Source organism: Anastrepha obliqua, chromosome 3, assembly GCF_027943255.1.
Source record: "Anastrepha obliqua isolate idAnaObli1 chromosome 3, idAnaObli1_1.0, whole genome shotgun sequence".
NCBI classification, from domain to species: domain Eukaryota; kingdom Metazoa; phylum Arthropoda; class Insecta; order Diptera; family Tephritidae; genus Anastrepha; species Anastrepha obliqua.
This window is the reverse complement of record NC_072894.1, coordinates 136,049,337-136,193,515: the sequence shown is the minus strand read 5'-3', so window position 1 is coordinate 136,193,515 and position 144,179 is coordinate 136,049,337.

Genomic DNA, 144,179 nt, shown 5'->3' with positions numbered 1-144,179 from the left:
TGTCCGCGAGGTACCCATGCCGTGAGACTCGGAATTACTTCGAGTCCTTTTTGCGTCAGCTGTATGGAGGATGAGGTGGAATCATCTCAGCACCTGCTCCTAAGCTGCCCAGCCTTCGCAGGACTAAGATTCAAATACCTTGGTTCTCACTTCTTTTCTTCGCCTGCTGATATAGCAGGCGTTGATAACAAAAATCTGATGAACTACATCAGCAGCATAATGAGGTTAACACAACCGCGGACTAGTCACCGTTCGTAGTCCACAAGCACTCACCACTCCCCATCCCTTCCCTTCCTCCCCCCCTCCTTGTCCTTCAATGGTATCACAAAGGACGAACCAAACTATTTCGTCCAAGTGGGCCCTATTGGGCAACCATTACAACCTAACCTAACCTAACCTAAACCTAGGTTATATTCCAAATAGCTGGAAACTTGGTAGAGTCGTCTTCATATCAAAGGCTGGTAGAAAACGACATGAATCAGCGAAGAACTTTAGACGAATCAGTCTTTCGCCCTTTATTTTACAAACTTTTGAACGGCTTTTAGACATACATATTAGAAGCTCGCTGGAGAGCTCTAGTATATTAACTACACAACATTCGAACTACAGAGGGGTCCCAAGTAAACAAACAGTATACCATGGCAACTTTCGTAGCCATAGAAGGCGTACTTAATAACGTTAGCACTGATGATATGCAAAGGGCATTTATACATAAACTTAGAGGTTGAAAATTTAATCAGCAATTGGATCATCCCTATGCTAGAAACCAGGATCATCAAAGCTACCATGGGTAATATCAACATAACTTAGAGGGTCCATAGAGGTACTCCACAGGGGGGAGTATTATCTCTACTTCTTTGGTTACGTGTGATTAACAAAATCTTAATAAAACTTAATAGAGGTGGGATCGTTGTGCTAATGGCGTCAGGATTGTGTCCTAATACAATCAGTGGGCGTTAGGCAAGTTTAACACTTGGGACACAGGCTGTAGCCTAAGTTTAAACCCGCGTAAAACAAAACGTATGCTTTTTACAACCAGATATAAGGTCCCAATCTTTACTCTACCATATATTAACGGACACACTCTCTCACTTTCACCCAGTGCAAAATACCTAAGGGTGATTCTGGACTCCAAACTTAGCTGGAAATTAAACTTCGAAGAAAGGGTAAGGAAATTAGAAATTGCTTTATATGCCTGCAATCTTTTGCTTGGAAGAAGATGGGGTCTTCAACCTAAGCATACATTATGGTTGTATTAGGCGGTTATACTACCAATTTTATCGTATGGTTTTGTAGTCTGATGGAAAGCTCTAGGGATAGATTATAACACCAAATTACTCAGTAAAATACAAAGATCAGCCTGCACAATAACGGTCGGTACAATCAGATCATGGCCTATGGAGGCTCCCAACACACTGACACAAGTTATTCCAATACTACTATACTAAACACAGTTATTAACTCTCCAGTAATCACAAAAATCCGCAACGTAATCACACATAAAAAAGTTTCAGTCAGTTATGTATGTGGGCTCCGAGTCACTGCGGCATCAAATGTAACGAGTAGCTGGATACTAGAGCTAAGGACGCAAACAATAGCCAATTATACATATTCGGATACTCCCTTCCAGAAAATATAAAAAGTTACAAAAAGTTCGCTGAACAAATGGAACCAGTACCAACTTCACTACAAAGCCTTCAATCTTTCGAGGTCCAAAAACCAAGCCCGTCATACTTATCATGCCGGAATATTAATTCTGCCGTTCATCTGCGAATCGACTATGCAGTTTCAAAGCACTCGTATTTACTTCAGCGAGCTCACCGCATCACACTTCATGGATACATGCTCAGGACTCCAAACTAATAGATCGCCGGTGTTTAACAATAGCAAACCAGCTGAGCTTCTGAAGCAGACAACAGACTGTAGTATTAGTGGCATCAGTCAATTTTATCTTGCTGCAAATTAAGAATTTAGCTTTACAGGCTTTTACATTATTTGGTATACATAGGAGTGATTACACCATACTTTCGATTGTACTATCTGCATCTTTTCCCATATATCTACTCTTGAAACTAGGCTCTAGTACACTTAGTATATAAGTAATATAATGATTTCCTTTTTTCTGCTTTCTCTGCATTGTTAACCAATTAAATCAGTAGCCGTAGGCCTTAGCAACCAGTGCTTGTTCTTTTTTTCCTCCCTTTTAAGTGGAATAATTGTTTTCAATTATTACTCTATTCAATAAATAAATAAAAAGGAATCCCTAAAACCCCTAAAAATACTCAACGATTTTTAAAAATCAAAATCACATGTTAACTAGTAATGGAACTCCTAAAAACATGCTATAAATTTTGCAAATCAAAAACGAAATTAATATTCGCAAATAAATTTTCAGCTCAGCTATGCCACGAAAAATATTAGATTTCTTTCAAACTAGAAAAATTGCACATTTTTTATAACAACAATGCAAAACCGAATCTCTAATGCGGAAATGCAATATCTGACAGTTTCTAACCCACATTCTATTTGCTTGAACTGCTGGCATATTTTATTCTTATTTTTATTCGACTTTGCATAAATGTTGCATACTTTCAGGCATGCATTTTCATTTCATGCATAAAACCAGAAAAGAAATTGCGCTTGAACAAACTTTGAAATAACTACAATAACTAAAATTGCATAATCACTGGTGAGGCAAACAATAAAGATTCGAATTGGAAAAGAAGATGTAGAAGTAGAAGCAGCACAGGAAATGGCAGCAATACAACAGCAGCAAAGAGAGAGGCGGGGCATATGTATGCATAGAAGCAGCAACGGTGTGGCAGAAGAAGTGGTGCAGCAGCAGGAAGGAAACGGAGAAGTGCGGCTAGTTTCGTGAAAACTTTATGCAAATATAATCTACCATTTTGAACTTCCGCTGCCTAGCATGCATGTGTGCGTGCATATGTATGAGTGTTTGTGCAAAAACTATTATAGATATGAAAATTTACTTTCATTTATTTATTTGCTTCAATTTTTTTATTCAATTTTTTCTTTTTTTTTTTTGTTGGTTGCACCCACACTTCCATGCAATTGTCATCTTTTTGCAGTTGACTTTTACCGCCAGACGGGCGTAGCCGAGGAGAAAGCAAGATATGACCAGCATATCCGGTCGGCTAAGTGCGGTGGTGAAAGCGCTGGATAAACTAGTAAGAACTAGAAATGGCATAACAGTAGAGCCACTGCTTAAATCCCAATCAAAAATCTTAGAATCACACTTAAAACCAAAAGTCACTTTTCGTTGGTGAAAAAGAGATTCTCTGACTTCCTGACACACAAAAACATACACGCACATGTTTGTGCATAAAAATATACGAATGTTTGCATGCCAGCTTTATCAGCATTGCATACATTTGTGAATGGAGCGACCACTTTAGTTTTCCTGTCACATAGTCGCATGCGCTTTTACCCCAACCACTACCCAAAAACTTGACTTCCTCTTCAATACCACAAAACGTTGCCTGTGCGCACATGCACACTTTTCAAGCACATTTAATATTAGCCATTTTAAAAATTTCCGTTATGATTTCCGAGTGCACATTCTATTTAGAAAGTTTTACTTCTCGAACATCACCCGCCAACCAATACTTATACTTCCTTCTCGTTGCAGTCGACACACACACACATACACTTGAATCGAGTTCTCTCCAGAGTGAGTTTGGCTACTGACTGCCTGATAAATTTCACTTTGTATGCAAAAGTTTCAAGTTTTTCAAACCAACACGCCTCTTACGAAGTCTACTCAACTGAGTTTTCAGAAAAGAAAAAAAAAGAACAGAGGAAAAAATACTCTGCAGCACGCAAACTATGTAGCTGGCTGTTTGCATAAAAAAATTGCATTTAAATAGAAATTTGAATACGCGTCATGCGACCAACATATCCACCAACAACACAAAAGTCCAAATGTCAAAAACCAGCAGCCAGCAACAGCAAAGAAAGGCCGACTTCCAAATATGCCGTCAGTAATGTATGTGTGTGTGTGTCATGTGGCAGCGCAATGCTCATGTGCATGTGTATATGTGGGTGCGTGCATGCGCCATAAAAGTGGCATCTTTCACAATTCATATCCATAACCGTATCCATTCAAGATCAAGATAAGCGTTTGCTTCACTTTTTTCCTGTATTGCATAGCAAAGCTCGTCTTCTCTGCTGTCTCTAAAAGTTTGCACACTAGCCAACCAACTACCATGCTATGCTCCACTTCTTGCAAACGGCTACCTACACCAGCGCACTGCACACTCGTACATCTATGCATGCCAGCAATGGCAGAACGCTTTGAAGGACTCGCCAAATTCAAACTGGAATTCAAATTTAATCCTTTTTGGAATTAACTCAGGCGCGCAGCGTGATAAAACGTTTGACAGTTTTCTTGAGTTTTTAAGTGAGTTTTTCGAATAAGTTTATGTGGGTTATAACGGTAGCACATTTACTAGCAGATGAGACGTTGGTTTTACTGCAATTTTCAGGAAAATATGCTTGATTTTTAAAGTTTATAGCATAAACTTTGACTTCATTTAAGGAAAGGTGAAGTATGACGTTGTGTCCTCATCATGTTGGTCTCCTTGCCGCGGGGATGAGGCTTAAGTGCTGGTTTAGCCCCCATATCATGAGGGTTAACCCACCACGAACTAAGAGGGAAGCTCCACATGGGTATTGGCTGGCCAACCATCCGGAAAACGGCGGAGGACAGTCAATCACCATGCGGAGAGTACCGCACCGACGATCTCCCCACTGCTATCCCTAACCTGGTATCCTATCATCTCCTCTCCTGTACCCCCCTAATCCAGGGTGTTACGCGTCACCGTGCCCAATGGATGGTTTGCAGCCAGGGGTATCCGGCTGTATTTTAACGGTGCCCTTCTGAAACTGGGTCACCTCAGGAGGTAGAATGACCTTGCCATGGTAGGGGGGACTGCCATGGTCGACTTTTCCCCTCTCCCCCCTAAAAAATCCTAGTCTGCCACGCTCGCCACGTCGAGCAGTGCGGACGATTATGAAATAAAATGAATTCTAAAAAAAGCCTAGCCTCGGACAACCAAGGCACCCACAAATTAAGACCAAATCCCTCAGGAAGGTCAGGTCTTTCAATAAGGAAGACCACTAATGTAAGCGGAGTGAAGCCTGTGGCCAAGCCAGGGCCTAACTCCCGCTCCGTCCCTTCAGGGACTGCCCCTACGGCAGCGAAACCTTTCACTGGCAACAATCCCAACCCTTTCCTAAGACAAGTTGAGGATGACACTCCATCAACGTCTGGTGCCAGCAATAGACCCCCCCTCGCAACAAAATCGTTGGGAAGCAAGAGCTGCCCTGTCAAAAGACAAGCAGACCTTGCTGTCCCTATCACTCCAGGTGACACGGGAACTCCGAAAGGAGAAACACCCCCATCAACGTCAGCAACATCGGACCACATGGCTAAGCCAATGGCTTCCGATGTCTGCCCTTCTGGCACTATCACTGCCCCGGGTAGTACCCACCCCCAGAAGCAAATAAGGGCGTCAGAAAGGTACTATCGTACCAGGCGATCGGCCTTCAGAATCCTGGAGAGACTGAAGGACACTAGAGAAGAGGATCTAACGGAGGAACAGTCAGACTCCAAGGCGTGGGCTGAAGCCTTCATTACCGAACACCGGGAGAAGGCCAAAATGGACTCCGCACAAGGCAAGCGGAAGAGATCGAGTGAAGGGACATCGGCTGAAGCCAAACGAACCAAGGTGTCCGCCACTCAAATGACCAAAGTCACACCGAAGAGGTCTTTCGCGGAAGTAGCGAAAGGAAGCCATGTACGGGCAGTGATTGATCGCAGTTCCCATGATGGTGCGATCTCTCAAGCAAACTGGGACTTAATCAATAGGAGCCTCTGGAAGGTGTATAGGGACATCCTGAAAGAAAATCCAGGACCTCCACCCAGCTGCTCGGATGCGGGATGGTTTCAATCCCGCGTCAAATTAATAAGGTGCGCTGAACAACGTTCCGTGGACCTATACACCCTAGCGATTAATCGCATAGGGGAACCTTGGCCGGAGGCCCGCCTTGATGTGGTCCGCCGAGAAGACATTCCCAACCGGCCAAGATCTAGAGCCTGGATACCAGACTTCCATTCTGATCCAGAGGAAGTCCTGGATCTAATAAAGCTAGGCAACCCCGAACTACCTACCAGCGACTGGAAGGTAGCAAAGATTGGCGAAGTGGACGGCAAGAGGAGACTGGCCGTGATAATCCTCAATGAGGAATCTTTGGACCCACTTGCCTCCCACAGTCCTCCGTCTCGCAGAAAGAGAAGAAGACATCGTGCTCATCCAAGAACCATGGGTCGTAAAAGATCGGGTTTGCGGTTTGAGCAGCAGAGAGTATAAATTGGTATATGTCACTGACAAAGGTAAACCCAGGTCGTGCATACTAGCAAAGAAATGTATTAATATATAATTACTAATACAATTAAGCGATGCGGATAACGTAATCACGGCAGTGGAGTCCTGCGGAAGGACGATATGGCTTGCCTCATCTTATATGGCACACGACGCGGAGCAACCACCTCCATCACAACTCATAAGAGACGCAGTTCATGAAGCATCGAGATGTGGCACTCCATTCATACTGGGAGCAGATGCTAATGCACATCATCATGTCTGGGGCAGTTCAGACACAAGCGCACGTGGTGAGTACATCTTTGAATTCATTATGTGTAACAATCTTTATATTAGTAACATAGGGGATACCCCTACTTTTGTAACAACTACGAGAAGTGAAGTTCTAGACATCACGTGTGTCAATGAACGAGGGTCCCAAATTTTAAAGGATTGGAGAGTGTCTACAGACAACTCCTTCTCAGATCATAGGTACTTAACGTACACCATTTCATTGCCAACTAAGCAGTTCAAGCCGGTTATAAGCCGCAGACGCACAAACTGGGGGATGTTTGAATCCACGTTATCCAGCAATCTCCCAGCAGCGACATACACAATTAACTCCGAGCCACAGCTCGACTCAGTGGTTGATGGGCTGACTTCAGCATTTCAGCAAGCTGCGAAAGTAGCATGTCCTCAGAGAACAAGAAGAGGAAAACCGAAACCTCCATGGTGGGCCACTGATATAGCAAACCTCAGAAGAGAATGCAGAACTATGTATAACGAAGCGAGGAGAACCAACTCGTGGGACAGATACAAAGAATGCCAGCGTAGATTTAAGTATGCCATAAGGGCAGCAAAAACGGCGTCTTGGAGAGACTTCTGTCAAAAGATAGAAAGCGTTTCGGAGACCAGTAGACTCCGGAAAGTAGAATCAACAAGTCCCAGTAACCCTAGCTACCTCAGAATGGCAACTGGACAACCAGCAGTGAAGAAACACTAGAATTACTAATGCAGACCCACTTTCCAGGTTGTCTCTGCAACGAAGACAGTAGAACCCACCCTATAGTTCACTACGAGAACCCCCCAACAGATTTCATAACAGAGGACAACATAAAACTTGCCATTGGCAGCTTCAAACCTTACAAATCACCGGGACCTGATGGAATCATTCCCGCTGACTTGCAACACACAAAAGATATGATTGCACCTACACTCGCCTTAATTTTTGAGGCAGCGATACGTCTTAACTATATCCCCAAGAAATGGGCAGAAGTAAAAGTGGTATTCATTCCCAAAGGAGAGAAAACCACACATACAAAACCGAAGGACTTCAGGCCAATCAGCCTATCATCCTTTTTGTTAAAATCTTTAGAGCGATTGCTAGATGTGCATATCAAAGGAAGGATTAGCTACAAACTATCACCTTCCCAGCATGCATACAGCAAGGGCAAATCAGTGGAAACAGCGCTTCATGAGCTAGTTTACACAGTCGAGAAATCACTTCACTACAAAGAATTTTCCCTCGCTGCCATTTCTAGACACTAAACTGTCTGACGAGCACATAGAAAATGACATAGGGATACCCTTACAAACATGTAAGCTACACATCCTTGAAGAAATTGTAAAGAAAGCAAACGAAAGATGGCGAAATGAAGCAATCTGCAAAATCGCCCGTCAACTTTGGCCAACTCTAAATGCTACACGCACAGAATCTCTGCTAAGCCAAAACAAACACAGTCTTAGCACATTGATCTCAGTCATAACGGGGCACTGCCTAATAGGCAGACACGCCCAAAGGATGGGTGTGCAAACACATGACTTCTGTAGAAGTTGTCAAGATGAGGACGAGGAAGAGACAATCCCGCACCTACTATGCCACTGCCCTGCTCTATCCAGGCGGAGGTTTACTATTCTGGGTAGACAATTTTTTAATGAGTTAGAAGACCTCAGTACTATAGAAATCAGAGATATTCTAAAATTTTTGAAAAACACACACTGGTTTTAGGAGAGATAGGGACAAGCTCCCCACGCGGCATCACAATGGGTTATGAGTCTGAGTGTGTCCCACAGGACAACCGCTTCAACCTAACCTAACCTATGACGTTGTGTATGTCAAAAGACGAGGTTTGACTCAAAAATTACAACATTGTTTTCTTATTTAATAAAACCTCCAGACTGAAGGTTTAGCCTCAGCATACTACTAGGCCCTGAACCCTTTCTAGACGTCAATTCTGCATCGATTCAACTATGGCTTGACAAGTTCATAAGGTTTGCGTTGGTCTGAGTTGGGCTCCTGCAGAGTAGCCAGAGGTTTTATGAAAAAACCAAGCAGGAAATTAGCAACCTTTCACTTAAAACTTAGAACTAAGGAGCTGAGAGTACTGGTGGGTGTAATTGCAGAGCACAACGCCTGTGGTCAGTAGTTATTGCCGACCCAATATGCCTGTCCTGTCGTGAGATTGAGGACTTAGCAGAGCATTTTCTCTGTTAAGATTTTTCTAGAATCAGTCTTAAGCTGTTGGGGTGCGTTGTTCTGAGTACGGATAAAGTTCATACTCTTCTCCTTCTGGATCTCTTAAGAAACATCAATGAAACCTAAAAGCAGAAGAGTGACCTCAAACGAGTTTTTCCGTTCTACCATCCACACTGTATCTATACTGCTTCTCTATTTTTTCTACTGTAATTTATCCGGGTGTAGTGCAATGGTCTTCCTGACTGCGTGCTTGGACTTGTCTAATCTAATCGAATCCTCCTCATTGTAAGTACCAGTAAAAAATATTTAAAAGTAAAATCTCAAGCCTTTTTATTGCGCTTGACCACTATAGTTCAGGGAATTATTGACAACTTTTGAAAATTTATTTGTTGAATTTCAGTAATTTTTTTTTTTTGTCTTTTGCTAATGTAATTCATTCCGCTACAAAAACCATACAAATTGAATTTTTAAACATTGGGCAAATTTCAAATATTTTTCAATATAATTTCAAACTTTTTTTTTTAATTTTTAGAAATATTTAAGGTATACGGGATTATAACCCATTAAATTCTAATATACTGAAGAAAAGATTAAAATGGCTAAGAAAAGATTAAAATGGCTAAGAATCGCGAAATTTGCTGTCGGTGATGTGTCGAGCATCAGAGATAAATTGAATTAAATAGAGAAAATGCACAAGACCGCTTGCCAAAAAAAAAAAAATTGTCAAAAATCAACGCGACTTTGAACCCCTTCAAATTTACATTTTATTATATTAAAACTGAATGAGTTACAATCCTGAAAACTCGAGATTTTTCTAGAAGTTCTGAATAAAAATTGTTTGAGGTGATGGAGCTTTCTAATAAATCCGGGAGATTAAATGAATTTATAAAAAATTCTACCTGATGAAAAAATGGAAAGGTACATCTTTGCATGCCTTCTTTGAGAACATCTAGCAGACAATCTAAGAGAATCAGCTGAAAAAGGGCTGTTCCGACTAAGTAGACTAAGATGCAATTAAAATATTTTCCTCGTATCATTAACGAAACTATCCTCCAAGTGAAACAATGCAATTCAAAATGGAAGACCAATAAAAACTAATCTGGGAGCTGAATTTCTCAAATTCAGGCCAAGAGGTCATCACCGTTCCATTGCTTTGATTTACAGCATGGAAGGTGAAGCCAACACTTTCATTGCTCAAGAATTACTCTGAATTCTGAGTGGGTGACTGAGAACAGAAGGGTTAAAACGCTTTCAAAGTGAACTAAAAATTATAATATGATTTCTTGTATTCTTTCACAGTTGCTTAGACATATCGATGTTTCTGTAAAGTTTCTAATTCTCAATTAATTACACTGTGGTACAAAAAAAAAAGTTGCAAAAAAACTTTGGATCGGACATGGTGAGGGTTGTAGCTTATGAAAAACTGAAAATAATGGTATAGTTGAAATTTCCAATACACCCCCAAAATCTCATTTTATGGCCATAAAACCGTTTTTCAGTAGGTTGATATGAGCAATCACTCCTAACTTCGCCAATTTCCATCCGATTTCGAATTTGCTTTTTTAGTTCGAAAGAACAAAAACAAGCCTTTTTGACAGTGTGTTAACATTTTTTCTGAAATGACAACTGACGAGACTGTAGACGGAAGTATTTGGAATTTTTTTATTTTTTCTCTATTTTTTCGACTTTGACATAATTTTTACGATATTATCCGATATTGAGGATTTTTTTTAGTACACTACTGTTATAGTAAATTTAATTTTGCGTCAAATGAGCTATATTTGACTGTAATTGAATTAAAATTAATAGAGTTGTGCGAGTTTTAAGATTTTTTGTTTTTTTTTTTTACTAATTTGGAATGTTGGTATAGCTTACGCTAAATGGGAATAAGGACGTGTTTTGATGCGTTATTATAGATACGTAATATTTATTGGAGTATATATGAATACATAAGAGTACACTGTACTGCATACAACAGAACTGGTTAGAACTTACGAAAATATCTGACATATTATAGCACATTTTTTTCAATAGAAGTATGGAAAAGCTCCCAAGTGTGCCAAAGTTCACACTGTACATTGATTAACAAAAGAAGTTTGTTATTATAATTTAACCTTATTAAAACGTCAAAGTTTTATTGTTTGTTTCATTGAAATTCAAAAGATATAAATCAAAACGTTGCCAGAAAAGTCAAATTTCTCAATATTCTCCGATGATATGGCATCATCAGCCTTATCATAAACCAGATGATTGTTATTTTTGTAAAACGGACGTAAACGGTCATCATTATAAAACTCGAAAGCACATAAAGTATGCTGATGTTGCAACTGTTAAGAACCCCGTAGTCTTGGACGATATGATTGACTCAACTGCAGGTCATGAACTGAAGGAAGTTCAACTCATTGCTGATGATGATCAAACTGATAACAATAAACCTGATGATGAAGAGTACTTTCCGTCTGGTTCTAAGTTTTCAGAACGAGACATTGTATCAAATTCAGATTTTCAGGATCTTTCTCCTGATTTACATACTTCTATCGGGAAGGCAATCTGAAACGCTCGCTTCTCGATTTAAACAATGGAATTTAGTTGATGACGACTTCAGATGAATGATGATGATCGAATTTCTTACAGAGAAGTATTCAAAACTGATGAAGAAATGACAAATGTACCGTACCATACTAAACTCCAAAGGGCCGTTTCCAATGCATTTTTAAGTTTGGAACCAGTGCCGTTGTGTACTGCACCGTACCATACCGTACAGTGCTGCACTGCGCAATACTCCAATAAATATTATGCGTTTATAATGACACTTGTTATTATTTTCATGCTTCGAAACGCATACCAAATCTCGTAGTAAAAAAAGAAAAAATCTTAAAACCCACACAACTCTATTAATTTTAATTCAATTACAGTCAAATATAGCTCATTTGACGCAAAATTAAATTTACTATAACAGTAGTGTACTAAAAAAAATCCTCAATATCGGATAATATCGTAAAAATTATGTCAAAGTCGAAAAAATAGAGAAAAAATAAAAAAATTCCAAATACTTCCGTCTACAGTCTCGTCAGTTGTCATTTCAGAAAAAATGTTAACACACTGTCAAAAAGGCTTGTTTTTGTTCTTTCGAACTAAAAAAGCAAATTCGAAATCGGATGGAAATTGGCGAAGTTAGGAGTGATTGTTCATATCAACCTACTGAAAAACGGTTTTATGGCCATAAAATGAGATTTTGGGGGTGTATTGGAAATTTCAACTATACCATTATTTTCAGTTTTTCATAAGCTACAACCCTCACCATATCCGATCCAAAGTTTTTTTGCAACTTTTTTTTTTGTACCACAGTGTTATTTTTGTTTCCTAAGCTTCCTAGCTTAAGTCGATTCCATTAGTTTAATTTATTTTATTTTTTCCCCACCACCACAAAAATGTTAACTTATGATTTGTCATGTAGAATGTTAATCTGGTGCAGACAAATTTATTGTAAATTCAGTGCATTAAATATTCTCTAAATAAATTTTACAAATGTATGCACATAAATAACCAACGACAATCGCTTCTGCATCAGTGTCGCTCAAACCGATTAGAGACAAATAATGGCGACACAATCAAAAATCAAAATGCAACCACAGCAACGTTGCACAAACCAAATATGCCACACAAATGCCATAGCGCACACGCACACACATAAACCTGCACTAACAACAATGTAGATATACATATATTTATGCTCATGCATTCATATGTCCACAATATCTATGGTCAGCTTCAATGTGGAATACGAAATCGCCTAAACAAAATCTGATAATCACCAAAACGCTTGCAACAAATGCAACAACAACATTTGAAAAGCGCAAATAACCACTTTTTGTGAGAGCAGCCAATGCATAATGAGCAATTTTTCAAATTTAGCACTCACCATAGGTCAGTAAAACAACAACAACAACAACAAATATCATCTGTGCTAGCCGGAAGCTGTTTATAGCAGTTAGTTTGGTGATTTTGAAGGTTGCGGTCAGTTGGAGTTCACATTGAATTTGGCGCATGTGAATAATGAGTTTATTTTAACAATACACAGCTGTGGTTAGCATGGACAAATTTCATACTTAACATAGTCGCACGCACACAAATTTAAGCATATTTACGCGCCTAAATTTATATGCGAGGATCGTTTGAAAAGTCCATGCAACGTCAGCGAGATGGCACTAGGGGCGCATATCGCGGTTATGCAGTGGTAATTAGTAGCTACAAACCAAGTTTCAACCAGATCTGTTTATTCTTTTGTGTTTGGTATTCGTTTGGAACGAGGAAGTGTGAAGAGAGTGATTTTCAAAAAGTGCCTTCCCATCAGGGCAACGCACCAACTCTCGCCTAAGCAGTTATGGGCATACAATTAATAGAAATAGGGTTCCAACTCGCTTCACATCCCTATTCTCCAGATTTGCCTCCCTCAGATCCATCAAAGAAGAAATGGCTGGTGAGGTTAAGATTTTATTGAAACGTGGAAGTGATCGCAGAAACGAATAGATATTTTTCAGAATTGTACAAATTCTATTATTCGGGACGGTTCAACAAACTAGTACAGCGTGGGACGAAGTGTGTAAGCCTAACAGAAGAATATGTCGAAAAAAAGGTTTACCCCAAAAACTAAGTAGTTTTTTTATTTTTGCACGTACTTTTGAAACGACCCTCGTATGTATGTGCCTATGGTTGTATACGCCTGATTTGTGGCTTTTGACTGAATCCAACATTTGGTAACATTTGAATTTATATGACTTTATGCTGATTTTTCGCTGATAACTGCATAGTTTGCAACAACAAAAAAATCAGCTTCCCGCTTAGCATTCGACTATGCATGAATAGTAATATAGCTTAACACCAACAACAACAATGATAATAAGAGCCATTGAAAAATGCATGCTAATACGCGTGCCTACATAATTATGTGCGTTGGCATTAAATTGCAAAATCGTGTAATAAAGCAAAACTCCATTGACCACTAAAACCACATTTCAGTCTAAAAATGTGGTTGGTTGTCGGCGGTAAACTTTGTGGATACTGCGAACTGCACATTTTTGGTAAAAGTAGTGGTGAATTCTTGCAACAAAGAATAAATAATTACAACTGTGTTTCAAAAAAGATAAGCACGTCGTTTGCATGGCACGTAATGAGCGCCTTAATGTATGCTTTACGCTAAAATTGGGAAATTTATGGTGCATAGCAGTGAGTAGCCGTAAGTAGCCTTATACAAGGTTCAAGCGCTTAAAGTATGTTCACAAAAAAATTTAAGTTCCTTTGCAGATTAAATTAGATTTTCTACGATGTTTGCACTTCGGCCTCCGCGCCTTTTGTGCTCTCTACTCTTCGCAGAACCTCATCCAGATCTAGTTCCTTTATTAAACTTACGATATAGCGGGCTTAAATTGAGCGTATGTGCCTTTCTTTTGACTGCGGTTGGCCGAGATGTCCAAACCTTCTCCGTGCATTGGAGTATCCTGGCCTTAGTCATAGAACCGGCAAGAATCAGTGGATCATAACTCGATCATGATCAGATGACTACGCCGTCTGCAGTGGCCTGTGAAAACGCCTGTGAGCATTGTGAGCGTATCCTTAGCGAGTATTATGAGTTTTTAAACCTTTTACGGCGGGCGCCGTAGCCGAATGGGTTGCTCGTGATTACCATTCGGAATTCGTTGGTTCGAATCTCGGTAGAACACCAAAATTAAGAAAAGCATTTTTCTAATAACGGTCGCCCCTCGGCAGACAATGGCAAACCTCCTCTGCCATGAAAAAGCTCCTTATAAAAAATATTTGCTAGTCGGAGTCGACTTGAAACTGTAGATCCCTCCATTTGTGGAACAACATCAAGAGGCACACGACATATAGGAGGAGGAGCTCGGCCAAATACCCGAAAATGGTGTACACGCCAATTATACATATATATACCAATAAGGATTTCGCCTGGCGTAGCCCCATAGTTTTGTGACAACAAACCTTCTATAGCCTTAGCTCTTCATCCCTAAGTTTCTCCTTGCTGGTGTGACCCAATTAGCTGGATGGGAGTGTGCGTTACTAGCAGGTTCAGTTTCTCGATACACTCTAGTACCAGTGAGGACTTAATCTCACAGCATGATAGAGCCTTGAGTGCGGCAAGACTGTCAGAATGGTAATTCGCTCATTCCGCAAATTTCTTTATAAGTTCAAATAAAGTTAAATTGCAGCAAATATTTTGAGCCAAGTATAAGATAATCATGGTGAAAAAATTCAGAAAAAGGATGATCAACATCAGACTGTGAACCGGCTCTTAGCAATTTTGAAGGGATCAGCTGATAGGCTGTCGTAACCGGGGTCATGACAGCGGTATTTTACGAAAAAACTGTGATTACATTGGTGTTAACAACTAACACCGGCTTTTTCAAGGCGAATTGAGCACTGAAGGGGCGTCTTCTCAAAACAGTTACTATATTTTTTGCGATTTTGAAAAACCTCGCGCCAAGTCCTTCACCAATACGAAACAAACGAACAAAACAAACAAACAAAACAAGAAGCAATTAAATTTTCTGATTTAAATTAAATAAAATCATGAAAACATAAATTAAATTAGTGCCTCCAAATGAATTTTTTGGCGCTTTTATACGAAAGACGCCATGACAAGAAAGTGTGCGTGTGTGCGTATTATTTCTTCCATTTGATTGTTTTCATTGCTTTCGCCTACTCTTCTTCTTCACAAAAAATTAATTCCCTTTTTTTGTTCATTTATTCATGGGCTCTGACGACACAGCGAATTCGGAAGACGGGACCTTGTATTCTATCATTCTTAGTCTTCGCTCATGTTGCTTCGTTGGCAACAACTAATTGGCGAGTATGTGAATAGGTGTGAAATAAGCGAGAATTCTACTGCCGAAACCTCACTGCGTTGCAGCCGAAGTAATTCGCTCAACGTCGCTAGCCATAGCTGAAGGCCAAACCTGGTAATCTATCGTCCTTCTATGACAGCCTACTTTAAAATTAAAGTTTTCAATAAGCGCATGTGGTGCATAACGTACGCCTAAAAGTGTGTAATATATTTGTAGTAAATATTTTGGAAATTAGGCAGGTTTAAAACTCAAATTTTGGTTAAAAGCATGAATTAAAAATGTTCAACTACTTTTTATATATTTGTATGCTTTTGTGCAGCTGTAAAAAAAGTTATTTTAATTTGTTTTGCTCTTTTTTTGTGTAAAATTATCGTATCAAAAAGCATTTTATTCGAATTAATTAAATGGATTTTGTACTTCTATTTTCTTCATGCTCAAACATAATATGCCAAAAAACAAAACAAAAAATGGAGGTTAGCTATAACAAGCAAATACAACTACCAGGATTTTGTGCATTGATAACAAGGAAGTACTAGAAATATATTGATTCAACTTCACTTACCCCTGTTAAGGCCGATTTATCATTGAGCGCAGCTGCTTGTGGCATTGTTGGTGAGTTCGCAGCCGTCGTTGTGCTCTCCGGGCTAAAGTAAGTTAAAAAGGCACAGCCTGCAAGTAAAATATTTGGAAAATGGAAAATTATTATGGTAGTGGGTGTCAATAAAATTTAGATAAATGTCATTTCTTTCTGTCCTACTTGCTGTTTTCTAACTTCGTTTTGTTCCATTTCAAATTGTAAGCCAATTATATTATATTTGTTTCAAAACCCTACCCAGAAAACCTTTCTTTTTAAAACTATATTTCTCAAGATGCGTGGGAGCCACTTCATATGCAAAGATTGTTTTTTGGATATAATTTAAGTGTAATGCAAGCACGTTAATGTCATCACACCTACCTAGGATACGTGTTTCTAAATAATTAGCATAAATAGGTAAACAGCTTGGGAACTTAAAAATTTTATTTATGAATTGTTATTGCAATTTGCTCACAAGCTGCCATACCTGCGCCGCTTTACTTTGGACAGCTCGACTGACTGATTGAAACATTTTCCATTTCACACCTCATTTTATTTCCTTCTTCAAAAAAGTTTTCCCATGTGAAGTTAAAACTTAGCATTGCGACGTTATTCCTTTTTTCTAGGTGTTACTAAAAAACCATTTGGGTATAAGAACCACCCCCAAGTAACAGTACGTGTCTATCATAATAATCGTGTACGTGTCTATCATAAAATCTCGTTGAAATTTTATCTTTCTTTTGTCGATAGTTTATCACCACGATGAAAAGCCATTATTACCGGATCAACTAGGTTAACCTGTGTTCCATTTTTCACAGTAAGCTTCTAGATTATTTATAATTTTTTGAAGTGTATTTATTTCAACTACCAAAATGACTATATCATTAGAATTAAGAAACAAGCTTATATATAGATTGACAACTCTCAAATCCCTATCCAAATATTCATGCAAGTCATTTAAATATAGCGCAAAAAGTAAAGGAGACATCAGACACCATTGGTTTACTCCAGTGAACGTCTCAAAATCATCTGAATATTCTTCACTTGTTTATACATATTATAGATCTTGTCTCCAACGAAGTTAACAAATTTGGAAGATATTCCCATACCAAACCTACTTTTTGAAGGCATCGTGTCTTCAATAAGGGTTTTTTTTTGTTTTTGTCGGGACAACTAGCAAATACAGCACTTAGACAACATTAAGTCCATTGGACTGCACTCGAGTTCCCATTTTAGTTTTCTTTAAATCTACCCGACATCTGAAGAAACCTGAGTAGGCCTTGTGGTGCCAAGAAGCCAAGGTGGTCGCTTCTTAACACATCGGTGCCATGCCCTCAAGCCTGATTCGAGCGAAGGCCGGCACGATATGTTTTAAAAATGAACTGAATCCGAACTTTACATACATTTTTTTGGTCACAGACATAAAAAGGAATTATCTTCAAGATGTCTCTAATTGTGCACCTCCTATTGATTTCTGAGCTATTGACTGCTGAAATTACCGAATTATACTCATGTCTCTTAGGTAGATATGTGGTTTTGCACAAGCAATACTAACAAATACTGCCTTCTACTAATATCCACTCATTCTCCCTTTGATACGTCACGTAGTTCTCTTCCGACGTTCCACTTACGCGAATGTTATCGACCCTTAAAACACAACCTAGCATAAATGCATTATCGGACTCAACGAAAGTGCTATTGTGTTCTTAAATCAATTAAGCGGTCATTGCCACACAAGATACATACAAATATTCTTTCATATTTATGTACCCATCAACCCAAACTAATATTACACAATTTCAACCAGTTACTCGAAAAACTTTTCGCATTAAAGCCAATCAAACTCAATTACATAGTTGCGGAATAAGACACTTTTGACAGCTACTTTGAAGTAGGAAAATTAAATTCAAACACGACACTGCTTGGCAAGCCAAACCGATACTTCTCCTACTAAAATTAATATACTTTTTTGTGCTTTTACACAAAACAACTCGAGCATTAAAGCGACGACAAGGCTGCTTAGCAGAAAATTAAATAGAAAAAGGCCCCCAACAATAGCAACAACAAAAACCTAGTGAATCAGAAAGTATGTAAACATATACATTAACGTGTTTGTTCGGCGAAAAGTGCCAAAACTGGCAAGAAAAGGCCGAAAAAGTGCCAGAACAAGCCTGACATGAGAGTGAGCAAAAAAATAATCACAAATAACTTATAAGGAATATAGAAGAATAAACATTGCATGTGGCATGTTGCATGTTGCATGTTGAATGTTGTCGGTTGTCGTTTGTCGGTTACTGCTTGCTGGCTATTGTGTGCAACTTGCCAACACATACACACATACACCATAAAGAGCAGCATAAAAATAGCGTGTGGCATGGCAGCGGCGGCGTGATGAACATTTTGTTGCCAAATGCCAGAGGCAACAAAGAGATAGTAGCATGTGTGCATGTATGTAGTCATATATGCTTATAATATAGTATGTGTGAATGTGTCGTGTGGTAAATTTAATAATTCATGTTATTACACTATGCACATTCCTGTTGCCTCGCCAGTCTCACACTCACCATCACACACTTCGTATGAGATTGATGTACAAACATAGCTTTGCTAATAGTACACCGCAGCAAATACAATTTGGGCAGTGGTGTAGAAAGCTAATAACATATTATGCACTTTGTCACTATATTCAAACTAGTCTAATAGGGACTAGTTGCATACTAAATGCATCGTAACTGTTTTTGAATTGCTCTATAATGTTTTTGGAGTGAAAAAATTTAGTGCTCACAGCCAAAAAATTAAAGCACTATATTATCCTTCTCACACATGACAACAGTAGCCTCATAAGGTCTCGATGCTCTTCGCTGCAGTAAACGCTCATTTGAATCGTAGATAGTTAAGATGGATAATATTGAGATATGAAGGAAAACTGCGACTAAGAAGATATTTGGTTTTTCGATAACACGCGCCTAATTCTTTGGTAGTCACTTTCCAAAAAGTCGTAGAATCAGCTAGACTTTGTGTACAAATTTTAATAATGATATAACCAAGCCCAAATAATCACATAAAATATATGAACACCTCTCCTCTCTCTCCAGACAATATCGGCATTTTGCTGAAGGTAGACAGACAAATTCGCTGTAAATGCGCGCGCAATAGATTGTGTTCAGAGCGGTAAGCTGTGAGCAATAGTAAAGCGATCCATTACGCCGTTAAAATGTTGCTTCCCTCTCGATGTACAGAATGCAGTTGTGTGGCCAACATCAAACCGTCTCAGCGAATTTGAAGGATTCAGCTGGTTTGCTCACGGAATAAACGTGATGACAGCGGTTTGCTCATAACAGAGGTCGACAAGAACTGAGATTTTGTTGGTCGTACATGAACGGCGTTAAACTGGAACATCGCCGCAGAGGACACCCTAAAAGATCATGGCAACATAGCCTTTTTGACAAGTTTTTAGGGGTTGACGAATAGCTAACGTGGTCCCAGGTCAATGCAAAAGCGAAGAGCCGTTCCTCGTTTCAGTCTAAGCAAAGACTGATTGGAAGTGGGTGAGAATACGAGTGAAATGAGCATATGATATTGTGCTTCAAGTCCTCTATAACGTGGCAGTCTAAGGTCACGTTTCACAGTTTACTTCATTTGGTCAAATATTTCATTCCATCCTTCTGGGCTCAGCCATTGGTTTTCAGGCACCGCAGTTCTTATCTGTCGGTGAGGTACAATGTTTTACAAAAAATATTTATAATAAAATTTGTAAGGTCAAATTTGTATGGCATTCCGAAGAATCTGACTAAAACCTGCTGAATGGCACTCGATTATTCTGTAAATACTCCATCAGCTACTGTGACCGCGGAATTAGCGCGAGATTAGCTACACTTTGGTTTTTGGTTTCTTTAGAAATGAAATCAATGAACGCCACAAATAATGTTCGATCAAAATGACGTCCCAAATCAGTAAATGACATCCCTGAATGCCTTCATTGGAGTCCAACCACTACCTGTCAAAGATGATGAGCTTCAGCTGCCTCCTGAGACCCACTTTGGATCAGTTACATTCTGGATATTGCAGCAGGTTAAACTCCTTCCCGCTATATTCAATATACAGGGTTGGCCATATTAAACTGACCCATGTGATTATTAAAAAAATATGGAAAAAGAAACATTTTTTTGTGTTTCATTGTGAAAAACATTTAATTTAGTTCAAGGAGATTCGTTTACATCACTTTTTGAATATGATATCGCGCAAGTGGTCGCCCTTAGCACGTATTTGGATATGCACAGGGTTGGCCATCTTAAACTGACCCATGTGATTATTAAAAAAATATGGAAAAAGAAACATTTTTTTGTGTTTCATTGTGAAAAACATTTAATTTAGTTCAAGGAGATTCGTTTACATCACTTTTTGAATATGATATCGCGCAAGTGGTCGCCCTTAGCTCGTATAGCGTAATGTGCCCGTTTTTCGGCGTTTTCCATAGTTTTGGCCAGCGTCTCGGCCGATATGGCGGCTATTTCCCGTCGGATATTGGCCTTAAGTGCGCCTAGTGTCTTTGGCTTGTTGACGTAAACCTTAGATTTCAAATTACAGTAAAAAGTTATAGGGTTACTCAATGGGTCAGTTTAATATGGCCAACCCTGTATGTCCGGCACTTGAAAGTACTCTGCACGATACTAGCCACCTATTCAAATGCCCTCTTAAACTTACTCATCTAACACCCCTCTCCCTCTGAAGCAACCCCTCGAAACAGCATGTTTCCTGGGCGTACGGTTAGACGCTCCAACGGCGGTTGGTGACTACACTACACTCGCAAAGCTGTATGAATTGATATAACAACAGCAACAAAAGTAAAAAAAACCTGAGCTAAAGCTACTACAGAGCTCAGCAGCTTCACACCAGCACCATTTACTGCTGGGTATTGATAACTTATATGTATGTGTTTCTGTGAACGCCCCATTCGTTGTATGCGCTGACTGCCAACAACAATTTTTGTCATTAATTTACAGCTAAACGCGAACGTTTAGTCACACATTTTCGTGGGCACGGAACTCTGTGGTGGGACCCAACAACCACAGCAGAAACAACAAAAAAACACAAAAGAGAAAATACTATAAAAATTAAAAATAAAATATTAAAATGTAAATGAAAGGGTAGGAGCAAATTTATGAAATATAAAAAAAGGAAACAAAAACAATAGCAATAACCAAGTTGCAAACAAGTCGCGTGCATTTACTCATGGCGAATGTCAAACCATAACGACAGCTGTCAAATGCACAAGCAGGCAGTTTATAAGCCAACAACCATCATTAAAATAAAAACTAAGCAAATAATCACGTGACTCTTCAGACTTCAAATGCAGTGGCAACATTTTTGAAATGCCACAAAATTATGCCAGACACATTGCAACATTACATTACTGCTGATTATAACAAAATTTCAGTTGACTTTTGCAGTCCATTGTTTTTTTTTTTTATTTTTATTGCTATAAAATAACTGCTACTGTGACTGCCGCTGGTGCTGGGGGTGGTAGTGCCCGCCTTTGTTTGGTTTATTTTAAGTTATTAAAATATATGCCATTTTGTCAATTGAAGCGCACATGAAAAATTACTTTGTGCGGTTAGATATAATTCGCGGTTTGTATTTTGTGGCAACCACAAAACAAACCAAAAAACATTACGTGGCTTTGTTTGTGTCTGTGTGGGTTTCTGACTTATTTAGGAGCTTAGCGGAGTACAAACATTTTCTGGTTGTAAGTGAATTATAACTTCATATTGAAGTAAAATTTTTTATAGACTAAAATTACAGGTATTTTTTAATTATTAAATTTTTAAATGGTCAATTTAAAGATGATTTCTCTCTGCAAAGCCATTTTAAAATGAAAATCGATACCACGTTTTTGCATGGCATTTCACTTGAGACAAGTGCAGCTCGCTTAAATATACAGTTGAATGTGCTATGGTTGGTTGATTGGTTGCTTGGTATGTTGGCTTAAGTGGTGATTCTCTAAGAATCCAATTAGCACTTCCGCACCACTTTTTGCCATATCCTGGCTACCAACAAGTTATACGGGTTATACTTTCACGACTATATCCAGTCTGTGCGATTGCGAAACCTTATAAGGTAATTTACATCCATACCAGCCAGCTCTTCGAGGTTTTCAAAAAGCGGTTTGCCAAGGGTTAACATCCTCGCCTTCCATAGGGCAGCGCATTCATCGAGGCTGTGGAAGATATTGTAGTTACCTTTTTCACTGGCTGATTATAACTACGCCAATATAAATTGTAAGGGATACACATTTTGGCTGATTGCTCAAAAATTGTTGTGTGCGTTCTATACTGGAGACTAGAACGGCTGCAAAGTAGAGCGCTCAACTATATATTTTAAGGATGAGACGAGTTGAAACCCGGCCTTAGCGGCGAATTTCGATTTTTTTGCGTAAAAATCTTCACATAAATTAAATAAATAAATAATGCCGCTTACACCTTTTTTGGGTATTTGGCCGAGATCTTCCTCCAGTTTGTGGTGTGCGTCTTGCTATTGTTTCACAAATCAAGGAACTTACAGTTTAAACAACTCCGAATTGCAAATGTTTTTTATGAGGAGCTTTTCCGTGGCATAAGTACACTTGGAGGTTTACCATTGCCTGCCGAAAGGTGACGGCTGTTAGAAAAGAAATCATTACATTACTTTCACTCAATCCAGTAGCACTGAAATTGGTAACAGCATGTCAAGTATTGACTATTTTCTATTTTTTTACATTTTCTGTCTTTTTTCAATAAAAGTATAATTTATACTACGAGGGGTGCCTTTTATATGTCGGGATTAGAGAACAAAAACAAATTTTAATCATCGAAAATCACTTTATTGTTTTTCAAAATATTCTCCATGAAGATCTATACACTTTCGCATGCGTTTGAACCAATTGTCGAAGCACTTTTGCCACTCTGAATGAGGTACCTCCAAAACAAGCATTCTGAATGCCACAACCGCTTCTTCAGGTGTCGAAAAACGTTGACCTCTCAGTTTGTTTCTTACGGGAATAAAAAGAAGTCATTCGGTGCCAAGTCAGGACTATACGGCGGATGACCCATTAAATCTATGTTTTGGGTGCTCAAAAATGCAGTTGTTTGAGCCGATGTGTGAGAGCTCGCATTATCCTGGTGAAGAGTGATCCGTCTTTGGCGATTGGTTTTCCTAATTCCTTGGAAGACAACTGGCAAACAAATGGTTGTGTACCACTCAGAATTTACTGTTCTGCGTTGTTCTAGTGGTACGGTTGCGACATGTCCAGTTTTTCCGAAAACACAGGCGACCACTTGCTTGGAAGTGCTTCGTGCGCGAACAACTTTTGTTGGATTTGGCTCATCTTGAAACATCCTTACAGTCGACTGCTGTTTACTTTCGGGCTCATACGCGTAAATCCATGATTCATCACCTGTCATGATGTCATAGACGTGTTTCGAAGCCCCGCGATCGTATTTTTTGAGCATTTCCTTCGACTAATCGACACGAGCCTTTTTTTGAGCGATTGACAAATTGTGTGGGATCCAACGCGAATAAATTTTTTTGACAGTCAAATGTTTATGACATATTGAATGTATGCTGGTCCCACTAATGCCTAAGATTGTCTCAATCTCACGATAGGTCACATGACGATCTTGCAATATCAGTTCGCGCACAGCATCAATGGTTTTCGGAACAACGACTGATTTTGGACGACCTTCACGAAATTCGTTTTGGAGTGAACTATACCATACCATCGATAAACACTAATCCATGCAATGTTGCTGAGTTAATCCACGTCGAAAGTTGTAAAAAATAATCGTACGAAAATGTTCACGATTTAATTCCATTTTTGACCGAGATGAATCTTTTAAGTTGCTGTAAACAACACAAAAGCGCTGGTATTTCAAAATGTTCTGAGTACGTAAAAGCCAAAAAATATCAAACTTTGCGATACAGCTGTCAGTTGCCAGATTGCAACACCAGGGTTGCCAAATCCCGACATATAAAAGGCACCGCTCGTACAAAAAATTGATGCAATTTAAAGTTAAAAATGATTTAAATGATATCTCGAGGAATCCCGAACCATTGACACTTTTTATACCAAAAACTTGAAAATTTACAATGTGGTCCAGAAATGTCTAAACAATTATTCAAAAAATTATTGAAATGATAACCTGAAAAAATCCCGAAACATCGGGAATGCCATTTTATACAGAAATCTGCAGAATTCTAAATGAATGGCTTATTGATCAGTAAAAAATTAATGGAGACGAAATCCCGAAAAAACCCCGAATCGTCGGGACTGTCACTGTTAAACTCGATATAGCAGGTGTTAAAACATATTGCGAGCCCCAGCGCTCTAGGGACCAGTTAAAAATTAATTGAGATGAAAAATCCCGGAAATCGCGGAAAAATCCCGATACTTCGGTATTGGCTCTTTTATACAGAAATCTGCGGAATTTAAAATGGATTAGAATGTCTTACTGACCAGTTAAAAATGAATGGAGAAGCTTTTTCGGGTTTGGTTCTTCAGATTCATCGGGACTGCCACTTTTAAACCCGAAATAGCAGATTTTAAAACGTATTCCGGACCAGAACGCTTTGGGAACCAGTTAAAAATGAATGGAGATGATATCACGAAATCGTCCCGAATCATAGGGATTGCTATTTTTGTAGAGAAATCTGCAGAATTTAAATTGGGTTAGAATCACTTAGCGACTAGTTAAATGTAAGTACAGATGATATTCCGAATCATCGCGCCTGCCATTTTTTGATCCGAAGCAACAGAATTTAAAATGTGGGCGAAAGTTCTGGAACTCAGCAAAACACAATCGACATAACTTCTTCAAAGTGCCTTAAAAAGTTCATACAACTGGTTGCAAGATAGTGCTGAACTAATTCTTGAATTCACTGTGCCGTCACCTATGGAAGACAAGTCTTTGTGAGGCTTTGTGTGGATTATTAAAAGCTTGTTGGAAATCCTAGCGCTTTCAATCCGCTTCAATGTCATAAATTGAAGTGCATATATAATACATAGGCGTACATTGGTATATATTAAAATGGCTTAAAAAAGTTTTTCTCTTGATATCACTTCCTCAATTTGTACGCAAAAAATATGAGACACATATTTTATAATTTTTTTTATTTAATATTTACCTGTGCCGCCAATAGTTTGAAAATCGCCATTGAATTCCAATGAATAACAGTTTTTAAAAATTATTACAGCTCGATGTTATTTGATCTTATCTTTTACTTCTATCATACCTTCACAAATATGACTTCAAGAAAAGAAAATTCTTCTTTTTTAGGACCATCTTAATACACTAATTAGGTGATAAACTCAAACCGAGGGGCCATAGCAAATTTAATTTTGATTTATTGTACATTTTACCTACACTGTTGATTTTGGTTAGTAGAAGGTAATACCGAATAGAATGTTCTTCTTGTACCACAAACCCCTCTTGAATAATAATTTTATATAAAAAAAATAATTTCCGATCTACATACGATCAATTTCTTTAATCTCAGAGAAACCTATTTGTCCACCTTCACTTGATTAATTCGCCTAAGTGACTCCTAAAGTTTTTATTACCAATCTCAAGTGCTTTCACTCTTCCGCCAGCAAGCACCAAATGGAGTAGCACTCAAAAATGTGAAAATTTCCTAAATATTGTATAATAATGCCATAAAAGAGTTCTGCCCCTTACTGTTTTACATGCTCGAACAAACTCTGCGCCAACCTCTTTCGTTTTAGCAGCTAATTGACGCTCGCAAGTGCTCACAACACCAGCGGCGCAATAAGATTGCAACAAAGTAACAATTTTTTACTAGCACCTAAAAAGCTGCTAAACGGCTTTGAACTGCTTTGGTTCAATTCCAAATGTGACCTCAAAAAACAAAAACAAAAGAAGAAGTCATGTCAAAAAAACATCAATGTTTCTGCCACATAAGGTGTGGAACGGCAGTAAAAATTCCATATCGCCAACCGTTGCCCTGCTGTTTAATTATACCTGTGCCTTGGTAACGATGACGTTGGCGCAACATTTTAAACAAGGTACTCTAATAGAAATGACAAGAAATTAAACAAAAAGTTAGTGACATAAGCGAAAGGGATATATAAAAGTGGAAAATTAGAAAATTCCGTGAAAAACGAGAAACAGCGCCTTCGCGCACATGTGTCAACCAAAAATATGTGAAATGTGCGCCCGCACATGGCTACAAACCTATGAGAAGCTTATTTCGTGCAGAAGGGTTGTAGAAGTGCAGCGAGTAGGCGACCAGCGAAATGCCAGCACAGCTGTTACAAAGTAATTTTTTAGCAAACATTAAAAAATAGTGAGTATTCAGCAAACTGGTATGCCAGTGATCCTTCACGCCAAATACATCCCTACATACATAAATGCATGCACATACACATGCTCACTCACCCACATGCGCACATGCGCTCGTTTTAAGTTTTTGTATGATGTGCCTTTTACTCTTAGCTATAGTAAATTGCAGCCTATTAAGTCATATGTATGTATGTGTGCGTATGTTGTGCAAAAAAAAATCAACACTTAATAGCTGCCATTGAAGTTGAATGGGTGAAATGTGCCAAGCAAAGAGTTGACAAAGTGTTGGGAGCGCTAAAAATGTGGCAAAGCGTTTGGTGGTCCATTTTTGCGACTCTTTGTTGTTGTTACACAACTAAAATTGTCGCTAAATGTTGGCATTACAAGCGTACATACAGCATGCACAGTTGGAATGATGAATGTGTGTGTGTATGAGTATAAATATAAAAGGCAACCGTGATGTCAACAAAGTCAAACAAGAATTAACAAACAAACGGAAAGAAATAAAAAATGCAAAAACAAAATAAAAAATATTAAAAAAAATCCAAAAAAATATGGCTACATGGCAACTATGTATGTGCATATGACCTGCGTATAAGCATAAAAAGTACTTTAAAAGTCATTAGCAGCTTTGGTAGTTGTCGTTTGCGTGCGAAATTACTAACACATGTGGAGCTGGCAGTTAGCTAGTTCTTGCCCTAAGACACTTTCTGGCGCGGTGCAACACTCACACATATACATGCACATTTGAAATACGAAAAGCGCTTGCACCCTTTCACTGTAGAAATAGTCATCGCTTTGGCGACATTTGGCAACCATAAAAAATGCAAAGGATTGCCTGACTCTATGGTTGGCAATGAAATTTTAAAGCATACTTCACGGCGTTTGCAAGCAACTTGGTGCCACACTGTTTATACTTGATAGCTAATGGAGCAACTGTGAATGGACTGTGCGCTTGCAGTACTATTTGGTGTTGTGCGAATTCATGCCACTGGTTGTTGCTGTAAGTGAGTGGAGTTTCGTATAACTGTTTTTTTTCATGAAAATTTTGCTCTATTATATTTTTGTGTGAACTCTAAATAGTTTTACGCCAATTCCATTTACGCATATGCTTCGCATTGCTTCCCTTATTTTATATTTTGATTTAACTTTTTTCATATTTTGCATTAATTCCACTACTCAGCAGTATTTAGCCAGCTGTGTAAAATTCGCCATTTGAACGGTTAACGGTTAGCGTTAATATGCTAGAGCTTCCCTAAAAATCACATTCACACTAATTTAGCAATTTTCAATTTGTTAAGTAGCAGCTGGTGAACAAGTTTTGGGTAATTATTCGGAATTGATAACAGTTAAAGGAGCGAAATTGTACCCATTATGAACCAATCAAATGTGACGGTTTCAGCTTTTCTTCTATAATATGAAATTTTATTTTTATTTTTTTCTTCTTTCATAAAATTTTACCCTGTCGTAAGAGCTAGCACCAGTTTGAATTATCGAACCAAATATTTTCTTTGTTGCTTGATTTTCCCGAATTGGAAAAAGCTTTACTTTCCATATGCTAAAAATTCCAGATCAGAGTTTTCAACATATAACAAAACACAAGCATAAAAGACTTGAGTCTTAGTTCAAACGAGATGTGAAGCTTTCTTACTACAACTCTCATTAGTTTGAATTTGGCGGAGCTAGTAAGCATGATGGGCCTCGCTCGATAAAACTCTGCCTACTTGTAGGTAGTCAGTCAGCCTCTTAGCTCAGTGGTGACTTACTAAATCGAGCAATAAAACATTAAAAGCAAAAATATAAAATAATAAAAGTTCTCTCGAGCGCCTACGATCTACCCGTGGCCAGAAGGATCGCGCTCGCTGAGTTGATGCAACTCCGACGTTTCTAGAAGCAAGCCACAGTTTTTCAAGGGAACTTCGCTCTTCTCACCAACAACGAGCTCTGGGCTATAATTTGCGCTTGGCTGTCGGAATAAAGGGTTACCTCCTTCACAGTAGTTACAGTTACTGTTTCTTTGATTGTAACTACTTCTGCTTGGAAAATACTACAGTGTTCCGGTGGCCTGAGCTTGAGCTTGATTAGGAGCTCCTCGCAGAATGCTCCTCTACCGAGCCATCCGTAAACATGTTTTCCCTGCCCTGTCCCTAAATGTGTCATGCTCCCCACACCCACCTTGAGGGAATATCAATGGGAAGAGTACCGCTCGAATCCAGTGAGAATGTACATTTGATCATTTTGGTAATCCTGCCCCGTGACCTATTCCACGCAGATGAAATTGTCTAGTAACCAAAGGTTTAGGCGATATTTAAGTGACACTCAATCAGTGGCAAAACAAAATTCAATCGCATTGGCTGAATATAAGCAGAAAAAAGACTGAGGTCATGCGCTGCGAGTTGCTGCCGAATGACAGTCCGATGCTCCCGAATAACAGTCCACATAAAGTACTTAAGTACTTGGGCTCCATTGTAACAAATACCGGAGAAGTCATTCAAGATATACAGCATAGGGTAAACTCAACATGGTTAAAATGAAAACACTAACCGACGTGCTATGCGACAGAAGAAAATCGCTCCATTTAAAAGGCAAAATCTATAAAACGGCTATTCGTCCCACCCTATTAGATGGAGCTGAACGCTCGGCTATAAAAAAACCCTTTGAAAGTAAACTACAAACAGCTGAAATGAAAATTCATAGGTCACAATATTAGACAAAGTGCCAAGTCGATACGTTCATGGAATACTTAGAATCGCGTCGATTGAGCAAAAAATAATCCGATATGAAAATTGAACTTCTAAACGTCGTTACGACGCTGAGAAAGCCAGGGCCATCCCAACATACATGGACGAAGCTGATCGAAGGCGACATGAAACGTGCGCATTTAAACACTGAGACGAGCCAAGACGAAAAAATTGGCGATTATGTAATAGAAGAGCTGACGCTAAGTAAAATGGGACAAAACCAAGAAGAAAAAGATGATGGAGAAGGCTGAACTTATGTCTTAATATATACACTTATTTTTTACCATGAAAATATTTCTGTAATCGATTTTCTAAACAAATGCCCATCCTCCTCGAAGTACGATATCACAAATGGAAGTGGATCAACCATACCCTGCGAAAACTCCTGAACAACAGAGTTGCAGACGCGGGAGACCAGCCAACACCTGTAGACGACAGCCGAATGCAAAAGCGCAGAAAACAGGCAATTCGTAGAGACAAATAAAATTTGTAGCTTCAAATACATCAAATAATAATAAGCTTTTTGAGGCCCTATGTTCCACCTAGGCTCCACGGGAAGTTATATATAAGTTAACACCGGCTGCGTGTTCATCCACGAAAGCTTGCAAATTCCAGAGGAAGCTAACTCTTGTTTTTCCAACTAAATTTGAAGTGATAGAAACCGCACCTGTTTTTGTGTTGCATCAACAAAAAGCGCAGCTGTCCAAACATTCTTTTCTCATAGGAGATGCTGCGCAATATTGAATTGCAACAAACAACTGCGGCAGAAGCGGAGGCGTTGGATGCAGCAATGATGACAGCGTAGCGACGACGGAAGATAGGGTAGCATTAAACTAGAATAGATGCAGTATAGAAAATTAAAAAGAATATTGTTTCGTTGATTTGGTTAGCTGATTTATTGAATTTGTTGTTAAGATCACATCTCGGCAGACTGGCAACTTGTAACATCATAACTCGGCAACTCCTTGTAATAGGAGGAATAAATTATGAAACTGTATAAAAAGTGTTTTATTTAAGTAAGTTCGGTAAACTCATATATTAAATACACAATCGATTTCCTAATATCCAAAAAAATTTCTGGCATCACCAACTAAACATATTTTTATTAAAACTTTTTTAAAAACCTTTATCTGATACGCATATTTTTGTATTCCAATTAAATGTGTCAATTTTCCAACAAAAATCAAGTGGTAATACTCGATGATTTTTTTATTTAAGATTGCTTAAGGGGTAACACCACTGTACACGCGTAAAATAAACACGACTTTTAAAGAATTTTTTTGTATAGAAGGAAAGGGGAAACAATCACTCTGATTTGGGAAGTTATTACTTATATACTAAAATACAAAACTGCAAAGTTTGATCGAAAAATTTTACAAAATGGCGGCATTGGAGACATTTTTGTAATGTGGTTTCTCTTGAAGGAGCTCCGCGGCACGCAGCACAGAGGGTGCAAATTTTAATCTGGAACAAAGAAACATTTTTTTTCTTAATCTAGATAAGAATAGCTAGAGAAACACGTAGCGGATTTAAAAAATATTTATTTTTGTGGAATTAGCAATCATTTGAAGGAAAAAACTGTATTTTGGACTAAAAAAACGGCACTTAAATAATTATAACAATCGTTTAAATTAATCTATCGAAAATCCCCTACGCTCTTCTCTTAAGAAGGTTATTATACAGACGTAGTGAAAAACCTGATTAAAAATATTTAAAATTGTTTGGGTTATGCTGCGTGCCAATTTCAGAAAACGTGTTTTGAGAAAAACGCGTTTAAAGTTTGGAAATTTGGAGAAGTCGTTAGGTAGCAGTCACTAACACTTGGTTAAAAACTTAAAATATTTATGAAATAGACTTCGGTAACGTATAAAACTTTTTTTTCTGTATTTCAAAAGGTTCAAAGAATTTTTTAAGCTTATAAAAAAAAATCAATTTTTTGAAATTTCTACAGTGGTGTTACCCCTTAAACACATTTCATTTAATACCTATACCGTGATAATCACATGATATTTGTGAAGAATTGCTATTTTTGCAAAATAAATTAAGTGGCAACGCTACCAAAAAAACCTTTTAACAGATGGTTCTGAAAAGTGTTTCTTTGAACCGATTTCTACTTTTTTGTAGACCATTGTTGTTTTAATTACTAGCAGGTGGCAACACCATGTAAGACTCATAAACTATCTACGGCCTAATAGTGAAGGTCACGCCATTTATGGAACAGCCCCAAGACGCACACCACAAATAGGGGGAGGAGCTCGGCTGAACATCTAACCGAATTGTACGCATTCACACTTTATTTATTGTGCGACCCAACGGTCCAAATTTTGTCAATATTGGGGCACTTTTTTTTGAGTGATGCTATTTCGGAGAAATTTTCTACTTTCTTGTGTTATATGTATGTATGCATATGCAGAAATTACTTCAATTGGAAACTGGCTGTGCGGCCAAATTGATTATAAGTTTTTATTTTTTTACCACAAACATCCAATTCCTGAACACTTTTTATATATCCTGAAGATTTTTCAATAAGAATTTATTTAATAGCAATTGATTCCCAATATTCGACTGCCTTCACAGTATTATTCAAATATTTAATACCGCAATACTCAAAACCACACTAATTTATATAATTGAAGTGAAGGATATTTCAAATTCACAGAAAAGAAACAAAAACACTTTTTCCATGTTCGATACACTTGTGCGCCTCACATCCCCCTATGCAGCCCGCCTCAGCCCATCATTCGAATTCATTGTCGATTTGTAAATTTGTTAAGTTCTTTTAAACGAGCCAATCGGACTTGTGCCAAATGCTGTCAAAATCAATTGTACCAAGCAATGGAATGTTGGTTGCCGGTTTGTGCTACTATTATACAGACAGGATTTTTGGCCAAATACCAAAAAAGTGGAGACCGAAGAAGTATACGAAGCATGATTGGGTGAGTGCGGGTGTGCGCAAATGTTGGGTATGAAAATAAAGTGGAAAATAATAAAAACACAGCTGCAACACAACAGCATCACAAAGGCTTAAGCGATACGGGCAAAGGAAAATGACGAGAAAAAAAACAACAAAATGAAAATTGCTTATCAAAATGTGGTTGCTACTCACATAGCTATTCACAACCGCATTTCAGTCATATGTACATACACACATGCAAACAAGTATAACTAGAAGCAAACGAAATTGAAATTGGCACTGACAAAAGTAAACTTGCCCATGCCCACTCACACTCTTCACCCCCCTCGCACATAATACCTTGCAAGCCAAAATCTCGAGCTCAGTGCAACGCTCCTGGCACACCTGCAGCCCAAAAAATTAACAAAGAAGTTGGAAATAAAAATAAAAATTTTCCACAAAAAAAAACCTAAGTTGATGTGTGTTATGTGCGCTGATATTTTTTGGTTGGAGGCGGAATAAAAAACGCCCCCGAAATAGTTTTGACTTTTGCTTGCACTTTTCATCGTTGAATGCGCTACTCTTGAGTTCGTTGGCAAAACCGTAAATGACGACCCATTAAAATTCAAACTAAACTAAACGTTTGCGGGCAGCAACACAGGCGGCAATGGTGGCAAGAGCGACGGGGGCGACTGTGAAAGAAGAACCGAAAAAAAGTTTTAGAAAGGTAATATAAAACTAAAATTGAATAGTGAAAAAGGCGTTTACGAATTTCAAAAAGTGGTTTAGAATAAAGAAGTGGTATCGCAAGTCAAAGGCACACAAGCGCACTGATGATAAATAAGCGTATAGAGAACTTACACATACACATACATTTAGGCTCAGTGGCCTTTTGAGACTACGTATGTAGTGAAAAAGCTTTTTCTGTTTTTGTGTTTTGGTAATATATAGTATATTCGGTTGTTGATGGCTTTCAAGCGCCTTGCGGAAAAATGTGCCGAAACCTGGAAACGTATGCGGTGCTGTTATCTGAGGTTGCTAAAGCTTTAGGAAAATTTGGAGCAAGCGAAATATTCGCCTGTTTACTATAAATAGCATCTCTATACTTTTTGAAAAGCTTTTTTTCACCAAAGAATTTCCATTAATAAATACCCATCTGCTCTGCCATCGCATGTGGCTAAAGAGCAAATGTTCAAGTATGCAGTATGCACTTTAAAAATCAAACCAAAAAAACATAGGAGTATTAAGCACCAATACCAATTACTTTTATGATATGCAGGCAAGCTTAAGGCCGAAAATGTCGAAGCTTCTAAGCCCATATTTTACTAAAATTTAGTTATATTTTGAAAAAATAATAATAAATAGAATATATACAGAATAAAAATAAATAAATTTCAATGGAAATGGAGTTTAAGCTTCACACCTAACCGTTCAGCACTGATCTCAACAATGATTAAGATTTTTGTATAGGAATTTAGCATCGGCCTATCTATGTTGGCTAGAGTGATCTAGATTTATATTCACTTGATGAGTACGCCCAATGAAAAAGGAAATAAATAAATCAATAAAAAACCCCACTTTTCCTTACCTATGCTACATTGCCTAGATCACACGACTGGTACTGATGAACCTCGAATTTGCACCATAGATGTTAAAGACAAAATATTATACAAAGTTCAATGTCTGGTGCATGTGCGATCTCCAGGATCAACCAAGTCCAACCTAACCTAACCCAGCCTTTACTACGAGCTACCAAGTCCAAGGTACATATTGCAGATACCGACTGATCAGGGGGTTTCAAATCAGATGCTTCTTTGATCTTTTCGCCATCTTCAAACAATTTTCCTTTACTGTGGGTTATCTAACCTGAAATGGAAGCTGCAGTTAACAATAGGTTTCGAGGTTTCTCTAGGGAACTTAGTATTCTAAAAACTCGCCAGATTTAGAAAAATGAGATACACATGGCTCATTTGCTGCTAGAATACATATACATATATATTGGCGCGTACACCCTTTCTGGGTGTTTGGCCGAGCTCCTCTTTCTATTTGTGGCTTGCGTCTTGGTGTTGTTCCACAAATGGAGGGGCCCATAATTTTAAGCAAACTCCGAGCAACACATGGCAGAAATACAATCGGCAGCTTAACATTGCCTTTCGAGGGGTGATTATTATTGTATTAGAAAAAACGTTTTCTATTCTATTTCTTTCTATTTTTAGGTTTCATTCATGGGGATTCTGCAAATTGAGCTGCTAGAATGACACAATCAATAAAAGTAATAATGTGAAGAAAAACGAACTCAAAGTATTTAATTTATTGTACTAAGATTCTCTAAGTAAAAGTAACGAATGTCGCCATGATTTTTTTAAGCAGCATAAATGGAGAGTTTTTGGTCTGCAAATGTATATGTATGCATAATAGCAGACGCAACACCAAGATTTCGCTAGAATATCCCATTTCGGCATAAATTTGAGCTAAAACCCAACCAAAAGTCCAGAACAGAGGCTGACATTGTAACTTAGCTTTCATTATAAAAGAACACAAAATATACGCTTAAACCTAGACAGAAAAGTCTGACGAACTTTCATTGCATCCATAATGTACGTTGTAATTCCTGTTATCATTTCAGTAAACTAACAGAAGCAAAAGGAAGTCTGTAGTCTGGACGCTGCAACCCAAAGCATCTTTTCTGCGAATATGTAGCTCTCGCAAGGCGAAAATGCGCAAACTAGGTGGTGTGACTGTAAATATATTAGCGATATAAACAAACAAAGCTCGAATAGGTGCTTTAATTCATTAGAGGTCTCAATTATAACCCGCAGTTAAGCACAAGAGACCATATTAGAGGTTACCGTGTGGTACGGCACAATAATAATAATATTTATATTTATAATAATAATAATAATCAAAATCCAGATTTATGGCAGATTTCAGGATTGCTTTTGGATGCAAATTTCTTGAAGTATTTGTCATTTTATATTTTCTGAATGCCGCAGCCAAATGGATCGAAACTCGCTGTGCGCACGAAACAGAAAATGATAGAAAACGTTTTCTAGCTATTGCCACTAGAGAAGAAATGGCCAACCTCCAAGTGGATTTCTGACATGAAAAGCTCCTCATAAAAAACGATCTACCACTCGGAGTCGGCATTGAACTGTAGGCTGGGCCTCTATTTGTGAAAAAAGTTAGCGCCATCTTGAGGTTATTTAAGTAAAACATTGATAGTAGAAATCTAAACTCTTAAAGTAGAAAATCAAATAATCAGCCGAAAAATGATCATTAGATACCCTGAAGCTATAATTTGACGCCGTAAGGCTATCTTATGTGGAGCATCTTTAAGGATAAATAACACGCGAACTACCTACGGTACTATTTTTTAGTAGCGAAGATGTGGCAAGAAACTGCTGCAGAAGCGCTAATTGAATTCTCTCTGAATGCCCACCACACACTCGAAAATGTACTGAGAAATTGATTAAAAAAGTACGCTACAATAAGTCTAGTCTTTGAAAGTATTTCGATGGCATTATTTGGTGTTTCATAGCTGAATTAGAACTCCATGCCAGGCATTCCAGGTGCTGCGGATTTCCACGGCGTATCCAGCTATAAGGTTCATATATATACGTATACACATATAATTGGCGCGTGCACCCTTTTTGGGTGTTTGGCCGAGCTCCTCCTCCTATTTGTGGTGTGCGTCTTGATGTTATTCCACAAATGGAGGGGCCTACAGTTTCAAGCCGACTCCGAACGGCAGATATATTTTTTTATGAGGTTCTTTTTCATGGCAGAAATACACTCGGAGGTTTGACATTGCCAATTTTGGTGTTTCACCAAGATTCGAACCAACGTTCTCTCTGTGAATTCCGAATGGTAATCACGTACCAAACCATTCGGCTACGGCAGCCGCCGTTATTTGTTACCTGAATAAGGCACTAAAAGCCGTAATGCCTAAAATGTTTGATATGTGCTCTTGATTTATTCTTTCCAATAAAAAAAGGATTTTAAAAATATTAACGCGTAGCTGAAATTGATTCAATTCGGAACGTTAGATGGTTACAAATATAATTAAAAAAAAAATTAATTTCGTCCCATCAAAATCAACCAAAAATCTAATTTCGGCTATTGAGATTTACGGGTGCTAATTGTTATTAATTTTTGTTCTTTTCTATAGGCCATATCAACCAAAAACAGCGAATGTAGCCTTTTCTCTTGCTCTCCGATTGTATTGCAAAAACTTTCCTGACTAGGCAACTGAATATCCTAAAATTCAATTTTCCTCTGAAGGAAGAGGTAACCAGTCACCTCGAACTTGTCTAGAATTGCCTGCTAAAGTATGTGAAATCAAATATGCACGAATGTGTGCAACTGAAACCCTAAAACAACATTATCAGTGTAATCATTACATGCAAAACAACTGTAATACGCCGCTAACAGCCTGCCAACGGCAGAATACCAACAATGCCAGCACGACCACTGAAGGTAAATGATACTGGCAAAGCAAAACAAAAAAAGACGAAGCGAAGCTCAGAAGCACAAAATGGATAATAGTTGAAAAATGCTATGAAAATGCTGTGGAGAAGCAGAAGTGAAGGCAAACGAAGCAATCAAAGCTTGTGAGTAGTAGCAACTGGAATAAAGTGATATAAAAATATACTGGCAGCAGGCTTTTGGCACTTGTTCGTTGAGTCATTGTTGCCACTAGAATATGTAAATGCAAACAAACAAATACTAATATATTAATATATGTATGTGCTTGCGCACAACTCTACACAGATAGGCTACCAATTGCTGGAATTACACCTTTCAACCTCATATGTTGGCCTTTACTTGAGCTGATAGTGCAAGTAGGCGTTTTGGCAAAAGCTAATGGCTGTGAAGTGGTAAGAAATGAAAGCAAAGTAGTACAAAAACAAAAACAAACAAAAAACTAGAAAATAAGCAAGAAAGCTAGGAAGAGGATGACTGAAATTTTGAAATTCAATTTTCCGCCTACACGCCCACACAGCTGCGGCTGCTGCCAAAAAGGAAACTCATTCACACATATGAATTCACAGACAGCAAAAATTGAGGAAATACCTGAGCGTTTATTTTTGTTATCTTTTCTTTTTTTTGTGCTTTTGCTCTTTTGATTTTTCAATGTGTGCGTTGGATTGCTGTTGCTTGTTATTGGCAAGCTTATGAAAAATACAATTGAAATATTTTTAGTGCCTAAATCTTTTTAGCATTTTAAAGCATATTCACAAGCGCAAGTGCAAATAGGATTTTGAAGAGTCGATTGTGGTGGATGCATCAGTGATCGAGCCTTAATAATGGGTTGGCAAAAGTAGGTCGAGTAGATTAAAGGTTGGCTACTTTCGTGAGCCGAGAAGCTTTTTTATTAAAACTTTTCACTTCACACATACACACAGTAGCGGAGCTCTACAGTAACTACTACTCAGATAACAGGTGAAGAGCTCAAAAGCTATGAGTTAGTAAAGTGCACTCAAGTAAAAGCGTCAGTAATCAAGCATAATATCCCTTAGTGAAGAATTATTTGGATAAAAAAGAAAGAAAGCTTGTTGTAAAAGATTTATATATCGCTTGAAGCATCACAAACTTGTGCCAGTTGCATACCCACCTAACTCTATAATATTATTTGAACCAAAATATTTGTTAAATATTTTGTAATATTTGTTAACATAAATAAATCAAGTGAAAGGATATCTGAGTTCTTTTCAGACATTTCTATCAGCCACGGCCTACTTTTGCGATCACCAACTCAGTGCTCATTTTTGTTTTTCAACTACATGTTCTTCTTTTTAATTGGCGCAATAACCGCTTGCGAGATTGTGGCCGAGTTTGAAAAAGGACACCAACCGTTTCTTTCCCGTGCTAACCGGCACCAGTTGGGCACACCAAGTGAATTTAAGTATCTCTCCACCGTATCTTTCCAACACAGAGGAGGCATTTCTCTTCATCTGCTACCACCAGCTGGTACCACATCGAGTACTTTCAGACCCGGAGCGTTTGTATCCATTCGGAAGACACGAACCAGCCATCGAAGCTTCTAGATCTTTACTCATTGTGCTATGTCTATGTTGTCGTAAAGCTCATACAGCTCATTGTTCCGTTGCCTGCGAATCGTTAACATACAAAGGTTCAAAAATCTTTCGCAGAATATTTCTCTCGAACACTCCAAGGGATGCCTCATCAGATGCTATCAGTGTTCAAGCTTCTGCGCCAAACGATTGGACAGACATGATGATTATAAAGTGTTAGTTTTGTTCGTCGAGTGAGGACTTTACTGCTCAGTTGCCTACTTAGTCCAAAGAAGTAGCACTTGTTGGCAAGAGAGATTCTATGTTGGATTTCCAGACTGACATTGTTATCGGTGTTAATGCTGCCCTCTAGATAACCGAAGTCTCTAACAACCTCGAAATCATAACTGTCAACAGTGGCGTGGGTGCCAGTACGCGAGTGCGCCGACTGTTTGTTTGATGACGGGAGGTACTTCGTTTTGTCCTCGTTAACCTCCAGGCCCATTCGCTTTGCTTCCTTATCTAGTTTTTCAGAACTAACAACTCGGTGTATACGCCAACAATTATACGCTCTTATAAAAAACTGTGCCTGAGCGCTTAAGTTTTGCAGTTCGCACGATCTTTTCCAGCATCAGGTTAAAGAAGTCACATGACTGCGAGTCACCCTGTCTGAAACCTCGTTTGGTATCAAACGTCTCGGAGAGGTCCTTTCCGCCCGCAGTTGTTACTATTTAGCAAGTTCAAGAAGTGTTCCCTCCATAATTTATGCACGCACTGGTTGTCAGTCACCAGTTCTGCAACATTACAAAAATATAATAGCAGGTCTTAAAATTAATTCAACGATACATATCCAAATTCGGAATTATTATTCCTCTGCTTTAAGGATATGGCATTTTTCGCTTTTTCCGTTTTCGCTTAAGCCTTTCTTGTATTTCTGCTCTACGCTTTCATGCTTCTTACTTCTTCCTTATATGTACTTATACTCGTAAATATGGGGCATGACTGTATTTATATAAGTAAAAAATGTAAAAAATTTATAAAAGTACTACTTTCTAGTTGTTTGATAGCTTGTTTTGTTAGAGCTTTTCGCCTCGTTTTCAGTTCTTTGGAGGAAATTAGAAAACGTTTAAGTAGTTTTTAATATTTTATGAGCAGCACTTAAGTGCCTTGGCGTGGTTGTCACACAAGCTCTTTTAAGGCAGGTGTATGTAAAGTGCATATATGTATATAAGTGCATATGTATTCATGTTGTATGTTCATAGCTTCATATATAAAGTACATTTCTGCACTATAGCTATTCATTTGGGTATAGTTAGTATAGGTTTCTTCTTAAATACCTTTGTCGCAGACACACTTTTAAAGATTATTTTTTGTGAAAGTGAATTGAAATTAAGCTCAGAATTCAACTTAAGCCCCAAATATAAGTTAAAAAGAGAATTGCTTACTACAAAATAACAAAATATTTTTTTTTTCTATACACTTAAGTTGGATTTGGTGCTTTAGTGTGTATACAAACTTTTAGTAAAATTTTATGGCAAATATAATATTTTTGTTTTGTACATTTTAACCCATTTTACACCTCTGTCCTTAATGCTTTTGTTGCTTTCCAGCTAAACTAACAAAATATACCTATATACATATTGGGTATTTAGAGAATTAAGATATTTCATAAAAACTTTGATCCGTCGCGTAACATAAAATTCTGACGTAAATTTGCGAAAAACAAATACACAAATATTTTTCTCTGTTCCTTTTGCTTTTCTTTGTTCTGTACCATAACGTGGCTTTCCCTGACGACTTACCAACACAATGTGCGAAATGTGGGCACTTTTTTCCCCCTAGAAACTAATTCCGACACAAACTTTCAAAATTTTGTCATAAGAATCGAAATGATTGGAGAAGATCGTAACTTATTTTGCATGATTCCTTTATTATAAGCACTACCAATGTTCATTTTATTGCAGTCAACTTGAATAAATCAACCAAGCCGATTAAAAAAAATTACTAAAGTGCAAACTTCCACCAGAAGAATTTGACTATAAATTGACTCTGTAAGCAGAGTAACTTGAATATTAACACCAGAATTTTTCTAGTAGCAATTTGAAATAGTTATAAATAGTCGCCATATCCGAATGACTACCATTCAGGTCCAAAACTTCGGGCACGAAAAAACAAGTGCTAGAAAAAGGTTTTTCTAATAGACTTGGATTTTGAGTATGGTACTTAATTCAAAAAGCAGGGTGTCCAGTTAGTTGAGAGCTCCGAAAGATCGGGTTAAAAACCCATTACCCGAAAAGGAAGTAATGGAAAAATCGATGACGGTGGTGATAGCTACCGAAAACTTAGTTCCAAAAATGTTTCGAGAGATGGATCAGATGCTAGTATAAGTGCGTTGCATTTGATGGGATAATATCGCTTTTAAAGAATAGGCTTGTATTTTAAATTTTCGGAATATTTTCCAGAAACTTTTTGATGAAGGTAGGTAGTTAGGTTGAAGTACCACTCTGACGCTCCCCAAGTAGCACTAAAGCGCCGTTTTGATACCAATCTGAGACCTCCAATAGGCAGATATCTACAGCTTGCCAGTGCTGCTGATATAATGAAGAAAAATAATGGAATTTAGGTTGGAGCACTGCCAGGGCTGTCTAAAAAAGGAACACCCAGTTAATTTAATTGACAAGCTGTCAAACCCGGATCAAACCTGTTGAGCAGTATTCTTCCCATGAAAAATTTCATTGTGAATAACACTTTCAACTTTCAAATTGATTGATCAAGATTCATTCAAGTTATGACTCCGGCTGTCTGGCAAATGATAAACAAAAAATAAGTATTTAGACATTTTTCGCACCTTAGTCCTTCGAGAATGTCATTTTTAAGTGATAAGGTGATAATTTTAGCAAAAAAAAAAACAATTTTCCAATTCTAAAAAAATAAATTCTTGAAATATGAAAATATTGGCCAGAGCAGCTTGCAAGGCTTTTATTTTTCACAAAAATTAATAACAGCATTTGCAATATGAAATATATACTCATTACATATAGACCGCCATATTCTGCTAATCAACTGCCTTATGTAACATAAATAAACAAATATTTACTTTTATCAAACTACCAAAATATTGTCTAAATTAATGAGCGCCTTCGTGTCACCCGATGGTACTTCTTGCTTGTTAATTATTTTTCCAAAAATTTTTACAAAAAAAAAGCAAAAACATCCACACGTAAACATGCCATCGCACTTGAACAAGTTTCAGCCAATGCCGCTGGGTAACGAATGTTTTACAACAAACAAAGTTTTTGTGCATTTTTGTTCCTTTTTTGTGTACATATTTCCACCTACTTTGAACTTTTATGATGAAAAACAAAAAATGCACTTAGTTGTCGCAAACTTACTTGCCACGAACACTGCACAAACATACACACACACGCACACAAAAGTATACGCCCTCATACTCACACACACTTCCACTGCAGCATTCGACAGTCATCAGTCATGCGCTTACCCAGCCCCTCTTGCACCCATTTGCTCATGCCCTTGCACTCCCTCGCTATTTCTCCCTTTGCTGTGCTCGAGTACTTAAGCCACTTTTAATTGAAACTTATAATAACTTGTCAAGGACTTTTTTGGGCAGCGAACGACTGTGAGCGACGGTAGAAGCGATAGCAATGCCGATGTCAAGTATCCACCGCCAAGTGTTGGATTGCCTCTAGGCTAGAGGCAGTAAAGCAAATCTGCCAAATGAAAAATTATGGGAGAAAAGCATAAATGTAGACGCATACCAATAAGATGTGGGGGGCAAATAAGGGGAGGCCACATACAAAAGCCTGCTGGCGGGCCAGTGCAAGGCGGTAGGACTACTCGTTGGCCGCTACTAACTGCCCAACTGCTTAGCGGTTTCCCTCCCTGCCAGCAAGTAGGTGGCTGCTCAGCTCGCTAGCACTGAAGTGTTGTTTTTTTTTTTGTGTTCCACCAACCTTTAAGGCATTTCTGCTTGCAATTCATGCTTATGCCGCCACCTCTTCTACGTGCTTGGAGAAAAAACGCGCATATATTTTTGGGGTGCACATGTACAGTTGTATGCAAAATAGTAGGATTAACCTCAACACAAAACAAGAAGTTGGATATATTGAAAAAAAAAATTTAATTTTATTAAAATTAAACAAAAAGTTGTATTTATTGATATAAATAAATTGTATGCAGTAATTTTTTTACCACAAACTATTTATTTCATACAGTCCCTCTATACATTTACTTTTTTATGAATATTAAGAAAAATTAAGAAAAACCAATACTTGAATACAAAAACTCAATAATCCACTGTTCAGAATGATGGAAGTGTAGCACAAGACTCAATAAATCGATCAATAAAATAATATTTAACTAATTATTATTGATTTTTTACGTTAATTGTCCAAATTTTATTAAAGAAAATGGAAAATTCTCACAGGTCTAACTACCTCTATTTCTCTATTCTATTCGTTCTTTTCCCCTCTATTTGGGTTTTTTAACCTGAGTGTTTTAGAAGCTACAAAATCTCTCGCTGTTTCTTGGCTCGACTTTTCAAATTTCAGTTTCAATTAAATTTGTCCTAATAATTAGTTGAATAACCACGATTTGTTATTATTGCTGCGCACTTGCTTGGCATGGAATCGATGATAACGCAATACCTTTTCAGGGGGATTTGATGCCATGCCTGCTGGAATGTGTTCCATAGATCTGTGGAGTTCAATGGTCTACGATCGGCAACACTCTTTTTTATACCCGTCTACAGATTTTCTATAGAATTGAAGTCTGGCGACTGAGCAAGTCACGACATGACTTCAACTCCCTTGACCTGAAACCATTCCTTGGCAAATTTACTTGTGTCTTTCAAGTGTTATCCTGCCACTCCAATGGCACATTCTGTACAAAGTATGGAAGCATTATATTTTCTAAAATTCTCACATATACCTGCTGATCCATTATTTATTTTACCAAGTGGTTCAACATCACTTTAAGAAAAACTTCCGATACTATTACATTCACAACGCCATGTTTGACATTTCGCGGACGACCAAATGACAAATAGAACCACCTCAGTTTTAGCCGTTCACAAAATATTTCTCCCTTTTTCCTTTGGCCAATTTATGCGCTCTCTGGCAAATTTTAAGCGTGCTTTTCGTGGACTTTCCGCTTATAATTTTTATACCAGCAAGCATCTACTAACTATTACGTGACTTACATCAAGATCTAAACGTTTTTTTTTTTTCGGCAAATGATGCTGTAGGTTCTTTTTTAGAGACTTGAAGCATATCGATTGTCATCTCTGGTTACTTTCCGTTTGCGACCGCATTTTTCGTGCGTATCTTTATACGACACAGCATTCGCTATCATTTGATAAAAACAGCCGAGTATTTCCTTTATTTCTTTGTATGATTTACCTTTTTTTTTTGAGGATATTTAATGTTGTGGCGCTCTTCTTCGCTGCAGTGTTTTCTTCGAAATTTAAAATAAAGCGAAATGCTTAAATTTTACTCTACCTTACACTCTTGACTAATTTATTTCTGTAAACCTACTTTTCAGTTTTCTACACAAAATCTTAAATTATAAATTTTTTAAAATAGTTTTTAACCCAAACTCCTATTTTTTTGAACAGCTCAGAAACAAGTCTGACACAGAAATGAATGTTTAAAATACTTTCATAGCAACTACCTGAAGATGGTTCATATATTATAATACTTGGGGAATCCGGCTGGTAGTACGGCTAGAAAATTGCAATGCTAAATTGGGATAGAAAGTAGTGAGCATGGGCACTCTTATTATTTTGAACACCGCTGTATGTTTACCGAAGTATTTGTTTACTAGTGTATGTGGCTCTGTGTGCACGCGCCTTTTGCTTGTACTTTTCATTTATAACATTAATAAAGTAAACGAGGATAAGCATACAAGCATACTTGTTTTTGTTTTTGTTTTTATTTACATGCGCTGCATTTCAATGACTTTGACATAAGAGACTCTTGCATATCAAGTGGAGAAAAGGCATAGAAAGAATCGAATAGGGGGGAAAGGAAAAAACAAAATAAAAGGGTCGATTTCCTTTCTTCACTTTTGAGCAAAAATTTCCTTTCATAAAAAATATTTTTCGTTTGGCTTAAACTTGACTTGCGTCGCTGCGTAGTGGGATATTCGTACAAGTGGTTGCAACAAATTTTAGTCAACTGTCGGCTGCTTAACAAAATGTTAATTAAATTCCATGCGACAAGCAGACGAAAGCTATATATTTTATTACCTTTGAGTGCGTTGCATGAAGCCTCTGACATGTGAGAGGGAACGGCCAAGGAAAATAGCCATAAAAAGCCTCAAACTACAGTTCTTAGAGAAAAATTAAAAATTAAAAAAAAATATGTAAATATTTAAAAGCTTGTTTCTTACCACTTGTTGATATTTTGTTTTGTTGTCATATGACCAGCAACTTTGTACTTTCTTCTGAAAATCGCGTTAACTGAAAAACTTCACAAGAAAGTTCACAGTGCTTAAGCGTTTGAATGCAGACGAGTTTTTTATTTCCAACAGCAAAAAGTTACAGGAAGAAAAGTAAATTCAACTATGGCTCGCTGCTTATAACTTTCGGCTGCTGAGGTGTAAAATGTATTTGAACTTAGAAACTCAGATAAACTAATTAGTGCACTACACTAATTGTACGTTGCTACAACCAGGTAATAACGTTGGGTAGCCTCTAAAACTTCGTACTCTCGCTATTTTTAACATATGGAGGAGCCTAGAGTTGTATGTCAACTCTGAATGACGGATAGTTCTTATGCTTCGACAGCTATTAGAAAAATATATTCTAGTAATTGGTGTGTGTTCTATATTAGTATCGTGGTTTCGAATCCGGGCACAATTAATAGTAGTCACGCACCAACCCATTCGGCTTGGGCGGCCGAAGATTTATTTATTCACAAATTCCGGCAAAAAAAAAGGACAGCTGGCAAGAAATTTAGAATGCATTCTCCTCAAAAGATCTACGAATCTCGAATTGGAGATAGAAAAACCAGACGACGTGCAAAATTAGCAGAACGTTATGGCCCAACTACAGCCCCAAACAAACGTCAGCATTGACAAATATGAAGCGAAGGAGCAAAAATGCAACCATTTGCATTTTTTTATTTCATTTGGTAGTTTGAAGACCACATTTTCTTTTCTTTTGTGATTAAAGTAATGAACTTAGGCCTAAGTACTCCGAATCGAAAGTTGGGAACTATGAAATATTAACTGTAAACTAAGAAGTGAGAGCGAAGATATAAACAAACACAAAGAAATTTTACTCAGAACTGATTCTCGGTCTCTGTACATTTAGATTAATGAGGTATTAACCAAGTTGGGACATCATGACCCGTGATATTTTCAAGCAATTTTCAATTTCTTGTAGCGCAAGTGCCTACTATTACCCGATTTGTACTACTTTTCACCAAAATAAGTTTTTATAAGCAGTTTGTGGAAAACAAAATTCATTAATTTTGTACGAATGGTTGAAAACTGTCGATCTTTATCTTCTTCATGGTCGACTTTTAGCTCTTGGGCGATTCTACGAATACCTGCATGCCGGTCAAATTCGATTATTTCTGTAATTTTATGGACATTTTCGACAATTTCGGCATTTTCGATATTTTCTTTAACATCAAAAAATTAGCTGTTAGCTGTGAGCAAATTTATATTAAGAAACTAAGATTTCTGAAATAATTCTATAATTTAAATGCGAGATTATTGCGCCTCAGTTAATGCAACCAATTCCACATTTATCTAATCGTGAACGCTCATTTGTCTTTGCCGCAAAGCAACCGACAAGTTACAACTACTCAAATGCGCATACGCACCCACACACACACACACTCATACAGGTAAGCAAGTGAGTGAGACCACCAGTCAGAATGGATTAGTGTCGGATGTGAGAAATTAACTTTTCAAACCAAAGGCAAATTACGCTAAACCCAACTTAGCGCCAGAAGATATACTCTGAGTGTGTCTGTGTGTGTGCGCGTATGCAAGTATATAAATGCAAATGCAAAGGATATAAATGTGTGAGTGAGAAAATCCGTTTTAGTTTCTGCAATTAACATATTAAGCAAGAGATTAGCAACCAGCCACCACCCAACCAGCTAGTCGAGCAGGTAGACATATTTTAATAGCGACTGAAATGCACACATGCCAGTGTGTGGGTGTGTGTGTGTTAGTAGATTTTGTTAAATAGCTGCAGAGGCGTCCCGCACATGTAGTGGCATTTGAGGCGGTCATGTATGGTCAAATGTAAATATGGTCGTATGTGCAAGTGTGTGGGTGATGTTATGCATACATTTGCCAGCGGAATATGCACCTACAACACACCAGCAGGTCCAAGCTTTGCGGTTATCATGCCACACAACAGCCCATTAGCGCAACTGCCGGACTGCTGGTATACGTGAAGAGTGGCACCTGTTTGCTGCCATTCACTCATACACACACACGTATGTACGTATGTGCATGCATACATTGACTCATATGCATCTTGTTTTCTCTATCGTAGCACGCAAATTACAAGGTCCAGCGCTATTAGTAGGGCGTTTTGAGGGCGTGTAGACTGAATAAAAATTATGTAGTACAAAAGACATATTTTTCATGTGTGCATTATAATTATCGTAAGTTAATGTATGACCTGCTTTTAGGCGGCTAAGCATTTGTTGCAAGAAATGCATATAAATGGTGAAATTTATAAATGAAGTGCTTTAAAGCAATGGTACGAGTAATGCACATAAATTAGTAAAAATAAATATAGAAAATTAAGTTTTATACTAAGCGTGCACTGTATCGAAAGGTTTGTATGACCTGGGCTATGAATCGCATAAAATGTCTGTCTCTACAAGAAAGTTTAAGGAATTATATTTTTAAATGAGGCACGTATTTCTTAAACTCTAAAATACTTATATACACACAATTTGATTTTTATACTCACTTGCTATGTGCTCGTTATGAAAGGCCAACATTTGGTCGTCTGTTTATATTTTCTCGATTAATTTGCAAAATACACAAAATCTGCGATTTATTTATATATTTTAGTTTAACCGAAACCACCGCGTATTACCGTAAAATCAACGCGTCACCGAAACCGTTTTTAAACCGTAGACAATATGTACCGTTAAGTGTATTGCGCAAAAACGAATTGTCGATAAAGATAAAATTTACTTTTTTTTCAGCGTAAAGGAAAAATAATTCGCTCGTACAGCTGTCACCGGTCGTCGGTCACAATGTGCCCTGTATTCTGGGCCGTTTCGCGAGGACACGCTTGCAACACGGACTACTTTACAGCAACAAAAGCGTAGCAAATGCTTGCACCTGCAAGTAGAAGAAAGAAAAAGATGGAAAATGTTTAGTAATATTTAAAAAGAAATTCAGTTGTGGAAAAACTACAATATTAAATTTAGTCAGCAAACAAAAGTTAGCACTAAGAAAAAGTTGCATAAAATTTGCTTACGAAAGTTTCCCGCTTCAGGCAAATAACTACAAAAGGAGCGAATGAAAAAAAAAGATTCAGAAGCGATTAAAGTACAGCAATTTAGCAGGCTGGAGGACAAATTTTGCTATCCGGCTTCTGTGAAATATGCATAAATGTGTGTATGTTTGTAGAAGTTTATTTGTTTTGTTTATGTGTCAACTGCATTACGAGGCAAACGCTTCAAATAACAGCGGTGACAAGTGAAAGAAAAATATATAGCATACATTTAGGCAGCGACAGAAAAAATGGAGAAACTGCAACTTGACTGATGCATTGTGCATTTTTCTCTGTATTCTATTTTATTTTACTTTTTGCATTCTTTCTATGTCTTTTTATGTTTTTTTCTTTTTGTTTTTCCTGTATTTTTTGTTACGCGAAATTCACTGACAGACGTTGATGCAGATGGATTTGTTTAAGGCTAATATGCAAATGTTAAAAGGGCAAAAAATAGATGCAACAATAGATGACAAAATGCAAAGAAAAGTACGTAAACAACAAAGTCAAATTAAGTTATGAACTTTTTTAAAGATTTCATTTATATATTCGCTTGAAAAAGTAGTGGCTAAAAAATGTTTCATATCGTATAACCTTGAAAGCTCTCAACTAAGCTGTTCTTCCAGCCTGTGACGCGTATCTTTAGTTGTTCGGCTTTGCCCTGTATGCCACCTTTAAACTTCAAATTATTTTTATATGAAGCTCTTCCAAATCAGGAGTGCATTTAATTCTTTATCATTGCTTCCATGGGGGACTAACATTACCAAAATACAAAATACAAAAAAAGTACAGTTACTGCTCTAACGAATTTTTTGCAGCAATGATGCTTAACGACAATGAGACGATGTTCTCCTTCTGAAAGTTGTATACACCACACGATAAACCAAATGCATTTTTTATATTTCTTATCAGCTTACGGCAAACAATTTATGTTTTTAATATCTGAACTTTTAATGAAAAGTATTTTTAATATTTTCCAAAAATAAGCACGCATTTCACGAAGCTTAAACTAATTATTAAGAGAAGTAAAATCTATAGAACGAAGAAGCATAAGATCAAATAACTTAACATAACTACGCTTTAAATATCTAAAAAATATAAAGTTCTTCGGGCTTATATAATAATTTGGAGCTTAGTAATCTGTGTTGGATCCTCCTTTGAATATAAATTGTTGAAGTCGTAGAGAAGGCATTTTCTAAACCGTCTGATCCGTCCAGATTGAATTTTTTTTTTCATCGGAAAACCCCCTTTTTCTATTCATCTTCTCAATTTTTTTTTTTTTTTGTCGGGTATCTAGCAACTAGCACGTATAGCACTCAGACACAATTACGTCCATTGTACTGCACGTGGATTCCCTTTTACATTTCTTCAAATGTACCCGACCTCCAAAGAAATCTGTGTAGATCCTGTAGTGCCATGGAGCCAAAGTGGTCGTTCCTTAACACATCAATGCCAAAGTTCTCAAGCTTGACTCGAGCGAAGACTGGGCACACAACAGAAAGTCCTTGAGACGGCTACCTTTTCCATGGATTTCGCCCACAGAAAGTGAGCCGTCATGAGTCCCAGCCGTTTGTAGTCCCTTCTGCTTAATGACAGTAAGATTTGCGACAGTTGGTCGGACATGACATTGGTACTTCTGTAAAAAAGAAATTTATAAAACAAAAAATATAATAAGGAAAATATTTATAACCCCTTTTTTTAAATTTTCTATTATCAAAGAAAAGATCCTGTTTTAAATCAAGAGGAAAAAATTCTTTTCCAATCAAGTTGCACATTAAAAGTCAAGAAAAAATTCAAAACTTAAGAAATTCAAAATATTAACCAATTTTTTTTTAATTTTCATTCAAAATTTTGCTGTTACTTTTTTGTATAATGATTATTTTTTAGACCTTCACCAAGGTTCCACATTACAATTTAGAAGTTACTAAATTTTAAAAATTATAAAAAAAATAGTTGAGGTTTTTAAATCTTCAAAGAAAGTTTTTTTAAACATTTGTATAAAAAAAATATTATTTTTAGTTTTCGTTTTTTCCTTTGCACAACGTTTTAAACCAAAGGAAGAAATTATGAGGAGCTAGTTTTTTATGAAGAGCTTTTTCATTGCAGAAATATACCCGGAGGTTTGCTGCTGACTGCCGAGGAACGACCACCATTAGAAAAACCTTTTCCTATCATTGGTGTTTCATGCCCGGGCTTTTGCATCTATGCACTTCCGAATGGTATTTTTAAATATACATAAATACAGTAATAAATAAAAAAATACTTCGAGAAATTGAATTTTGTTTTTAATTTCTTGGAAATCCAAGCCTTTGAAGTTTTGAAAATTCGGAGCCCAAATAAGTAAGTAATGCTACTTCTGAAACCAAATGGTACTTTCGTTGTATTAAACAACCAGGTAAGAAAATTTTGACACTTCGCAGTTTTTCTAAAAAAAATTCCATTATCAAATATGCTTCGGCTTGTGAAAAGAACGGGAATAAAAATATGATATTTCTTTCCGGACAGAAAAAGAAAAAAATGCCAAACGAAAAACTGAATCTGAGAGTGTGTTGTTGTTCACAGAAAATTCAAAAATTAATTGGCTTTTGAATTTTCCGGTTTTTTCAGAAACCATAATATTTAGTTTGGATAGTTCTGAAATCAAAAATGATATTGCATTAAAAGTGTCCATACATATAATATTAAAAAAGTTAATGATATAAGTCTGCAGCTCATAATTTATTTATTACTTTAAATAGTTTCCCCATACAAAGAGATTTTAATGAAAATCAGAGCTCTTACATTTCTATTTTATTTGAAAGCCATTTCTCGTGCAAGCTTTTCCCATCTCTGTGTGTCTGTGTGTGTATGTACCTATAGAGCTTTCCACATAAATCAGTTCGTTTGGACATCAACGGATTATTTAGTAATAAATTTGCATTTACAAAAATCCCAAATCACTATTCATCTAAAAAACCTATTCACTAGCTAACCAACTAACTAACTGTAATGCCATACAATCGAAATAGCCACACCATTTACATACACATGTTAACACATACGTGCATACCTAAATATTCTCATGCAATGTATTCAGCTGAATTTTACAATATATGAATATGTTGCTCTCAAATATATTTGTGTGTACCTTTGTGCATGAATGAATTTTTAGACACTGTGATTCATGTTGCCCTTAGCGCTGTATATAAAACGATTGCTACGCCAGTCGAGTTGAAAGGCGGATTAAAAGGCTAAAAAATAGTGGAAAAAAGAAGTAGTGTTGAAAAAATGAAACGAAAGTCAATGACAGCGATTCGCCGGTTTGACCACAATCAGCGCAATCTGTGGCCGGCACACATATAAACATATACTATACACATACATACATGCCTGCATAGACACTGGCATGGCCGGCACAAGGGTGACTTTGACTTATTTTTTGAAAATTGCGCTGAGAGTGCAATGGGTAGTGCACGTAGACAATTAAATAGAGAATAGGATTTTTGGATTAGTCACGCGAAATTGATGTCGAAAACTTGTATTCCTCTTACTTCAAAAGACTGAATTAGGTGACACATCTACTTATACAAAACTTTAATTCATACCCATAAAGTTATATAGTTGATGGACTGGTTGTTACCCGGTTGCGATTTTATAAGGGCAAATTAGAACTTAAATAATAAAAATAAAAATAATAATATCAGCTCAGCGCATAGACTCGCACATTAAGGAAATTTAACAGACAACACTAAATAACTTCAACTCCCGATCCATTAATTTCCAAAAAAAGCAGAAAGCATATTTATATTTTATTTATAAATTTATATTATATTTATATTTATTTAATTCCTAATTTTTAAGTTGTTAAATGCCTGAACGAAATCGACAAAACCAGTTAGTTTGGTACAGTATCGGCACCATAAGAAAACCCAAAACAACGAAACTTTAAATTGTTTGATCGATACTTTGTGAGGCATCGATCCCTATAGCCACCTACCGAGCAAATAACGGACTTTTTTCCCCCAAAGCAATATTAAAAAAAGTATTAAAAACAATTTGTTTTTTATAATTTCTGAGCTTTAAGAATTTGTAACCTTTTGGAAGATTTAAAAAACCATCTCTGTTATTTCATTGTACAAAATATTAAAACAAAATTTTGAATTAAAATAAAAAAAAAAAATGTTTTTGTTAATTTTTTGAATTTTTAAAACTTCAAAGTTTGGTTTGTTTTTAATGGGGAACTTTCTTTGAAAATAAATATATTACTATGAGAAGAGTTTAGAAAAAGTGACAAAAACAATTTTTTTTTTTAATTATTAAGATATCATAATTTCTTTTCTAAAACCATTTAAAACGGCACCTTGTTTTAATTCTTTGAACGAATAAGTAAAAACGAAATTTTCAATAAAAATTTTAAAAAAATTGTTTGCTTCTCGAATTTTCAAAATTTCAAAATTTTTTACTTCTTAATGCGGAACTTTGTTTGAGCAGAATTCTATTTCTTCCCTTGATTTATAACAAAAGCTTTATTTTTTAGTACAAATATTTAAGAAAAAAATGTTAGGCACAATTTCTATTGTTTTTTGAATATCTATGATTTCATAATTTTTTAATTGTAATATGGAACCTTTTTGGAGTTTTTAAAAATACTATTTCCTATTTCATTTTACAAATATGTAAAAAACAAATTTTTTAATTATGCTTTTTTTTGGCTAACTCTTAAAATTTTAAAATTTTTTCCTTTTATATGTGGAACTTTATTTAAAAAAAATTATATTGTATTTATTCTCTTTGTTTAAAAAAGGACATGTTTTAAAAAAAGCCTTTTAAGAGTTTTTAAAATTTCATAATTTCTAAGTTGTAACGTAGTATTTTGTTCAAGTTTTAAAATCGAATCTTTTTTATTTCATTATACAAATGTATGAAAAGAAAATGTTCAATAAAAACTTTAAAAATTATTTTTGTTTTTATTTTTATTTTGTTTGTTTCGAAGTTATACATTTTAATGTAAAACTTGGTTTAAAAGGAAGTCATTTTTTTTTAGTTTAAAAAAAGTATATTATTTTTTATATATAATATATATATGTATATAATTGACGCGTACACCCTTTTTGGGTATTTGGCCGAGCTCCTCTTCCTATTTGTGGTGTGCGTCTTGATGTTGTTCCACAAATGGCGGCCGCTGTAGCCGAATGGGTTGGTGCGTGACTACCATTCGGAATTCACAGATAGAACGTAGGTTCGAATCTCGGTGAAACATCAAAATTAAGAAAAACATTTTTCTAATAGCGGTCGCCCCTCGGCAGGCAATGGCAAACCTCTGAGTGTATTTCTGCCATAAAAAAGCTCCTCATAAAAATATTTGCCGATCGGAGTCGGCTCGAAATTGTAGGTCCCTCCATTTGAAGTTTTTTTCATACTACAAATTAAAATAAAAATGATTAAAAACGAACCTTTCTTAATTTGTTGAAGAGTAATTTAATATCTTCTTTTAGTTTAAAAAAAATATTTCTTTTATTACACAAATGTCACAAAAAAGAACTTTGAACTCAAACTTTAAAAATACATTTTTTTTTTAATTTTTAAAATTCTAAATTTTTACATTCTAATGTAAAAAACTGTTGGAAAAAACTAATTCTCTTCTCTTGGCTTAAGAAATAATATTTATTTATGGTTAAAAAATTTCAAAATTTAAATAAATTTTTTTTTTCGAATTTTGAAAAACCTCAAATAATCACAATTATTTATTTGGTTTTATATTAAAAATATTAACCAGAAAAACTAAAAGTATTCCCTGGTGTTGCTTATCGTATGGGAGAAAACTTAACGTTAGAAGGACATTCATATTTTTACAATAGTACACTAAAGACATTCTTCGTCGAAACGACGACCACTCGTTTTAAGCTTTCTTCAGATTGCACCTACACCCAAAAAGAATAAAATATAAATGCAGTATTTTACTCTAAACATTTATTTAATAGTTTGAATGCTTGTTTATTTATTTTAACATAATATAAAACTTAAAATTAAAAATATTCATATTCAATAAAAAATTTTTTTTTTTTGCTCAAAGCCTCTGACAAACTTCAACAAAAATGTAATTATTATAATATTAATCAAATAAAAATTCATTAGTACTTTAAAAAGGTACATTTTATGCTTAAAACTAAAAATAAAACTTTTATTTATAGGTCTTTAACTTTATTTTGCACATGAGACACAGAGATCAATTTTATGCTCCCCACATAAGCTTTTTTGACATTTGGCGCATGAAGATTTGGTCATTCGACGTTTGGATGATGGACAAATCGCGCAAATCTTTCTTTTTTTGCTTGTTGATACCTCTCCACTGTTTTCTGCATTCTGATCATGTTGAACAAGTCCGCTTTGTATTTTTTGTCGAGCAGCCGTTGTTAAAGTTACCACATTAAGTCTTTTATATAAGTGTTTTGAATAAGAGCAGAGGGTAAACCTTTCATAAATTTTCTGCGAGTAATTGGTTTCTGCCCTAGTTGGAACATATTGTATTATGAGTGTATATAACATAACTATTTATATAAGCCATATTGAGTACACCAAAAAATACTGCCATTGGCCAACGGTTGGTTTTTCGAGCGCAACTCATTACGCTGCACATTTGGTCGAAGGTGTCTACACCACCTTTTGTAGAATTGTAGAACTCGATCATATGTGGCGTCTTTGTCATGCTATTTACAGTTCCATTTTCATTCAATGAGGACAACAAGTAAATTATTTTATTCGGTTTTGGCTTATATGACAAGAGCGTCAGTTCGTTGACATAGGCGAACATTGAAGTGCCACATCTTCGACCTTTGCTGACTTTCATCTCTGGAGGTATCTCTCTTTTGTTCGATCGCAATGTTCCAACCAATGTTAATTTATATGGTTCTTTTAAAAGAGATTTACCCAAGGAGACTGAAGTGAACCAATTATCCATGGTTACATTTCGATTTGTGCCGTAGATGCTTTTTGTTAGCTCTTTAACAAAGTTTTCTGCAAGAGGTAAATTAGAATCGCTTAATCCTTTTCCTAAATATGGCTTAGCGTCTACCATGTATTTTGTTCCACTGTCACACATCATTACTATTTTGAGCCCATATTTTGCAGGCTTGTTCGGTATATAAATTTTAAAACCACATCTACCTCTGAATGGAACTAACTGCTCGTCAATGGTCATATAGGGCCCTGGTGTGTAATTCTCCCGACATTTTTGAATAAAAATATCCCATATCTTTCTTATCGGAGCAAATTTGTCTGCTATCAAACCTACGTGTACTGCCTTATCATCAAACCGCAAGCAGGACATTAGAAATTTGAATCGGTTGCGAGTCATTGTGGATAGGTATTTTGATCCAGAGTAGGACTGATCAAATAACTCTGCAATTGAAAGGTGGTTATCCCTCATGGCAGCTGTTAAAGCTAACATGCCGATCAAAGCTTCAATTTCCTCATTGTTTGTTTCTTTTCTTTGCGCCGATTCAGTGGAATTGATAAAAGATCGTGAGTTGATTTCGACGTTGGTCCACTCAACAATTTCTTCAATTATGACGTCTGTTATAAAATGTCTGAAAACTTGTAGTGGATCCACAATATTTTTGCACAAGCGAGTAGGACCACGTACTTGATGTACAATATTCTGTCCATATCTATGAGACGTAGCTTTTTGCGACGACCACTTATGACGCTTTTTTCCACGTAATATGGTTTTTGAGAAAGTAATTATATCAGACCCTTCAAGCAACACATTCAACGGGACATAGTCTTCGTCTGTAGAAACGTCTTCAGAAGAATTTTCTTCATCCCTTAGCTCTCCCAAGTCTGTGTCAAGCTCGCCAATGGCATAATCATCTTCATTCGAGTCTATTAAGTCATCGTCTTCAGCAAGAAACTTTTCAATTTCCTTGTCATTTAAAAAGGCTTGTTTTGTCATGTCGAAATGAATTATATATGTAAAAGTTTTTAGACAAAAAAAATCCTAAAAGCGATATATTATTTTGTTGCAAAAGTCACACAAAAGACATTCTTCGTCGTTTCGACGACGCAAATTTTTTAAAACGGTACTTACAAGCAACTAGCACAGATGAACGTACGCTCACAACTAAAACTCAGCAACGACTAAAGCTGTACGAAAAATTAAAGAAAATCATTGAACGTAAATTATGATAAGCAGTTAAATGCAATCGAGCGTCGTCGAAACGACGAAGAATGTCCGTCTAGGGTTAAAATAATATTAACCTTTTATTGAAGTTGCTACACTTTTACTTTTCTTTATTTTTTTTTGCTTTTAGCAATGCGTAAATTTTTTTATATTTTAGTTAATTTTTTAAATTTCAAAATTTCATAGTTTTAAACATTTAATTATGAAAATTAAAAAATTCTCTTTATATCAAACATTTACTTCCCTTTGTCGAAATATGTAGCTAAAATAAATTTTTTAGTATTAAAAAAGAATTTAGTATCTCCAATTTAAATTTTGTTTGATTTATTCAACAATTTTAGTTTTGTGGTATGCATTAAAATAAAAATTTTAACTTGAAGTTGTATACACAAATTTTTGAGACTAAAATTCTATTTCTAAACTATTTTATATCTATAATGAAGCCAAAAATCGTATCCCACATTTTTAGAAATTGGAGAAATATGTCAAGAATTTATAATTTCGAGTTGGTTTTCATTTAGAGGCTTAAGCTCTAAAATTAATGTATTTTCACCCAATAAGAATATTTATTAGCAAATCCAATAAAACGCATAATTTCATAAATAAATTGCATGCGACTGGCTGAAGTATTTCATATTGCGCATATAAGATGTCACAACAACAAAGTAGCAGCAACGTGGCTTAATCAAAATCTTGTCAAAATATGTCAAAGCAATTTGCAATTTGCTCTGCTATACAAACACGCGCGACGTGCAAATATATACGCAAGTGCCTGCATGTATAAGTAAGTGTATCAGTGCACACTCAAATAGGGGTAAGAGGGGTCTTTGTAAGCGCATACATCCGTACATAGTTGTTGCTGAGGTGTAGTGAATTTGGCGCTCCTGCTTCTTGCTGCCGCTGCTGCAAGCATAACAAGCTGATTTTCCTTCCACCTCCTGCCACCCCTCGCCAGCAGCACCGTAACCGCTAAAATTTGATTTCATTTCAATTTCAATTTAAATGGCAACGCGGTGTGGTACGAGTATGGCGTGCAATGTTGCCACAAGAGAGCAAACACATACGAACGAGAGGAGGAGCAGCAATGCCGCACGAGAGATAGCATGAGGGAAGTGTGAGAAAGGCGTGTTGTTAGTAATACACGGCAGCATTGCGGCAGCCGCAGCAAAAATTCATTAAGAAAATCGCGTTGAAAATGGAAATTTCATATGCTGGCATGTGGCTATATGCGTACATGTGTTCATATGTGTATATACGTATGTATGTTTGTAGCTGTATGTCTCAGTAAATGTTTGTGAGGTATGTGTTGCCGTGCTGTGCTCTGGTGTGGCAAGCGATTTGAAGATTGCATGCAGATATGCGCTGCTAGCAGAATGTTCGCTGCAGCCGCTTACGGACGCCCGCCTATTTTTTATGGCCTGCCACTACTTTAATTTTCTATAGTGTTTTTCGAAATAGTTTTACAAAATGGATTTCGTTATGCCGCAAGCATGCAGCGTTGGCATTTTCGTTGGCAACAAAACTCTCTTGGGTGTGCGCGCAACCCCGCAACATTTCCGAGTCACAGCGTCGCTGCATGAACGCCCGCTGCAAAACCCAATTCGGCTCTTATGGCCATTAGTGGATTTTTGTTATCCTTTGCAATTTGCTACAATTTAACTGCATATTCACTAATGTTGCAATTGCTGCAGCAGTCTTGGCTTAATTCAATTAACCTCCATTTGACAGCGGAAAGTAATTAAATATTAAGCTTTGCTTATTCGAATTTTTGAGTGTCGACATTTGGAAAATTTGTTTCATAGCTGACTACATGTTAGACTCAATTCTGTTTGTTGTTTCTCTGCCTGTCATTCTATCAAAAACCTGTTATTATGTTTAGCTGTTTTCTGGAATTTAATCAATTCACATCCGGCATTTGAGGAAACACTTTTAAAATTCAGTTTGCTACCCTTTCAAACAACACCAGCGGCCAAGTCACTCATTCGGCATGTGCAGAGTGTGCGAATGCTAGGAAATGGAATGATTTGATTCACTGATTATTATGCTTTTCGCTCAAGGTAGTCGAACTTCGGGCGTGTGACTTGTTAACTTCTGCTTACATCTTACATTTGCTATTTACACCCTGCCACTAAACTAACACCTCACTCCTTATAACTGACACCTTTCAATTTGCACATTGAAACTTACCTATTGCATCTTACACCTTATATTCTCCCCCCTTATTCCAATGGCAACACTGCCATCCAATATGCACCTGCGAATTAATTATCGATATAAAGCTGAGGAGTGCCTGACTAGAGGATTTGTGACCAGCAGCTTAAGCATTGAGTCGAGTCCATCTTCATTTACCAATCATAGAAAACACGTGACAAAAAGACAATAATTGCGATCGATAGCAAAAGCCATGACCAGTCCAGTCAATCAAATCAAGAGCGTAAGCAAAAATTCTCTCTAAATAGTTAACGAAAGGAAAATTGTCCATCACTTGGAAAAACGGGTTCGTATTGACAAAATGGAATCGTATATACGACCCGGTTTTACTAGGGTTTCTAGCTCGAAAGGTTCTTATAGAGACTATAGATAGGAAGAAGAAGCACAGTTGATTGATAAAGAATCCAATAGCCTAACCGTTGTATTATAAAAACGTCTCGATATACTTTCCTCAATTTATTGCTCAACAACTTAGATGCAATCATCAGGACTGGGACGTTGTCGGAGTTAACTTTCACACTACACCTCGCACAGGTAGGTCCATCATAGAAAATGTCGATAAAATCACAAAAATAATCGAAGTTTGCCAGGATGTTAGTAGCACCGCTAAGGAGCTAAAGATCGCCAAAAAACAAGATTTTAAGCCATTTGCGCAAAGCTGGATTCAAAAAGAAGCTCGATGTTTGGGTTCCACATCAATTAACAGAGAAGAACCCGATGGATCGAATTTCCATCTACGAAGCCTTGGCCAAACGGCATGAAATCGGCCCATTTCATAAACGGATGGGGACTGGGCTTGAGAAAAGGGTCCCATGCGCGAATATTGTGTGGAGATGATCCTGGTCAAATCATAATTAAGGAGCTCAAACGGTGGCCAAACCAAGATTTACACTCAGGAATGTTTTACTGTCTATTTGGTGGACCTTGAAAGGAATCTTTTATTATGAGTTGCTTCCTTATGGCCACATACTATTGGTCAGTCCATAAGTTCGTGCGTTTTTTAAAGGTGGTTTTAAAATTAATAAAAAAGATGTTTAAAGTATTTACTAATCAATAATATATTTTTCTTCATTATTTACAATGACTTCCCAACGTTTAGGCAAATTTTTAATTCCCTGCTCAAAAAATTGTTTGTCCTTGGAGCCAAAATACGCTTCGATATCCCTTTTTATAGCTTCCTTTGAGGAATAGATCTTGTTGCTCATATGGAATTGAAGTCCACGGAAAAGGTGATAGTCGCAAGGTGCAATTTCCGGAGAATATGGTGGATGCGGCATTAGCTCCCATCCGAGCTCATTCAACTTGCCTAATGTTTGCCCTGCGATATGAGGGCTTGCGTTGTCGTGGTGAAACAAAACTTTGCGTCTATTCACTAAAAACGGTCAATTTTTGTTAAGTGCCTCATTCAGATTTGATAGCTGATGGGAATAATAATCTGCAGTTATCGTCTGGTTTGGTTCCAGAAGTTCATAATAAACAATACCGGCCATATCCCACCAAATATATAGGGGAATCTTCTTGGGGTGAAGGTTATATCTAGGGGTCGGTTCTGGTGTTTCATCTTTATCTAACCATTGTCGTTTGCGAACAAGTTTATTGTAAAAGATCCATTTTGTATCATTAGTAACGATACGGTTCAAAAAACTTTCATTTTCAAGCCGTTGCAGCAGCTGAGAACACACATTCACTCTCTGCTTAAGGTTGGCTACGGAAAATCTATGCTGAACCCATTTTCCCAGCTTTGAAACCTTTCACAACTGAACCAGCTGCCTGTGAACTGTTCCATACGATGAATTTAGCCTCTGAGCTATCATATCGAATATCAAATTTGGCTCAGCTTACACGAGTTCGAGCAAGGCGTCGGAGTTAAAGACTTCAAGAATAATTTTTTGTATGCAAAAATCGTACAAAAGTGAAATTATGGGTAACGAACCTATGGATTGACCTGATAAATTCCGATGCTATCAGCAAGTGTACAGTTTGAAGCTTGCGATTGACCAGAAACGGGTAGAATTTACCAGCAGAAGAGATGTTGTGTTCCATCAGGTCAACGCAAGGGCGCACGCGTTTATAGCGACTCGAATAAAACTCCTTAGGACTAGGAAGGAGCTTAGTTGGGAAGTTTTACTGTACACTCATATAGTCCGGACCTGGCTCCAAGCGATTACCACATTTTTCTCTCATTGCAAAACTTCCTGACTGATAATAAATTTATATCAAGAGAAGGCTTTGAAAATCGATTACTAGAGTTTTATATATTATACAACAAAACGGTGAATATTTGACCCAAAATTGGACTATCTGAAATATCTTAAATAAATTGTTGTATTTTACGCAAAATTAATGGATTTCTTTTTCCCCAAGGATATTAGCGTCTCCTGTAGCCGTATTTATTATTCGAATTATTTAAATAGATAGGGAACTGATTTTGATTGGTTTCTTTTTTTTAGTAAAATTTGTATAAGTAGAATTAGTAGAATTTTTATTTATATTTATTATTAGCATGTGTTGATTTTTTTCTAATTCTTTCTATATATATTTATTTTCTCCTGCTACTTTTCTGACTGAAGCATTTTTTAAACTCAATTCCATTAGCCAGAGCCGCATAAATTATTTATTTATACATCTTCAACAACATCCACAGCCAATATAATCATAATCGTAAATACATAGGCAGGTAGCAAATAAACATTTATAAGTAAATAACGGCCCATAATATATTCCAATCACACGTTTTGCCAATAACTCCAACAATAGCTAGACCAACAACAAAACTATGCGCCTGCAGGCTACTAATACGTATTTATATTACACTGCTGCTGCTCACTCACACAAAAGCAGCTCACTGGCACACCCACACCCAGGCATACCAACACACGAGTATAACTAAGCAAATACGAGCGACTTCAATTGCCGGCGTTGGCCTACAGTTGACTTTACTACTGTGAAATTCACTCGATCTGCCTCCTTTCCTACCTCTCCACTTCTTGCATTTCTAGCTATTATTTATGGCCCATCATAAAATTCACGTTTAGCATTCAAATACACAATTTTGCCAGTAGCAATTCCTACAACAAGAACAAAATAGCACCAACTCAAACGCCAATAGTGACCTTACGAAATTGGCAAACGCGGTTTGGATGAAGAAAGTAGGGGAATGAAAGTAGAGGTGAGTAGTAGATTGCAAAACGTAAATGTTCTTGCAAATCAGTGAAATGCTGACGCCGCCGCCAACACTCAATCACGTCGCTACATACACACATACACACATACAGGCCTATATTCAAATTTGCTATGCCCGGCTAAGTTGTGCCTGCAAGGCAATAATGTTGTTTTTGTTGTGAGTTTAGGCCGTCATTTACAGTTTACAGGTTCTTGCAGAGCAGTAACACACACATATACATATATATGTAAGTACATGCACACGTGTGTATGTGTGTGATTACGCGGCAAAATGGCGGCTGCTGGCAACTCAACGTCATCTGAAACTGATTGCGATTTGCTTCGATAAATGAAGACGTTCGAGTTAAAATTCTATGCCACAAGCGCGCCTTCATACACAGCCGCACATAGGAACATACATACACATACCCACACACACCTCATAGAGAAACCAAGCTTTCGACTTTGCACGAATGACTGACTGCTTGGCAGCTGTAATCTGGCTTGTTCGGGTCATATAGTTGAAGGCAGCAGTGGTGGCGATAGCGTTGTTGTTGTCGGCTACAAATTATGACATTACAAATTCACGTACAACGCGCAGACTGATGGCGGCAGTGATCGGTGAGATTGACTGCCGGCTGAATAGCTGACTAACTGTACAGCTGACTAGTTGACTGTGCACTCTGTCGCTTTTAAGGCCCAGTTGACTCCGCCACTACCTTTGTAGGGCTGACTGCCCATGTTGTGCCGACCACAACTCGTGAGGTAATGGGCACACAAGTCAAGCAAGCATGCGCTTGTTTACCCTAACTGCACCCAGCTGATCGAGCGCATAGTCATAAATAAATTTTTTTTGCAGCTTTCATAAACTATGCACACATTCGCCACCTCTTCATCGTCTCTTTAAGCATCCATTCTGTGGCTGGATAAGCGGCTGTTACTCATTTTGCGTCGTCTCTTACCAGCCAGTTTACGAACAGGGTAAATTGTATCTACTAGTAGACGTTCGAGTAAATAAGCTGTAACAAAACTCTATTTGATGCAAAGAGTTGACAGATTTTGGTTTTATTACTTTATACTCAAGAAAATAATAACGTCGATGACGATTTCAGCGCAGCTTGACTCGCAACTGTGAAAACTTGATGCTAAGTGCTTTGTTTCACATGTCTAGCAACTAATTAGAAATTATGAACATTGCACCCATATTTACTACCCTAAATTTTGTGAGAAAAATGGCTATAAGCAAATTGTGTTTGATACACTGCTTGCCTGCATTTATTGGTATCGGAAAATTGTAGAGTAATTAATAAATTAATTGGCCTATATTTCATATAAAAAATATATAAAAGCTCTAAATTAGCATACTTTCTACCGGCTTTACATTTTAACATATTTACATACATAAATTCATTGGCTCTTTTTTAAAGGTTGATAAAAACCATGTTTTCAAGGGGTTATACTAATGTTCCACTACCATATCATTTAGCTTAAAATCGTCGCACACACATCCATACATATAATAGAAGCCACCTTGATCAAAAAGTGTCCGGAACAACCCCCAGGTAACGCCTAAGTCAACTAATTTCTTCTGTTGGTTCTTTGTTAAGTTGGCACATCTGTGCCAAATTTGACCGCCGTTTGACATATGACCGTCTTGAGTAAATCTACATCTGCCTATGTTTTTGATTTTGTACCGTTTCAAAAAATCGACTTGAATTTGCAACAATGAGTTTTTATTAAATTTTGCGTTAAACGGGGATTCAATGGTACGAAAACCTTAGAAGAGTTTTGAAAATATGTCGGTAGTGATATTCTGGAGAAAACAGACTCTTACGAGTGGCATTAATGCTTCAGAGAGGATCGGTAGTCCTTCGAAGAATACGAACGTAGTGACAGGCCGTCAACATCGAAAACTGATGAAAACATCAATAAAGTGAAAGAAAAGTTGATCAATAAACGTAAATTAACCATCAGTGAGCTCGCAGAGTATTCGAACATCGTTCGTCCCAAAAGACTTACATTTCATGCAAAAAAGCGAACGCGCTTATATCGCTAAAGACATGATTTCCAAGGCTTAATCTGGCCCAACATTCATCAAACGCATCATTACTGGAGACGAAGCAGACAGATATAAGGCGAGTGAGTAGAGACTCCGAGACTCACGTATATTTTAATAAAAAAAGCGATACTCATGGTTTTTATGGATTAACACGGTATGGCATACCATGAATTTTTTCCCGAAGGTCAGGCAGTTTGTAAGGAATATTATTTGGGACATATAAGATGTTCACGTGAAGCAATTCACCAAAAAATAATGAATTTTTGGGAAATCAAGTCGTGAATTTTGCACCATGAAGAGTATCAACGCCCCGTTGTTATCCATGAATTTTTGTCCAAGAAGGAAACGAATACCAGCGAACAGCCATCGAACTCACCAGATATGGCTCTCTGTGGTTTTTTCTGTTTGAATGAATCAAAAAGCCCCTACGGGAAATGTGTTTTAACAGCCGAAGGAAAAATCGAAGACGGCTCTAATGGAAAATAGAGTTCCAGAAATGCTTCGAGAGATGCATCAAACGCTGGCAGAAGTGCCTTGCAGTTTATGGGTTATATTTTGAAGGCGATGTTATCACTTTTGAGAAATAAACTTGTATTTCGAATTTTCACAATATATTGCGGGAACTTTTTAACCAAGGTGGCAATATTAATCGCATTCCGATTAGGAATTCACTAAAAACCATAGCTTTCACTTTAAAATATGTCTCGAACCCTTCACAGCTAAAGCACCATTAATACTTTTGATTTATTTTTGCTATAGAAACACTATTCTACGCAATTTTTCAACACCACCACCAATATATATCTAAAGGGTGGTTAAGTTTCAAGGGCCGGTGTTGATTTTGAATAAAATAAATTTTTTTTTTTAAATTATTGTCATTTCTCTTTATTATGATTATATTGGTATGGCTCATATGGCCTCGGTGGCACACCTCCATCCGATGGTCCAAATTTTCGATGACGCTGAGGCATAATTGGGGTTCTATGCCGTTAATGTGCCGAATTATTTCATCCTTTAGCTCTAAAATTGTTGCTGGTTTATCGACGTAAACCTTTTCTTTCAAACAACCCCAAAGAAAGAAGTCCAACGGTGTCAAATCACATGATCTTGGCGGCCATTGACATCGCCGCGACGTGAGATTATTCGACCATCAAATTTTTCGCGCAAAAGAGCCATTGTTTCGTTAGCTGTGTGACAAGCGGCACCGTCCTGTTAAAATCACATATCGTCCACATCCATATCTTCTAATTCGGGCCATAAAAAGTTCGTTATCATCTCACGATAGCGAACAATATTCACAGGAACTGCCTGACCGGCCTCATTTTGGAAAAAATACGGTCCAATGATGCCGCCGGCCCATAAACCGCACCAAACAGTCACTCTTTGTGGGTGCATTGGTTTTTCGGCAATCACTCTTGGATAATCATTTGCCCAAATGCGGCAATTCTGCTTATTGACGAATCCACTCAGGTTAAAATGTGCCTCATTCACGAAGTGCGCGATATGCATTTTGATTTGAATGCCCGTTTTCATAATAAGCCTGAATAACATTAACGCGTTGCTCGATTGTGTATCTTTCCATGGTTCAAATTGAATTAGTCTGAAATTGAAAAATGTCAAATGAAATGCAGAAGAAAACTTGACGTTTAGGTGTGGTTTACATTCAACATCGGCCCATAAAACTTAATTAATTAAGAATTTATATAATTGGCGTGTATACCCTTTTTGGGTGTTTGGCCGAGCTCCTCCTCCTATTTTTGGTATGCGTCTTGACATTGTTCCACAAATGGAGGGATCTACAGTTTCAAGCCGACTCGGAACGGCAGATATTTTTATGAGGAGCTTTTTCATGGCAGAAATACACTCGGAGGTTTGCCATTGTCTGCCGAGGGGCGACCGCTATTAGAAAAATGTTTTTCTTAATTTTGGTGTTTCACCGAGATTCAAACCAACGTTCTCTCTGCGAATTCCGAATGGTAGTCACGCACACCACCACCAATAATTCCAGTAATTCATGCATTCAACTATTACCCACCAACTACAAATATTACATAAATTCCCAGTTACAAGCAGGCAGCATTTTTCAAAACCTACATTTTACTTTCACCAGCATATTTACGCATTATTTTCCACAACTAATTACGTACCCTCAAACAAAAACTCAACAAAGGGCTTAATCAAATCCTTTTATTTTCTAAACATAAACAAAAGAGGCAGAAGAATCGCAAATAAACAGGTACCCCAACCAGAAGTGTAGAAAAGGAACAAAGCAGACAACTTGGCAAACAACGGCTGCAAAACAGCTAACCTCTAAAAATACATAGAAATGAAGAGCCAAAAATGCCCGCAAAGTAGGCGACTAAATGCCAACAAAGCAGCAGGAAAACAGAGATAGAAAAAAACAAGAAAACACCAAACTTAAATTTCTACAACTTAAACAACAAGCGGGCGCAGCATTTCCCAACCATCCGGTCGAAGATGAGCGAACTGAGATGAGTGCAGCGAAAAAAGCTGGAAAGCCGAACTGGGACTATGCCGCAATAAAGGACGCGTATTTATGTGTTTATTATGTATTTATTCGCGTCGACCTGAGTTGGTAGCTCACCGGGTCGCAAGACTACGACGTATTTATGTTTTATATTTTATAAATACGTCGCAAAAGCTTGGCCCAACTTCCCGACTAACTTTTCGCGTAAGGCGGGCTGCTTACGTCTCATCAAGGTAGAGTAAATAGTGGCGGCTTAATATCAAATGACTGCAAGCGATTGAGGACGAGTAAATGGCAGTTGAAGGAAAATGAAGTGAATTACTTTTACTGCTGGCAATGAGCGGCTATTTGTTTTATGCTGGTAGCAAATAAATATGCATTACGACTTAAATATATAAACACTTGTGTGTGCAGCCACTGGAAACTGTTTCACTCAGTGTAGGAAGTGGCTGTCAGGGCTACATGGATGTCTATCATTCAGTTGGCCTCGTGCGTGATGCCCACGGTGAACATGAAACCTGAAATGAAGAAAAAAGTTTTTTCTAATCGCAGTTTCAACCTCCATGGGTTATGATAAGACATCGAGTGCATTTCTGGCATAAAACAGCTGGTTATGAAAGTCATCCGATGTTCAAAGAAACCATAAATTGTTCTTTCCTTTATTTGATCGCAACACAAATTTGAGCAGAAACTCGACCAATTTTCAAGCTGGGGATGACATCAATTATATATAAATACTAGTTTGGGGAAGAATAAGTCCCTCATTTTCTCGGTAGATAATTGTAGTGATCGATATCTCGTACAGCATCGATAGACTAATGCAGAGTGTATGCTCGTTGTCAAGGTGACGTTTCATACTAAAAAAATTATTTTGCTATTTTTTGCTTGTTCCATTCAGTTGTGAGTTACAGGGTGTTAACAATGGAAGCCAATAAAGATGAAATTCATTACATTTTACGTTTTTCTTTGTTTAAAGCGAAAATGCAAGGCAGGCCGCTGAAATTGTGAATCATGGCGAGGATATAGCAGCTAAGTACGTGCAATTTTGGTTTCGCTGATTTCGCTCAGACATTTTTGATATTAAAGAAAATGTCAATAAAATCACAGAAAAAATTTAAGTCGGTCAACATGTTAGTAGTCATAGAATCACCCAGGACCTTAAAATCGACCATAAAACAGTTTTGAACCATTTGCGCAAAGCTGGGTTCAAGAATAACTTCGATGTTTAGATGACACACCAATTAATATCAAAAAACCCGATGGATCAATTTTCATCTGCAAAGCTTTGGTCAAAGGGAACAAAATCGAGCCATTTCTTAAACGGAGGTTGACTGTGGATGAGAAATGGCCAGAACTCCGGAAGCTTGGCTTGCATCCACCATATATTCCGGACGTGGCACCAATCGGTTACACCTTTTTCTCTCATTTAAAAACTTTCTGAGTGGTAAGAAATGTTTACCAAGAGAAGATGGGGAAAATCCATTACCAGAGATTTTCGCCAATAAAGAACAAGACCTCTATCAGAAGCTACCTTTAAAATAGCAACAAATCTTGCAATAAAACGGTGCATATTTAACTCAAATCGTACAATCCGAAACATCTTAAATAAAGTTTTGAATTTCATGGAAAAGTAAAAATTTATTTTCAGAAAAACGAGAAGTAAATTATAAAAATAATTTAAATAACTAATGTGTTATAAAAAAGGCTGAAAATACTTTAGTTCCGACTTTAATAACAAAAATTGAAGAAAAGTTGCAGGCGAATCGTAAGAAATTAAAATTTCTCAGAAAAAAAATAACTTAACAAATGTTGTCATTGCAATCATTCAGGACCTGTTACGACGGCCTCCAAAATTTATATTTAACAGAGAATATATCTTTTCTGCATTAGCTGGCTATAAGGTTAACAGATATTTGACGACGACTTGAGATGTCAGCTTCAAACGATACATACAAATATGCACTTATATATTTTACCTTTGACTTGTTTATTAATAATTACTAATAGCATAAAAAATGCCTCTTAATGTCGTATGCAATTCAAGATCTGGCACATAGTAACGACCTTCACTACAGCAATCAACGCCGAGATACTTTAAGTGAAGCAAAAGCCGTTGCGAGCAACTCGTCACTACCACTTCGACTGCAGCAGCAGCAACCAAACTCCATTTGGTTTGCATGCCTGCTGCTTAAGAGTGCCGCAATTGCGCCGGTAGCTTACATACGAACCTCCTTCAACACATTCATACTCGTATATATGCGGCCGTTACTCATACGCTCCTCGCACAACCGTCGCACTCTTATCCGCTTTTGCCTTCTCAATTTCATTCGCTTTTGTTTTTGTATTCGCATTCGTTTTCCGCTGCTCGCCTGTATATAGCTCGCTCATTGTTTTGCTTGCAAGCAAAAAGTGGAGTACTAAAAATGAAAAGTGGGTATGTGGATGGCTGCACTTTAGCTCGAGACTTGAGTAATTATGAAATTTTTATATACCTCTATAGGTGTTTATGCATGTGCATTATATGCATAAGTATATGTATGTATATGTGAGTTTCGTACATTATAGTGCAGGTGCTTGACGAAAAGTGGTAGTAATTAAAATTTTTGTGTGCGCGCGTCTACTTCCTAGTCGAGTTCTGCAATGAGCTGGCAGCTTCCATCACCGCTGCATTCCGCTGAAGTGATTTATTTCGTGCAATTTTGTATTTGTATTTACGTTTGTACTTTTGCTTTTCTTTCTGACTTGCTTCTTTGCTTTCCTGCAGTGCTTATATACACATATAAGTATTTTTGCACAAATCTTAAATTAACACACTGACATGTTTGCGCGTGAGTTTGCTGGGTGCGCAGGAAGTCTCATACGACAGAGCAATCGTAATCAGTAAACTTTTCTGTTGATTTTAATTTAATTTTAAATACGTTTGAAAAATTTGAATTGCAAAGGTAATTGAAACTTTTTTGGTCTTACCGTTAGTTTTTGCTTCAATAAAATTAAAAAAAAAACAAAAAACAAGTAAATTGGTCAAAGGGGATTTTTTGGACTCTCATCAACATTTTAGCACGTATGAGAGGCCATCGCTCAAAAGCTTAATATTTCAAATTTTTAGGCAAATCTTATCTGCATATAATGTCCTTCAAAATATATGAAATGTGCCTCGATAGTACTCGCATTGCACCATAAAGGCAGCTCCTTCCTCATTTCGAAAAAAATAAGGACCGAGGTTGCCGCCAGTGCTACAGAGCTTTTTTTTCAATATAAATTTCACAATTTGAGAATATATAGTATGAATAAGTAGAATAAAGTGAGCGAGTGGTAGAAATCTGCAGCCAAGGAAATAAACCTGAAGGCGAAACTGAAACTGTACAATTTCTCTTAAGTCTAAATTTATTTCTACTTTTTCAACTCCAAAAAAAAATCTAAAACTTTCTGTTAAAAAATATTCAGCAGTCAACTGCCTGTTAAGTAAGTTTAATGGAGCGTGCATGTGAACACTAAAATCGATAATGCAATTTAAAACTCAATAATTCAATTGATTTATATGTCTGGACATGGCATTAGTCTCCGTGAAATACTTCAAAAATCTGCATTTACCTTTAATTATAAATTCGCAAAAATGTAAAGTTTACTAAATTGTTGCATGTTTCTATTTTATTCAAAAATCCCAAATTCCTGCACACTATCGGCATAATATTTTATAAAATTCATTTATGCAAAAGCCAGCAATGAAGCGGCTTGCAAATGCAACGCAAAAGCACTCAAAACTATTAAATTTACAAACTAATCGCCTTTTTTGATTTTCTTTATATTATATATATTATTTTTGTGAGTACTGAATCGATTGCGCATTTGTGCGTTATTTTGTTATGTTTTTTAATACAATTTACAATTTTTTGATATCTTTTCAGTTACATCTTTAGTTTGCATTTGTATGGCACTTCGACTGGTCGGTGTAGCGATTTGCTGAAATATGTCAAATGCAACTAAAATCTGTAATGTATTGAATAAATTATATCATAGCAAATTGCAAAAATGTATTTAATTGCATAAGCAACTAATATTTAATGCTATTGCATGTACACCCGGCAGGAAAATTTGCCTCACGAACGAAATGTTTTGTTTAGTAATATTAGGTACAATAACACAATTAATAAAATCCATCCTAAATGCATATTACACTCATACTCTAGTGTAACGAGTTCCCGAACAAAACAAGTAATATATTCACCGAACCAGTGGTAAAAGTGTTTCTTTTTTTCTCTCTCTCTCTTTGATGTCAAGGTTCCTTTAGTTTTGATAATTCAAGGATTTGATTAATCCGAAATAATATTAAAAAAAATTAAGTGAGATGTGGAATATTTATATGGTTAAAAGATGGGATTTAAATGGGACTCTCAAAAATGGTGAGGAAAATATAATTTTTGGTGCCCAAAAAAATATTTAAAGTTTTCATATCCTAACTTAGTAAAGTTTGAATGCCGAAATTCTTGAATATACAGTAGGTTCTGTTTTTATGCGGCTTTTTTTTATGCGGCTTTGAAATAGTGCGGTTTTTTTTTAAATTACAAAATGCATGTCGACATATCGGGAATTGTACATATAAACAAGATTCTAAGCCAGCTAAGCAAAAACTCATCACAGATTACATCAGAAATGCTAACCCTAAAAGTATGGAACCGCCTGCATAACTATCTATATCAGACGTGTACATTTCCTAAAGTGACGAAAGTGATTTTACGCCAAATCCTAAACGAACGCGCAACATGTGGGTATTGTCTGATTCTATAATACTTCTGACTTAAATTTATTTTTCGATTCTGACGTTTCTTAAATAAAGATATAATTTTCAAAAATACAATATTTTGTTTATGCGATTTTATTTAATTATTTCACATTCATGCGGTCTATGGAACGTATCTATAGTTATAATATGGGACTAGTGCCCTTTTTTATGCGATTTTATTACATTATTTCAGATTTATGCGGTTTTAGCATTTGAGACGTATCTATAGTTTTACTATAGAACTAGTAGCTTTTTTTATGCTGTTTGTTTTTATGCTGTTTCTTGCGGAACGTATCTACCGCATAAAAACAGAACCTACTGTAATATAATAGTATACACCTATCCGTTAATTACAGAGAACTTTCTCTTTATTTGATACCAACATTATTCTGATATTTTGCGCTCCACTGCAATGTGCAAATAATATTTTGATTTTATCATATTTTTGAAATTTCAAAGCGCTTTTTAAATGATGCCTTAAATCAGACAGAAAAACTAAAAGCACAGTTTTGTGTACTGTAGGGTCAGTTGGTGGTAATTATGAACACTGTTTCTAAATTTCAAATACTGCCAGCTATCCCAAGTTTTTCAACCATGCAGACATTTCGGAAAGCCACCAAAAACGAATGTTTCATTACCCTACTTTTTTCTATGAGCTTCTGTTGAAAACGCCTGGGAGGCCCACAAAATGCCAGCAAATGTGGACAAATAGGGCTGGTGATGCGAATACATAGTCCATCCCTCCCAAATGTCAACCTAATTTTCACGCGGTACTCCCGGCCGAGTATAGGCGGCTTAATCTAACCATGCGTGACAAGGAAAATGGTGTTAGAAACAAAGTTGGCAGCACGTCTGAGGGCTAAAGCTGACCTCTCGGCACCAGAACCGGAGAAGTAGACTGACAACCTGCCAATCTTAAACTCAAATCTATCCACCGAACCACAACAAATAAGCCACGGAATAAACAACCCATTCATAGTTCGATGGCCTTTGGCAGCCTAGATTTGAAACTTGGAACATATGTACACTTTTAGAAGAAAATGGCCTCTTGTGCCCTTGCGGATCCATAGGAACTTGTATGTATGTAAAACACCTGTTCATAATTAACCCATATTTTCATATTTGCCCCAGTGTATGGGATAATTATGAACATTGATTCTGGTTCTGGGATGAGATAGAGAATACCATATTACGGTTACCATGGGGATTTAGCATGTGAAATACTGTATTCATATTTAATAACCCTTATTTCATATTTATCCGGAGATTCACCCAATTTGAGATTACCAGAAAGTCATGATTTAAGCAAAAACCACCAGAGTCTTTCATCAGCGTAGTATAGAAGATGGTCAGCGATGAATTAGTGATTTTTTATTAAAGTGTTCAAGTAATGAAGATCAAAGCGTACTTGACACCTAGCCGTGTGGGTAAATGGATTATATCGTTATAATTCTGAAAAATTAAAAAAATTTAAAATTGTAAATAAAAAAAAGGAAAATAAAAAAAAATTTAAAATTCTTTCGTTTCAGATGCCCACCGAAAAAAAAATGTGCTGAATTTGTTTTTCTAAATATTTATATTGGTTTTAGCAAAAAATTAAGCGTCTAGAAAAAATTAAAAATTATCGAAATAAACAAGAAACTTCAAGCATTCGTTATATGGAGGAAACCACCAAACACCGCCAGCAGAAAAAAATTGTAAAAATCAACGTACTTTCTAAATCACTTTAAATTCAACTTATAATAAAAGAACAAAATTTAAATGACTACAAAACTGCATTCTTGAAATTTCTCCAGAAATTTTGATTAAAAAGTTTGAAATTTTTATGACAATTCAACAAACTTTTATAAATTTTCGTAGGGTTTTAAGCTTTGCGTTATGGGGTTTTTGTTGTAGTATAAACTATAACTTAGGTTAGGTTAGGTAGTGCTGGCTGATCTGTAAAGAAAATGATCTCACTTATATCTCTAGGGTGCATTGTGTTACCAGTCCTATTTATTTAGGGTCGAATTATTATTTTAAGCAATTGTTAATGCACGTCGTCAGGAATTTTAACAAGCGGTTCAGCCTTTTTTCAAGGATCCCATCAAGGATGAAAAACGTGTTGATTCTAGGCAAATTTGTCGAGTACCACAAAGAGCAGGGCAGTGGCAAATTTTATATTCCACAGTAGCCCTACCATTCGCTTTGTTGCATGTGTTACACGCATCGCTCGACTAATCCCAATTTAGCTGCGTGATGTAGGGTGAGACAGAGTCCCATCAGTACTCCAAACACTACTTTGCAGTCTTTTCTTCAGAGTGATAAAATAGTTTGTTAAGTGATAAAAAGTTTGTTTCTTTCGTATTTCAAATCCATAGTATAGTTTTGGCAGTTTTATACGAGGCTGAGTGTTCCCGTATCGACTGCGTTTCCAGAGCTAGTTCCCGATTTAGTTCCGTTTTGAAAAACTATAGTTTTATAAAAAAAAGATAAGGTTAAAAAAACGAAGAAATAAATAGTGAAGACTTCTTAATTAAAATTAATATATGAAGATTTGTGCTAACCATAAGTCCAGCCGATTTGAAAAATGTGGTTTCAAGAAAAACATTTCAAATTTAGTTGATCAATTTTTCTACAAGCAACATCAGAAAGCATAAAGTTGTATGTTGTACATACATAAACGTACGCATATACATGCGGCATTTTAATCAGTAAAACGGTTTCTATCCACTTTAATCACTTGCCAGCCTATTGTTGAATTGGCATTCGAAACAACAACAACAAACATGTGCCTATCACACCTGTCAAATGCATTTGCTGACATTTAGTTGCATTTGAAAATATTTACCAACACTTCAGGTTATGCACACATACAGAGAAGCCAATGCAAAATAAGTATTCCATACATGCGAAATACGATAGTGCCATTTACAACAAAAACAAAAAAAATGTTCTGAACTTTCCTTCTCTATTTTTTAGTTATTTCCAAATGGTAGTATTTGCCATAATCGCACATCAAAATCCCATTCAATTTAATTTGTTGTCGTTTTAATAACAGTTATACAAAAAAACAAAAAAAATCCAGCCAGCCGTGAACACATACATATTTACCCATACGTGTATGTTCGGGTGTGTGTGTGTGAAAGCAGCTTAACATTAAAATACTATTTGCCATCAATGAAAATTTATATGTTCAACTGCACTGCACTTGATTTTAATTAAATTATAACAAAAGTGCTAGAAAAATATATTTTTAATTGACTTTCATTGAGTGGCAGACATCGAAGCCAAAGCTCTGCGGTTATCACTATAAATAAATAGATTTTTTATATGTATAAGTAATAGCTGCATTTATGCTTACTTTGGATTTGGATTTGGATGTACGTATGTATGTGTATGCGCTTTTATTGTGTTCATTTATATGTACGACTATCAAATTGTGTGCTAGCATTAATGGTCGGTTAGTTCATGATATGAATCCTATTATTCTTTTAATTTGCTGGTGGATGTACAAATGCCAAATGTTGATTATTCTGCATATCCTTAATGTACTCGTATTTTGTATTTTGTCTTTTTTTGTCTTTTGAAATTTAGGTTTTATCTCAGTACAAAAGTGTGGTACCGGCCACATTTACTCGGCAAGCGTATTTCAGTGGACCGAGTTTTTTCTGCCTACTCCAAAAGACTAAAGCTTCCGTAATTTTGTGTCAAAATTTGAAACGAATCAGAGGAAAAGCGGGAGTAAGTGAACTTTGACTGATAACACATGTGGCACATGTGGAAAATTGTGCTTGCGCAAAAAACTGAAGCTGTGTTTTCCCCCTTATTCACTCCTCTCGGGAGTATAGGGCCTCGACAAGACTTATCCTGCGTTGATTTCGTTAATCTATTTGATTTCTGACAGGGTAGGTGATTAGCCTGCTCCTAAGTAGTGGGAATGCCCACCTGTCGTTGCTTAGGAACAACGCCTTCTTACTGATTGGAGCACCATCTGTGTGTCACATTTTTCTACCAGAAAGATCACCCATATGGTTGAGGACTTCGCTAAAGTGATATGTCTACGCTATTAACGCGGCTGCCCGCTTCCTCTTACTGGCGCCACTGATGCAATGTGTAACAGAGTGTTAGCTGTGTTTACTTTGTGACAAATATTTTTATTTTATTGATTATAAAATTTATTTTTATTATATATTTTTTGATTTGCAGGATACTTAACCTTTAAGGTCACTTAATAACCACAGTAATTTGTATCCAAATAAAAGGGTTTCACAGTATTCCCGAGTAAAACAAGTACATCATATTAGAAAAAATCCGAGAAATGGAAATAAAACACTTTAAATTTTTTTTATTATATTTTTATTATTTATTTAATTAATATCATTTTTTTATAGGAGATAAGAAGCCACATTTTAGTTTTTTTTTTTTTCTGAAAATATATTTCATTACCATAAAACCACCATATAAATATATTTTTAAAACAATAGTAGCCAATGAAAAAGGAAATCGGCCAAATACCTAACATCGACTGCAAAAGCCAATTATATACATATTTATATGCAATATATCATTTTCAATTCCTGCTCAATAGAATAAGTGCACACATGGCGCTCTGGCTTGATAATTTCCATAATTTTGTTCGTCAATTGCCCTACCAGAGTGTGCTTCATCATTGGCTTCCCTTACATCAAAATAGAATTGCTGAAACCACCGTGTTTATGATGTATTTCAAACTCTTTTCAGTGCATTAATTTGAGACAACATTAATCGTGGTATTGAAGACAGAATCGAACTATACCTTTGTTTGCTTTCACTTATATACGTAGCTGGCTCGGCCAAACACGCCTATCAAACAACTTTTTTTAGCCTAACGTGTCCACTAAATGACATACCCAAAACATTTTGCAGAAATTTTTTCGCAATTTTTACTTTACTTAATATTTTCAGGCAACCAAGCATCAGTAAAAGCCGCCCTCTCTCACAGATCACTCCTTTACTATAGCGGCTTTTCATTTGGCCTGAGTACTGCAGAACGGCAATAAATTAGGCAACGAGGAAGTATACCTATACATAGATGCGCTAGCAAGAGAGGATAGTTGAACTGTCGTCGACTTCGACGGAACAGTTGGAATTTGCAACCCCTTTCTTCCTAAGATTCAAGCTAAAAGCTGCTAACAGGTCACAGTATTTAGGAGGTGCTCAGCCCAAACCACCTTTATTTTAGCTTTGCTGTGAAAGCTGGGCTTGGAAGAGATATAGGTATGAGTAGAGGGCACAAAATACCAGGTTTTAGTTCTATTGTATAATAGTATATTATTTTTTTTTAGTTCTATCCTATTCTATAACGAGATACAAGCGAAATGGCTGAGATTTTTTCACAACGCAGGAACTTAATATAGAAGAGCCAGAAACCTTAATGCATCTTACTATGAAAACGAAAGATGAAATATGAATAATTCGCGGATTCAGATTTCTTAGAGGAATTGCTTACTACACCTAAGTCAATATAATAGTTTCAATTCATGTGCTCTATACAGGGTTAGGAAATTTGCATTGCCACTAAATTCAGTACCCCCAACCACATTATATATATGTATATATTATATAATTGGCGCGTACACCCTTTTTGGGTTTTTGGCCGAACTCGTCCTCCTATTTGTGGTGTGCGTATTGATGTTGTTCCACAAATGGAGGGATCTACAGTTTCAAGCCGACTCCGAACGGCAGATATTTCTTTTTTTTATGAGAAACTTTTCCATGGCAGAAATATACTCGGAGGTTTGCCATTGCCTGCCGAGGGGGCGACCCCTATTAGAAACATTTTTTTCTTAATTTTGGTGTTTCACCGAGATTCGAACCGACGTTCTCTCTGTGAATTCCGAATGGTGGTCACGCACCAACCCATTCGGCTACGGCGGCGCCCTAACCCCTTGGTGATAGTTAAAACAAGGATTTCATTATCAATAAATATTCAATTTTTCAATACTTTAACTATTGCGTTAATTATTTAGTGCACTATGCAGAACCTTGATTACTATAATTACGGGCCCAGCTTTGCCAATGTATCCTATCGACTTAAGCTAACTTCCATCTAACCCAAATTATGTCCGATACACATCTAAAGAGGCGTAGATATTCCCGTCCCTTTATTATTCCTATCATATCACTTTCGTACTAAAATCACATAGAAATTTAAATCGGGTTCTAAAACATTTTTCTTTAATCCCTTTTAAAATACTAATAGCAACTCGAGCTACAACAAAAATATTTTGTATTAAATAGGAAATTTTATCTACAACCGTTCGAGTGTTACTTTTGTTTGCACAAAAAATCGAACTTTTCACACCCCTTAGAAATATCGCAGCACAAAAAACAACATAACCAGTTTGACACTTGCCATTTCAGTCAGCAGCAATTCAAATGTTGTGCCCGAGGCAGCTGACTACCAATCTGTCAGCCAACCAGCCAAACGTCAAATGACAAACGTTGCGCAAATATTGGCAATGTAAATATGGGCGTGCAAAAGGCTATGAGTCTAAATGAACGGCATAGCAGAGGCAAGCAAATATGGAATGCACACACGGTGATATGTACTTACATGCACATATTTTTAGATACTTATACAATAACAAATGTACTTGTAGAGAAATATTGCCATATAACGGCGTTTACTTAGGAATATCAAACGCTTCGCTCAACACCCTTTTTATGCAATGCTGTTTTATCTAATCATCAGTAAACTCAAACACTTATATGTATTTATACATAGCAGACATACATATACACTTACACTTACACAGGGTGGCTCATATAGCGTTTGCTTTTTGAACCACCTATTTTTTGAGAGTGGTAACACAAATGATATGTCAAATGTGTTCATAACTTACTTAAAGGTTTGACAATTACGCTATACGCTTGAACAAAATTGGGAAATATTGAAAACCTATTTCCAAAGTGGTGAGTCTTCTTCTTCACCGCGGTTACAGTAAATGGCGAGCGTTACCGTGACATGCTCAACGAGTTTTTGTTTCCAAAAATTGAAGAGGATGACATGGACGAACTTTTGGCTACCGTTTTTGAAAACTGAATAATCAGCCGAAATTCCGATATCAATTGGCCGCCTCGGAGCTGTGATTTAAGCCTGTTGGACAGCCGTTAAGGACAAATGCTATGCAAACCATCCAGAGACGATTGATGCTTTAAAACATGAAATCGAAGTTGCCATTCATGAAATTGGAGCCCAAACAATCGAAAATGTGCTTAAAAATTGGGTTGATCGAATGGCCTACTGTATAGCCAGTCATAACAGTCATTTGGACGATATTATTTTTCATTCCTAAATGAAATGATAATGTTTAATCTTCAAAATAAAAAAAAGTTCGAAAAAATATTGATTAGTTTTTTTTTATAGCCAATTCAAAAATAAAATTTTACATGGCCCACCTTATACATGGCTACCTAATCAGTCACCGTCTATTCTGAAAGTCGTTAAATGTACGCATGTATACATATACATGCCACATATGTTGTATGTGGGAACATGTAGATGCATGAACAGACATGTACAACCCGCGACAAAAGATAGCACATCAATATTTTGACCAATTTTAAAAACCAAATTTTGCTTTTTTTTTTGAATATTCATTATTTTAGTTTTATGAAAAAAAGTATAGCTCTTTGTCTAACCGTAGAAATCAAATTTCAAACGCTAAGCAAAAATTTGAAAAAAATCCACGAATTGCTCAGCACAATTCCATAGTTTTTATTTCGAATCTCCAGAAAATATTTTGATATGCAATTTTCCCGCTTACTAAAATTTACTCCAACTTCAATTTAATGTCAAATTATGGTAGTGCCGCTGTGAAACATGGTTCTCTTCTAAAGAAACATCGAACAAACTGCAAACCTTTGTCGGCAGATGCCAGCGTACAATTTTGCGCAACTGGTAGCCGGAAAATCGGATCTCCAGGGAAGAACTTATGAACCGGAGTAAGTACTGTAATGATAAAAATAAAGTGGAGATGGCTGGGATATGCCCTACGGGACCCTAATATTCTCTTAGTAGGATAACAACACTGAACTTTGGGCTGCAACTAAACAAACACCTATCCACGAGGTACGGCGTAGCAAGGAATTGAATCAATCATGCGTAACATAAGCCCCTGAAGGATATTACAAGAACTGCTTTGGAATGAAATCGCCAAGAGAGCCGTAGACGCGACAGATCAGCCGACACTTAGGGTGGACAGGTTGGAGCAGAAGCGCAAAAAGCTGGCCATTTCCGGAAACAAATTAAATTTCTAGCTTTAAACAAATTAAATTATAAAGTACGTTGAGACATTGTGTTACAATTAGGAACCACGGGAACACAGAATGGTACAATATGGAATCCTCAGGGCCTGTGAGAAAGATCCAAATGTAAGCAGTTGGCAGTGCTTAGAGCACTGGGAGCATAAGAACAGCTGAAGACTTTCGCGAGAAATCGGCGGCAGTGCAAATATTTTAAAAATAATAATAGTTATGAAATTTTATAACAAATAGAACTAATAGATTAAATTCTAATACAGAGAAGTGGAGTTACAAGGTACTAAGTATTCTCGTTGATTTTTTATAATATTTCCCCCTGAGAGTGTTGCGCTTTTTCTCCATATAACAAACGCATAATACATTTTTTTTAACCTAAAATCTCATCTATAATTTTTGATATAGAATGAAATATATTTTTATAAAAAATAATGTAAAAATAAACGTACAAATATTATGTATCTATATTATATAAATAGTAAAATTATTAATGTGGGGCGTTTTTATTATTTATTTATTATAATTAGCATCACGATTTCTTTGTTAATAAAAAGAATTATACAAAGCATCTTAAAGCTCAAGTCTTCTTCTTTCGAAAGGAAATTTTTTAGCAACTTCACTCTCTAATACAGTAAAATTTAATAAGCTACAGAAATAAACATTAAAACTTGGGAGTTTAATGGAAAACGTATAACAGAGCCACTTTTGTCCAAAGGGCAACTGTTGGCCGAGTCAAAGCGGTATAACCTAACCATCAGCGAGGAAGAAATTCCTTCGCGTTTGCCAGTCTGGTGGCATAGACGGCAGCCTCAGTCCCAGGCTCGGATGTAGAAGGCCAATCACCTAATCATTTAAATTTCTAGATTACTAAAACCGATTAAGAACCACTGAAAAATGTATATGTATAATATATATACAAATTATTACCAAAAATATGTCTAGAATTTCTTATTAAATACCGTGGAATTTTTCCAATTTTTTTACAAAATATTCAAATTTGGTTTAAATAATTTTTTTAAACAATGAACTATGCTTTTTATAACATAAAAGCAATGAACATTCATTGGAAAAAAAAAATCAAACCTGATCAATATCTTGATGTGCTCTCATTTTGTCAAAGGGTATACAAATATCAAAAACTTTAACCTCGACATGACAACTGACTCATCTACACTCGAATCTCCATATGTTCATATTTTCCCAGGCTCCCATGAGTTTGTTATTTTAATATTATCAGCGTCTATCGGTGTAAATGTGTGTAGTTATTTTAAGTAATTTTTTAACTTTAGCTCTGAACTTATAAAAGTCACCAATGAATTTCAACAGAGAAAGGCGAAAGTTCCCAAAGAATGCTGATACTCTCATCAGGAGCACTGAATTGTGCCAATTTAAACCTGCAACATGAGAAAATCAAACCAAAAATGCAATAATTGTGCAGGTATTTTTTCAATACTTCTTTAATTTTATTTACAAAGGCTTTAATTTTTATCGTTTAGAAGTTGAATGTAGAATTAGAAGTTGAATGTAGAAGGTTATGTTTACCTTAAAGAAAGTATGGGCTGAAGTCGAAACGATATATAGAGGATAGAAATAAATGAACGAGTTTAGTTCCCATTTAGTTAAGCGTTTTTATAGAATTCATATTTTTTATATGCTGCTCACACTACTGATACTGCTTTTTGGTTCCCAAACAATTATCAACCAAATTTGGCCTTTCCACTCTCTCTTTCTATAATAATATTCATTTCACTATAACCCCTCATTTTTTGTCTTTGAAGTATATTCTGTCTTTTACCCCTTTTGCATGAAATGATGTTTAACTGTCAACGTCAGTCATTGAATTAAAATAACAGAGCCTGATTCACACAAACGGCAATCATATCTCATTGGTACGGTCTGTTCAACTGTCTTATTTACATTTCTATGTATGCATAAAAAATTTCAGTTAGTCCTGCGCTCTTTGCCTTATCGACATTCAGGCCATCAGACAGTCAGTCAATCAGTTTGTTCGTACTTCGTTTCAGCTGTTTTATAAAGACACTCACTTGCACCGTTTCATCGTTTTTATATATGTAGGTGTGTATGTACTTATGAACGGAGCTGTCATTCTATCGACCGGAATTGAAAATTGAATTTTATGCAAACAAAAACCAATTGAAGTCAATTATTGTTTATGTAACTAATTTTATTTAAATATAAGTCAATTGTTTAGCCTCGTCTATAAGGACCGAAAGTGAATGGCAGTCGTGTCAGGAGGTGGTGCAGCAAAATTAATAGAAAGAGTTGAAGAGAAGAGATTGTATGCCCCAGCTGTATGGATGGTAAAGAATATGGGATGGCTATGCGAGAAATTTTTCGGAGAGGATATAGAAGATTAAAGAGAGAAAGGATGCCTCCACTGAGAATATGCCAATTTTTTTTACGTAATTTCTTACATTTTTAAATCAAAAACAATTAAAATTTCGATATAATTAACACTTTACTTTAATTATCAATAAGACATATTACATGGCACTAATTAACAAGTCGTATATTTTGGTTTTCTTTTCACGGAAAAATATATATAAATAAGTTGTAAAGTATAGAAATCAGTTGAAAAGCGGAAGAGTTATTATTCGACGAAAAAGTTTTGTGTATAGGCTATATGACAATATATATAATTACATTTTTCTCAAAAATTATATAGTGTTAATTTAATTTAATTTTTAAGTAATACAAACAAATTTTTTAATTTATTTAACTTCTTTTCATAAAATATCCTACGAGAATTTTCTTGAATTTCTCAAATTTGGTTCACAATTTTTATTACTTTAGCTTGACAAATGCTCTACGATTTTTTTCAAATTTTCTTTATACAGTTTTTGCAGTAAAAACTGCTTTGATTAAGAAACTCCCTGAGTTTTTAATTTTTTTCTTTCAAAAAACTTAATTTAAACCTTTATTTGAAAAAATTAGTTTATTTTTTTATTTTTGTTCATGGAATACCAAGAAATTTTAAATTGAAAAAATTTATAAATTTTCATTCAGTTTATTACATTTTAGACTTTGTTTAATTGTTTTTAATTCAATTTGTTTGGGTTATTTCTTTTAAATTTTTATCATTTACATTTTTTTTTTTATTTGAAAAAAATATTTTTTAATATTTGAACCAAAAAGTTAAAATTTTTTCTACTTTTCTTATTAAAATAAAAGATTTTTATATTTTATTAATTTTATTAGTTTTTTTAATTTTTATAATTTTTTTTTTTTTAATTTTGTTATTTGAAACTAGAAAGTTAGTTTTGTTTATGAAAAGATTTTGTTTTTCATTGCAAAACATTAAGTTACATTTTTTGGTTTTTCAATTGAAAAATAATTTATAAATTTATATTAATTTTTGACTTTTTTTAATTTTTATTAATTTAATTTTTTTTGTTATTTGAAACAAAAAAGTTTTTTCTTACTTTTGCTTATGTAATAATAATTTCCGACGTTATTAGAATATTAGTTTTTTATACAATTTAAAATTCGCATATTTACACAATTTATTGACAGTATTGGAAGAAAAGGTTCATTTGACTTACAAAATTTTGTTTCCCACTGGCCACTCTGCAAGCACTGGATTTTGCCCTCGGTCCGTAGCTGCAAATGGCAATATATGTATTTCCATATTTCCACATAAATATACGAACGAATGTGTTTGTTTAAAAGCGAAAATGTGTAAAATGTGAAATTGCAGTGCAGTAAATGTTGCAAATGGCCATCATGGCAACGCAATAGTCGGTCGGCTGTTCGCAATCCAAAAGCAGCACCAACCAGAGCAACGGCAGTGTGCAAAGCGGAAATCGTTAGGCAAATGAATTCGTTAAGGTCCATTTAAAAATGTTGCAAATGTGCAAATCTTTGTTTAAAGTCAGCCAAGCGACTAGTCGACCCACCACCCAACAGCCCAAACACTTCAATCGCCCTGCCAACCATTCGCCCAAAGCATCAGCCCAACTGGCTTCAACCAAACGATTGCTATGGAAATAGTGATAGTCCAGCATCATTGTACCAGTATTGGCTAGCGACTAAATAGTGTTGCCACTTAACCAAAACCATAACCAATGCTATGGCGAGTGCCTATAAAGGCGGCGTATTTGTTGTGCCTTCAGGACGAGCACAAGTCCATTAAAGGCTATTCACCATTTTATTGATCATTTCGTCGTTTGCCAAATGTAAATGGCTGTCAATTAAATGCTTTGTTTACCTTTTTGATTTATTCTTTGAAAATTTTGCATAAGCGCATGAAATAAATTTCTAGTTCAGAATTGGGAATTTTTCGAAATTTTAATTATCTATAAATTTTTGAGAAAATCAAATAAGTCATATAAATTGGAGCTGACGGAAAAGAGACTGTAGGAGCCTATAAAAACAGCAAATCTGTTTCTGCTTTTATAAGGGCAAAAAGAGTACCAAACTACTATATGTTTTGTTTGATTCTAGAATCATATGTTCCGCTTGGATGGGCTTAACGTGATCGGGAAAGCTTAACTGGCAAGGCTCTAACCCATGAGCGAGAATTTTTAAACTATAAAATTATTTGTTTCCAAACTCGCGTGAAAAAATCAAAATGTGAATATTCTTAAAAAGTAAACACTGGTGTATTCAGTCTGAACTGCTTATAAGGCACTGCACGTTAGTGGCGTTGTTTTGTCAAATCGCAAAAGTACATCATTTTCCTGTAACCAGCCTTAGAATATTGGGTTTCAATTAGCTTAATAGCGCATTAGGAAGCTCATTTGCTGTTATACATGGGATTGGCCATTGGTATTGTGTTTTTCATTTATTTTTTAACTTTTTTTCTCCATTTCTAAAAATCTCCTCTGCGTGTGCTTGTTTGTAATCCTTCTCCATCTAAACGGCTTTATCGATTTTAATTTAACTTATTTTGTATTCCTATGGGTTACCTTATATAGTTCTTAGATACACTTTGTTTCGGTAGATGGGCTGGAGTCAACGAATTTTGGAAAGTCATTTAAATAGTCCACTTTGACTCATATTGAGAATATGAATTACATGAAAAAAGAAACATTTGCAAAAACTGGGCAATATAATTGACGCCGTAGTCGAATATTTAGTAGTGCCCGGGCTTGAATCTTCGGGCATGAAGCACGAAATAATAGAACTATTTTTTAATAGTGGTTGCCGCTCGGCAGGCAAAAGCAAATCTTCGAGTGTATTTCTGTCATGAAAAAACTCCTCTTAAAAACTCAGCCATTCGGAGAGGACTTAAAGACATAGGTCCATTCATTGCGGAAGGCTTTCCTATCTCTCAACATGGGCATTAGCTTTATTGGAAAAGATTCTAGTTATGAAAAAAGTGGAAATATTTATAAAAATCGCGTTTTAAGATTTAGGATTTGGGTATATTTCAAGATTTTGTATGTCGAAGGGGTGGCTACTAAAAATGTTCCAACTTTGGTCCCACAAATACAGGAATTCTCTAAAACATAATTAAATTAGAATTATCAAAAACGCATTGATGTTGTTTGACGGTATCAATTTTAAGTTTTTACTCAGTTTATTAGCTTAACACTTACAGAAATAAAAAGTGTTTTTCTTATATCCGAATCGATTACGGACGATCGACATCAGAAAACCCGTTTCAGGTACTTCTGTTTTCATATACGAGTATACAGTAGCCATCAAGCAGGGGATAAACCGTTGGTAGGCAGCTTATAAATTTACTAATTACTATCCGATATTTTTTAGTAATAGTATTACTCATTTATCTCTCCAGGCAAAACACTAATTTTTGGGCACAAATATGAGATCGAAGTGCAAACCTCGAAGTAATCTATCTAAAAGCCCTACTTTTATCCTCTCAGCTTAACGTAAGTGATTTTTTCTTTTTAACAACACTTATTTCTCGCTAACTTTTGCATGAGTGACGCAACTAATACTTGAAGTTTTTATTAATGCTTGCAATTCTATTCGTTTCAACTACCTGCCAACACTTTACTCTATGCCTTAACCTCATAGTCACTTTTTAAGGCTGCATTAAAAATTTGCTATACTTAGGTAGTCATAATATCAGTGAATTATTATTTTTCTGGTGTATGTACAGTATGCAGCATAATGAAAAAGCGTGTACACACACACACAAATCATATGATACGCTCATAATAAGAAAATTAATGTTAGTTTTTAACAGGCCAACATTTTGCCTTAAATGGCACTCAGCGCAGCACTTCATACTGTGGCCATAACCGCAGACAAGCCACGCTCCTCTCACAAACTAACAAAGAACGAAAGACTGGCCAGCACAAACACAAAAGCACGCATGGCTGCTTGAAAGTACATTCATACACATAAGCACGATCTTTCATGTGCGAGTATGTGTGCAACTACGGAGGCGAATACTCTCTTACAATGGCAGTTAGTGTGTATGGAACACAATCATCAACGGCGCTAAATGGGCCGACTGCTCTAAGCGAGCAACAGCAGCGAGTAGCACTTTTACTGCCTGCAACTGCTATTATGATACTTCTTTCCTCTTACCTCTTCGCTTTGCATTCTTTTTTTCCTGCTCTTTGTTTTTCTTGTGCATTTCTGAAGCACTTCTTCATCTCCACTTTATAGTTGGCCAACAGCCAAATGTGTTTAATTTCTCAGCTTCTTCAGCATTCTTCAACTTGCTTCATCATTGCTACTGGCTGCTGGCTGCTGACTGTCTTGCTATTTTCCCACGCTCCACCCACACACTCACACAGCTCTCACATTTACTGCAAGCGTAATTTAGCTGGAGTTTGGTTACCTTCTTAAGCTGCAGCTCATTTTTATTCATTTGTTGAGCAGCGGGGCATAAGTGGTGCTCGGTGAAGATATGCTAAACGAATGGGGGAGAAAGAAAATAATATTTTGCAGACATGAAATGCGAAGTGCAGAAGGGTGGCGTGGGTGGTTTGAATGAAATTTGCACCAGACAGAATCAGAGCAATGCTATCAGTCACTCAGCTTGAAGAGGTAATGTTTGCGTGGTTATTGTTGTTTTTATAATGTCAACATTAAATGTCCTTGGCGACTGAGTAGGTTTTTGTTGTTATTTTTGTTCCTTTTTTTGTGGCGATGAGGCTTTTTACTTGCTGTATTGGGTGAGCAATTTCATGTTGTACTTAAGGAGAATTTCATTCGTTTTTGTATGCGTGTTGACCAACTTTCATGTATCTTATGTTTTGTTGGTTTCATGTTAGAGATATATGTGGGTATTTTGCTGTTTTTGTTCACGCTATTACCACGCATGTCGACTCATCCGTCAACTGTCAATTGCGCGCGTCGAGCCTTACTTTTGCTCCACTGCGATATAAAAGTGGGAGTGAGGTGGTTCTTTTTTTTTCGGCGACTTCCCTAAGCCTTTACAACAATTTATCCATTAGTTTGGCGAAAAATAAATCCATTATTTTCTCGGTAGATGGCTGTAGTGATCGGTATTTTGAAAATTACCGGTCAACCAATTTAAAGTTTATGCTCGTTGTCACAGGTGACAATTCACACTAAAAAATTATTTTGCCGTTTTTTGTTTATTTCATTCCGTTGTGCGTTACTGGGCGTTAGCAATGGAAGTCAAGAGAGAAAAAGTGCAGTAGATTTCATAGTTTTTCTTTGATAAAGACAAAACTGCAAGCCAGCTCGTTCAAATTATGAATGGTGTTTATGATGCCAATATTGTAACAGCTAATGGCATGCGATTTTGGTTTCGTCGATTCTCTTCAGACCACTTTGATGTTAAAGGAAATGTCGAAAAAATCACAGAAATAATCGAAGTTGGCCGACATTTTGGTAGTCGCAGCATCACCCAGGTGCTAAAGATCGACCATAAAACAGTTTTAAACCACTTCCGCAAAAATTTTACGCGCAAATAAGGGATTTATTTTTCCCCGAGCAATATTTGGTCTTCGTGAGATTTTATATACTTTTTTATAAGAAATTAGAAATATTTATTAGAAGCAGGCGAATAAAATCGGGTTAAATTAAAGTTTGAACCATAAAAAGAACGTTCAACTGAAAAAATTAAAAGTAATAAAGAATAAAGTTAAAATTTCTCTCTAAATCGTAATGCAAAGTAAACGGAGAATAATAAACGAAACTGGAATTTCGAATGATTATAAAAATAAAAGTATTTCTCTAGTTCTCTGTAAGATACGGCAGATCTGAAACGCAAATAGTTTGGTGTTTTATGCGCTATGGTATTTGATCTAATATACAAAAAATGGTCGGATGTCGATTTAATTTGGTTCGATCAGTTAACTGATTGCCTGATGGACTCTCAGACCAACCAGCTAGTCGACAATGAGCTTGGGAAAAGTGAGAGTGTGAAAATTGTTGGTAAGTTTGAAATTCTCTAAAAATATGTACGAATCTCAATTCTTGAATATCCTTAAATGAGTAAAATAGTCCTTGAAGTAGGTACACAGATTACATAGCTGTCACTTATGGGCTTGCAATGACAACATGTGAAAAATGTTTATTCGTAATGAAATAGGTGCTGCTGACATTGTCTTGGTTGACAGTTCAATGTCTTACCATAATTGAGCACAAAATGTACTCATTGACGTATACAAGAGCGCACACACTCAGAGCATCGTGCCAGAAGTCAATTTATATGTGTGGTTTGCTTGTAAGTCAAGTATGTGGGTGTGGTCGCATGTAACTACACTGAAAAATAGATAGAACGAAAATATAAGAGCATAAATGTGGAACAACTGCGGAAAGAAAATTGATGAGTATAAATGTGGAACAAATGTGAAATTTTCTACTTCTTCTCGCAAAATAAATAAAAGATGTAGCCCAAAATGTGGCTACATAGTGAATTACTGGCAATATTTCATTACATTTTATTTATGCCATAGATTTATGTACTTTTATATACTCCATGAAATACATAACACATACACATAAACGTCGCGTATATACAATGCACTTTAGATGTGTGCTATTTATTTGTATTTTTGTTGTTGTTATTTTTTTGGCTTATGTTTTTTTGACTTTGTTTTCGCTGTATGTTTCTCATTCATCTTATTCGTCCTTTGTATCTACGTGTTATAAATGACAATCATAGTTCAAGTGACTGCTGCAGCTGACAAAATTGGAAATGATAATGAAGGTCGCTGGCAGAATGGCATATGCATGTATGTTTGTATGTGTTTGAGTAGTGGGCGAAAAGACGTTTAAAAATTGTAAAGTGATGTTGCTGGTAATATGAAACTCTGACACACATATAGCAGATGTTTGCTATGAATAGCATTTTAGTCCGAAAAAGACAATGCACACTGACAAAAAACAGTGATGGACATAAAACTGTCTCGCAACGATTGAAGTATCTTGAATATTATGTATATATAATTGGCGCGTACACCCTTTTTTGGTGTTTAGCCGAGCTCCTCCTCCTATTTGTGGTGTGCGTCTTGATGTTGTTCCACAAATGGAGGGACCTACAGTTTCAAGCCGACTCCGAATGGCAGATATTTTTATGAGGAGCTTTTTCATGGCAGAATTACACTCGGAGGTTTGCCATTTCCTGCCAAGGGGCGCCCGCTATTAGAAAAATGTCTTTATTAATTTTGCTTTCACCGAGATTCGAACCAACGTTCTCCCTGTGAATTCCGAACGGTAATCACGCGCCAACCCATTCGACTACGGCGGCCGCCCGCATAAATATTAGCATGAGATAAAAGGAGTTCTATGAGAAAGACTCTCAAAGAGAATTAAAGAAATTTGAAGAAATGGCAACAAATTGTCGAGCAAAACGCCGTTCATTTGATTTAAGGGAGGCAGCTTCTCAATCATTTTTTGCGAAAAACTGAGGGTATTTATTATCTGAAAATAAATTACACATTAATATTCATGCCTAAATGAATATATTACAAAAATTTTCTTGCAATAAAAAAAATGACGGGGCTACAGCTGCTGAAACGTGGCTCTCTTAATTTGCGCCGTGGAATGTACAGCCTCTTGTAATCAACTGAAATCAACCAGAGAAACATTTTATATTGAACTAACTTTTCCCCGCTTTGCACTTACCTATTTTTAACAAAACACAAAAAAAAACATTAAAATTTGAAGAGAAAACAAAAAACTTACACTCTTTTTTTTTATAAACAAATTGATCAACCCCATATTTTTAGTGATAATTTATATAAAATTTTAGGTATTATATGCAAAGGCTAATACGTCAAAGAATATACCTGTAAAATTTTCAGTTGATACCTTCATAACATTTTGAGCTATATTCGACAGCGCAGAAATAACCGCATATCTCGAGGAACAGGAATAAATTTTACTCATCACTACTTTATAGGGACTTTTTGGACTTTCTTTAACCTTAAAGCATTGAAAAAATATTCCTTAAATTATAAATGAATTTTTGAAGCAAAAATAAATGGAAAGTTTGAAAGTGCTGGAGGAGGTGCTATTTCCATTTCCAGTTCATTTTAACTATATCAAATAAAGCCTACAATGTCGTACAAAGATAATTCCTGTCTTATACATTACATACGTACATAATTTTCAAAAAATCGATTTTTTTTTACAGATTATTATTCTTTATAGTTTTAGACGTATTTCTGTGCAAGTCGATTGTAACAACTCCCCATAGATTCAAAGTTATGGTAGAAAATTCAACTACCTAATGAGAGCTCGATGTGCACAGGTAGCTGTCCTTCGTTTTAAGCAGCTGGCCGTTACGAATTGCACTTGAAAGTTTAAACTCGTTTTCCTCAAAACTACTCTTTCTGGCAGGGTCTGCATGATAACTCATACAGTTTTTAATATTTTTTGACGCGGTTTTCTCTACCCGGCTCAACAGGATTTTTGATATTTTTATTATAAAATTTTATAAAAATAAATAAAGTGTGGCATTTATGACGTATATCGCATATTTTTTAAAAAAATTGCATAATTTTTCGAAATTCAAAAATCCGCCTCGACAGACTATTACAATAACTTTATTTTACAATTTTTTTTTCCTTTTTACGGATCCATCAACATTTCAAATGATGCAGACCGTCGATCAACTTTTTTTTTCATTGTGCTTTGAGTCACGTGATTTTTTATATACCAATTTTTGTAAAGAAAAATTAAAATAAATTTAAGTTTAAGTACTCATAAACAATGTATCGAATTTTGTTATATTTTTTTCTCAGATTCTCCCGAGTACAATTTGAACGAAATTCGGATTACCTCTGGCGCTATGAACCTCTGTGATTGATTGATAGCAAAACTACTTAAAATTCCTATTAGTTCAGCAAAGAGATTGGGTGTCAAATGCATGTACAAGTACATTTGCATAGCAGTCCTAGTCAAAACTAGCAGACATCTATTTTCTAAATAACGCAAAGCATCGAATATAATCAGCCAAACCTACTAGTGCATACATACCTGCTTGCATATAAAAGAGAATTTATGTTCAGACATTCATAACCAATATTTGTGTATATAACAATAAAAGTACGCTGATCGATCGATTTATGTATGCGCATACGAATGTATATGGGCGTGTGTTGCATATGGCAATAAATTTAAATCAAATGTCATAACACTACATCTCACCACACATTTCTGCAAGTTTTCTGCTGCCACAATTTTTTCTTCTACTTCTTTTTAATACTTCAATACATATTTTCTTGCGGTTATCAATTTTGAATGACAGCAAAATGCATAGAAAGTGCAAGAAGCACAGAAGGCAGAGCAGACAACAATGTGTGATGCCGCTTGACACGTACTCTTCTTTTGCTATTGTCACTACTTTTTTCGCAAATTTTCCGCGCAATCACACAAACACACATATGCGTGTACCTACACAATCACATCCATAGACAAGTAGACAATTTCAAATGCAATGTCTGCGAAAAACTGCTGTTGGTTTTCGTTGAGTGTGCAAATAGAATTTCGGGCTGAAATGACAGGAAAGTAGTGCAAATACTCGAAGCAGACGCATAAAAATGTCAAACAATAATAAAACGGAAAGCGGCAGGAGGACAAGGGAGGGAAAGCGAGAGCAAAGAAGCAGCTGAAGAGGCTGAAAGTGCAGAATACTGAACATATGTATAAGTTTGTATGTAAGGCGGAATAGATGTGTACGAAAAAGTGCCCAAAAACTGTGGAAGACGAAAATGTGTCGCAGCGAAGCAGTCAAGCCAATGCGTAGATGAGCATGGAGAGCGAGCAAGGAGGTGTGCGAGAAAATGTTGGCGGCGAGTGGCAAAATGAGTAGTAGCAACGTGGCGTGTCTCCACTCCCAATCGCCCACCTACCACAAAGGTTGCGTATACGCCACGGCAGCTCGAAGCGCCGCTCAAACCAAACTGAGCAGATATCGAATTCACCTATTTATGAGCGTGTAAAACTACACGCATGTGCAAGTGTGGTAGTTTGTTGCGCGTGTGTGTGTGTGTGTGTAATGCTATGCAACACTTGTCTGTGCAGTGAAAATTTCATATAATTTTATTTTGATAGATATTTGCTTTATTTTTCAATCTTGCTTTCGTTCTTGTTTTTTTTTTTTTGTTGCTGTAGTCCCGCCATGTGTGCCAGGGCTAACGTAATGCGAAAAGTGAAAAGCCAAGTGTAAGCAAGCAAGACAAGCAAGCCAAGCCAGCAGACAACTGCGTGGTAATGGGAAATTCATGGCATCATGAATAAGGGAAATTGAAAAGCAATAAAATGGAAAATAGCAAATGCAAACAACAATAACAGTAACAACTATAATAACCACCAATACCAGATGTTAGTGGAGGGCAAATAAGCTGAAAATGTAGCCAAATGGAAAAAATAAAATACAAATAAAAAGTGAGAATATTGTTCGGAAATTTTGTGCGCGCAAAATTCAAAGCAAATATGAAATTGAAAAGGCGCAACACATGAGCAAAACTGATTGATATATAAGTGTGTGCGTGTTGCGTATATCCGAAATGCATTTGTGCAAAATTTTTGTGAATGGGTGAATATTGCATTATTAAATGAACGGGATGTTTATGGTGTAATATATTTATTTTGAAATTGTTAATAAAAAGTATTGGAAAAGGAAATGATTTCTGCAAAAAAGGAAACTAATAAAAAAAATAATAAAAAAATATTTTTGAAGAAATATATTTGATGCAAAAGTAACTGAAGAAATACTTAAATTGCACCACCCATTTGGGAAAGATGGAAGGGTTTCTGTTTTCATTTATTTTGTATATATTACAGTATGAAAGAAAAGGTTTTTCTTATCACTCTAGTGCAAAGTGGTTGCAGATTGTTGGTTTAAATATCAACTTTTTTGAAACTCTTTCACGGGCGGATAAATTTCTCATAAATTACGAGACCTGTGACGGTAAACGAGGGTATTAAATACTATCGATCTGCAAATATTTTATAACTAATTTATGGAAAAATGTTTTTCCCCTTAGGGGCAAAAGTATTTTTTTAAATTAAATTAAAATTTGAATTTACTCGTTTCATTGTAATGAAAGAAATAAAGTGTAGAATTTCTTAAATTCGTAGCGAAAGAATATTAGATACTTCTTAGAATTTAGTTCAGCAAATCATTTAGTAACACTTTGGAGTAGGTCTTTGTTGAAGAAATATCTAGGCCAATATGATTTCAAAGCGAACTAAATTCTCTCAAAGTTCTAGAAATCGGAGCAGTGAAAGCATAATTAGTTCAAAGCATCCCTAAACAGAAAATGTTATGATTTTATAAGCTTCGCATTCAAATTATTTTTCTACAGTAGCGGTGGAGAGTCAATTGCCCCACTTACCAAATCAAAAAAGAAAATGAGGGAGAAAATAGTTTCTCTTATATCTAAAAATTTTAGACTAATTATCAAAGTACTAAAGGGATAAAAAACTGGAATTTCTTTAACTGATGAAAACTATCTATATCGACAACAATGGTTTGACAGCTGAGCTATGACACCCGAACAACGCTTCCAAATTCTAGAAATTTACTTCGAAAAAAATAAATATGTTTCTAAATCTCTGTTCATAGAGCACTAGTGGCATCAACGGCGATTATTTCTTTCGAAATACTGAAGGAAGGTAAAGGCAGGTTACAGGGCGCTTAAAAATCGATTTTTTTTTTAATATTCAACCCGTAATTGACGTCAAAAATAAAACTTATACAATAAACCATGTAACACGTAACCGTGGTGTTTACATGCTGAATATCTTATCCAAAAAATAGATACCATACAATTAGCTACCGGATTATAACAAGCAAATATTTATATTTTGTATTATCATTTTAAGTTCTCAAGCTCTTGAAAAACACCCCATATTAAATGAAAAATAATAATAAGAAAAAGAATGTCTCCTTTTTTGATCATAGAACAAATTTAGAAAGTAGCATCAAGGAGAAAAAATGTTTTTTTCAATTCCAGTTTTTATACTATGGCCTATGGAAAAAATTATTTGCAATTTAAAAATCTTCTTTAATATGAAATAATTGTTCCTGTTATTTTTTGTTTTTTTTTTTTTTGTGATTATAATTTTTTCTGCTTGCCCCGAAATTTTTGAAAGTTATTATTAATACGCCTCAGAGAGCTTGTGAGCCCTCTAAGTGGCGTGGGAATCGCAACATTCACAATAAATCATAACCCCGAATTTGTTTTCTTCTTCTTTTTCTTTTTTTCTTCTTCTTCTTAAGATCATAGTCCTTGGTTGGTGAACTATTGCTCTATTCACAACCTTGCGCCCTCTGTCTCTATCTAAGGCTAGCTCCTTCCTCCGCCGCAAGTTTAGCTTTTCAAGGCCATCTTCCACGTCTGCAGCCTTCCCTTTCTGGGGCATCCTCTTTTTCGGCCTTCAACAGGGCATAATTCAAATGCCTTCGGAGTTTTTCTCTCCTTTGGCATTCTAAAAACGTGTCCGCACCATCTTGTCCTCAGAGAGTTTATTAATCTTAATACAGTCTCGTTTTTTGCTAATAGTTCCAGCTCATCATTATATGGTATCGCCTTGCAGTTTTACAGGTCCATACATTTTTCGCAATATTTTTCTTTTAAATACGATTAGCTGATTAAAGTCAGTAGTTTTTGGTGTCCATAGTTTGCAACCACATGTAACCACGGGGCGGATAAAAGTTTTGTATATGCTTCAATTTTGGTCGCGAGATAATAACATAGACTTAAGCAGCCTGAAATTAGAAAAGTAAGACTTATTTGCTCCTAAAATTCTATCCTTTATTGTGAACGATGTATTCTTATTAGCTGATATTTTGATAGATACATTTTTGTACACTCTCGAATGCATAGTCTCCAATCAGCAGGTCATCATGCCTTAAACTGGACCTGGATCGGGCCACAAACTTCGTCTTCTCTGTGTTAGTTCGTAGCCGATTTCGTATTTATTTTAACTATTTTTTTAACTACTTAAAAAATGCTTGAAAATAGTATTTCCAAAGTCAATTGGCCGGCTGCTATTTTTAACTTGGGGTGTATGTTTGGAACTAGATCCCAAAATCAAAGAACGTTACTCTCAAGACTGAAGTGATGAAGAAAGTTTAAAGCAAGGCAGTACAAACATTTTTATTGAGTATTAAAGCAAACAAGAAAGCAGGATATATCAAAAATAAAACAATATCCACTAACTTAAAAAAGCCATAAAATAAAAATATAAATGAATATATACCTATTAACATATATATAGTATAGTGTATAGAAAATTTAATACAACTGAAATAAATTTTGCTTGGCATCCAACTTTTCTTAAATGTATTAAAACTCATTTCATCACCTTTAACTTAGAGGTGATCTCAAAAATATTCAAAAGCTTTGCAAAGCAAATACTTTACTTACCTTTGCTTACCGCATACATATTTAATATATTCTCTATTTTTCTCACCTACACTCGCACACACATACATGTGCATATATTTTTGTCCGGTGAAAGGGTTATCATCATATGCAAATCTCTTGCAACTTTAACTAAACTCATCAAAATATGTTGGTATTTCGTATTTGTGCATGTGTGTGTGGGTCTACCTGTGGCAAGCCATATCCTAAATAGATGCAAGGGTGACTGACTAACTAACTAACTCACTGAATACTGAATGCATTTTAATTGAATGGCCAGCAAAAAATCTCTCCTCTCCCAAAAAGTGAGTAGTGCAGGTGCTAACGTGGGAATAACTTCTTTGCTTACACAAGCTCGTACATTGGCGTATAAAAGTGTATGCACATATTCATAATCATATGTATGTTTCCATGCAAATATTTATGCCACAACTTTGACACGGTGCAAGTAAGTAGTTTTTCCCTCTGAACTCTAAATAAACTGGCTTTTAGGGAAAGTTTTTTTTTATTGCTGAGCTGTCCCTCTAAATTTTACTAAAGGTGTGGTTTGGTCTTTTTTAGATTAGATCATTTGGGAATTTACGAATTTGCTTTGCATTTTAAATTTTATACAAATTGTTTTTTTTTTTATATATTTGTAAATTTGGTTTATTTATTTATTTTTCTTCCACCAAAGTATAGTCCTTCTCATAGTAAAACTAAATTTTGTTCAGGTGTATGTCCAGAAAAAATTAGTTTTTACTGATACTACTCTCGAACTACTCTCTGACTAGACACAAATCGGTTTTGAAAATAATTTTTCATTACAAACCACAGAAATATATGAATGGGATAACGTTAAGAAGCTTGATCCGGGCTCAGTGACTATCTTCACAATAAAAGGGTCGGGAGGGGCACTCACTCAGAAGTTTTTCAGCCCTATGATGTCCTGATTACTACAACATCTTTCTAACCTAAGTTAATAGTTGTAAATGAGTCTGTACAGCGTATCTGGAACTCATCTATTCCAGCACATCCAATCATTATCTACTCTATCAGTCAAGCTCTATAAAATCTCTACAGAGCCAAACTATTTTTTTTTTTTCAAAACGACAATCGGATGTAGAACTATTCTAACTGAAATGGCTAAGCGGTGCACCACGAACATTTTCTGGGTTTCCGGATGGAGAGAAAGTTCTGAAAATTGGATCGCGAATGAACTGGCTGGTGGGAACTGTTCCGAAGTCAGCCAACTCTGCCCATCCATGGTATTTTATGGTTATCGAGAGATGAAATGGTTTCATCACATTGGGAATTACAAGGGAGCTTGGAGTGGCCGCCGAATCTCCGTGAATTTGCTGTCTGGAGTCAGCTTAAAACTGTAGGTCTCTCCATTTGTGAAACAACATCAAGCCGCATACCTCAAATAAAAGGAGGAGCTCGGCCAAACACCCAAAAAGGGTATACGTGCCATATTATATTATTATTTTAATTTCTCACACCCGATATATGCTTTCTCAGATATTTTGTGCCTTGAAATGTTCTCCCGTTTGAAAGTCAATTTTAAATTCCACATTTTCTTTATTCACACATACACAGGCATACTCTCATAGAAACATTTGTGCCCTATCACCTTCCCACCACGAATATAACAGACGGCCACAAGTCGACATAAATGTGAGCAAACACTTGAATCAGCGAACTGATCGCGAACGAAGGAACGACAGACGTCACATCATAATCTTCCATCTACCCTCCACACACAACCGCTGAAGCCCTGCGCTGGTCCAGTGCTGATACGAATTGGGCTACGCTGGGGTTGCATTTTCCAGTAAATGACTCAATTCAATGGGAGACGGGTACCGGTAAGTTCAATTCAAAGGAGTAGCCACCGAAATGAACGCATTTAAGTTGAGCTCGTCTGAGCTGAGTAGTCTCACTTGACATTGCATTCAACAAACCAGCTTTTTGTTCTCAATCCCGCAACTTTATATATATGCATGCACACATACATACACACCAATACTGCTATACGAATCGTGAACAGATTGTCACGTTTGTTGTGTCTTCTTCTCTTTTTTGGTTTATTGCACAAAATTTTTGGTTATTAATATTCATGAAAGTTGAAATTTTATGATTTTTATTTATTATATTTTGCAGGCACTCGCGTAAAGCCAATCTCCGGCCAGCAAATATAAACATATATGCATGCGTTTGTATAAATACACATACATATACGAGTGCATACAAAAGAGAGCGTGTCAATACACGGCATTTGTGTGACGTACATATATCAGCAAAGAAAAAACAACAGAATTTGTAAATACCAGCTTTATAAAAATTTACAAAAAAATTATAGTGTCAAAAGAATCGGAAGTGTAGCTGGCCCGCCGCGTTGACTTGCCGTGTTTTTGTGCGCAATTCCAGTGCAGTTTGAAATTATTTTGTGGGCTTAACTGCCCTCACCATGCCCATGTTAACTCTTTCTCTATATCTTTTGTTATTTTTTTTTTTCTTCTTTTGCTGCCCACTCATAAGTTTATAAATACATATGCACAAATCCATGCATACATATTTATATATGTCAATATGTGCCGTGTGAATTTTAATCAATGCGGAATTTCATATGCTACATTTTTTGTTGTGTTTTGCTTTGCTGTGCATTCATATTTACTACTTCTTCCGTTTTGTGTTTTTTGCTTTTTGTTCTGCTGACTGACTCGGTAGCACCTTTTGGCATTTTTCTGAGCGTGCAAAGTTTTAATTAAAATACATTTTCCGTGCATAGGTAGGTTGGTTTGTTTGAATGCGAAGGAAAAAATTATTTAATAGTGGTAAATGGAATTTTTAACAGTATCAATAACGAGTCAAATATTTATGGATACATTTGCACACATACTCATGCATATATGCATATGTATCATATATGAATATACACATCTACATATTTTGTTTGATTGTGAAAAAATGTTGCAACATGCATTTATTAAAAGTTGCTTACTCGTCCATATATGCATGAAATATTTGATTTTAATGATTTTTTAAGCAACACTAAATTTTCACGATAATTATTCTTTATCTTATTACTGAGAAAATATTCATCAGCATCATTCGGAGAGGGGGCATAGGGTTCCATCAACGCCTATGCGCTATCTCGTTCAATTACCGGACAACGCCTTCACCTCTGCTTTCAGCTTAACCCAAGTTGAGCCGTCCCGCGATTCACAGTTCTTTTCCAAGTTTCCCTTGGCCTGCCAAGAGCTCTTCATCTGGCTGCAAGTGGGTTTCATTCAATTGCCTTCTTTATATTACCGTCTTCCTTGCATTAAAGTGTAAGCAATCCAGTTCCATTTCTGTGTTTTAATGCAAATGCCTAGCGGCTCTATGTCCGCTTTTTCGAGCCACTCCCTGTTTGGCATTATTTTTGGCCAGAAAATTCGGAATATAATCCTTAGACAGCGGTTGGCAAAAGCTTGTAAGCAACTTGTTATAGCGATGATGACTTTCCAGGTAGAGCTAGAGTACAGCAGTGCCATCAGCACATTCTACTTGAAGTTCGCATTCGGCTTAACTGGAACTCAGCTTGTTGTTTTGCCATGCAGAATACAACATCCCGAATGCTCCTCTGCCGTTTTCGCTTCGAGAGCGTATGTATACGTCCGTGCCACCGGCCCACCGCAAGCTTGCTACCGAGGTAAGTAAATTACCAGCAATCTCCACACATCTACTCATCTTATTTGCCAGACTCATCACCTTCATCTGGTCAACCTTTTTTTAAGGCCACTTCCCTAAGCTAGCTTCCCAATAAAGCGCGGAACCCATTTTCTTTAGTTCAGTTAGGAGGCAAATGTCGTCAGCATAATCGAGAAGAGGGTTAAAGCTGCTTCGAGAACATTTCTTTTGACTAAGAGAAATAATATTGAGCCAAAAATATTAGTAATATATATACAACTAGCAAACCCGGCCCGCTTCCCTGGGCACACTAAAATAGAATAGATACGGTTTAGAACAGAAAAGATATAGTTTTCATATTATTTATTTATTTATTCTTTATTCAAGGGCTTTGGAATAAACAATATTTTTTGTTTTTCTATTTGTTTTTGAGTAAATATATAATGTTGTTGGCTTCCCAACACGTGAACAGCCAACGTATAGTTGACCATGGGTGAATACTGGTTCTTCTAAATTTATCCCGCATATTTCTAAAGTTTGCCCTTGTGATTTATTGATAGTTATTGCAAATGCTAAACGAATGGGCAGTTGCAAACGCTTGAATTCAAATGGCAATTCAGGTGGAATCATTGGAATTCTTGGTATTAGAACGTCTTCATTCTTGAATTTGCCAATTAAAATAGTTGCTTGGATAACATTATTCATCAATCGTTTGACTACTTCATTTTGTTCTTGACGTTCTTCTGATGTCGCGTTATTCCGGGCATTTCTCATGCGCCTATTATTATTTGTCGAACGACCAATATGCTTTTTTATTTTTTTTTTTTACCATTTTTTCACTCATGGTGTATCGTAGCTTATCGCATATGAACCGAAAAAATAAATCCACAAAACATAATTTCATTTGAACATTCGGATTTCACATTAAATTCTCAAATTTCATAAGAAACTAGCAAACCCGGCCCGCTTCGCTGGGCACACTAAAATAGAATAGATATGGTTTAGAACAGAAAATATATGGTTTTCATATTATTTATTTCTTTATTCTTTATTCAAGCGCTTTGGGATAAACAATATTTTTTTGTTTTTCTATTTGTTTTTGAGTAAATATAAAATATAAATTGAAAATCAGGAAAAAAGAAGATTGTTTTTAAATTTCAAATCAACGCAAATGAATAACTAAGAAACAATCGTCTTTTTCCTGATCATCCATGAATTTTTCGTTTCAATTTATATGTTTTATTAAGCATTGGAGCTTTTTTAACCATTGTCTATTTATATTTTTCAAAAAAAAAAACGAAAAAAATTTTTTCTTCCACGAACAAATAATTTCATTTGAACATTCGGATTACACATTAAATTCTCAAATTTCGTAAGAAATTATGCACTGTTCCAAAATCCACTCCAAAAAAATTCACAAACAATTTTTACACTTTGCCCTTATGTCTTCTCCTTATGGCATCCAAATCAGAAAGAAATATTGACACATTGTAACTCACACTGTCAATTTGACAGTTCAGTTCCGCCCCAAGCGTTAAAAAGGTAAACGACATTATGGCTGGTTCAAAAGAACGCTGTACCCGTTGCCAGTGTTCCGAATTACAACCAAACTATACGGAAACCATCTTCAATACCTTCTTAACAATGTGTGAAAGTTTGGTTTAATTCGGTGTAAAGACACGGCGGGTCCACGTTTTGGCCTATATCTCGAGACCCCAGTCAGGGAGTGGCATGAAAAATACTCTGTACTAAAGCATTCACCAACAGCTTCCATTTGATACCCATATTGTACATACACGTCCGAAGGTTACCCGGGACCACGTTTTGACCTATATCTCGAGACCCTATCTACCAATAGGTATCCAAACTATACGGAAACCATCTTCAATACTTACTTAACAATGTGTGAAAGTTTGGTTTAATTCGGTGCAAAGACACGGCGGGTCCACGTTTTGGCATATATTTCGAGACCCTAGTCATCAATAGGTATGAAAATTACCTCGTATTAAAGCACCTATCAACAGCTTTCATTTGATACTCATATTGTACATACACAACCAAAGGTTACCCGGGTCCACGTTTTGACCTATATCTCGAGACCCCAGTCACGGAGCGGCATGAAAAATAATCTATACTATAGAAATCATCAACAGCTTCCATTTGCTACCCATATTGTACAAACACATTCTAGGGTTACCCGGGTCCACGTTTTGGCCTATTTTTCGAGACCCTGGTATCCGATTCTTAAAATTTTAAAACACAAACCTTCTTCGCATGTGTCTCTTTAATGTGGCAAAGTTTGGTTAAAATCGGTTGAGCCATTCTCCGTAAAGTTCATCACAACGCGAAAAACGGCTGAATTTTTATACATATAGATTGGCGCATACCCCTTTGTGGGTATTTGGCCGAGCTCCTCCTCCTATTTGCGGCGTGCGTCTTGATGTTGGGGGACCTACAGTTTCAAGCCGACGGCAAATATTTTTTATGAGGAGCTTTTTCATGGCAGAAATACACTCGAAGGTTTGCCATTGCCTGCCGAGGGGCCACCGCTATTAGAAAAATGTTTTTCTTCATTTTGGTGTTTCACTGAGATTCAAACCTACGTTCTCTCTGAATCCCGAATGGTAGTCACGCGCAAAGCCATTCAGCTATGGCGGCGATTTGTATTAATAATACAAAATTAACTTGAGAAACATTTTCTTTTAAGCTGCAATCAGCAGTGGGGCACTAAACTCTGTATCGCTAAAACTTCAACTTATAGCAAAGTTTTCTTTTCAAAATGTTTGAATTTGAAAATTTAGATTTGGTTTTGCAATACTCACAAAGTGAGGAAAAAAAATTGAAACGCTAGAATGTATATATAATATCTTCAAAAAATGCCTAAAAATATTAAACACCTACAATTTTATATTTTCGGACCTTGCAATTTGGCGATGTCAAATATCGCAGGGAATGGAACAATATTAGCTTACAGCGGAATGGAAATTGACCAGCTTGGCTGACTAGATTATGTTGCCCGAATAGATAGAAACGTTCCGGCTCAGAAAGTATTAAGTGCGGTACCTGCTGGTGGTAAGAGAGGAGCACTTCTCCTAACTTGTTATTTCCGACTGGTACCGATTAGCATGAAAAAGCAACGACTGGCGTGCTTTCTTAAACTCAGCCAAAATCAAGAACAAGAAGAATGCTTTGTGTCTACTTGTCCTCTTCAAGCAAAATCAAATTATTCATGTAACCTGTTAGTTTCACATTTCTATCTCTACCGTGTGAAATCTTCATAACGTCAGATCGACTAACATAACCTACGTGTTCCAACGTTTTGCTAACTTCTCTGAATAATCTCTAACAAGATGGAATGTTTTGCTGTATATAATTTGACAGAGGTTCTTCTTTTGTCATGAGCGTCTTGATATTTTTCAACAAATGAAGGCAATGGAGGAGCTGTGGCATGGCAGAAATACTCTCAGATGTTTGTCATTGCCTGACGAGGTGTGGTTGGTGTTAAATTCTATTCCCATGCCGCAATGGATGCCATTTTAGCTGTTGATACTTCAAATTCCGAAAGCGGAATGGACTACCCTTGATAGATCTCTTTTGTTATATATTTCTATTTAGGATAATAAATAAAAAAAAGTCATTCGATCAGTTACAGCCAAATCCTTTCACTCATTCCACTCTAACTTCACATGCACTTAATATCCCTCGAGGAAAATTCACAGGCCATCAATGGCTTGTTTTGGTTTCGTTTGAAATAACAGAAAAAAATCGGGCATAAAAAAAGGTATTCTCGTCGCACAAACTTGAGCATTACATAAAATTTCATACCCACATAAACACATTTCACTTTTATTTTTATGCGACACATACATACACACATATAAGCTCATACATATGCTTTTTTCACACAAAATATTTGTGCAATATTATATGGTTTTTAGCTACTTCAGCTGCCTTGGGCATTTTTATGGGCAGCCATAAACAGTTAGCCAACCGAGCAACAAGAGCAGCTTGCGAATAGTCAACAATGTAATGCAACAGAAAAAGGATAACAACGAAATATTGACAAACAAAAACTCGACAGCAAAGCAGCAATCCAATGGCAACAACAATATGCCAACAACACGATTGGGTCAAATAAAAACTGCTGACGCTGATTAATGGATTTTGTTATTTTTTCGAATTTCTTTCTATTTATTTTTATAAATACTAATACTTTTTTTTGAACTTTTTTATTCTCATTTGAAATGCAACTAAAGCGAGGAATGTTTGTAATAAAATATATTAAAAATAAAAATGAAATTACATGAGAAGTGTGTGTAATAATTGTAAATTTGTATGTACGTGCATGTGTATGTGTGAAAAAACAAAATATTAATACAAAAATAGTGTCGTAAATTTATAGCAAGCACACGAGCTGTCCACAAAGGGTAAATAAAACATCGGTGTTTAAAAAACTATCGGAAAAAATTCAGTCAAATTATCCTCAAGCGACCAAAGATCAGTGTGTTCGTGGTTGTTATTGATGCTACGACAACTGATATTACAATTTTAAAATGTTTAATCGGTCGACAAAAAATGAGCGAAATTTATGTAAACAGTCTGCGGTCACCGTAATCAAGTGGGCTATTTCGTGACTGCCAATCGGTTGGTTCCGGTATTGCCAAGGAATACTAAATGGGAGATGTAGTTGTTTCTGATAGCGGCAGGCCATTGGCAGGGAATTTTTTTTTATACGAGTACTTACAATCTCAAACCAGTTTTAACATCGTTATAATTTTCCGAAAAAAATTAAATGTTTAATAAGCAATTAAACATAAGAAAATGCACTTTAAGAATTTATTTAAGAAAAATTAAATTAATCTCCAAAAACAGAAAATTCATTATTTTAAGAATTAATTCATTTAATTAAAAACTTAAATTTTTTTATTGAATAAATTTATAACAAATTTTTAACTAAAAAAATGTGTTTTGTGGCTCTTCTATTTACTAATTTCCCTCAAAGTTTTTAAAAAATAATTTAACTTAAAATAAAAGTATATTTTTCTCCAACGAAAACTTAATTAAATTTTTCAAAACAAATTTTAATTTTTATTTCATTCTAAATTTTTCAAAACGAAATTCTATATTTTTTTTGATAATTAATTAATTTTATTAAAAGCCTAATTACTTTTATTGAATAATTAAAACATTTATATTTTTTAAATACGGTTTGTGGCTCTTCTGCTTACTTGCCTTATTATTTGAAATAAATAACTGAATTTAAAAAAAATGTATTTTTGACCAAAACAAAATTAATTAAATTTTTCAAAACAATATTTAATTTTTTTTTTTTTGCACGAATCAATTAATTGAATTCAAGATAAAATATCTTTTATTCCATATTCAAAAAAAGTTTTCTTTTTTTTTTGCGTTGAAGAATTATGTTAAGAGGCTATTTTGCTCAACTAAATTAAAAATGTCTTCAAATTTTTAAGAATTTTCAAAAACTGAAAACAAAACAGAAAACTCAATTTGTTTCAAGAATGAATTAAAAAAAATTAATTTCTTTTATTTAATATGTAATTTTTTTTAAATTATAGTAGAGAGCTCTCGACTACGCTTTCTGCGGCTTGGTAATTTGTGTCATAAGAACAGATAAATTTATCACATTACCGTACGAAGTGAAGATGAAGCCTGCGAATAGGTATTAGCGTTTTTTTTTTAATTTTGTTTTATTTCGTTTTTTTTTTGTTTTTGGGTTTTGGTATTTAGCCACGAGCATGATGAAACGATGAGATGTGTGAGCCGGTGGTGAGTAAACCACTGCTTGTTTCCTCACTATTCTTGCCTCAAAAAACTCCTTATTTAAAATATGACCTAACAAAAGAAATTTGGAATGAAGTAAAACATGTCGGTCAAAAGAAACGACTAACTAAGTTTAATTTTGCATCGAATTAATTATTATTTTTTTTTTTTTCAAGTATAAAACATAACAATAGTTTTTACATATCTGTTAAAGCTAAATTACTAAACATAAGTTACAAAATGAAATAAAAAGAACTGCAACAACGGCACAAATTATCCAAAACGCTCCATTCTCGCTCGTGCATCGACGCCGAAGAAGTTTCACTTCCGAAGTTAACAATTTTAAACACTATCTGTGGTCTCGTAGCAGTAGCGCCATTCTGATGGTTGCTAGTTTATTTCGATGCCATATTCATTAACTTAAGTCTTGTCACCTTTAGGAATGCTCTTGATAACATTATATCTACATATATATATAATTGGCGCGTACACCCTTTTTGGGTGTTTGGCCGAGCTCCTCCTCCTCTTTGTGGTGCGGCTTGATTTTGTTCCACAAATGGATGGAGGGACCTACAGTTTCAAGCCGACTCCGAATGGCAGATATTTCTTTTTTCTATGAGGAGCTTTTTCATGGCAGAAATACACTCGAAGGTTTGCCATTGCCTGCGGAGGTGCGACCGCTATTAGAAAAATGTTTTTATTAATTTTGGTTTCACCGAGATTCGAACCAACGTTCTCTCTGTGAATTCCGAATGGTAATCACGCACCCACCCATTCGGCTACGGCGGCCGCCTATACCTCAAAGAAAAAATCCAAATACTTATTCGAACTCAGCCTTGAATATAATATTTTTACTCATGCAATTTATTATCATTACACGCTGATGTGCATGAAAATTGTTTTTGTATTTTTGGACGTACGGTCCAATAAACAAGCCTACTAAATTCGACATTCGAATTCCTTATGTAGCTATTATGCGCGTACCACTGAGAGTGGATCGAATAGTGGCAATAGCTGAAAAACAACAACAATAAAAAACATGAAAAAAATATATTTGTCATATTTGAAACTCCATCCTTTGAAATTAGAATTTTCGAGCATTTTTTGAACAGTAACTGAAATGCACACACCACAGTAAATGATCAAATGAACAAGCAAGAACTAAATCAAGAACAAAAAATCGTACTGGCATGCAAAAGAGAAGCATAAAAAATTAAAATACAATTTCCAAGTAAACAAAACAAAAATAACAAAAATTAAAAATCATGTTTTCGATTGTTATCGTTGCGGTTACAAGTTCCCCAGAAAAACTGCATGGAAAACTATAATTTGTGGCAAGTGAAATTCTGCTTGTAATACGAAAAAATTGCGACAAATTTTTAGCAAATGCGCCTGTTGGCATCATTCGACAATTAAAGTGTAAAAATTGAATTTTTTCAACACTTACCGACAAAGTGAAAAATAAATAAAAAGTACACAAACTTTTACAAGCAATTTGCAACATATTCGTTATGTATGGGAGTCGTTAAAAAAATGGCCAACCAATGCTTTTTTACGCACTTTTCATGATACACGGCAGCGCAGCGCGATTGTTGTAATTATTATTGTTGTACGATAATAATGACTGTTATTGTTGGTTCCGATGGTGCTGTTGCTGTTGTTTCCACTGCAACTTTGGCTGCTATAACCACGCGCTTAAATCATCCACATCCTTAATGTGCAACACCGCACTCAGCCTCAGTGTATAAAAATACCTAAAAGACAGAGTGAGCAGAGGAGCAGAGCGGCAGAGTGGCATAGCAGCAAAGCAGCAGCAGTAACAACAATGCGACGCACAACAATAATGTCCAGCAGCAATAACAGTTAAAGTGACAGCCATAAAAACTACCATCAACCACATTAATGGGCGATGGGCGACGGCGTCGGAACTGTGCGACCTTCTATATTTATTGGCCATCAGCTGGGTACGTACTTACAGACATACTTACATCCGTACATAATCTTGTAGTGGTTGTTACCGCTACTGCTGCTCTTTTGACTACATTCGTTTATATGGTTGCGTGGCGGCTGCTATCTATCAACTTCAGGCATCATCAAGCAGAAAATCATACGTAATATTTTTTCTGATACGCTGTGGTGAGTGGAATGGTAACAACAACAACTAGTTCAATATAGCATTGACCAAAGTGTGCGGCAATTTGTTATTACTGCCTGGGAATTGGCTTTTTGGCTCAATTCACCTTGAGAACTTTTAAAAAAAAATGTGGAAGAGTTTGAGCGGAAATCGATATAATCAGCTTCAACTTCCGAATAAGCTTTTTGTTTACCGCACTGCTCCATCAGAAGTTTATTCCTCAGCGCTATTTTTCCCTACTAATATCTAAGTTTTTTAACACATATTTACAAAAGGACCAAAGACTTTTTTTAAATTAAAATCTTTTGATATTACTTAATTTTTATAAAACTCTTTTTGTTTGTTTTAAAATTAATTTTTTCCAATTTTTTAAGTTTTTTTTTTATTTTCTCTTTCAAAGACAAACAAATTAATTCTTTTCACAATATTCCTTAACTAAAAGTCAATCTCTTGTTTTAAATAAATTGAAATTTTGTAATATTTCTTAATTTTTTAAGAGTTTTTAAATTAAATTTCTTTAACATTTTTATTTTCTATTTCAAGGAAAAACAAGAATTTATTGTCTTCAAAATTTTTATTGCCTGGAAAAGATTGCTCATTTTTAATTAACATTCTTTGATATTTATTAATTAAAAAAAATATTGTAGTTAAATTTTGAGGTTAAATTTTTCTTTAATTTTTTTATTTTCTATTTCAAAGAAAAAACAAGACTTACTAATTTTCACAATTTTTAATGTGTAAAAGATATTGACTTTTTTTTTAAATAGATTAAATTTTTTTGACATTTCTTAATTTTTTCAAGAATTTTTGTGGTTTCATAGTCATGCGCTTGGACGATAAAATTTAAGTAAATACTAATTCAAACTCGCCGTTCCTAAATCGCCTTGGAGACCGCGTGTGACTGATACTCAAGTCTGTTAGTCTACTAACTTTATGATATTTTTTTTATTTTTATAATCATTTTTCTATAAGGATTTGCATTTTTCTATTTCATTCAAAACCACCCACTGCATTTGAACTGCCATTTTTTTGCAATTACGTACCCACAACTTATATTTTATGCATTTTCGTTAACGTCACCATTTCCTTCGATTTACTTACTTCACTTTTTTCGACCAACATCCATCCATATTTCAGCCAAAAACATGACAGTGATTTTCAAATTTAAAGGACAAAAAAATCATACCCATTACAGCCAACAAGTGCCCACTTCTAATGACAGCAACAGCGAACATTATATGGTAAATGAAAAAAGGCCGATTGGCCAAGCCACGCGCCACTCCATTATTATGGTAATAATAATAAGAAAAATAACAATTACAACAACAATGACAAACGCTAAATTTAACTATCTACAGCCCAACGGCCCATTTACTTACAACAAAATTGTAATGATACCCTCAAGTGAAGTGAAGTGCAGAGAATTGCTGCGCCTCATTTTAAAATAATCAACGACTTTCCGGTCGCTCATTCGCTTGTCGTTTTGAATATCTGCGCGCCACATAAATGGCACCAAACAAACGCCCGACCACATAGTGAGTCCAGAGGGTCTTTGCTGCTGGTGGTATACACTGGGCAAGCTATTTTCCTGCCATAAAAGGCAAATTTTTACTTCCTCCACTCGTCCCTATAGTCAGGCGCATGTTTGCAGGCGTCTGTTAACCATTCCGCTTTAGGGCTGCATGCAACACTTCTAGCCAAACACCACCGTGCCATAGAGGTTTGGTTATGTTGAATCACCGGAAACCCATTAATGGAAGTCACAACTATTGATTATGTCGCTCAGCGGTAGTAACAACAACAAGAACAAGGTGAAAGATCCAATCGTCTAAAATGCGACGGAGGAGCGAAACCGACCGGGCAACTAGCCGACCAGCCAAGCGAACAACTCATCAAAATAGCTAGATTGTGAGTATGAATTGCATATTAAGAGGCCAGAGAGAAATTCAGTCAGCCGTTGCTTTGCACATTTTCGACCCGTTATGCATGTATTTGTGCCTTTGTTACCACTATCATGTCCTTAGCGTACCCTTCGCCACCCTATCATGGTTTTCGCATTTTCATTTCTGTGTTGCCTTTACGATAGTCGCCTGCCTTATTATAATTTTACATACCATTGACGTTGGCGAACGCGTTTGTCGATTGAAAATGTTTGTGCTCCACATAACCACATAAATCTGTGAATAGATGTGTATGTGCAGCAGCAAATTTCATATAAATTTGAATTTGTAACTATTTTTGAAAATACCCCCAATAGAAATTAGGCAGAAAAAGATGTGTGGGATACAGTACGAAAACTAGTCTGAGAATGAGTAAATTTTTAACTTTTTTTTAACATTTCACATGAAAAAATATCTATTAACACTTTTTTTATTATTTAATAATTTTTTTATTTTCATTATTCCCTCAAAACCTTTCGTTCATTTTTTGTTAATTGAATAGATGTTATAACAAGTGCATAGCTAGAAAACACCAGTAGAAAAACTGACTTCAATTTAACTCATCTCCCTACAGAGCACTTTTTTCATCACACATTCACACCATTACATTACAATACATTTACATTTACACACATTTTTACAAATTCATATCCTCTTATGTATTCATTTTATAGTTTGGCCTAATAAAAATAAATTTGCATTCAAAAGCATATCCATTTCCTTTGCCTTTCTGGTTGGAGCCATAAATTGAAATTCTATAATTTTTCTATCTCTCTTAATAATTCTAATTGGGCGTTGTGGAAAAATGTTTACGCTACAATTGGAGGGTTAAACGAAAAACAAAAAATAAAAGGAGTTTTTAGATGATGTAAAACATCAAGACGACAAAGTTTAAATATATAAAAATTTATTGATTGACATCTGCGTGTATCCAAGGGAAACATTTTACACTCAGTAAAGAACTTTAAAGTGTACTAATACAGTTGTTCATCCAAACGATATTTTATCGAAGCAATCATTTTCTACATATACAATGCGCTGGTGAAATACTAAAAACTAATAAAATTATAAAAAAATAATATTAGTAGGTTGATATTAAAAAACGAATAAATAATTCAGCAGAAAATGTGAATTCCGATTTTGTGAAAATTAAAATTTAAAACTTCTATGGTATCTATAATTTTTATCTACATCATAATAGGTAAAATTTTTATAAAAATCATTACCACAACATATATGGCTCAAATTTACCTTATTTTTTATCCCTTTTCACATTTTTAGAACTTCTTTTTGTACGTAGAGCAAAAACAACTTAATACAATTGAAGTTGTTTTAAACAATAATTTTTGAATTATATAAGAAACTAGTTGGCACCCCTATTAAACATTATTTTGGAGTGAAAGCTGTCATAAATGCTGGTACGGTGGATTTCTTGTGTAATATTTCACTAAATTTTTACTTTTCTTTTGTTATATTTAAATACTTTTTTTAAATATAGTAAATAAGTGGCAACTCCATTTAATAGCAAAAATCAAGTGAAAAACCTATTCTAAATATTTGTTTATGAAATCTGTCTTAAATGCCTTTTTAAAGACTAGCAGTTTTATATGAGATGATTAGCAAAGTAGGTGCCCTAATATGATTTACTTAGCTCATAACTTATTTCATCTTTTAAACTAAATTGGTGGAAAGGCTGTTGTCTATTAAAAATAACTGTCATTTTGAGCTTCTTAACTACATTCATTGTGTATCGTTATTTTAATATGTATTTTAACTACTTCCCAATTATTTTAAAAACATGTGGCAACACTGTTTACAATAATATTCCATTAAAGCATTCCTCGTAGCATTTATGTTTGAACTTTGTATTGATAAGCCCCTTACATTACTAACATATTATTAAAATACCAGTTTAAAACAAATAAATATATGGCAACTCTTTTAAAACAAGGAAGCGAAAAGTTTTACATATTGACTGGAAACATATATTTTAATTGCTTAACGCATCGTTTGCACAATATTCTTACAGTAGAGTAAAAAAAATATATTCATATCAAAAATGTGGCAAAATTGCTGAATTATTTTAAACCACTTTCGGTTACTACGCAATTTGAAAAATTGAATTTGAATTAATATTATGCATATTTTTATAAAAAACTAGAAAATAAGATCTTTGTATATCATTATTAGTAATATTTATAATAAAAGTCAATTGGCAATTCTATTGAGAAATTTCTCTGCATTCAAGCTATTTTAAGTAAATGCACTTACAATTTGTATTGTTGATTTTTAAGCAAACTTTATAAATCCTTCTTCATTGATATTAAAAATAAGTGGCAACACTCGCTGCAAAACATATTAACTATTTAATACTTTATTTTGAATTACAAGCGCTCTTTCTTACTTTTTTATTTTTATAACAATTTAAATAATAGTCTTTTCTATACAGACAAGTGGCAACTTTCTTGAAGATGAGGGAAGTATTAACGCATTTTTTAAACACTTCTCTATTGTTACAAAAATATTGTTATTTTTGTAAATTTTTTCTTTCTCTTTTTAAGTCTAGTACCTTTGTTAATTGTATCCTCTGTTTTTGTTCAATGCAAATGGCAGCTTTGTTCAATGAAATAGGAAAATTAATGTTTTTAAATTTTTTCGCACGTTACTGATTTTTCATTTTCTGCTACTTTACGTTTGCAAAATATATGCAATCGTTTTGAAAATAGATGGCAACTCTATATAAAAAAACAATGCCTATTCGTTGTTAAAAAAGTGGCAACGCTCGTCAAAATGAAAGTTAATTAAAACCACTTTAAATATCTTTCGTCTGTCGGACGACCCATTACAAAGTTGCCTATTCAGTTGTTCAAAAAAAGAAAGGAATAAATAAATAAATTTGCACAAAAAATTCTACAATAAAAATATTAAAAAAAAATTGCATTCATCAGCCTAAAAATCGCACGGAAGTGCAAAATAAAGCGCATTCGAGCCAAAATAGCGGCGAGATAAATTGATGTAGATAGCAACAGAAATGCATGCAACCAGCGTCGGCAACGTCGGCTCACCAATGCAGCACAGCAACAACAGTAACTTGTAGCGTAGGGATGTGAACGTGCACCCAATGCCATTGGCAACAAAAAAAATGAACAGAAACTGAATCGAAAAGCTAACCTAGAGAGAGCTTTGTGCGAAATCAATTTAATGTTGAATTGGTGCCAAGAATCTGATTTTCTAATGCTATGGCGCGACGCGCCGCGACTCAACGCCTCACCACGCTTTCATTCGCGTTGAACCGCATTCGATGCGAAGGCGGCTCACACATTGCCAAACACAAGCGACGACACAGCAGCCACAAAGCGAATGACAGTTGTTGCTATAGCACGAATGGGGAATATTTCGTGTCGGCTGGGCGTCCAACCGGCTGTTGCTATCACAACGCGGAAATGGCGAATGCGGAAATGCGCGGACAAAGCAGCACATATCTGAATATTTGTGTGTATTTTTGCGCAATCTTTACGCAATTCAACCATGCCACGGGCAAATTTTCATTTCACAATTTCGTTCAATCGCATGTGGCACCACATGGCAGACTATGGCAATCTATGTAGCGCGCGAAAAGGTTGTGTCGCTGATTGCCATTGAACGCCATTGACTTTACAAGCTCTACGTATGCCTGAATGGTAATGAATGGAGTGGCAGTCTGGAAGGGACAAACGATGGTTGTGGCGAAGCATTTATGGCGGCGCACTATTGACTCTATTCAGCCTAAAAGCCAGTATCAAATGATGAGCTAACCCTATAGTAATCTTAAGGTAAAGCATGGTAAGCTTTATGAAGAGTAAAGAGACTATTGAAATTTTAGCGATTCCTTTGGTATGAAAGGAAGTGTTAATAGCATGGAAATTGCAGCACGAAGGCTAAAGCTTACCAAAAAAAATGCGAAAAATTTAGTGTCTTGATTTAGATTGCGTAAGGGCGGTAAACCGACTAGAGATAGTGAAAGGAGCTTTAATAGTGGTTGCCTGGTGCTAAATGGCAAATGTTAAGACAGAGCGCTTAAGTGAGTAATAAATTCCTTTGCAGTTTTCTGGGGCAATCAGCATAACTGATCGCGTTAGCGCAAGCAGACGATGCAGCATTGCAGTAAGCTGTCTTAGGTTTTCATTCTACTTTCATTAATAAAAATAAATTGTTTTGCTAATGTTTTTGTAGGTAAGGGAAATTAGAAGCTATTTAAGTGAGGATTGCGCCAATTAGGGTTTCTCATTTGAGCATCACAATATTATTTTTTTCTCCTTTTTACTCCTTGGAGGAGCGTAGGGCCTCTGCAAGACTTCTCCAAAGTACGCGATTAGATGCTATCATCTTACCATTGTTTCAGCAAGCGTTTACGGAAGATAAGTCATGCAGAATGGATCTTCCCCATGTGTTCTTTGGTCGGTCATGGCTTCTGCTTCCCTGCGGATTCCTATCTAGGGCCGTTCTAATGCTTGACAAAGTGTCATTTGATATCAAACGTCGCGAAGAGGTCTTTCAAAATTCCGACGGCGCTGCTGGTATTACTCAACGTCTTTTTGCACAGCAGTATTAGTTTTGCGGGGTTACCAAATTCAGACCCCATGGCATATAGGCAACTTCTTTTCATGCTGTAGAAAGCGGCTTTAGAATCAACGACAGGATGGTTGTGTGTCGTATGTGTTCCTTTCAGGGAACTTTGACAAGACTTGGCGTATTATGGAATTTCCAGGTCTAAAGCCACACTAATAAAGTGCAATCGATTAGTTGATGCTGGGTTTCAGCATTTCGTGTAATACGCTCGATAGGGCTTTGTGTGAGATGTTTAAAATACTTATTCTGCGGTACTTGGTGCAGATTGCAGTACTTCTTTTTGTATGGATTAGGCAGAGCATACGGAAATGCATGCGCCGTACCAACTTCTCGCCGTTATATTTGAATAGCTTAACTGACAGTCCATCGCCTATCGCGAGTTTGTTGTTCTTTAGCCGCGTCACTGGTATTTACAACTCATCATGATCGGGTAACGGAAAGATAGTTCCATCCTCAGAGTTTTTTATTCAAAGCCTGAAGGTATGAACTAAAATTGTTAATTCAGACTAAGCTCACCGCCGGAGATCTATTTCGGGATCGGACTTTTCATTTCTCTGTGACATCCTTTGCTGCCCACATTCAGCAGATGCCAGAGGTGTTCCCTCCGTGATTTAAGTAAGCTCAGGATGCCAGTGATATTTTTTCCTAGTCCTTGGAGTACCTTATAAGTGCTGTCTATCTCCTGTCTTGTCCTACGAAGCTATAAGCAGGCCAGCTTTACTGAAGTTTTAAAAGCGCAAAGAGTTTTGCATGCCTTGTTAATTGGATATAATGGCTGAAAATGTGAGTGATGTACATATTGAACGTTATTTCTCCTGATTTGCACATTCATATACAATAATTTTGAAAATTCATCAATCCTACAGTTGAATATTTCACACAAAGTTTTTGTATGCGGCCATCTAAGTTTTTATTTCACTACTTTTTAGCTTTTGTATTTTTTTCATATTTATTTTAGATTTTTTCCCCCAACAATATTTACTTCTGATTAGCCTGTAAACTTTCGCGTTGACTTTTTTCTTTCACCTTCCTTCAACATTTCCGTTGTCCGGCCAGAACTTGTACATACAATCTGAAAAAAAACTAACTACTTCACAACGTCCAGTATAATCAATTTCATTTCCTCGCTAATTAATTAAATTCAGAAAAAAGTGGGCACTGCCGCAAACAAAACTCACTTTCATTCCAAGTTATACAAATATATGCTTGCATACATACACACATATATAAGCGCATATATACAATTCAGAGCAACCTTTGCTACCCCCGCTGGCATTTACTTGCAACCTCCATTTCATTTGTACAAAAAAGTCCTGCGCACTCAGCTTCTATGGCAATTGCTCATTGGCACTGGCTTAATGCCTCTCTTTGGTTTTCTAACAAGCAGTCATTTGGCCTGCTAAACATTTTCGTTTGAATGTGTATGTGTGTGTGTGGGTGTATGTACTGCTGCTACGGTTAACTTCATTTGCTTCGACAATTTTTGCCTGCCGCCGCCAACACTTGACTGGCCTCGTTGGCTGTCGCTTTTCAATGCAAACTTTTATTCAGCTGCAGGCACATTTAGATGCTGATTTTTTGAATTTCTTCTCTATTTTTATTATCTCATTTTTTAGCTTGCATTTACTGTTCTACATTTTCAGTTTTTAGTTTTTATTTTGCCGGTTGCCCGCAAATTGTTAGAATCGTGTTTTATTTACTTGCCTCTCTATTCACTATCCCCGGGTTTTGAGTATACGTTTTTTACATTTTTTTACTTTTTTTCCAGCAGCTCGTTCTGTTTTTATTTTTCTAATTTTATTATACACTTTTTACATCAATCTCTCGTTTTCATTTTCGTCGTTTTCGTTTTTCATTCTTTTTTACTGCTCGTTGCATGCTGTTATTTTTCTTGCCATTATTTTTATGCTGAGATTTTATCGAAAAACACTTTCATTAAAATTACTCCAATTTTCCCTTGATTCTTCCTCTTCGAATTTTTTGTGCACCCTATGGCAGTTTTTCCTTGTTGTTTTTGTTGTTGTTACGGTTGAGGACATTTTTCCTGACAGCGCTTTCCGCCAGCATGCCGGTACAGCGCGTGGATGGATATTTTATTTCTACCTTCTTTCACTATCTCAACTTAGCATCTTCATGCCGCTGCTGCTCCTACGCTTCGCTTTTACTTATATTTGCTCGATTCTTTCACACATAGAAGCATTGCTTATGTATTGGTGGCAGCGAACTTTAGGCTCTGCTGAATTGCAAAAGTCTGCCATAGGTCCGCCCGCCTTTAGTTCTGTGGTGCTGTGTGGCTTGTCGTAATTCTATCAACACATAAAAGTTTATTAAGTTCGATAGTGGCCCTATAGGAATTTCGCTGTATGATCGATATAATGAAAACAATTCTGGCTATTTTTTTTTTTTTATATTTGTTTATTTATTATCAATTAATATTATTAAGTACTACAATAAACAATAGTATTAGTATATTAATGATGTGTCGTACAATGTCTCTAGACGAGCTCTCAAGTACGTATATTATCTGATGTCTAGTAACTTTTCCTTAGTATTGAAATTAATTTTGTTTTAACTTACAAGTTATTAAATATTTTATATCTTTGATGCAGGGAAAAAGGGAACAAAAACGATGCATAGATTATTGTTTATAATAAAAGGCTTAAAAGTAGTAAAAGAAGGTAGTCAGACTAGAAAGGTGGTATGAATTAGTGTTGCGTGTCATTTGTTAACCACCAACAGTTTTTAATAGTAAGGGTGGCTATTTTTTTAAGGGAGATCTCAATGAGGCTCCGAAGCTCTCGAGCACTTCATTTTATTACAACTCTTTAGTTTTTCCAGAGCAACACAAGCCACTGTGCCTTGATGTCCTATGTGAACTTCGAATGCTCTCAAATATGCACTCAGTTATATAAAATCTGTCTATTTGAAAGGTGGCCTGAAGGTATGAACTAAAATTGTTGATTCAGGCTAAGCTCACCGCCGAAGATCTGTTTTCGGTTGATTGAACGCTGCAGCGTCAGAATGCAGGTCCGTATAAAAATGTTCAATAAATAATAAATATGAAGTTCACAATTCACTACTGGGTGTTGCTCAAAGTTTTACACTTTTTCACACCTATCCAGAAAAATATGTATACTTTTACTATCGCACTCAACATTCCCATGACACATTGGTTTACTCAGCTCATTTTCCCCCAACAACAGTCAACTTTTCGCACATAGAAAGTTGCCATTTTACCACCTCACTCGTTTTATCATCCAGAAGTAGTAAAAATGGCTTTAGGCCCTTTTTATTATATTAAACTCATCAACTCATCACCATCATTGGTATCGTCCCAAGTAAAAAACAAAAAACGAAAAAAAGAAATAAATAAAAAACGCTTACTATTTTTACACAAATAAACAACAACAACAACTAAGAAAAACTATCTATTTTTGGGCAATCTTTCATTTTGTCTTTTTTCGTTTTGTCCTCCCTTAATTTAGTTTCCTTTCGCTTATTTGGCTGGAAGGCTTAAAGCAAGAAAGTGTCTCTTGTTTTGTGTTTGGGGCGTTTCGCTGCTGGATTGCTTGAAATTGAACGTTTTTCTGCTATGACACAACAATCAAGTGATGTCGCATATAATTGAACTGACACCTACCGGATTTGAAAGGAAAGAATTTGTGTAGCGAATTATGTGGGAAGAGGAATTAAATGACTGAAACATGGGATATAAACTATTAATAAAAGTAAATGGCTTAGAGTTTGCCCTGAAAACAATAAATTCTGATAAATTTAATGCATACATTCAAGTACAGTTCTTCTTTTATAGTGAAAACCATTTCGGAGATACTATTTGGCGTTTTGGTACTGGTAAAATTTTCCGATTACGGGCGTTACTTGTCTATTATAATTTGGCTATAATTTTCGACTAGCGTATGACATTTTAGAGATCATAAAAATTAAACAAAACGAATAACAAAAAATAAAAAAACTATTTCTATACATGCTTATAAAAAAATGTATAAAAAAAGTTTTTTAATTTTTTTCTTAAAAAAACATTAAGAAATTAATTTCACAACCCGCAACAGCTTACAGAAATAGTTTATTTACTATTATTATCTAAATAACAAAATATTTTTTAAAAATGTTATTTAAATTTTTTCCACAAAATTTTGAAAGTTTAAATTAAAATTTTTTATTAAAAAAAATTCTTTTTAATTTTTTCTTGTTTTTTGTTTACATTTTAAAACATTTGTTTTATTTATTTTATTACATTACAAAACATTTTTTTGATTTAATTTTTTTTTTACAAAAAAATTTTCCAAGCAACTTATTTAAACAAAACAAAATTTTTATACATATAAAACAGTTAAAAACACAAATTCACTTCTTAATTTTTAAATTTTTTTATTTTTCTATTGCTTATTAACATTTTCTTGTGTAAACAGCCTCAGGTGCATATACAGCGAAACTCCGAGGGTCACGCCGAACTCACGTTCTTCAGTTGTAGCAGATGGCTCATAGAAAGCGATGCTCTGAGGGAGCAGATTGGCGATATCACTCCGACGAAAATGATCGACTTGAACGCGAAGATAATTAACAGAGACATAAGAAGATGAGCCCATAGCATGAAGATAGCCACAAGCATGATGGACCCTGAGGTAGGCGAATAGATCTGGTCCATTTTATGAACTCTGAGCGCTCCCGAAGTAATGCAGGAAGTAGTACCGGAAAAGGAGTCTTCCCAGAAAAGGAGCAAGGCTTGTTTAGTGCCTTCACCACTCCACGCAGTAGACGACGGTCCAATAAGTGCGAAGTCATTTTGAACCCTACCTCGCGCCCAAAAAAATAAAAATAAAATATAATAAGTAAAAATTAATATAAATAAAAGTATCATCAAGAATATCTCGAAATGGAAAATTAAATATCAAATGGAAATTGGATTGTTTCCTATGGAAATAAGCTTAAGCAACGTAATTTTACTAACTTTCAATATTTTGTCTGCGCTGAATCTTCTGGTGGAATTGCTCCTATGCAATTTTCCAAATATCCTATGCTGTGTGATGCTCTGAGCTTCGCTTCATTCCATGCAAATCATAATAAATTGCTAATTTCATTGATTTTGTTAAACGATACGGCATATCCTTGAATAATTCATATAATTTCCAATTTTCATAAATCATTTAGCAAAATAGCAATAATATTAAATGATGTGATAAACTACCTTTGGAATAACAATATCTGCTTAGTTTTGATGCCGAGACGCAGAGTTAATGCTTAAACACGTGTAATTATACACACAAGTATGTATACACAACTACATAAGTGCATATGTATGTGTGTGTGCTTGGTTTTGCTAATAATACCACTTTTATGTATGGCATTTTATAAGCTTGTAAGACCCTTAATGTCACACGCATTATTTTGCTCCTTTATTCGAGCGTTATGCTGACAAGAATTTGCACTTTATTGCCACTGGCATATCTCCGTATGTACATACATACACGCATAGTAATAAGCTATTTGTAATTTTCTTAATTTGTATGTATGAAAATCTTTGTGTGCGCCAAAAATTCCAGGCATAACAATTAACTTGGCCGTAGCGCTGCTGTATCTCCTCCTACTTCTTACTGCTTTTTGTTTTGCTGCCAGTTTTAAGGTCTTTCAAGTTATTGGTTTGCTGCTTTTGCTGCTGCTACTTCTATTGTTTAACTCGTTTGTCCTTTTCGCCTATTAATTAAATTGTAAACCACAATGTTTTAATTATTTTGTAAGCCATAACCGTCCAGTAAGTAAATGTATGCATCTATGAAACTGTCAATATCTACTTACAAATACATGCATACACGACTACAATCGTATACCAACAAACAGCGAGGAAATGTTTCTCCAACCTTGAGGAAATTCACAGGACTCAAGTTGGTATGCAAAATCATTCTTCAATTAATCTCTAAACTTAGACTGTACGTTGAAATGAACTTGAGAAAAAATGATTTTCTCCAGCATTATGACACTGCTTGCAATATGCAAAAATATGCAAAAATACGCTGCCGTTGCCAAACCATATATTCTCGAGTCCCTGAGAATTCTGAGGTTCCCCACTTGCAGTATTGAAGTGAAGCAAGGTTGGAGATTTGGGAATTAGCTTAATTCTCATATTAAACGAATCTGAAATTGAGCCCGACAAACACTGTTTTCGCATTCTCATGGATGGCTCAGGACCAAGCAAGGTTTCGGCTCTGGTAGCGGTAGACATAATATTCTCATGCTAACATGGATCTCGGGTTACGAGACATCTGACTCTTCAGCTTCAGGCCAAAGAAGTTGGCCTCAGAGCCCATACTGACACTCCTTTCTGCAGCCATCAAAGCCACGGTTAGCAAACTGGCTCAGCGAGCTTGGTAGGCTGAGAGTGGCTGCAGATGGATAAAACTGATGATGTCCGACCAACTGTCGCAGATCTTTCTGTCATTAAGCAGCAGGGGCCGATGACAGGCCACTTTCTATGGGCGAAACGCATGTAAAGGCAAGCATCTTACACAGTGCACTCTGCCCACCAAGTGAAGAGGAAGATGAGACGGCGGACCACTTTCTATGCGCCTACCTAGCCTTTGCCAGAATCTAGTTTGAGGTCTTTGGCACTGATGTGTTGAAGGAAATTAATAAGGCAAGCCGGATGCAGTGCAATGGAATTAATGTTGTTCCCACAAAAACAAAAATTAAAGCAACTCAACTTGACCCCAATTGTTTGTTGGGATGCTCAAGCAGCTTACACATATATACCAACATAGTATTCTGCCACCAATCTTCTTTCTCAAACTCCATTAGACCGAGTAAAGTAAACTTAGCCTAAGGGCATTTAGTTGAACTGAAGTATTTATATACCCGTGCGCGTGTGTGCTTGTGTTTTGAGTCTATCATACCAAATTGCGGCTCACTTACACAATCGAAGCAATTGTTGCGCAAATATTGGCTATGGCCTAACACTTAACCAGATATGGTAGTATATCTTTGTATTTAGCAATGAGGTCCTTCTGCTCACAAAACATATTCATCTCCCAACTCACTGACTGGTATTCGCATCGAACAAGCAATGTAGGCATTTATATTAGATATAACAACTACAAATTTACATATATCTTACATGCCCATGTTAAATGATTGTTGCAAATTTCCTTAACTGTCATTATTATAAAGCACATAAACGCCCACACACACATGCGAGAATACACTCGCGGCTATTCAAATATTCTCTCTATCGAAAGCACGTCTTTGCTTGTCTACTTATATATACATACAAGCCATATATATGTGAGCCATCAACCCGCCTCTGTTAGCACCACAAACAATACAAAGTGTGTCCAATACGAATTTGGTTACATTATTTGCTACCAAATTACAATTACCTTGCATGCACCACACACACGCACAGATACCTTTGCACGGGCACATGCAAGGCAGCTACTGTATTGATACAATTCATTGGCATTAAATATGTAATATTGCTATTAACTTTAGTGCACTTGAAGCCATGTATCATTGGGCATGTATTAGTAAGTAAATATCTATGTAAGTCTGTGTAACACATGTGTATGTATTCGTATCGCTTAGATTACAAGTAAATTAAGTGCGTCATGTGTTGTAATGCTGGAATTTTCCGAATAACTATCAAATGAGGAATTTCTAGCAAATATTATTGCACACAGTGGACCTAAACCGAGATACAGCTAATATTTAATTTAATTTAGAAATTTAGTAAGAGATGCAAGAGACGCAAGAATATCCCTGCAAACTGAGTCCCAGGGGAACCGGTGTAGAAAAAATAAAATTATCATCGATAAATTTCCCACAGAAGACAGATATCAACTGTCTTCTAGCAAACGTCGGCTTGCATTGATTTTCGTCAAAGTCAGACGCAAAAATTTGGCCGAGAAGAAAGCAGATTTATCTTTATTTCTACGATCAAAGTAACAGGGGTCGAACTATTAGATCAAACACGGTTTTTATTTATTTGCATATTTAGTCTATGAAACAATAATTTCTTGTAGACTAATTAACAATAATACTTAATTAGGGCATCGTATCCAGAATATAAGTAAAAATTGTTTTAGGCAAAGAAAAATCGAGATCGACGGGTCTTTAGATTTGACTTAGTTCCCAAATAGAAAATGCTAGAATTTCTGCACAGAAAGGCAACGAAGCACGAAATACGTCCACATAACATTAAAATGTGTTCCTTCTAAAAATGACCCACTCCTTAGATAATGCACAAAATAAAAGTCAAATATAATACTGAACGTGTTTGTTTTATTATTTTTGAAGGATTTCTTTCTCATTTATTCAATCAACAACTTGTTTTTTTTTTGTTTTTGGTAAACAACTGGACCAGCAATAAATGCTTGATTTTTGTATTTGGAGTTACTTAAAAAACTTGATTGTAAAAATACATATTAAACATTTTTCTAAAAACTCTGATTAGTACATTAAAAATTTTGAATTTTATGGACTTAATTTTTTAAATTTTGTGCACAGTAGAAAGTTTTGAGTTACTGCCTTTTCTTGAAAAGAAAGTTAATAAATAAACAAAAGAGCATTTAAATAGCCAAAACTTGGCAAAGTGTCGCTGTGCTACTATTGGGACCACATCTTTAAGTAAATTATTGTTTATTTTTTCAATTTTACCTAAGGGGTTACATGGGTTTCGTGGTTGCAAAAAATCGATTTTTTTTGGCTTATTAATTTTTACAACATCTCAAGGTGTGCGCCCCAAGCCACTTTTATTGGTACTTGTAAGGTTATTTTACCTTTATATAACACATCCGGGAACAAAGGAAACGCACGTTTAAACTGCTCGGTTGCTTTATTTCAACTAACTGTACATATTAAAACTAAGAATAACGGCTGAACCAAAATGTACATAGCCAACTATGATTCTTACAAATCATGGCTTGCTACGATTCTTAATATACAATCATTGTTTGCTGTGATTCTTACAATCACGGGTTGCTATGATTCTTATAATCATGGGTTGCTATGATTCTTACAATTCTCCCTCTCAACCCAGTTATATTATAAATTACATTTTTCAAAATTTTCCGTATTTTAATATTTTCATTACGACAAAACTGTAATAATAATATTGCTACTTTTGAGTACATTTTAATTACATTGTAAGCTTTAGCAATTTACATCCATTTTTATGTTTCAATTTCTTTAAAAATTTAGTCATTATATCTGCTGCATTTGCATCAGAATTTACAAAATGTACCTCGATTTCGCCCTTTTCAAACAACTCACGGATGTAATGAAATCTTAAATCTATGTGTTTACTGCGCTTGTGCACCACCGGGTTCTTCAGCAAAAATTGTGCACTTTGATTATCGCAATGCATGTTCGTAGGTTCATTTACGTATCCGTCATACCCCATTTCATGCAACAACGCTCGAAGAAAAACAACATCTTTTGCGCCTTGACATAGAGCTATATATTCTGCCTCCATTGTACTGAGGGCAACGATAGACTGCTTTTTTGATTCCCAAGAAACCAGACCATCAGACATGAATACTACGTAACCGCTGTATGATTTGCGATCAGATACGTCACCAGCCCAGTCGGAATCTGTGTAGCACACCAAATTTTCGCCTGTAGATGAATAAGTTATTTTCGCTGCTGAACTCTGCTTCAAATATCGTAACACGTGCTTCGCGGCTTTAAAATGTTCTTCATGTGGATGATTATTAAATTGTGATAATTTAGATACAACATGGGCGATATCTGGCCTAGATATTACCGCCAGGTACATCAACCCCCCGATTAAACTTTGGTATCGCATCGCGTCAATATCGTTACACTGCTTCTCACACTTCTTGAGTACCGTGCCATCAACCCAAGGTGTAGTTGCCGACTTGCATGAGTCCATTCCCCATATTTTAAGAAGTTGATTCACATAATGTTCTTGATGAATTGATATTGTGCCAGTAGATGCATCTCTCTCTATTTCCAAACCTAAATAAAACGATACCGGCCCTTTATCTACAGCTTCAACAAACTCATTTAGCTGCTTTAAAATAATTTTCGTCTGCCCTGCATTAGAGCAAGCTAACAGCATATCATCCACGTACAAACCAATAAGACGCATGGAACCATACTCCCTCTTAAAATATACACAACTATCCGCTTGACATCTTTTGAAGCCCATAGTCGTGAGGATTTCGGAGATCTTTTTGTTCCACTCGCGGCCTGCCTGTTTAAGACCGTAGATGGGTTTAATTAATTTGCACACCTTGTTGGGGTATCTTGAACTTTCAAACGCTAATGGTTGTACCATGAAGACGTCTTCGTTTAAATCACCATTTAAATAAGCTGATACTACATCGACATGATTAACCACCAGTTGGTACTTCGCTGCTAAAGCCAACAACAATCGAATGGTCGAATGTCGTACAACAGGTGCGTAAGTCTCGGTGTAATCAATGTTGCGCCTTTGGGAGCACCCCTGAGCTACCAATCTCGCTTTGTACTTTTCGATACGACCACATGGTTTTCGCTTCTTGGTGAACACCCACCTACAACCAATGACGTTTTTATGTTTTGGTTGGTCCACCAACACCCACGTATTATTTTTAGTAAGCGAATCGAACTCTATTTGCATAGCTTCCTTCCAATATTCACGTTCTGGCGAAGACAAAGCTTCTTCTACAGTTTCAGGACTCTCAGCAATGTAATTTAAAACCTCTACCTCATTATACCGTCTTTTTGGTCTACCAACAGTACCTGTTCGTAATAATTTTGGTCTTCCTCGACCTCTTTTTCGCGTAACTACCGGGTCGTTTTCTTCATCTAAAGAATACCCCTCATCATCATCAACGCCATTGTCTTCGAGTTGCTCTTCAACAACACTATCATTCTGAATTTCACCGCACTTGCCATCATCCGATGGAGATGACTCTTTTATTTCATGGTAGAAAGGTACTTCTTCACTAACGTCTTCTTGTATTAAAATTGGTTCAAAAGACGATTCAAAAAATATACAATCATGAGCTATAACAATACTTCGCTTGTTTTGATTATAAAGTCTATAGCCTTTAGCACTTCCGGCATAGCCAACAAATTTTAGTTTAGTGCCTTTTGTATCGAATTTGCCACCCTTATATGGCCCTTTCTTTAAAGCCACCACGTCACAGCCAAAAATTTTAAAATGTGACACCGAAGGTTTCCTTTTATACCACACTTGATAAGGAGTTAAGTTTTTCAACACTTTAGTTATTGTTCTATTTCTCAAGTACACCGATGTATTAATGGCTTCTCCCCACAAATATTGAGGCAATGTCGAACTTTCGAGTAAACAACGCGCCATTTCCACTAATGTTCTGTTCGCTCTCTCAGCCACGCCATTTTGTTGAGGCGAATAGCTAACTGAAGTTTGGTGAACAATACCCCTTTCACTAAAATACCGCTTAAACATCATATTGGCAAACTCTTTACCATTATCACTTCTCACAGTTTTTATTTTTCGGCCTATCTGTGTCTCCGCAGTCACAGCAAAATGTTTAAATGCATCAAAAGCATCAGATTTATTTTTCAAAAAATACACTGTCATATAACGGGAGAAATCATCAATAAATGTAATGAAATATGACGCTCCCCCCAACGATTTAACCCGCATGGGACCACAAAGATCTGTATGAATCAAGTCCAGCACGTTTTCCGATAATACCCTACCATATGCACTGTAAGGCAAGCTACGAATTTTCCAAACAGCACAAGTTACACACTGATAATTATGAACGCCACTTATATTCAAACCTCGTACCAGATTTTTGTTTGACAGAATTCGCGAATCGTTTATATTTACATGTCCGAATCTTTTATGCCACTTTTCTAACATTTTATTTTCAATTAAGGCACTTAACTTTTCAACCGGTTTTCTAATTGTCATTTTAACAACAAATACGCCACCGACTAACTTTGCTTTTAACATGCTTTCTCCTTCTTTTGTTTCCATTAATGCGTAATTTTTCGAAAATTTTATTGAATGACCGTATTCTATGGCTTTGCCAATTGAGAAAAAATTTGATTTTAGTTCAGGAACATACCACACATTATGTAAAATTAAGTTCATAAATTCCGTTTTTAAGCTCAGCGTACCTATTCCTTTCGCATAAATTGTTTTTCCCGTTGCAAGCACTATTTCTTGCCTTCTGGGCTCAATTGAGTTGAAAAAACTTTGTTCCATACACATGTGCGAACTAGCACCACTGTCCAAAATCCACGTGTCACTATCATTTTTTCGCTCTTCAAACAAACAACATGCCTTTTCATTTCTTTTTTCTTTAGGCATTGACACTTTACACTGGGCACGTATATGTCCCTTTTTGCCACATTTAAAACACACAATTTTTTGTCGACTTTTGGACTGGGCCAAAAACACCTTTTCATCAGGAGTTGAACACTTTTCATTTTGGCGTATTTCGCTTTCCAAAATTTTTGACACCAACGCATCGAATTTCGGCAAGGTATCCCGGCTTTCAATAGCCACTACAAAACTTTCCATCTCATCAGGGAGACTACAGAGAAGCAAAATTGAGATGAAATCGTCTGGCACCACAATTCCTATTTCTCTAAGATCCTCAACAATTGAACGAAACTCATTTACACGCGCTGCGAACTTGTCTTGCATGGAAATTTTGAAGTGCATTAACTTTTTAAATAGAGCAACCTTACGCGCGGCGCTATCTGTGCAATAAATTGAATTTAGGACCCGCCACGCTTCCTTCGAAGTTGCACAACTTTTTACGTGTATTAATTCGCTAGATTTTACGCACAATGTAATTGTTGCCAATGCTTTCTGGTCACTTTTTACCCAGAGAGCCCTTGCAATCTCTTCGTCCGGCTTTTCACCAACCACATATTCCCACAAATCTAATGTTACTAACAGGCTTTTTACCTGTACCGACCACGTCGCGTAATTGTCCTGGGAAAGTTTTTCAATATTTGCGATTGCACTCATTTTTCCGTATCAACGCGATACCCAAAAACGAAACAAAATCAATTGCCCACGTGATCTGGGCCCATAACCAATGTAAGGTTATTTTACCTTTATATAACACATCCGGGAACAAAGGAAACGCACGTTTAAACTGCTCGGTTGCTTTATTTCAACTAACTGTACATATTAAAACTAAGAATAACGGCTGAACCAAAATGTACATAGCCAACTATGATTCTTACAAATCATGGCTTGCTACGATTCTTAATATACAATCATTGTTTGCTGTGATTCTTACAATCACGGGTTGCTATGATTCTTATAATCATGGGTTGCTATGATTCTTACAGTACTCAAAACTTTAAACGCGTTTTTCTCGGAACCGTGTTTTTAAAGTCGGTTATCAAATGTTCTTGAAAACTACTCAACCGATCTGGATGAAATTTTACACAGGTGTTCGAGATACAATTTACTCGTGCCTGGATGAAGGATTCAATTACAACTATAAAAAAAAAAACGTCAAGCAAATTTGACCGAAATTTTCATTTCTGCCAAATTCCAATTTTTATTATTTTTTCTTTCCTGCATTCAAGCGGGAGTTTATGGTCTTAACTAAAACACTTATTTTTGTTTTTTTCATTTTTGATGATCCTAACAGGAGTTATGTTGACTACGCGGACGCACCTTTTTTTCTAGGAAACTACGTCACAACGGAGAAGTTTTAATTTTTTTTTGTTTTTGAAAATTTCAAAAATTGTTCTTTCAATATGTATCTATAAGACAGAAAAAACTTTGAATTAAATAAACAATTTTTTACATAGAAAAAAAATTTTTTTATCCGACGAAACCCATGTAACCCCTTAAATGAAAATATACGACGTGCAAGTAAAACTTTTATGTATTGTAATTATAGCCATTTTTTCTCTTAAATATAATAAAATTGAAAAAAAATATATATTAGCAAAATTTTCTTTATGTACAATTTTTTTTTTATAACTCCAAATAAAATGGAAATAAAATTAATTAGTAAAGCAAATAATACAATTGCTTTTTGTTAAGAAATTTGTTTTAATTTTCTTTTTTTTTAAATTTATTTTTTTTATTTATTTTTACTTTCGGTTGTTAATTTTTTTAAACATTTTTGGTTTTTTTTTATTTTATTTTATTTGCTAGTTTTTTTCTTCATTTTTTTTATTTTTTTCAATCTTATTATTATACTTTGTTTTTAATTTTATTATATTTAGAAAATATTTTTATTTTTATTTAAATCAAAACAAAATTGAAATAAATTGATTACTTTTTCGTTTTTTGCGCACAAAGCACATTTTTTTAATACTTTTTTTAAATTATTATTATTTTTTTAATTTTTTTGTTTGCCTATTTTTTGTTTTATAATTTTGTTTTTAATTTTATAAATTTTTTTGTCAATTGATCTAATTTTAATATATTTCTTAATCTCTCTTTGTTTCTTTTTTTATTACAATAAATTCTTTAAATTTTACTATATTTTTGAACCTTGTTTTATTTTACTATATTTCCTAATTCTGCTTTTATTATTCTTTTAATCAACTCCAAACTATTTGTTTCTTTCTAATTTTTAATTTTTTATGATAATTGCTTTGTGTTTTTGAATTAAGTTTCTGCCATCAAATTAATTTCACCATATTTTTCGATTTTTTTGTATATTTTTTAATTTTTTGTTGTTTATTTTCTAATTTTTTTTTTTGTTTTTGTTTTGGTGTTTTGTTTTTAATTTTGTTACTTGCTACTGTAGTTTTTAATTTGTTTTTTTATTATTTTTTTTATTTTTATTATATTTCTTAATTTTTTTAAATTTTTTATTCGATTATTTTTTAAATTTATGATATTGTTTAACACTTTTTCATTTTTTTTAATTCAAAACTAATTGAAAAATGTCTTCTTTGTAATTTTTAACTTTTAATTTTTGTATTGTTTTTTTTCGTTTTCTCATCCAATTTACTCAAGTTGGCTTATTTTATTTAGGTGATTGCCAACACAATCTAAGAATTCTCACGATTTAGTGGAGACTTGCCTTATACGAAAATTAGGAAATATCGTCCAAATATGGCATATTTATATGCAAATTGATTCACTAGACCGCCACTGTTTGGATCGCAGCCGTTGTAGCCTATCTATTCGGCTGTGTGTGTGACTGCAATTCTTTTGGTGTTCGGGATCAAAACTCCGGGCGTGAAACAGCAAATGACAGAAAAGGTTTTTTTTCAACAGCGGTCATCCCTTGGCAGGTGTTTCATCCAGGATATACCTCCGAGTGCATTTCTGAGAGTTAATTAAAATCTCTTATTGTTCTATCAATTAGTGGTCCCAATAGTGGAACAATGACTGTAGTGTGGTGTGTGTGTGTACACACATTTATCTAATACAATTATACAGAAATCTTCCTCATGCAGCTAGCGATAATCTACCATCACTCAATTAGCATTAAATAATTAATTGCCTGCACATCTAATATGATTTAAGCGCACACGCACACACACATACAAATATGAGTGATTTTGAATAAATACTATGATTTATTGTAGCTTCCAATTTTCTGCAAAACAACTTTCTTGTTGTTACATTTGCTAAGAAGTAAATCAGAAAATAGAAATGCTAAGACTTGCCTTCATTCAATTTCTAATTTCTCTGAATGTCAAAACCATTTATCTGCTCATTTGTACGCATACTTATTTGCATGTGGCATGTATTGAAATGGAAATTGGTGATCAACAACTGCAGTGGCAGCAAGCAACGCTTTATCGACCGCAGAAGACAACAAATTAAGTTGTAGGAAAGTAATCAGAAAAGTCATCATCGCCAAGGACGCATAAACTCCATTAGCAGCACACCGATGATCACTTACAATATTAAAACCACGCTGTGCGTTTTATAAGCTAAAAAATAAATAGCTTTGGATGCACCTGTGCGAGTTGTAAGGTCTTTTTCGTCATCATCTTCTTGAACATTTCATCACGAAAATAATCACAGCAACCATCGGCTATTTCGGTTTGTCTTTGTTTGTCCTTTAAATGCCACCAAAGTATGCAGCTTCTTCGCACTCCCACCTCTTCCTCACTTATTTTTACTTCTTCTGTGCCGTACTGCTTTGCATATTTGCACTCGCATTCGCATTCCCATTTGCATTTGCAGTTGCCATTAACAAATGTCATTTGCCCATCAATGAGCAAACAAAAGCGCTTACATATAAGCCAAGCGTAATATTGACCATATCAGTTATTAAAGTGGGAGGATGTGTTCGGAGGAGTGCGCACGGAGATACGATGTAATATTGTTTAAATGTGTATATTTGTGTGTATGTATGTGCGTCTCACTCATTTGTTATATGTCATTTCGCAGACATTGGTGTTGGCAGGCGAAGTGCTTCTACCGCAACAGTTCAGCTGATGAGTTGGCATGCTCTTTGTGTGTATATATTTGTGCACATATTTATGCACTTATTTGTTTATGCGTCAGTTGATTGCTACCCAGCATAAAAAAATTGTGAGTATCTTGCAAACATAGCGTTCAAGAATTTGGAGCAATCACTGCATCTCCAAGGATGAGTGGCAAATAAACACCGCCTCTTATTCCAAGTCAATGCAGTACATGAATTAATTTGTATATGACAAAGGCATTCTGTTAAAATTTATGTTGTTCCACCCTTCTTCTGTTCATCTTGTTTTTAGATGGGAGTTTTTTAAAACATGTTCACAATGATTGCTAATCTTCAAAGCGTAAGAATCTTTGACTCAAAATAAGAGGGTAATCACTTAAGATGTGTCTAGAGCTCCCACAGCCGACCCACAAAGCCAAGAGTACGTTTCTTCAACATATGCAATCTACCAAAATAGATGATGATGTCAAATGGTGATGAGTACATAGATAATGCCATGGGCGTACCTCTGCAGACTTGAAAAAATTGTAAACTCTGTGAATGAAAGATGACGTAGGACGCCCACCAGCTCGGTAAATATGGCCGACTCTTAAATGCTTAAAAATGCTTAAGGAACTCTGCTAATCCAAAATAAGTGACTTTCGAAGACGCTTTTCAATAAGGAAGAGGACCAGACGATCTGGCACCTTCTTTGCCATAGTCATGTTCTATCCAGACGTAGATTCACCATTTTAGATATACCATTTTTTAATGAGTGGAAGATCTCAGTACCGTAGAAATAAGGGATCTGCTTGAATTTGTGAAAAATTAACACTGATTTTAGGAGAGTTAAAGACAAGTTCCCACGCGGTATTACAATGGACTATGAACCTGAGTGTGTTCCATAGTGGGCAACCGCTGCAACCTAAACTAACCTATCTTTCAAATACATAGTAAAAATTCTTAGATTCTACCAGTTAAGTTTGAGCAGTCGCTCAGAGACATTCCATGGAGGGGACAAGAACCTACTTGATTGTGTTTTTCTCATGACTTGCGTCAGTGGAAACCAAACTTGGGCTCCTGCCATCTTCATCTATGATAGCATAGTCCTTGGCTGTGTCGAGGGAATGCTTTGAACCTTTCTTTACTTTCGAATCTTTAATGACCCAACTTTCAACGCAAATCTGTTATTGACTTTGGCTGCCACTCCACAGGGGACTCGACGGCACAATTATTCCCGCTTATTTCACACGTATTGCTTGGGCAGTTGCTGCGTTGATTTTATCATATGTGATCATTACAAGCTCAAATTTTGCAGACCTCTGCTGTAAACAAACCGTTGTCAGCAAACGTCAGCATATCCGCTGATACCTTCAAACTCGCTTGAGAGTTGATGTACCGTTTGATGGCAGCCATATCTTTGTATTCTTTACATCGTAACATCTTCCATACACATATATGCCTTGACTAGAGTGGCACTGTTTGGCCACATAAAAATTCTAGGCACGCCCAAACGTTAGACCTGACTGCCTTGGAAATAATTTGTGAAGCTTGACTGAGTTGTGAGAACAAAAGACAAACTACAAAGTCTGTTTCTGGTCCCTAATCCAAACCGAAGCGGTTCCCCTATTCCTATTAATCGCATTATCGCTAAAGAGAGGGCATCAGCACTTAGCTTCTTTCGGATATTCCCCACAAAAGAAATCCCTTATAAATCACTACTGGGTTACTTTTTCACTAACGTTTTTGCTGTCAAAACATCATAACGAAATCATTTGTAATGAAGTTTTCAATACCAGATGAGTGCATACTAATGGCAATAGCCAGCTACAGACCCATACATACATACACACATATACACATTTAGATATGCAAATATGTTTCCGTATATTTGCAAATGCTCACGTTCACCGCAAACACAACAATTTGCAATTTGCTAACGATGCATGCATTAGCAGAATAGCAGAAGACACAAACACACATCCACGCACATACGGATCCATGCAAACACAAACCAATACATTGTACACATCATCTGCAGCTCAGCCACTCAATCGCAATGCCTGCCTGCCTGCCTGCTTGCCTGCCTGTCTGTTGGGCGATCTACCCCCACCACTGCCGTGACCACATTAGTACGACTGTTGCTGTTGCTGTCTTTGCTTTTGTTTCCCTGCCTCATTTCCCACCTGCTGTTCATAGCTTTGCGTTCGCTCAGTCATCAATCTCATTCTTATTATTTGCAAACATTATCTCTCTCTACCGATATCGGTTTGCTTATTTGCTTTTGCAATTGCGCCAGATGCCACATACATGCATATAAGCACACATATATGCACTTATGCACTCGTCGCTACTCATCAACTCATCAACTCATAGCCAAACAGAATTCCACCACAGGATGCCCGCCAACCAATAGTAACCGCAAATAATGATTAAATTTCCTTTTGTTTTCCTTCATACGTTGCCACGGCGACTGTTTTGCTTTTGACTGAAAACGTAGCGAATTCATGGATGAGTCCGAATGTTTATTAAAAACAAAACAACCAAAAACAAAAAAAGTATACAAAAATCTGTATCATCGCTATGGTGACATTTTTTTGTGCTTCGTTGAGCTTCGTTTATTAATAGCATTTGGCATTTTCCAATATTCTCCATTCTCAATTCTATGCAACAGTAAAATATTTCTGCATATTCTGTAATTGTCATTGTCATCGTTAGCTTCTTAGTTGGTGAGACGTGCTTATTACAAAAGTTGACTTTATTTCTCATACAGAAATATTTGCCCACATAAGCATGTATGCATATATATGTGTGTAGGTATGAGTATATCCTTTTTCCAATTTGCGAATTTGAGTTAAGTGTACACGAATTCGTTTATACACTTTGTGAGAGACTCAAATGTATGAAGAAATTAGGTTTTCATGGTACGAGTGGAATTTCTTCTTAGCTGACAGTGAGGAAATAATCTTATTTCAATTTAGCAACCATATTTAGAAATTGTGTTCTGAGTAGAATTTTAAGTCTAAAAGGCATTAGAGGTGTTAATAGCTAACATATTTAATGAATTAATTGGCAAAAGAATACTCGGTGTTGCGCGAGCTAGCAAATGCTGACATCACAAGGGAGGGCGCAGAAACAACAGCTTAGAACCGTACACGAGGTAAGAGTATTGTGAAGGCCCTATGCTCCCAAGTAGAGTGCACAAAGAAAAAAAATGGATTGACTAGAAAGTATAAGGTGTACTAAATTTATTTTGTGAAATAAAATTAATAGAGCTGTCATATTTAATAGTTTCAATAAAAAGTTTATGGGGCGGATGACCAAGTGAAGTACCAGAATAACTCGTTTAAGGTTCTAATAAACAATAATTTACTTAACTTTTTATTTAAGAAAAATCTTGGCAAGACTTACAGACAAAATGGAATCAAGATGTAAAAGGTGAACTATTCCTTAGGCACAAGTATTCGTGGCCTTAGAGTATTTAGGGCCTTGGCCGAAAAAGTGAGAAATTCGTATGGTTGATATGGGTTTTAGAGATAAGAATAGCTTTAGTGTCCCCATTTACACAGCTTGTAGGATATATATAGCAAAGTTTTTACTAAGTCAACAAATTAAGCACGCGCACATTCAACCCTTTCACACCTAAGTAAGAATTTCGTCCATTCTATTTTTTTTTTTCGATGAATTTTGAGCAAATATGTTTTTTCCATTAATTTATACTTTAATTAAGTTCCAAAAACTTTCAAATAAATCACGAGGAAAATTAGATTAAGATATAATTTATTTCCTCCCACGATTAGAACCACCATCTATAATCCTTCGCAGTTAATCCATTTCGCACCGAACTAGCATCTTTTTTATCTTCCGTACTGGACTTTGATGTGTTCCCATATGAGCCCACTTCATCTTGAGGAATAAAAAAGTCGCAGTAAGTGACATCGGATCTATTTGGTGGAATGCCTTTTCTGTCATCAAAAACTCATGAAAAATGAACGAGGAATGCGCGGGAACGTTGGCCAAGGTGCTGTTGGTGGCAAGTTCGAGCTCTTTCAGGAGGCTAACATAGAACTGTCCAGTAACTGTCTGCCTAGCAAAAACATTTTCGTATGTCGTATGGATCAGTTTATTGAACTGATACACAGAAGAAGATTTAAGGCTGAATCGAACACATTTCTTTCCTTCAAAATGTGACAAGGTAAGAGAAATAAGTACGTAATTAGCTGCTAAACTTTAATAAAGCGGTATTTCTTTTATTCAATAAATAAAAGAGGTAAAAGAAAAAGTTGAGATGTCAACTGCTAAGCTTTCAGTCACTAAGCTTTCACTAGCTAAGCCTTGACTAACCAAGTCTTCACTAACTAATCTTTCACTACCTAAGCTTTCACTAACCACGCCTTCGTTCTGATTAAAAAGTTCTGAATTTTTTTTAAGCTTTCACTAGCTAAACTCTCACTAATAAAGCCTATAAAAATTCTGTATTTTCTTTAAGATTTTACTAGCCAATTAAGCTTTCACTATCCAAGCCCTCCTTATAAAAATTCTGATTAAAGAGTATTGAATTTTCTTTAAGCTTTCACTAGCCAAGCTCAGGTTAACTAAGGTTACACTATCTAAACTTTCACTAACTTAGCATTCCTAATAGAAATTCTGGTCCTTACAAAAATGCTACGAATTTTTTTTAACTAAGCTTTCACTTGCTAGGCTTTCACTAACCAAGCCCTCCTTTTAAAAATGTTGAATAACAAGTATTTAATTTTCTTAAGCTTTCACAAGCCAAGCTCTCACTAACTAAAATTTCACTAGCTAAGCTTTTACTAACTAAGCTTTCGCTTATGTACCATTTTAAGTTCGTTTATAGCTTTCCGGGTTTCCTTATTTCTGAAATGATGAAGTTAATACTACTGACTTATCCAATTTATTCAAAATTGCACTTTTGTATTTTTTTCGCATAATATTATTACATCTAACATTACACTATTTTCATATTATAAAAATAAATTCGCAAAAAAACAATACATTAACACGTTCAACTCACTTAACCCCAATACGGCCAACACTCAACACCTCTAACACCAATACAATAACCGAGCACAACGCTGAAACTCCGTTAAAACACAACTGACAACAACACATACAACTTCCTGGCCAGCATATTCCCCTGCCGCCTGCGCTGCGACTAACTCGCACAGTTCAACAGCAACAATAATAATAAGAACAACACCATTAACAACGCCATCATTTTGAATTATGCGCGCTGAGGGAATATACCCGATTTAGTTACTCAGCACATTCACAGTGAGCACTCATTGAAAAGCATGCATGTATGTATGTGTGTGTGCTTGTCTGCCTTTGTATTTGTGTGCACGTGAGCGAGGCGAGGCGATGAGCCGTTTTGTTGCCAATCTCAATTGTATTTAACAAAATTATTTCAACAACATTCAGCATTGCAGTTGTTTTTGTAACACTGGTATTATTGCGTTTGCAGTGATTATTACTCTTGTTGATTTTTGTTGTTGTATGTGTTTTTTCTTTGTTTTAATTTTTACTTGGTTTTTGCAGCTTGTTTAATTTTGTGCTGCTTACTGTTAGCTGTTTGTTATTACTACTAATACAACATGTTTGTTGTTGTTGGTGTTGGCTTCTGGCCTCACCTCATTTGGGCCAACTTTAGTTAACCAATCGCAAAGGCAAAGTTCCAAGAGTTATTACCGAACATGCAACATTGCAATGCAACAATACAGCAAACAAAAAGTTGAACAACAGCATTGCTATGTGTACAAATAAACGTACATAATTACATACATACATACAAACTCTCTTAGTTGCTGCAACAATACTCATTTTGCCATTATAGGCAGCAACAGGAACTTCGGCACAAGCAAAAAGCATTAATAGCAACAACAATGGCCAGACGGTTTAGCATCAGCTGTGCCGGCGTGCCTTTGGCAGTCTTAACCACTACACTTTTACATCACTACATACATACATTCAGGTAAATAAATGTACACGCATACCCATGCAGTTGCTAGTTGGCTACCTACCTGTAGGCAAATAACAATTATAATGATGAAATAAAGGCTAAGTTAATACAAAAGCATTGAGTAAGCTCCAGTGTACGCACACACATAGACACATACATCATAACTTCACGTGGGAACCTATTGAAACTGCTTTAACATACATTTGAACAAATACATATGTGAATTACTAAAATGCATTTAATAGAGAAATCCGATTTTTTGTCTACGAGAGCAATTTTTGTATGTGCGTGCACGTATTCTGTCTTAAATACACATAGCACTAGGACTTATTGATGAGTTTAAAAAATTATAAGCTCTTTGTATAAATTAAGCACTTGTATTCTCTTGAAAAGACTATATAAACCCAAGTTTCAAAATTTAGAAAAATTCAAGATATTTTCACAAAAATGTCAGAAAACAGAAACTTAACAGAAAAAGTTGAGAAGTTCCAAAAACTGCTAATCACAATTGCATGATTTTTAATTCATATTAATAATTCCATAATTTTTGCATATTCTTTCACGTAGTTCGACCAGATAATAGGTCAATAGAGTGACCTTCACTAAACCAGCAGCTGCTTAATCCCATCATCGTCACTGCGTGTATCTGCTTACCAATGTACGTAGCGACCCCCAGATCGCTTTGCGCTTTGCTAGAGCACTATTTCGCACTGATTTACTGTACGTATTTAAATATATTTCGGAAAACTTCTCAAATGAGTGATGTTATGAAACCTTCAGGGATTGCTTAGCATAGACTAGACTATTTAAAAAAAAAATAAAGAAAAATTACCAATAGATTTTTTTTTTTTTTTTCAAAAATTATAAAAAATTACGTAGTACTAATATTCTTAAATATTCTCTTTTAAAGCGCTTATTTCAACATCAACCAAAAACAAATTGGAAGAACAAAAATTGAAAATACAAGTTTATTCCTCAAGAGTGCTATTAATTCTTTCAAAGTACTCCCCATCCACTGCAACCTACTTATATATTCCAGCGTTCGATCCATTTCTATTTTCGGCATAGTCATCGGAGCCATCTTCGATTTTCCATTACTTCCCTTCAGCTGTTAAAACGCATTTCCAGTAAAAGTTCTTTAGCTCGATCAAACAGAAAAAATTAAAAAAAAATTGATCCACTTTCTTTCACTTTATTGATGTTTTCGTCAGTTTTCGATGTCGATGGCCCGCCACTATGATCTCTCTATATCATCCTCGATGGACTCACGAAAGCATTTGAAGCATACATTCCACTCGTTAACGGCTCTTTTCTTTGGAGTATCATTACCAAAAAAGTATCCCAATATTTCTAAGACTTTTGCACCATTAAATCTATTTTTAATTCAAAATTTAATACAAACTCGATGTTGCAAATTCAAATCTATTTTTACAACTCTAAAGATCGAAACATATGCGGAGGCCGATTTACTCCCGGCCACGTAACTTTTACAAAAGTCAGGCAATGGCGTTACAATTTTGGAAAGAGTGTCGCAGCCTAGCAAAAAAAAATATAACTAAAATGGATTGATTTAGAGCATCACCTGGCGGTTGTTTCGGGAACTTTTTGATCCCTTCAAAAACTCACTGCCAGAATTATAAGCATTGAATAAATTTCAAAATTACCAAATCTGTTTCGAAATATTTCTGTTTCTTTCTCACTTTACTCAAGCCTACAAAAAAAAAATTTTGAGAAAAATGTATGACATCGTCCAAAGTAATTTATTGGCACTTCTTCCCCATGTACTCATATTGTGACACATACCTCGTGTTGGAAGTGACTTCGTCTATACAACTTAGAATGGCAATCTGATTTGTCTACTCAGCGCGTAGATGAAGTAAATTGGGGCAAAAGAATAGTTTATTCAACTTCAACACAAATTTACGAAAAGCTTTTTACACCCGTCAGACATGCGGGTGAAATAACCCATCGCATTGACCCTAAAGTGCAAATCAAAATTTTACCACTTACCCATTTCTCTTCACAAAATATTTACGTCGATATATCAGTGTCTTCCCCGCTGCTGACATCGCGCGTTACGGCCAACATAGAAGGGTAACTTTCAACAAATTTGTTTTCTGCTTTCAAACGGTTTTTGCTGTTACTGTTGCTGATGGCATTATTATTGTTGTGTTAACAACAAAATAACAATTACAACAAGAACGGATGAATGTTACACAAATAACAATTGCTAAAACAAGGGAAAAAGCAGAAGTAAAAACAAAGGCACCCAAACAAGCAGCAGAAATAAGAAAACCCTACATTACAAAAGTCGGTAAACCAGAAATAATAACAAAAGTAGCTACCGTCCTGCTGACTTGCTGCCAGCCAACAACCATTTTCACCTTTGCTTTAGCACCACACATACATATATGTATGTATGTATGTATGTATACAATTACTTGCACATTCGCACTGACACACCTATTTTGGCGTCATTCGATTTTTGCTTGCCGATGAGCGTCGCCACCAACAAGCCCTTAATGTCATGTACGCCAGTTCCTTTTGTCCTTTTTTTCACTGCCTTGTGTGTGTTTGTGTTGATGTGTATGCGTATGTTTACATGCGTTCGGCTGTGTTTATTGCCACACGGCCGTAGTTAACGAGTGTTTGTGTGGCATACAAAAATAGTCAACCGACCGAAAGACGTAAGCGTCCAACAACAGCACAGGTTAATCCTCCAATTCTCCATTTGCTGAGTGCAGCAGGCTCAGCTGCGCTTTCCTGTTTTTTGTTGCACATATTCGCATATATTTTATATTTTCCCCTTATTTGTTGTTGCTTTGCGCCCTTTGTTGTTAATATGTACATATGCACCAGAGGTACATGCGTTTGTTGCATAGTGTGCTGCGCATTATTACTACTCTGCTGCTTGACTGCCGTCGGCATTGCGCACAGGTGCAAAATTGTAAATGAAGACTGATTGCAGGACGCTAGTAGGGTGGCAGCAGTGCAAGCAAGGCCAGCCACCCAGCGAGTCACCCAGCCTGCCGAAATGCCAGGTGCCTGCAAAGAGTGCCTATGGGCCAATGCCGGCAGCAACAAATACCTACCGCCTTGAGCGCAGCAAGACATCTTTATTGTTGTTATTGTTTCTGTTTTGGTTGTTGTTGCTGTTGTTTAGGGCATTTGTGTAGCAGCTGCTGGTAATTGTGGTTAAGTGCAGGTTTATTAGTCGGAAACAAGGATATCATATTTTCGCAATAAAAGGATTGCATTCGACTGGTTGGCCTTTCAACTTGTTTTTTGCATCTGGTTTACTTAAACCTCTTTTTGTTAGACCATGTACTAAGCGGCACAGGTAACAAAACACTATAGGTTAGTGCAAATTTTTTTGGTTTTTTCGTTATTTGCCCTTCGTTGCAAAATTAACACATTAGCAAAAAAGGATGCCAGGGAGTGAGCTGCTGGTACAAAATTGCCAAATATGTTAATTTCACTACGTGGACTACTTGGAAGGCAATTATAGAATAAGCATATTTATTATAGCTACATAAAATTACATACAAAGTTATGGTCATTTTGGGGCAAAAAAAGAAACACACAATTGTATCGATATCATCGCTCAAAATGTAACAGTCAGCATTCTAAGCGAACTGATTGATCCGACCTTCATTTTAAAATTAATCATAACTTAAGATTTTTTTAGACTTCAGTTACATTACAAGGTGTCAAACAGTAATTATTTAATGCACTAGACCAGTGGTCGGCAATCTTGGCCACGCAAGTCACATGCGGCTCTTTGTATATGAAGCTCCGGCACTTTAGTTCTACACGCAATAATTTTTTATTTTATCAAAAAAAAAGAAACACCATTTAAAAATCATTCTGAATCAATTAACGATCAAGCACCGACTTTATCTCTCAGCCACTTGTACTCGCTGACTGCAAAGACTTTTTAAACGAAATAAAGACTCAGTACTCCGACCTCCTTCTTCAAACTAAAGTACGATGGCTTTCCAAAGATAAGGTGTTGAAATGTTGTGGTGTGTGCTTAAATGAAATTCATACATTCCTAACTGGAAAAACACTGAATTAAAGAACCATAAATGGTTGCAAAACTTTTACTTTATGGTGGATATCGCAACGAAATTTGGTCTAGAAGTTTCAAAACATCGATTTTCTGTTTTTTCGATATTTCGAAAGTATAGTATTTTAAAAATATACTGTGAAATTTTCACGTAGAAATTCTCAATATTATAGCTTCTACGACCCATTACCTCAAACTTTAAACTCATTTATCTCGAAACGGGTTTTCCGGCCTGGTGTTGTCAAAAAAAAAAAAACTATTCAACCGAATCGTCTGAAACTTTAATATGTTGTTCACAACATCAACGGCTTTCGCCCGTGCTAGAATTATACTATTAGTTCAATTATTTCGTATTTTTTTTATTAAAAAACTGGAAAAAAACTCGTTTCTTTTTTATTCTAGTACGGGAAATAGCTACAGTCATACCGATTAATAATTTTTTTGGTTTTTGTGTTTCGGCTAAATAGAAGAGCCAAAATGGACAACACCGTCCGGGTCCAATTTTTCGGGAAGATCAACTTCAGCGCCATTTTTAAAACTATTAAAATTAAAAAAAAAACATTTCTTTTCATTTTTGTATATAAAAAAAAACAAAAAGCCTAAAAAATTTAAATATCGTTTTCCATTTATTTTATTCTAAAAAAAATTCCAGAAAATACCCTAAATTTTCGAGCTCTAGACCGCCGGGACCCCTTAAATAAGCTGAATCTAAAACTGCAAGGAAAGGGAAGCCCAGCCCATGTTTTAGTAGAAGTTTTTGTTTATTTTAAAGAAAAATGAATTTATTTTGCAGAACATATTCAGAGCGGTAAATTGCCTCATTTGCAATTTCTAAAACAATATCGAGAGTGCAACACAAATTAGTTCAGATCAATTATACAAAATATTAAAGATGCGTTTGCTAACAGATTTGAGCGATTCAAAACCAACATTCATGGTAAATTCTCTCAACAAAAACACAAAGCAATCCACATTGAGAATTGGTAATGGAATTGTTCGATTTAAAGAGTTAAGCTTTATGGAGTGGAAAATGTACTTACATAGTTGAAAAGCAAGTGAGAAGAGTTGGAGGTCCAAATATGTATAAACGCAACGTAATAAAAATGGACAGCTTTAAAACAAATGCCACGAGTTGAGGCACCAATATTCGATGCATGGAATTCCAGTGCGGTGTAGAAGTTGGCATTGGAGTGCTGTCCAACTTCGGATCGGCATATTCAATATAATTTACAGTAAGAAGTCAACTAATACATGAACAATAGTAAGCACCAAGGGTTCATACTCACCGTTGTTCCATAATTAAGTCACCCGTTATACCGTTGAAACTCAGCACTACCAGCTGAGCTTCTTTGATGTTACGGACTGCAGAACTCAGGCTAAACTTAAGATTAATTAAAATTAAGCATAAGCACCCATTCGTACAGAAACCAATAAATTAAATACTTCATACACTAACTGCTCCAAGTCTGGACCGAATGAAAATTAAAATACCTCTGAAAATCTCATTACTTTTAAAATGACTGTTAAAAATCTCTGAGTCGAATTTTTCTCACGCTCAATTTTCAATATTTTGCAATGAAGATTTAGGAAAATATTTTCCATATGTTGCATTATTATACGAAGAGTGACTGAATAAGCTCACTATATTTGTATCGACAGAAATAATTTTTTTTATATGCAACTAAAGCCCCTTTATACTCTTTATTGCTGAAATAAAGTAATTTTTTCCATGAAATTCTTGATTCTTCAGTTGTATTTTTAATTTTCATAAAACACTGCATCGACGAAGAATACTTTGTTCAAGGTCGCCAACAAATATCAAATTCCTCAACTTACGTAGAAAAATGCCCACATATTTTTAATTTTTTTTTTTGTTTGCATGCCTTGTGAGGCACCTTAACATACATGCGCTTGTGCTGAAAATATTTGTTATCTCACAACACAAAAACGCGCATTTTCCAATAACGCTAATTTCTTTATTAATCCTAAAGTGCAACACTCGAACTAAACTGTGCTTGAGTTTGCATTGAAATCTTCATCACTTGTGACAGCCAGGCAACAGCAGTCACTGAACACTTACTATGTGTGTGTACATGGGCACACATACGAGCACACGCAGAAAGAAAAACAAGTCGACTAACTGTACGCCTACACAGTGTTGCTACAAATTGCTAACGTTTGCCTATTTTCAGCTCAAAAATTCTCGCGATGCCCCACTTTATCTTCCTGCCCCACTCACACGCCACTTCCTCTAAAAATATGCCAAAAATGTTGCTACCAATCAGCTGCCTGACTGCCAAGTGAGACGCGCCTGCCGGTGAATGCAAACTCACCCACTGCCTCTTTCGCTGCTCTGCCTGCCAAGCAGCCAGTCCGTCAACTTGCCTGACTGAGTTGTTGGCCTTTGTTTATTTCGTTGGCTGTTGATTGCGCTCACTTGTTGTTGGTTGCTTTTCACAAATGTGTTGCCACATAGCTTTTAGCTCGTCGGCAGTTGCAAACACTAACTGACATTTGTTAACTTTTGCCACTAACGTCGCGTCGCGCCGCGTACAAAACTGGCAACACGGAAACTCGTACATTCACACACAAGCGCACAGATGTGCACATGTGTGTTGGTATGGGTACTATACACATTTGTGCTGCGCGTTCAAACATTTCTATTTTGAAGCTTGTGAAATTTCGCAAGCCTACTTTTAGGCGCACCGCCATTTACATGGCATTTGTGCATTGCCGGAATATGCAGCTTCAAATGCACAACCGCCAAGCCTAACTGCCTAACTGCCTGATTGCCGCTGATCTTGGTCACCATTGCCGCCACTATAAACTTTTGTTTCTGGCCTTTACTGCATTTGATGTGTGCGCGCCTAAATGTAGATATTTCATTTGCGTCGCGGCAAAATGCAAAATTCGCAAAATTGTCGACTTTTTTCGCTCTTACTCTTCTACCTCCCTCTGCGCCGTTGCAACGCTTTCAGCACATGCTTCCGCGGTTGGTAGGCTGCTTGCTATAGTTGCCAGTCGGCCTAACGACTGGCTGACGCTTGCTGTAGTATGTCCAACTTTTGTGCCTATTTGTATGCTAGTGAGATCGAGTTGTTGGGGACGTTGGCATTTCTGGCTATTCGGTTGCTAGTTAAACGCCGATGTACACACCTGCACATACATATGTACCTACATTCATAAATACTAAGGTAGGCTCCAAATGTTTGGCTGTGTAACTGGCGTATATCCGTTGAAATGTATGTATGCATATCCGCTTATGCGTTTGCGATTTCTAGTTTTAACGCATCTCATGAGTGACAGCGGCAAGCGAACGGAAATGGGGCAGTGCGCTACTCACTCGCAGGCTCGCAAGTACAGCTGCGTTCAAATTAATAGTGTTGTTAAAATAGGGAAACCAAAACAGTAAATTAAAGTAGGACCCATTTATGGCAGAATTTTGCAATTTTGGTCATTATTTTTTAACCAAAATGTAATAGAAAAAGAAGCCTTAAACTGAAAGAAAATTAAAATAAAAAGGTAGTATTTAATCTTTAAGTTAATTGAAATTAGATGTATTAATTATTATTTATATTTTTAATTTAAAAACTTATATATATTTACATATATTATATATTTACATATATATAAAAATTACATATATTTACATATATATAAAAATTAGTTATTTTGAAAACAAAAAATGTGAAACCTGAAAAAGTTTTAATGTGTACATGTCTCATTTGGAGAGACCCTTTACTTCACTAGATAAAAACAAATATAGTGCAACAGATGTGTTCATTCGGATCGTAAATGCATTGAAAGAAAGCAAACATAATTTTTGTATATTTTTAGGCAAAATATTTTTTATTTTAGTTTCTGTAGACTTTTGCGTTCTTCGTATGCAGATTTTTTCTGTGAAGTAAAATGTTTCAAGTAAGAATCTCCTGGAAATTTTAATCTTCTAACTACCTCCCAAGCTCATATTTTGGGAACTTGAAAAACAATTTTAAATAAGGTTTCAAAACTACGCCTTTGCGGTACAAATAATGGGATAAGATGTCTTCCAAAATTATTTATATTCGCGTCCAAAATACATACTTCGCCTAGATCTGTAATTCAACCGATTTTGCCACTTTTTCGAAAAACACTCAGATGAATATTTTCTGTGTTAGTTAGCATAAAAATAGCTTTGACCTGAGAATGCAAACACCTTTTATATTTTGCTTCATTTATTTCAAATCGCCATGCCTCCACTTCCAGGCGCTGACTCAGAAAACGCAGTACTTCTATTGTCTTGCCCGCAACTGCTTATTCCGTATGGTGTATGTGCATATTTATGCCCTGAAAGTTGTTTGAATTTTGGTTTAAACTTTTGTTGTTGTTTTTGTTGCAAAAGTAAAGCTCTAAATTTGAAATTGGAAACAAAAATGTAAAAGATTATAAACACATAGAAAAATAGTTGGAAAAATTTGTAGTTACAGATGTTTGCAAGGAGCTACTGCTGCCAGTAGATTAGTTTTCGAGCATTTGGCTGGTTGGTGTTGATTATATTTTGAGTGACATAGGATGGTCTTATTTGTTTACTTTTATTTCTTTTTTTGTATTTCTTTGTTGGACTTTTTTTATAGTTTTACTTATGTGTCATACGATACTCATACGTACATGCAGAATACTCAGGCTAAGCTCAAGCTGTCAAAAAGCCCACATCAGACTGTCAGAGTGAAGCTTTCAGGTGTAAAAATCCATATTTGATGTACGTGTATTTTTATATTTTTTACACATTTACTCTTGGTTTTACAAACATTTACACTTGCTCTCAGTAGAAGCTAAAAAAAAATATTATGAGTGACCTTTGAAAGACAAGCAGGCAATATGGTGTGACTAGATTTCTGTAATCAACAGTTAGATACTCCATAAAGCATTAAATATTAGTAAAAGTATGCAAAAATGCAATT